Source organism: Melospiza georgiana, chromosome 2 (assembly GCF_028018845.1).
Source record: "Melospiza georgiana isolate bMelGeo1 chromosome 2, bMelGeo1.pri, whole genome shotgun sequence".
In the NCBI taxonomy this organism is placed as follows: Eukaryota; Metazoa; Chordata; class Aves; order Passeriformes; family Passerellidae; genus Melospiza; species Melospiza georgiana.
In genome coordinates this window covers 14,291,560-14,413,455 of record NC_080431.1, presented here as the reverse complement: position 1 = coordinate 14,413,455, position 121,896 = coordinate 14,291,560, and the positions used below count along the sequence as shown (strand labels likewise).

At 41.4% G+C, this 121,896-nt stretch overlaps 4 protein-coding genes and 1 pseudogene across 17 annotated transcripts; 3 read left to right on the top strand and 2 right to left on the bottom strand.

Moving 5' to 3' along the window:
- Window positions 1-10,677: 10,677 nt before the first annotated feature.
- LOC131096706 (zinc finger protein 850-like) lies at window positions 10,678-15,395 on the top strand (annotated as a pseudogene).
- Window positions 15,396-18,548: 3,153 nt separating this feature from the next.
- GABPA (GA binding protein transcription factor subunit alpha) lies at window positions 18,549-43,404 on the bottom strand. 4 transcript variants are annotated; one of them, XM_058018802.1, is made up of 10 exons: window positions 43,322-43,404; window positions 39,367-39,467; window positions 36,097-36,241; window positions 35,144-35,228; window positions 29,276-29,521; window positions 25,518-25,712; window positions 24,720-24,776; window positions 23,539-23,679; window positions 22,042-22,234; window positions 18,549-21,442 (listed from the first exon to the last, which is right to left on the bottom strand). In XM_058018802.1, the coding sequence occupies exons 2-10, from the start codon at window positions 39,441-39,443 to the stop codon at window positions 21,214-21,216; spliced, it is 1,368 nt and encodes a 455-aa protein (XP_057874785.1). In that variant the 5' UTR covers window positions 39,444-39,467; window positions 43,322-43,404; the 3' UTR covers window positions 18,549-21,213. The 4 variants fall into 4 exon arrangements, with proteins under 4 accessions (XP_057874785.1, XP_057874786.1, XP_057874788.1 ...); XM_058018803.1 differs by lacking the exon at window positions 43,322-43,404 and adding an exon at window positions 42,893-43,200; XM_058018805.1 differs by lacking the exon at window positions 43,322-43,404 and adding an exon at window positions 43,028-43,200.
- On the top strand, window positions 43,327-47,604 carry ATP5PF (ATP synthase peripheral stalk subunit F6). Of its 10 annotated transcripts, none has more exons than XM_058018819.1 (4): window positions 43,327-43,604; window positions 44,221-44,403; window positions 45,715-45,839; window positions 47,481-47,604. In XM_058018819.1, exons 2-4 carry the CDS (start codon window positions 44,234-44,236, stop codon window positions 47,507-47,509), a joined length of 324 nt encoding a protein of 107 aa, XP_057874802.1. In that variant the 5' UTR covers window positions 43,327-43,604; window positions 44,221-44,233; the 3' UTR covers window positions 47,510-47,604. The 10 variants fall into 10 exon arrangements, with proteins under 10 accessions (XP_057874802.1, XP_057874792.1, XP_057874798.1 ...); XM_058018809.1 differs by having other exon boundaries at window positions 43,520-43,604; window positions 44,224-44,403; XM_058018815.1 differs by having other exon boundaries at window positions 43,567-43,647; window positions 44,224-44,403.
- Window positions 47,605-48,180: 576 nt separating this feature from the next.
- Window positions 48,181-88,038, bottom strand: JAM2 (junctional adhesion molecule 2). Of its 2 annotated transcripts, XM_058018808.1 has the most exons (10): window positions 87,918-88,038; window positions 66,517-66,582; window positions 63,706-63,819; window positions 62,076-62,228; window positions 58,884-59,089; window positions 56,616-56,718; window positions 55,071-55,178; window positions 54,081-54,096; window positions 53,299-53,332; window positions 48,181-52,378 (listed from the first exon to the last, which is right to left on the bottom strand). In XM_058018808.1, exons 1-10 carry the CDS (start codon window positions 87,970-87,972, stop codon window positions 52,346-52,348), a joined length of 888 nt encoding a protein of 295 aa, XP_057874791.1. In that variant the 5' UTR covers window positions 87,973-88,038; the 3' UTR covers window positions 48,181-52,345. The 2 variants fall into 2 exon arrangements, with proteins under 2 accessions (XP_057874791.1, XP_057874790.1); XM_058018807.1 differs by having other exon boundaries at window positions 48,181-53,332.
- Window positions 88,039-97,569: 9,531 nt separating this feature from the next.
- Window positions 97,570-107,668, top strand: MRPL39 (mitochondrial ribosomal protein L39). The gene is made up of 10 exons (XM_058019009.1): window positions 97,570-97,647; window positions 98,850-99,056; window positions 99,279-99,418; window positions 100,060-100,159; window positions 101,438-101,505; window positions 102,783-102,895; window positions 104,421-104,486; window positions 105,694-105,847; window positions 106,817-106,864; window positions 107,535-107,668. Exons 1-10 carry the CDS (start codon window positions 97,605-97,607, stop codon window positions 107,619-107,621), a joined length of 1,026 nt encoding a protein of 341 aa, XP_057874992.1. The 5' UTR covers window positions 97,570-97,604; the 3' UTR covers window positions 107,622-107,668.
- The last annotated feature ends 14,228 nt before the right edge of the window (window positions 107,669-121,896 follow it).

Genomic DNA, 121,896 nt, shown 5'->3' with positions numbered 1-121,896 from the left:
GATAGGATACCACCTAGGTCAAAGGGTGATTGGTGTCTTGGGGTGATTTTATGATGGTACTTCATTCCCTAATCATCTGCTTTATGCCCAGAAATGGCTGGGGTATCTTTAAGATGGAGCCTGGCTGTGTTCAATCTCTCCGGACCAGGGGCTTTTTGCTTGCTTAAAGCAAGAAGCTTTCCCCCTACCCTTCCCCTAGCCTGGAGGCTGTACTGGGAATCCTCCCAGCAGATTTCAGGTTTTTTGTTCCCTTGAACTCTTTTTTGCTTGGCTTGTTTTCCTTTTGGGCCTCCCCGGGGAGCCAGCAGGACAGCCCCAAACCCAAGACCTAGGAGGACCTGAAGCAACAGGAGAAAAACATTAAAATCCACCAACTTGGGCTGCTGTGAGGAGGGGACCCACACCAGAAATTCAACAGATTTCCCATTTGCTTCGCTCTGGGCTGCTACATGAACTCCTCTTCCCCTTCCTGGAGACAAAAAGGACCAGTCGTCATTTTGTTTTCCAGGCCACATGGTCAGTCCAAGTAATTTTCTTCCCTTAACATTTTTTGTTTGGTTTTTTGAAGTTTTTTTGTTGTTGTTCTGATGTGGGGATGTGTGGGTGGGTGGAGAGTAAGAAGTTCTGGGAGTTCATATCTAGCATTTATTCAATCCTTTTCTGTGCATTCTGTGCATCCTTTTCTGTGCACATGCCCCTTGCCCCCCCCCCCCTTTTTTTTTGGTTAATAAATTTATTTGGGATTTTTTCACTTTGATACCCACTGGCATCAATTTCTCTCATTGGCAGAAGAAAAGAGAGGGAGTTATTGAAGCTCTTTTCAGAGCCAATGCTCATTCCAGGGACTTTTCTCCAGAAACTTGTCTCCAAAACCAAGACAATTGGTCTTTTAAAATGTTGCTAATTAATAAATAAATGAAAGAGAGAGACAGAGGAAGAAAACTAGCTGGAACAGGGCAGACACACCTCAGCAGGGGCTGAACAGCACCTGCAGCAAGCAGACACTTGAAATAGCTGTGGCATTGCAGCTGGTCCAAAACAGGTTGTGGTAATTATGGTTATTTTGAGTCCCACACCACGTCCATCTAACTGTGTCTAAACACTACTTCAGGCTGTAGCTCTGGGTGTGTTTCAAGCACAGGATCTTTTTTCCATTTCATTAGGATGAGAGGGCTTGGAAGAAAAAGGCAAAATGCTATTTACCTCAAATGTTGTTCCTCTAAGAAGGTTTTATGAAGGAAGGTCTGCATCCCTCCAGCTCCTGCCACAGGGATGAGAGCTGCAGCTGAGCGCTGGAGTCTTCATTTGACTTTTAGAGTCCCTTGAGAAGAAAAAAAAAACCAAACCTGTGATGAATATCTTACAGTGTTGGCTTTCACAATTGTTAGAGTGAATACTATGTGTTTTACAGTGCTGACTTTTGGAAGAGAAGTTTTGCTAAAGTTTAGAGTTCTTTTAATGTGAATGTTGTATTGTAATACCAATGCTGGTGAAGCGTTGTTGAAATGTTAACATTTAACCAAGAAAGCAATCCAAACCTGTTGAATGTATCAAAAATAACAAATGACCCTGACTAAGGCCACTGCACATGCTCCAAAAAGGCAGGACAGAGGAGGAACCATGTTAAAATGTTTGAATATATGTGACCATTTTATGAATATGTAGTTGGCTGATGCAATGCCCAGGGTATATAGGGTGTTCACTGGAGTGCCTCTGGCTGTGGCTAAGCACCCAGCACTGTTCTTTTTCCTTTATTGACTTTGTCCCCTCTTGTCCCTTATTAAATTTTCTTTAAATTTTAACAGACTAGTAGGCTTTGTTTCTCACAAACCTAAACCAAATAAATACTGGGGAAGTGGGGTTTCTTTTCTTTTCAACAGCCTTGTCCCTCAACCTGCTTTATGGAAAAAAGAGAGCAGTTTATTTTAACTTTTTCTCTGAACTGCAAAGAGGCATCCTATTAAACTACATAAATTGTAATACTTTTTGAAATGCACTTTTCTAACCCTTCCTTGGTCTGAAAACTTTCTTATGTGACCATTATGAGAATGTGGTGAACAATGCTATGAAAAACAAAGCAATGTATTGTTCCTTGTAGGCTCATATTTCCTGTAGATCTGCCACCAACAACATGAGCTATTCTGGATCCTGCCTAGAAGTGCAACTGAAAGCTGCTTGTTTAATTCTATTGATTTGGGGTGATGGCAACAGTAACATGTTAAAACTTCTCTATATTTTTATGTGTTGGCTACACACATAGAGATTACACCCAAACCCATCTATCATTCCCAGGGGCTCCATTGCCTCTCACATCTTGCACAATCATTTATGGAAGTGCAAACTGAATCTAAAATGCTGCTAACACAGACTGTGGCTACTGTACACCAACTCTGTGCTGATATAAATGACTATAACAAGACACCAGACAATGGAGAATCTGCCTAAACTGCAGTGATGACCATTTTTTTTTTTTTCAACAGCACAATGGGAACACAAATATTATATGTTTCAAAGAGGACTTGTGCAGCAAGATTTTTCACGGTAACAGTTCCAATGAGTCCAAAGCACACAGAGCTAAATTTGATGTCAGTAGGAAATAAGTATGAATAGGGAGTGTTACTTAGTTATTTTTGTTAATGTTTTCCAGACCTTACACATTCACTCTACATTTTTTAGCAAACTTGATCATTTTGGCATCAACTCAATCCCTAGATAGGTTTGTTCTATATGGAGCAGACACACACATGCAGTTGCAGTTAACAGTCAAATACAGAAGCTTACAATAACCATCTAGCTAACTATTAATGGTTGTTTAACAGTGGGCTTAGAAGGATGGATCTGAAATCTGTCTTCATGTGAAAAATGGATTGTTAGACTCTCAGGGGAACAAACTCTTCGAAAGGTTTCATTTTCACAGGTAGAAGCCAAAATACTTGGGTGGAATTGGCTCTAGAAAGCTGGAGGAATTACCTTAGAGACATTCAGAACTCCTGCAGTGGATTTGGAGTCCATTGAAGCTGATGATTTTCACAGGCAAATCATTAATTTTTCATAACAGACTGAGAGAATCTGCCTTGATGGTTGCACATCAAAATATCTCATCAAGTACAATATTAAACAGCAGAAAGAAAAGGAAGAATAATTTTTCCCTAAGTCAGATGTCTCTCCTTCTTGCTCCTGCCCCTGAGGTATCCCTGTAAGGGAAACTGCTTATCCCAGAATCAACTGGCCAAACACAGCAGCATCAGTCACAGACAGTGCCTGTATTTCACATGCATTTAAACTTATTTCTCCTTATTTCACTTCTCCACATTGCATCTAAGTTTGTTGTTAAATCAAGAGCCGTCTCACTTAACCATTAGTCTAGAATGCAAACAGTACTCATTAGATTAATTAGAACGTGGCCATCCACCAGAGCCCCAGTCACTACAACTCTCCCTCGTGCTCAGCTGGCTTGAGTCAGTGTGGGCGTGACCTGAAAACTGTTCTGTGGAAATGGCTTTGTGCCCTTCTTGTAAAGGATGCCTTACACAGAATAAAATCAAAATACCAGTAGGTTAGTCTGGACGGTGCCATTTCTTCCCTTTGGGTAAAATCTGTGATTACAATGAATGCACACCAAAAACAAGTGTTGCTTTGTTTTTCTTGCCCTTCTTTTCTCCTTGTCATCCACCATACAATACACCAAAGCAAATTATTGCTGCTTTCTGCTCTGGGCATTGCCCATGTGGTGGGGAACAGAGAGCAGGCCAGGACAAGAATTTGGTCACCAGGACAGTCTAGTGGCCCTGCAGTAATGCAGACATGCACTAGATCATCTTTTACACAAATGGAGCTCCTCATAAAGCAAGCCCCTACTGAAGCTTGAGTATAGAATTCTCCATATGGAAGCATCAATTCAATATTAGATTTTGAGACTTTTTTTTTTTTTTTTTTTTTTTTTTTTTTTGCCAGATGCTTGAGGAAAAGCTTGGCAAAAGCTGTGTTTCCAAGTCCTGCTTAGCAGCCAGCACCTGAGCTCAGAGCAACCCTTAGTGCTGGGGCCATCTAGTGGGAGAGGAGGCACGGACAGGGAGGCCAGGACACGCTCTGCACCCGGATTTTTCATCCTATTCAGCTTTGGTGTGGCCGCCAGATACCTGGGCCGACGGAACAATGAGCAGCAGATCACTGCCAGCATTGCAAACAAAGGACAGCACGACTGAGGGCTACTTTAGAAAAAGAGAAAATGTGAAGCAGCCGCTGAGGAAAGCAGGCTGTCCCCATGCAGCAGGAACCAAACAGTCAAGGCAGAGAGTTTCAAAGAGGATGAAGACAGGGAACACAAAATATGGCATGATTTTGTGGATGCAAGCCTGCTGTCACAGGCTATTCCAGTTTGTTTGCTCATACTAATCCTGTCAACTCACAGGGAAAATGTAGTAGGGTGAAAGGCTTGTGCAAACCTCTCCCACTTGGCTTACGCTGCTCAATACAGCTACGGGATCAACTTTTGGGGTTGACTTTTAGTTAATCAAGGATTTATTGAACCACTGTGGAAGATTATGCTAATACCTAGTCAGTGTTCACAGGCATAGAGTGCAAGAAAACGGAACCTAGAGATTGGAGAATTAAGCCCATTAAGTTTTGGGTGCCAGAATTTGCATCTGCAAGTTAAGAGGAAGAACAGTGGGGTTCAAACAAACAAAAAGCCCAAGACCCAGCAGTAAGACTTCACAGAATGAAGAGGCACTGAAATAAAACTATTGTCTTTTGTGAAACAAGGGAGAGAACCTTCCTCTTCTGACAGCACAAGACTGATGACATAGCTGATGTTTTAGCTAAATTAGACCTGGCACCATAAGAAAATTAGGTAAGTTTTACTCTGAGCAAGGTGCTTGCACATTTGTTTTCCACGTATTAATTTAGCTGAAGTATTACAGTACAAACAGAGGAACTGGAATAAAAAGAAGGTGTAAAACCAGAACACTTATTTACAGCTAATTAATACATAAAATGCTAACTCATAATGCTGACAAAGCATATTTCCACATCCCTTTCTGGAATTTTAGATCTACTGAGAAACAGATAATTTCTTACTATATATATATATATATATATATATATATACACATATATATATATATATATATATATAAAATAACAGCGCCATAATCTGCCATTTTTTTTTTCTCAAAACTTTGCAAGCTGCAACATATAAAAATGGAACCAAGGCATGAGATTGATCAGGTATATCTTTTTATTCAACTTTGCATCATTATAACACTACATAGAAACACTGAGAATACTAAAAAAAGTTGTGGCTCAGTAAGATAGAAATATCTAGAAAGAGGGATCTGCAGAGGATATATCTTAGTTCAGCAATCTTAAAGGATGCTTAGATTTCTGAAGAAGCTCCATTTTTTCTCCACTGGAGCTGCAGATGTGTTCTCTTTACCCCTTTTAAGACTTCTTTTGTGCTGGGATTTTGTGGGAACTCAGCAGATCCCTCTGGATGTCCAGAGTTGCTGAGAACCCCGTCGGGGGGCTCGGAGACCCTGGCATTCTGCCCGAACACCTGGGGATTTGATTTGAGCCTTCCAATGAATTGCCAGCCTGGCATGGGGATGTGAAAGACACACAGGTTTGAATGGTGTATTAATAAAGTATTCACAGGGTGAAAATATAGATTTTAGGATTTTTGGTATAGGGGTTATGGGGACAAGATGGAGGAATCAGGGCGTGTCCAGTCCTTCTTTCTTCTTCTTGTTCTCCATTTTCTGCTGTGATGTTGGCACTTGGGGATTGGCTTAGAGTAGAAGTGCACTGTCTAACATAGGTGATAGGTATTGGGAATTAAAAGTAAATATGATATACGAAGTTTGTAGTATAAAAGGACGACACTGCCTCGGGGGTGGTCAGAGTGCCTGTGGCTGCCTTGCTGTGCAGACCTTGGCTGGGCAAAAAGAAAATTTTGTAGATAAGAAATAATAAACAACCTGAAGACCGAAAAAGCAAAGAGTCCAGACTCATTCTTCAGAGTGCGGGCTGCTGCAGAACCATCCCACAGATCTCGGGGCAGAGAACAGACAGCTGACCTGGGTGGGCTCCAGGCAGGCAGCTCCCAGGCTGGGATTGCTCCCAGGAGGACATTGATAAACCCCTTGGGAAGCAGCCAGAACAGCCCAAAGAAGCAGCAGCCACTCTCAAGGCCATCCAGAGAGCTGCTGCCGAAGAGACTCGCAGCAGAACAGCCCGGAGGGAGCCAGAAGGCGCCCTGGATCCTCTCTCCTGTGAACTGCTGGCCGGTGACCAGGAATCTCTGGACTGCCCTGACGACTCAGATTTGGTAAGAAAGTCAAAATTAAGAACATGGGGGGCACACATTCCCAAGAACAGTTAAGGATTTTGTCCGCCTTACAGGGCGTGGCAGAGGCACATCCCATTGCAATTTCAAAGAAAGAACTTAGAGATCTTTTGTTATGGGCACGCTGTAATTATCCGGACTCGGAGACAAGTCTGTTGTTTGAAGTGGGATTCTGGCAATAAATTAACAGGCATCTTTATCATTCAGCTACTAGAAAGGATGAAACGGCCACGAAACTTTTACCACCTGCACGGGTGATACTGGAGGTACCCTCAGCAAAATCTAGGAGGGTTGCCAAACAGCAGCTTGTTAAAACGCCCACAGGGGCAGAGGGAGGGGAGCAAAGACTGAAACGGAGGTTGGCTCTTGTTCCAATTGTCCCAGGGAAACAGAAACAGCTCCCATAGAAGGGGAGCAGGAAGGAACTTCATCACATCCGATTCCCTCATTACCCCGAAAGCCCACGGGACCCTCCAAAATGCCCAGAATCCCCAGATACTTCAGGGTTATCGGGCTCCGACTCAGACACCCCCTCACTCCCGGGAGAGCTCAGGGTTGAAACTTCCCCAAGCGAAATCAAGGAATCGGGACTGCGCCATTATCGGGGCGCGTCCTCCCGATTCGCAGGAGCCAAAGGGACGTAGGGTAGGGAAAACAGCAGAGTCGGGCCGGGGGGCCGAAGTGGGACCAGAGGGGGCAAAGCTCTCTGGCGGCGGGCGCGGTCCCGCGGGCGGCGGCCTCAGGCGGCGGCGGGGGCAGCGGCGGGGGGGGGGGGGGGGGAAGGACCCGGTGGGAGACCCGGGAGCTGACGCGGTTTGCGCGGGCGCGGTGCCGGTGGCAGCGGCGGCGATTTCAGGCGGCGCGGTGCCAAGAGCGCGGGCACGGCGCGGAACTCGCCAGACACCCGGGGGGGCTCCCAGGCCGTGCCCACAGCGTCAGACGCGGGGGACGAGCCCGGCGGGGCAGCTGCACAGTCCCAGCCGGCACCCGTAGGCAGGCGCGCGGTGATGACGCCGTACCCGGGACACGGAGATCTGCCCGAATCGCAGCGCGGGCAGAAGCCCAGCGGGAATTGCGCGCGCCGGTGGGGATGCGGATACAGTGCCGGGGGAAGAGGAGGGGATTCGGGAACGGATCAAACCGGGAGGGGAACACCGGAGGCGGAACGGGACGGGGACAGTGACGTCAGTCCAGGGGAGGCAGGAGGCGTGCCCCAGATCGCGCGTGCGCAGGCGGGTCCGCTCCCCTGTGACGGCGCGGGCGGGGAAGGGGCGTGCTCGGGGCTCGGTCACATCCCGGGGCTCCGCCCCCTCCCCGGTTCCCGTCCCTCCAGTCCCACTCACATCGTGCTTTAGCAACAATAGCCCATCAAATTCCCAAAAATAGGAATGCTTTACATTAGGTACAAGAACTGTGACAACCTGGCTAGCTGTGCCATGAAGCTTCAGTATTTTCCAAAACTGAAACCACATATTCTTCTTCAGCCAGCTGAACCTTGGTTTCCTGCAGATCTTTCTGTGTTTCTTCCAGTTCTTTCTCCTTGATCTGCAAATCTGTTTTACACTGTTCATTTTTACTGGTCTTAAACCTAAACTACAGGTTTGTATAGTGTTTGTAACAACTGCAAATATCAAGCCAACAGCATTCTCACTGTAATAATTGCTTGCTTCTCCTCTCAAAAGATAAGAGCAAACACCATTACAGCACAAGGAAAAGAATCCCACTGAACAAACAAAACCAGATAGACGGAGAAGAGCCAGTAATAGAGGAGTTACATGTACCAGCAAATTAATACCTACATTTCTCTTCAACAAGGAGCTCCAATTTTTGTGTCATTTGTTAAAAGGAAGCTCATCACCTCTCTCATTCTTCATTCCTAAGCAGATAGATACCTGTCAGCTGAGATGATATCATTTTACAAGCAGATTCTGTGCTGAAAAATCAGCAAAAAAATATAGTAGTAGACATGAAAACAGCTTTAAAAATAAGTACTGCAACATGCAGTTTCACATACATTATTTCAAATTCCTGACTTCAAGGATTAGGAAGCTTCCATTCTTGATTAATTGGGGAACTTTAAAACCACCAACAACAAAAACAATCTTCTGACTGTTCTTTCTTCAAACTTTTTTCCTCCTTTTGACAGGAGGAATGAATTTCTTCCATTTTTTGGCAGATTGAAGCCACAGTTGAAAAACATCACTTACCCTTTTCACTTCTTCCTCCATGACACTGATTTTTGTGACTATACTCTGTAATTTGTTCTTCCTGGACTGTCAGCTTTCCACTAAGGCTCTCAAGCAAGGATTAAAATAAATGAACCAATTAGTCAAGTAAGAGGTAGTTTTAAGATTTACACTACATTTCCAGTAATTTTGGAAGATTCTATATGAATAGCAAGGGAATTTCACTTAAGGCAGAGAAGATTTAAGGCATTTTCCATTGTAAACTTTCTGTGCAAACCAGCCCTATTAAAAGTGAAGTATATCAAGTTTACTTTCCTGTATTAGCTTCCACTGAAAGAAAAAAAAAAGGCTGCATGTGTGAATCTGCATGCTGGCTAATGCTTATGGTAAGTTCCAGACATACAAAAATTTCTCAGTGCAAACCTATTCGATTTTATCTGTACAATCATTAATTTTGAAAGAACAAGTTGAGCAAACAGTTAAGTTTTCCTAACTATCTTGAACTTCCTGGATTAACAATATATCTGAAAGTATTTCTGTATAAGTATAGGTATCAATATATGAGATTTGTTGTTAATTATTTTATAGAAATTTTACAGACATACTCAAAGGTTTCAACAGAAAGATAGACTCCACTTTTCTCTCGAGCAGCAGCAAGGTCTCACTTCAGATGCTCAATCTCTTCAGTGTATTCCTGCATAAAGAAACCACCACAGGTAAACATTTCTATTTTGGTTTTGATGTTCAGCTTAACAGATACTTCACAAAGGTAGTTTTGCATTAGCACAGGAGCACAGCACCTCACCTCTGTTCTAAGTTCAGTATAGCACCATTTCAATTCACATCATTGGCTCTCTGTAGAGCATTGAAACTTTCCATTTGAAGGTCATACTTGGGTGCATTTAGCAGCTTCCAATAACCTTCCTTAACCCCATTTTTGGTGTCCCTAACCCCATTTTGTTGTCCCTAACCCCACTTTTGTTGTCCCTAACACCATTTTTGATTTCTCCAACCCCATTTTCATTGTCCCTGACCCCATTTTTGGTGTTCCTAACACCATTTTTTGTGTCCCTAACCCCATTTTTGGTGTTGCTAACCTCGTTTTCACTGTCCCTGACCCCATTTTCATTGTTCCTGACCTCATTTTCGGTGTCCCTAACACCATTTTTGGTGTCCCTAACCCCATTTTCGGGGTCTCTAACCCCATTTCTGCCCTCCAGGAGGACATGCAGGGCTGGCTGCGGGCACTGGCACCAGCGCTCAGGAGCACACCGAGCTGGTCTGGTGGCAGCAGGGCCTCCTCACCACCTCCTCCCCCGGTGTGACCCCGATGGAAATGAACCCCCCAAAACCATGAGCCCTGGGTGTGGGGTCCCAAGCCCCGATTTTGGGGTCCAGGCCTCCCCAAACTCTAATCTGGGGGTCCCAGCACCCTCTGAACCTTGGTTTTGTAGTCCTGGCCACCCCCAAAACCTTAATTTTGGGGTCCTGGTCCCCCAGAATCTGAGTTTGGGGTCCTGGCTCCCCCAAAACCCAAATTTTGAGGTCCTGCTCCCCCCCCTTTCCCCCAGCACAAGCCATAGAAAACCGGGGGGGGGCCCAGTGCCGCCATTGTAGAAATGTAATAAAGCACTCGCTGTACCCCAAAACTGGCCTGGGGGATTTTGAGGAGTCCTGGGGGAGGTTTTGAGCAGACCAGGAGGGGTTTGGGGCTTCCTGGGGAGGAGTTGGGATGTCCTGGGGGCGCTTGGGGACATCCTGGGTGGGTTTTGAGATGTCTTGGGGGAATTTGGGCAGTCCTGGGGGAGTTAGGAGCATCCTGCGGGGGAGCTGGGATGTCCTGGAGGGAATTTGGGGGAGTCCTGGGGGGCTTTGGGGGCATCCTGTGGGGAGGTTGGGATGTCCTGGGGGGAATTTGGGGGAGTCCTTCGGGGTTTGGGGAAGTCCTGGGGGTTTTCGGGGTTCCATCCCTTTCCTTGGGGAGAGATTGAAGAGGAGGAGGGAGGGAAGAGAAGGAGGTGGGGAAAGAGAGGAGGAGGGAGGGAAAGGAAGGGATGGAAGAGGAGGAGGTGTGGTTGGGTAGGAGGAGGAGGACGAGGGGGGATGGAAGAGGAGGAGCGGGAGGAAGAGGAAAAGGAGGGACAAAGGCGGATCAAGTCTGACTTGAGGGATCCACGCTTTCGAGCCCTGCCTGTGGGATCATCGCCCCCAGGTCGCGCAGGTGAGCGGGGAGGGAGCTCGGCCCAGATATCCCCGAGGGGCTCTGGGTTGGGGTTTTTTTGGGGAGGGGGATGTTTGGAGAATGAAGAAGTCCAAAGTTGAGCGGAAAAGGCCCCTTGGGGGGACATCGGGGGGTGCCGGGGAGCGCTGCCATTGGCGGGACCTCGAGAACCTGGGCAGGGGGGACTCCTTGGAGCCCCTGCAGCCCAAAGCAGAGAATGAGGGGAGAAGGGAGCCCGGCAGCCCAAAAAGCCCCGGCATCCCGAAATGGGGAGAGCGAAGAGGGGGGAGCGCGTCCCCGGGGACGCCCTGAGGGGATCTCCTTGCCCTTGCCTGTGGCACGGAGGCAAATCCCATTTTATCCTTGCCCTTCCTCCCCCAGAGCAGGAGCTGAGCATGGAGAGCAGGGAGGACAAATGCCCGCGGCAGGACCTGGTGGAAGAGGCCGTTTCCAGCGGCTCCACGGCGCAGGAAGCCAACGGGGAGGAAAAGCCCCGGGGATCCCACACGAGGAGGGGCTGCAAAGGCAGATCGCGGGGATCTGAGGGGGAAAGAGCCAGCCTGGGCCGGGAAGGCAGCCAAAGATCGAGCCAGAGCTCGGAGCTGGTGCTCCATGAGCAGCTCCATGATAGGGAGAAGCCCCACACGTGCGTGGAGTGTGGGAAGAGCTTCAGGTGGAACTCCAAGCTCATCGAGCATAAGATGATCCACACTGAAGAACGGCCCTACGAGTGTGGGGAGTGTGGGAAGAGCTTCAGCTTCAGTTCCAGCCTGATCAAGCACCGGAAAATCCACACTGGGGAACGGCCCCATGAGTGTGGGGAGTGTGGGAAGACTTTCAGGACGAGCACCCACCTGATCAGCCATCGGATGACCCACACTGGTGAGAGACCCTACAAGTGTGGAGAGTGTGGACAGAGCTTCAGCCGCAAGTCCAACCTGATGCGGCACCAGGTGATCCACACGGGGGAGAAGCCCTACCAGTGTGGGGAGTGTGGGAAGAGCTTCAGGTGGAGCTCCGACCTAGTCAAGCACCAGATGATCCACACTGGTGAGAGGCCCCACGAGTGTGGGGAATGTGGGAAGAGCTTCAGCTGCAGCTCCCACCTGACCAGCCACCAGAGGACCCACACTGGGGAAAGGCCCTATGAGTGTGGGGAATGTAGGAAGAGATTCAGCTGCAACTCCAGCCTGGTAAAGCACCAGAGGACCCACACTGGGGAACAGCCCTATGACTGTGGGGAGTGTGGGAAGAGCTTCAGCCAGAGCTCTGACCTGATCAAGCACCAGAGGATCCACACTGGGGAACGGCCCTACAAATGTGGGGAGTGTGGGAAGAGCTTCAGGTCAAGCTCTGACCTGATCAAGCACCAGAGAATCCACACTGGGGAACGGCCCTATGAGTGTGGGGAGTGTGGGAAGAGCTTCAGGGACCATGACACCTTGATCAGACACCGAAAGATCCACACTAAGGAGAGGCCTTTCAAGTGTTTCGAGTGTGGGAATAGCTTTCGGTTCAACTCTCATCTCGTCCTGCACAATCTGAGTCACACAGAGGAGAAGCCCTTCTTCTGCCCCGACTGTGGGAAGGGATTCAAGTACAACTCCCAACTCGTTGTCCACCAGCGAATCCACACCGGAGAGAGGCCCTACGAGTGTGGGGAATGTGGGAAGAGCTTCTCACAGAGCTCTCACTTGACCCGACACCAATGCAGCCACCGGTAAGGGAAGACCTGCGAGTGCCCCGAGTGCGGGAAGAGCTTCGTGCGCTGCTCCAGCTCCATCCCCCACTGGAGGAACCACATACCTTGTGATCCATGTTGGAAACACACCTGGCTGCTTCTCCTTTTGGTTTGGCCCTAATTTTTTTATTTTCTCCTCTCTCTGCACTCCAAAAGCCTAGATGGATGGATCTGTCACCTCAAAACCACTCAAACACCAGTGAAAACAGCTCAGTCTTAAAGGAAAAGAGTTCAGCTCCACATCAAAGTGGCTTTTTCCCCACTCAAAAAAACTCTGGCTTGTGACAAACTCACTCGATTCCACAGCCAATGGAGTGAGATGGGGTTGGGAGGAGATTGGGAGAAGTGGGATCCCAATTTCGACCCGTGGGATGGGGATTGTGTGGGGCTGGGTGTGTGAGATGTATTTGATAGCAAATAAAACTCTCAGACTTAGTGATTTCTTTCCCGTTCATGTTCAGTCCGTTGCAGTTCTGTTTGCAGAGTGCCGCCTCCCAGAGTGTCCCCTCACGGTTCCGCCCTTTCCCTGCCGCCTTTCCCCTCGCCGTTCCAGCCGGTTAGGGGGGAAGAGCAGGGGGAGAAGGAAGAGGAGGGATGAAGGCGGAGAGAGAGCAGCGATGGGAGGAGAAAGAGGTGGGGTTAGGGAGGAGGAGAAGGGATGAAAGGGGAGGGATGGAAGAGGAGAAGGAGGTGGAGATAACACAGAGGAGCGGAAAGGGCGATGGAAGAGGAGGAGCGGGAGGAAGAGGAAAAGGAGGGACAAAGGCGGATCGAGGCTGAGCTCCAGCGGCGGCGCGGTCGAAGTCCCCACCTGTGGGATCATCGCCATCGCTCCCCCCATCGCGCAGGTGAGTGGGGAGGGGGAGCGATGGAAGAATGAAGAAGTCCAAGGCTGAGCGGAAAAGGCCCCTTGGGGGGACATCGGGGGGTGCCGGTGCTGTCCTGCGGGGACGCCCTGAGGGGATCTCCTTGCCTGTGGCACGGAGGCAAATCCCATCCTGTCCTTGTCTTTCCTCCCCCAAAGCAGGAGCTGAGCATGGAGAGCAGGGAGGACAAATGCCCGCGGCAGGACCTGGTGGAAGAGGCCGTTTCCAGCGGCTCCACGGCGCAGGAAGCCAACGGGGAGGAAAAGCCCCGGGGATCCCACACGAGGAGGGGCTGCAAAGGCAGATCGCGGGGATCTGAGGGGGAAAGAGCCAGCCTGGGCCGGGAAGGCAGCCAAAGATCGAGCCAGAGCTCGGAGCTGGTGCTCCATGAGCAGCTCCATGATAGGGAGAAGCCCCACACGTGCGTGGAGTGTGGGAAGAGCTTCAGGTGGAACTCCGACCTGATCAAGCACCAGAGGACCCACACTGGAGAACGGCCCTACATGTGTGGAAAGTGTGGAAAGAGCTTCAGCCGGAACTGCCACCTGATCCAGCATCAGTTGGTCCACACGGGGGAGAAGCCCTATGAGTGTGGGGAGTGTGGGAGGAGCTTCAGGTGGAGCTCCGACCTGATCAAGCATCAGATGATCCACACTGGGGAGAAGCCCTATGAGTGTGGGGAGTGTGGGAAGACTTTCAGGTTGAGCACCCATCTGATCAGGCACCAGGTGACCCACACTGGGGAGAAGCCCTATGAGTGTGGGGAATGTGGGAAGCGCTTCGGACAAAGAGAGAGCCTGATCCAGCACCAGAGGACCCACACTGGGGAGAAGCCCTACGAGTGTGGGCAGTGTGGGAAGAGCTTCACCCAGCGCTCCAGCCTGATCCAGCACCAGCTGACCCACACTGGGGAACGGCCACATGAGTGTGGGCAGTGTGGGAAGAGGTTTCCAACCACCTCCAGTCTCGTCTTGCACCAGCGGATTCACACAGACGAGAAGCCCTTCCTCTGCCCCGACTGTGGGAAGGGATTCAGGCAGAACTCCAACCTCATCCAACACCGGCGCATCCACACTGGAGAGAGGCCCTACGAGTGTGGGGAATGTGGGAAGAGCTTCAGACTGAACTCCCACCTGATCAGCCACCAGGTCACCCACACCGGGGAGAGGCCCTTCCAGTGTGTTGAGTGTGGGAAGAGCTTCAGCTGGAGCTCTGACTTGATAAAGCACCAGAAGACCCACGATGCTGAGAGGCCCTATGACTGTGGGGAGTGCGGCAAGAGCTTCAGCCACCATTGCACCCTGATCAGGCACCAGAGGAGCCACACTGGGGAGAAGCCCTATGAGTGTTCTGAGTGTGGGAAGGGCTTTACGAGCAGCTCCAAACTCCTCCGACACTATTGGGTTCACACAGAGGAGAGGCCCTTCCAATGCCCTGAGTGTGGGAAGGGATTCAGGCAGAACTCCCAACTCATCACCCACCGGCGCATCCACACTGGGGAGAGGCCCTACGAGTGTCCCCAGTGTGGGAAGAGCTTCTCCAGCAGCTCCAACTTGAGCAAACACCAACGGAGGCACCAGTAAGGGAAGCCCTGCGAGTGCCCTGGAAGAGCTGTGTGCGCTGCTCCAGCTCCATGCCCCACTGGAGGAGGTACTTTGGGCACAGCCCTGGTCACTCACATGCCCTGTGGTCCGTGTTGGGAACACACCTGGTTGCTTAGCCTTTTGGTTTGTCCTTAATTTCTTTCTCTTCTCGATCTCTTTGCAATCCAGAAGCCAATATCGAGATATCTGTCACCTCAAAACCACTCAAATCCCAGTGAAAACAGCTCAGTCTTTCCCCAAAAAGGCTCAATCCCACCTCAAGAAAACTCAGTGCCATACCAAACTAACTAGATTCCACAGCCACTGAGATGGCTGAGATGGGGTTGGGACGAGACTGGGAGAAGTGGGATCCCAATTTGGAGCGGTGGGATGGGGATTGTGTGTAGGTGGGTGTGTGGGATGTATTTGATAGCAAATAAAACTCTCAGACTTACTGCTTTCTCTCCTGTTTATTTTCAGTCCATTGCAGTTCTGGCCTTTCATGCTGGCATTTGTCCTTGCACCAGCCCCCTGCCCACACCTGTTCTGCCCCCTCCCAGTGGGGCTCAGCCTTCAGCTCTGCTGGGTGTGCCAGTGCATCTCCCTCCTGCAACTCTGGGATATGCTGTCTCTGTTCAAGAGCATCACTAGATTTTATAAAGAGTGCTGGTGACCTCTGGTGTGCTTGAATCTATTGTCAGAGTGACATCAGGTGGGAAATGCTGGTAGTGGAGCAGGACTTCTTTTTAAGAAGTTACTTTGCACCCAAAAGTAAGTTCCCCCCTACAGAACATAGAAAATCAGCTCAGTTCTTCCGAAATCAAAAAATCCTAAAAAAATTGTAACTTTCCATAATCTGAAAGCGAGCAATGACCTCCCTCTTCAAGAGCATTACCAAGATTAATATCCAATGAAGTTGTATTTTAATTATTTCTTGCCACTGTAAATTCTTCACAGATGAAATGAGAAAGAGTGAGGCACAGCAGCGCAGCTGAGGGACAGAGCTCAGCACAGTGGAGTTTCCTCTTTTAGTCACACAGGAATGAAGCTTCAGCATCAGCTCCTGTGGGGGCTGGAGGTGACAGTGGTCATACTGAAGGGCTGGCTGCTGAGAATGTTTCTTTCCTGGTCCTTCTGGTGATAGTAATTGTATTTTAATTTACTATTAGGACTACAGGCTCCTCATTAAAAGGCAGAGCAGTTAAAACACAACACTACATCAATATGTTTATAATAATTGCTGTCACAGGCTGCCCACATGCATTACTATGCAAGAATTTCATATGATCAAGGCATAAAGAACAATTGTATTTCTTTCTGAAAGCTATCCAGAATTGCTGCAGACAAGTGGGAAATACATCAGGATTTCTTCTTTGACAAGAAAGAATGCATACTGTATTTCTGCATGTGTGATAGGTGTGGGTGGAGAAATCTTTCTCAGAGAGGAAGATGAGTAAAGAAATTCTCAGAGACTCAGATCAGCATTGAAAAAAGGTTTCTTTTCCTTGGAGCAGGAGACTATTTATTCAATATTTTTAGCCAAAAATCTCTATAGGTACAGCTGAGGTCATCTTTTGGGAAAAAAGCTGTATGAGATCTTGGCAATATCTATGTTTGCTTCTCTTACACCTATTATTGGTTTGCTGAACCACTACAGCCAGGGTTTCAATTAAGATTTTGTTTAATGACTAAAGATTTACAGTTCCAGCAAGTGACAGGCATTTTTTCATTGTCTAAGTTAAACCTTGCAAAGGGAAATTACCTCTTTTCCATATAGAAAACTGATTGCCCTGGAGGTCATGCAGAAAAATGCATTTTCTAGACACGAGCTAATTTAAAAGATGTTGAAAATATCTCCTGAAAACCAGTCTGCATGCACAGCATGTCCTTTTGAAGAAAGGAAAAAGCCAAGCTTCCCAGGAGAGAGTGACTCCTGGACTTTGGCACCAATGTCCCTTGGCAAAAAGGCAGGTGCTGAGCTAGCACACTCTGGGACCACTGCCAGGAAAAAGGAATCATTTGCCTGCTGTACTGCCACTTCATTGAAGGCTTTCAAAGGTCATAAAAGTAAAAGGAAGGATCAAAATGCAACAAATGCCACTAGAAGCATTTAATTTTGGCTTTCAGAAGCCCAGTTTCACAAGTAAAAGGCAATTTTAATTAAAATTAGACCCCTGAAATATCAGACTATTTGTTTTTCCGTCTTCAGCATTTTTTAACCTTCATTTCAAGTTATGAATGGGTAAGATGTCAATACTCTAAATTGCAAGATGGTAAAATTTCAGTTTGGTGTGTGATTAGATTCTATGGGCTCCAATCATGAAATAATGAGGCAAAATGTAATGGAACAATAATGTATCTAATGCACAGGGTTCCATGTTACAACCCTCAAAACCAGTCAATCATTAATTCCTGTCCTTTAATTAATTTCTTGTTTAGCATCATTCATATTAAGAATTACTTTTCCAAAGGAAAAATATTAAACATTATCAACCCAAATATATTTTAACACCCTTAACAGCCCAATATTAAATCCACAACCTTTAAGAATATGTATGACCTCGAAGAACAAGACATCCCAGTCCAGTCAGTAAAAATATTCCCCTCAAACCTGTGTTAATGGACCACACAACAGTTTCTTGATCAGGCAGCAGAGTCCCACATCAGCTTATCTTGATTAAGAAAGACATTGCAAGCTGTTAGCTGTAAATCCCTACATTGTTTCAATAACAATTTCTGTATGGTAGGAATCCCAAAAGAAACTCACACTGGATAAATATACTAATAGCTATAAACCCAAATAATAGGTCCTCCATTCCTCCACTATATGATACCAGAGCACTTGTAAGTGAACTTTAAAATCAGAGATTAATTTTGGTTGGAAAAGACTTCTAAGGTCATCAGGTCCAACAAGTTACTGAAATGTCTGAAAACCAGTATTTTCTGTCAATTACATGTTGTTGCTGCTAAGCTGAACATAAACATTTTAAAATCAAGTGATGTGGTAGGTATAAAGATGACAAAGTATTTCAGTCTCTAATTTGGCAGTCCAGATGGAGGAGTTCAGAAGTATAATGAGAATATTATTCAATTGTGTCTCAGTAGAAATTAAGAGCAGTACAATCACAATTTTATCTTGTTTTTAACATGGACAGTACTAGCAGTTTTGTTAGCAGAGCCACATGAAGTAAATGGGGCCATCTGAAGGAATGAAAAACTCCAAAATTTACAGGTCAGTGTGAATCTTTCTGATTTAAACACTGATAAAAGCATAAATGGAATAATTTCACAGGGATCCATTCTGTCCTACTACTGAGTTTTCATCATTTATTTAATCTAAGCCCCATTCTGAGATTTACAATTAAGATGTTAAACAAAGCTGCTACAGAAATAAAGGACACTGAGTTATAGTTTAAAAGTAGAAACACATGGCCAAATATTGAGTCAAAGAAGATAGATCTTCAGAATATAAGTTGAGTTTGCCTTCTTTCTGTACTGAGCTTCTGACTTTAAGAGAAAAGAGAATACAGGGCAAGTATGCATCTCAGAACTGCTTATCCCTGAAAGATATTACAAATGTCTGAAAAATTAAGAAGGCAAATTAGCTGTATAACATTTTTATTTTACTATATTGACATTTTATCCACAAATACTTTATCAGAGTAAAAATAGAAAATAATTGTTTCATGGAAAATTACAAAAAAAAAAGGCAAAACAAAGAAATTTGTAATAATTAGCAGAGTATAAGTGTCTTTATTTAAAGAGTAAAAAGTATGCAAAACCCCTTCTGTTTTACAAAAATTGGGAATATTCTATGTTTTCCTTCTGGCAGTAACAGAAAATCCTTTGACAATATATTCTACATCTTTTGTTTTACTGAAGACATCAAGTTAGTCACAGATTTCTCCTTCAACTACAGACAGCGTGATAATAATTTGATACCACTTGAAAGGTTCTTTCTTTACTAATTAGAACTTGGTGGAGAAGCAGATGGAGCCACAACAAAGAACCCCAAGGACCATTACTCCTACTGAAAGGCTGCAAAGCAACAACAGGATGTAACCACAAACAAAGGATGGGAGCAGAGGTTTCCTCCATCAGACTTACCATGGAACAGGAAGAGGCAGGGGAATGAAGTATTGATACTGCTTTTCAATTTTGCTGTGTGCTTACCCACAGTCCAGTTTGATACTGAAAGTTGGTATTTTAAGCTTCTTTTCTTTTTATCCTGTATTTGAACTAAAAATGCCTCTCAAGAACTCTGCTGTCTAGAACCAGTGACTTGTACTGACTTGTGTTTAGTCACAGAATGCTGTTACAAGCAGAGCTGCTGCCCTCAAGCATCCACTTCACATAATTAATTCTTGGTTAAGCAGACCTGCACCTCCTGCACAAGATGCCTCCAACACCAATCAGTGACACCAACTCCAACAGCAAGAAAAGGGGTGATGTTGACCTTTCATGACAGATACATTTACATTTTTTGCTCAGGGCTTACAATGTTTTTTACAAGCAAAATGACATCAGCATGCTCAGCAGATGGAGTGCTGTAAGAACTCAAGGATGAGAACAACAGTAAGAGTTACCAAAAGAATCCAGCAAAAAACCCTTTGATTTTATAATCATGTCAATGATGAAAAAACACAAGTTAGAACTATATGCAAACCTTCTAGTCAAGCAAAAACTATCTGCAGATGAGCATCCACCTACAAAAAAACCTTGCCCTCAACACATCTTTAGGATACACACAAGTCTTTGTATTCTCTGCCTTCTGCCTGCAAGTGTAACCATTCCTGCTCAGCTCAAGAGCAGCAGCCCAGTGCTCTCACTGCTCAGCACAAACACACTTTGTTCAGATTTGTGGGGTTTTGTTCAGAATCTCACTGTTCAAGGACTTCAGATTTAAGGGTTAAGAGTAGCTCAATCCCTAACAGAATTAAAGGTCTTCCCTTGTAATTGCTAAGTGTTACCAGAGGGGGTTTAATTTCTAAAAAGTTGGTGAACATCAGTGCTGACATAGTAATTGTGCTGTTTATTAGCAGAAGAGCCAAAAGCAACCCCCAAATCTTACCGTTCTCAGACATCAAAAGAAACAGTCTAACCAGTATGGAAACTCAAAAGCTGAAGCCTACTTTTTTCTGCATGTGTAAGTTTGCAAGAAGCACTGAGTAGCTCAGAATTCAGGATATACATCCCAACTATTGCTGGCTCATCATCCAGACTTCAAATTGCACCCTGCTCTGGAGCATGCATTTGGCTTAAGAAGCTTCAAAAATATCACTTGGAAGTTCCAACAGAACTTAATTTTAAATAAAGAGTACCTCTTTGTAGTTAATATACGTTAGACTGTACAATGATTGGGAAATTAAACCACAGTTCTCTGTAAAACTATTTGCAATTTGCTTTCTGTTCCTAACCAGGGACTACTGACTGTGATTCACTTAAGTCTTTGGATACTAAGGTTGACTACCATGCAGGCATAAGCACCTTGCAGAACACAGCATTAACATTCCCCACCAAAACAATCTACTCTTTGGGTGAGGGCTGTTTTTTCAAGTTTTTGAATTACCTGATGGGGAATGGCATGGGGGGAAGAAGTTCACCTTTGCTTTCTGCCAAATGGCTAATGTCAAGTATGTATTTCAAAACAGGTATTTGCCCTCCTGTATGTATATTATGTGCATACTACAATGAAATACTCATAATTGGCTTTTCACTTAAGCCATATCTAAACCTGGATCTTCTTCTTCAGCACTGATCTCCAGTTAAGTCTAGTCTTAAGTGTCCTTTGCTTTTAAACACAGAAGCTATTTTAAGAACTTGATGCTTTGTAACATTTAACATGTCTTTCAGCTCCACTTGATTAACAGAATAATGAATAAACTGTAAACTTTGAAAGCATCAAATGCCATTTGGTAGTTCAGCAGAGAACAAAAGACTGGAAAAGGCTGCATTCACACAACTGATCAGCCTGGGGACTACAGGGACTTAATTTTTGTTAAAAGTGTTGCAGAAATTACTTTGCACAGCTGTGGTCACAGGCTCCACCTCTCACTAGCTGCAGAAGTTGGGGTGATCCCTTAAATTACATTAAAATATATGCTGTTAAAAGATCCAAATTTATGCATGTCTGAGTTCTTTATAGAAATTCATGCTCTATATTGTACAATCAAGAAACAAAAGATGTTTCCAATTCTGATCAAGGTAAGAGCACCAAGTGCTCTGGTTATAGAGGAAAGGCCTCAGGTTCCCACTTACAGGTCCCAGTGCTTAATTATCTTTCTCTGCTTGCAGGGATGCTGTGGCCAGGGCCACTGCTGTCACTGGCTGTGCAATGCCATGGAGCTGCATCTTGGCCAGTTTCTTCTGCTCACACTCCGTGACCAAGCGGTTCAGCTCTGCTGCACTGTATCCAATCAGAGTCTTCAGGTCACACACAAATTTGTACACAAACCTCTTGCCCTGCACCTTGCAGATCATGTCTCCATCGTAGTAATACCTGCAAAACAGAAAACAGAATTTTAGCAATTATCTGCAGTTTTCATATGCATCCATTACTTACTCAAGGTCACCAGAGGCTAAAATATTATTCTTTTTCTCCCTGAGATTCTCATAATTTCATATTCCAAAATATTGCTTAGGCATTTTCTTATATGAGAAAAGGGAAGTGTTGAAAATTGTGTATGTATCTTGGTATATTAAGGAGAAATAAACCACAGTAATTATTTTACAAGGCTACTGGAAGCACCAGTTCAGAAGTAAAAAATGATCTTTTTTCAAGATCATTAGTTTGGGTTGCTCACTTCCAGGTATATTTCTGGAAGCGAGCAACCCAAACTAATGATCTTGAAAAAAGAAGATCTATTTTCAAGAAGTTATTCTACTAGCTTCTTTAAAAATTAATTTAAAAACTCCAAAACAAAGGTAAAAAGCTCAGCAAATACCTCTCCTCTACGATTAGCAGGATCTCATTGCAAGGACCAGCTTCAGAAGATTTGCCTTTACTAAAAAAAGCTGCAAGTTTTGCATTATGTTAATTAAAAGTGAGGCAGCCAAATGAAAGCAAATCATACCCCATGAGTTCCTTCAGTTTCTTACCTCAAAGCCCGACTCAGCTTCTCGTAGTTCATGGTGGGCTTGTTCTTGCGCTGTCCCCATTTCTGTGCAACCAGTTCAGGCTGGTTCAATTTAAACTCTCCTTCATCACCAACCCAAGAAATACAGTCCCTGGCATCTTTGTCTGTGAGAAGTTCTAACAAAAACTGCCACAGTTGGATCTGGCCGTTGTTCCCTGTTAAAACAGGAATAACAAGTTTCACTCCAACTTGTCCTTGTCCTTTTCATGTTCACTCATGGCTAAAATCTTGCAACCAGGATATTAAAGCAGACCAGCATAGACATATATATGATGGAAGGAAAACTTTCAATTAATTAATCCCTCCTAATGATTCTTTCACAAACATTTCCTGCAAAGTCATCAGTACCCACTCTTATGAAAAAAAGCATGAATACAGGAGAAAATTAATCAAGATTTCACATAAACCTTCCCCTAGAACTTAAAAAAACACAGCTCCTACAACATAATGATTTAGAAGCATATCTGTCTTTAAAATAGAACAGATTTATCAAGAGCTGCTAATTCCTCTTCATACACACACACATGTGTAATAGCTGTTTTTTAAAAAAATTTGGTCTCAAGTTTTCAAAATTAAATACTAAAAACACAAAAGAAACCCCCAAATTTCAGTTTATATCGATGTTGCATCTTTCACATCCAATAGTTAAGATTTTTTTCTAACTCAAGTAGCCACAGTAAAATTCCTAAATTCTCAATGAGATAAGGAGAGCAGACCTGATGGCTAACGAGAGAAACACAAAGTATTCCTCACTAATGTCAGCCAATAAAACCTTAAAATTCTGAATGACATCCTTAGAGGCCTTTATAGAGTCTAAAACAAATAAAAACTCAAGGAGGAAGAGAAGGAAAGATTTAACAGAAAAATTCACAACATTATGGAGAAGCAAAACAAAAATGAGAGCAAAAAAAAAAAATTAATAATCAAAGAGTATGTATAAATAACAGTAATTCCAATATTAAACTGCAAATTTAGTGTGCAGTTTTCCAGACATGCATTTATTTAACTAAAAAAGAAATATGAAACTTTATAAATTTTGAAGTCACCACATTGGGGAAAAATGGAGGAGGAGCACAACAGTGCAAGTAGCAGCTAGGCTACATTTTACAACATAGAGTTTATTTTCTTCCCTTTCTACAAACAGAAAGAAGTTCAAAGCTTGAATAAATGCTATGCAGTGGTTTGAGAGGAGAGACTGTTAAGTGATAGGGAAATATATCCATTTTATTTGCTGCAGGATGGAAAAACTGCAGCATCATGTTGACATGGTGCCTGTGTGAGCTGACCAACTGGTGCAGGCAGATTTTACCACGGATTTTTGTACCTATGGCTCCCTCCACACCCCTCCCTTCACACAGACACTACAAACCTCTCATTTGGAGCTACAAAGTCGTGTCTCACCAAACTGCAATTCAAATGAATGGGTCAGTGTTCAGTGCATTAGCATGTACAATAATACCTGTTCTGTTCCCAGGGGAACTCCTATCTTCCCCTGAGATCCTTGGAGCTCTCTGTACTTTGGCTGCTTTTGCACTGCTGTTTATCACTTTGATGGTGGTGGGGGTAGCAGGCTGTACTGATGCTGGTATAATCTGCACAGCTGTAGGGCAGAGAATGTTGCAGAACATCAACTATAAATTGTTTGCACAGAAACAGGCATATTTTATTTATTACCTGTATTATCATAACATCTAAAAGCTAGTTTTTTCTTTTGCTAAAAAGGCACACTGCTTTAAGTCACAATGCTAAGTATAATTTAAAGACCTTTTTACCTCTTATGTGAAAATTGCAGTTTTAGACTCATTGCAGAAGTGTCACATTACAGATAAAACACCAGTTTTAGTTTATTATCATGTGTATCACATGCTTCCACAAAAAGAATACAAACTCTCTCAAGCCCTTCTTTTGTCTTCATACTGTTCCCACCTTATCTGCCCTAATGCCCTTTTCTCTACAGTCACTGCACAAGCTCCATACCTGATATTCAAACAGCAAACACCTTCTATTGCAATGGTGTAGGGGGACACAGATGCCACACTCAAGCTGGCTTTAACTAGACACAACCACAGGATGTAATAAACAGTATGTCTATTTAACATGTAAGATGCTTATAAATCATCTGAAAATTGATTCATTTCAATAATTTATGACACTGCTTAGCTGAAAGAATGAGTTTCAAATAACTGGAAAGTTACTTTAATGTATTATTTCTAATATTGGTTTCTAAGCAAGTCATCTCTTCCACAGAACCCTTCAGTTTTTTGAAACACTTTTTAATTTGAAATTAATATTTAAATAGATCCATTCATTAATGCAATATACAACCTGAAGCCCTGAAACAACTAAAAACCTCAAATATGTACCCTAGACAGCTTACTTCAAGAAAGTGAAGAATCTACCATCCAAAATGAAAGTTATAAACTTCCACAGTTCAGGTCAAACACTACCTTTCAGCCAGTAACAAAATATAGAGAAACTCAATGTTATGCTTTGAAGTTAAAAATATGTCCTCCTCCCTTTCTCAAGGAAAATCTCTCGAGTGATTTTCTAAATGTTGTACTATCAAACTTCTGAACCACAGTACAGTGCTAAACCTGCACACAGTGAATTGTGTGAATTAGTGCTGACAGAAGTACTTACGCTGATCAATTGTAACAGTTGCTATTTCTCCAGAGTGTTCTTGGCTAGCCAACACATCTACAGATTGGAAAAAAGAACAACAGGCTTATATTTAACCTGCAAATAATAAGTCACCTGAAGATCAAAAACTTCCTTATTTCATAGAGGAAAGAAATAAAAATTTGGTATCGGTTTGCAAGAGACATGTACAGTTCATGGCCTTACAAGTGGAGACATTTAACATCTGTCACTCATCTTTAGAAAGGTGTACGTGGCAAATTTCCACTAGGCTCCATCCCCAAAAACCTTCTGCTATATTATGCAAATGAAGACATAATTAGTTATTAGTCAGGCAAGTTACCTCCAAGCATGGTACATCTGAAATGCACATATATTTATTATGTTAGTGTATTATGCACATACTTAGCAGCTGTGTTGTATACCATCTAGGGCTTCACTTCCTGTCCTTAAAAATTGCCACTTCAATATGACACAGAAATGTACATTTCATAACTCAAAATCAATATTTAATTATAGAACTAACAAATTCAGTGGATGCAATAACGATGAAGCTTTATAAAAAACAAAAGTGGAATAATCATTCACTACCTTCCACCAGTTATAAGGTTTGATAAAAGACAGGCAGTGTTTAATATGCAGCCAATGTTTCATGGCAGCAGACATTCTAATACCTTCTCTTATCTTGTACTGATACCCTTGTTTTTACCATCAACATCAAGTAAAGGAAAAATGACTGCTCATAATGGGTTTCATACTTCAAGAAAAAAGTCTTAAAAAAAATAAAACAAACTGCCATACACTTTCGAAGAAGTTCCAGGTGGCTCCAGAGGATTTCTCCCCGTGGGACACGCTGGAAGAAATCTTCTTGGCTGAGGTTGCAGAGGTCGCGGCCAGGAATGCTGAGTGCGTTGAGGTCGATGTCAGTCATGCTGAACTCCTTCATCACCCACACCACCCAGTGGAGCACCTGGTCTGTCGACCACTGAACTGGGTCTGGAAAAGATGGATGAAACTGCAAATCACCTCATCATACACTGCAAGGTTATTATATATTAACTTCCATAAGAGTAAAGGCACAACATCAAGAAGCAGAGTTACTGAGACCAAATTTACCTGGAAAGTTGGTGACTGCACTTAAAATGGTGGTGGAATGGTGTGGTGACAGAAAGGGTGAAAGAACAATTTTCTTCAGAGAAAGTTTTTACATCAGATCTATGCCTGACATATCTCAAACATAAAAAAAAAAAAAAAAGAATTTTCTTCTTCCACAGGTCTTTAGCTTCAAGAAAACAGTACCTTCTCTCACAGAAGGATACTCTCCTTCAAAAATATTGATCAGTTTGCAATTATAACAAAATACTACATTCTTAACTCATCCACAACATCTCAGTTTCTGCCGACAAAAACCACCAGTGGCTAGGTCTGGGATGGATTCATTTTCTTCCCAGAAGCCCCTTGTTGTGTTGTACTTTAGGCTGGTGACCAAACCACTGTTACTAACACTGAGATGTTTTGTCCACTGCTGAGCAGCACTTGCAGAGGCCATGAAGATGTGGCTCAGCCCAACAGAGAGGACATAAAGCACAAAACTAGCAAGAGAATTTTGAAGAGAACAATGGGCTTGAGTTGGCTCTACTCATGTTCTCCTTCTTGGCCATTAGGAACACCTAACCTTGTAATGGTGAGTATATTATAGACAACTGTACAGGGAATCCTGTTGGGTTATTGAGCAATGTTCTGAAACTGCTGTATTCATTCAAGTATATCTTACCTCTGTGCTGGGTTTTAATGTACCTTGTATCACTCTGCTAGACCAGAAATCCATGTAATATCAATGATTTTCAAGTAAATCTGATATTCAATATTATTCTAGATATTTCTGCACATATGGAATATCCAGAAGAACAAATTACCTTGTACTTTTTTATTGGAGACTATGGACTCCAATACAAGGAGTTTCTCATTCAGCCACCCAGGGAGCAGACAGGGGGTGCACACGAAACTGAGGAGGGACAGCAGACCTCAACTGACCCAAGGCACATTCCACACTACAGGGAATACTGAGCAATAAAACTGAGGAAGGACCAGGTTTTTTTCAAGTATCCCTGGCTTAAAGCCTGTCTGAGCATTGGCCTACTGCAGGTGAGTGATTGCTTCTGCAGGACCTTTTCAGCCAGACCATGAAATTTTGGGATGTTAACATTGGATATAACATATTAAAATATGTCAACAGGTTAAGAACAAGAAACTAAAGTAGAGACATCTAAAGACACAACTAAAGTAGTGACAATCTTGTCACTTTTCACTGGAGCAGAGTGATTATGTATTTTTAAATTCTGATATCCCAAGCAGATGTCACCTTGACAATTTTTTATTTTAAGATTTAAAACAAATAAAATTAGGCATTAAGAAAAATTAAGAAAATTAAGATTTAGAGAAAGCAAAGTATCCTAAGTCTATAAACATTTATCTAGGAGCTACAAATTTAATTTTGGTTAACAAAGAACAGCTACATGGTATCATTTTTCACTAATGCTACCTAAAACAATGGAATGTAATCCTGTGGCAAAAGACACACCACAAGAGGGTTGATCTACCAAACATCAGCAGCAGTGAGCTTCCATCAAAAAGCTGCTAATTTCTTCTCAAGGAAACAAAAAATCATTACTTTCTCTAACCACTTCTGTGGTGTCCAAGCTTTCTGCTGCTCCATTTCTGCATTTATTTCTCATACCAATTAACATTTTCCTTCCTTCTAGGTACCAAATATTTGGATTCCAATAGCAGAAATACTTCTAACAGAAAAATATTTATAATCTCTAATAAAATCCACCCAAAACATAACATAAACCAACACTTTAAAGACCTGCTAAATGCCAGTTTTCCATTTGCAGCAAACCAGAGAAGCCTGTAAGGATGAAGACATTGAACCACTACTTTTCTGGATGATTATTTATTCACTAGCTTTGACTCTTAACATCAATGCATCCAGTCTCCTGAGAAGATTCAAGAAATAATTTTGGATTACAATGTTTAACATAGGAGTACCTTATTCCAGCCCAGATCCCTGTAGTGTCTACTCAGAAAACATTTAAAATGTTATTCTTTTTAGGGGTGTAATTTAGCATATTTTTTGACATCAAGAGAACACTATTTTTCATAATGTATGAATCTCGATCATAATGAACTAATATGATTTTACTGAAAAATCTGCACTCCTATGGCCCAAAAATCATTGAACTTTTGAAGCCACAGTTGTGGGTTATAGGGTTTTCTTAAAGCATCAACATTATAAAAGTTTATTAAAAATATTATTCAACATAACAGCATTGGTTTAAGCCAGTTTATTCTAATATTAATGTGACAGCATGATGAAAAGTATTAATCTGCTTCTGATAATCCCTCACTTTTTTTTCAAACATTACACATCAAATCCCTGATTATCAACAGACATAACATGAAGAAAACTATTTTTGAAGTGCTTACCAATGAGAAAACAAAAAAGTAATGAAAAAGCCTTTGCTTTAATTATCAAAAATATGCTCAAAATATTGGCAAGCTGCATGTCCTGCAAAGACCAGTGACTTGACTGGAATTCTTAAATCCTTCCAAACTTCCCTCTAGCCAAATATATTCCAGTTTTACAGGTCTGCTCATATGGAACAGCTTCCTGAATATGTCTTGACAGTACATTTCTGCCAGTCATAAGAAGCAATTCAGGTGGATAATCTCCCAAACATGATGCAGGTCTACATCCCACAGTTCCAGTTCAATCTTAAACAGACATTCGGAGATGTTTTTTAAGCTAACATTAAAAGAGCAACCTACTAAGTAACAACATTAACTCAAAAAAAGATGATCATCTAGAAGAATATTTATTTTCAGTTCTGAATAATCTTCCTCCAGTATGATGAAGTCCAGCACAGTTTCTCAGACAAAATCTAATTTAACAGAATATTCAGCATCCTTCAGTCCATGAACAATTTATTTCAGCAACTTTACAGGCAACACCCCATTACTGAATCTGTTAAATTTCACACATACATGAAGAGCTTTATCACTAACACACATTTTTAAGGAGGGCAGGAAGAAAAGTGCTTTCTAAAAACTGAATTGACAAGGTAGTTATGGCACAAAAGCACTCATTTAATGAAACTATTATGAGCATTCATTCTACTTCTTGGATTTTGGATTAGGTATTAGGAAAAATCCCTGTGAGAGGGGTGGGGCCCTGGCACAGTGCCCAGAGAAGCTGTGGCTGCCCCATTCCTGGATGTGTTTGAGGCTCAGCTAGATGGTGCTTGGAGCAACCTCATCTAGTGGAAGATGTCCCTGCCAATGGCAGGAGATTGGAACCAGATGGACTTTAAGGTCCCTTCCAAGCCAAACCATTCCCTTATGGTTTTCCCACGATTCTACAATTCCCTTATGCAGATTATTTGCAGTGAACTAACCCATACCACACTCTTCCTCCTCGGAGCCCCTTGAGCACCAACCCCACCCAGCACAGAAGGGACCAGCCCTGGCTGGGTGCACCCACAGCTGTGCACTGTTACCGTAAGGAATTCCGAGGCGCTCCTGCTCCTTCCTGTAGCCTTCCAGTGCCGCCGCCCACCGCGTCACCTGCTCCGAGGTTTCATCTGAAATTGTTGCAATGTGTTTGGTGCCATCCAAGGTTATCACTTGAGCTTCCTCAACAAGGTGAGCCTCAGCCTCTGCATGATGAGCATCTGGATCAATCACAACCTCCACGGTCTCCACAGGCTTCACGATTTCCAGGATGTTCAGCTTGGGCTCTATCCCTAAGCATGGAAACATCACAAAACTTAAGAGGAGACAGTAGTGCAAATATGACAAAAACAAAAAGATTGTTTTAAACCCTTCTGATTAGCAGGGCTAGCAAACTCAAGAAAGAAGAAGGACTAGCAAAACTCAGAAAAGACACAGGAAGGACACAGGAGTGTCATCAAATTTCTGTGAGTGTCCTAAATTAAAATTACATACTCTATTACAGAGCATATACTTTAGTAAGGTGAATAACAAAGTTGTCCCTCCTTCTTCCCCCAATATTTCAGCTTCTTGTTCTATATAAGTGACCTGTTTCACAGATCTTGAACAGAATGGTCAGCATGTGAGCATAAAGTACAGTATTTTGGTCTGTAAGAAATATATCATATAAAAAACCCCAAAACAAATAGAAAAAGCAAACTCCAAAAGGACCCAGAACAAGTATCCAGCTACACTCCATCCATAAGGCATTTCTTTCAGCATTTACAATACTTCCCTGATATCTCTGGGGTCTACACAAAGCAGCTAACATTTTCTTTCAGTACTCTGAAGCAGACAGTGTGTTAAACAGCAAGTTAAAAGAAACACAGAAAATTCTCCTCATCTTAGGCTTTATCAGCTATTAATGTTTTGGCTTTTTGTCTGTCATTTCAGCTATTAGATCATGGAGCTAACAAGATATGTCTGCATCTATTCTGCAGAAGAAAGGACACATTCACTAATGCTTTGTATCACAACCTTCTCTGTTGTCTTCTGAGGTGTTTTGTCCAGCTGGTGTCTCACCAATTCTCATACATTGTACAAAAGATTTTTCAGAATTATTTCAATTTTTGTAACATACAATTTTCATTATAATGCCAACAAGCATGCTTATTTTAAGAGATTTTTATCAAACATATTTTCACATAAAAAAAGAATCCTTACAATTCTATTTTATCAGGAGTTGGAAAACCTTGACTATGTGTTAGGCTGATGAAAATTGGATTCACAGAACATCATATGGCCAAAATAACTTCAGTATCTTGTACCATAAAGATATTATTTGTGTCCTTCCTGTCTGATCTATATTAAAGCACAGCATGAGATGGTTCTGCAGGTAACAGCCTTAAATGCTAAATCCACAATCCAGTCATAGTTTGTAAGGGAAAACAAATGGAGCAATGTACCTGTATTACAGGTAAGAAAAAACAAGTCTTTTTCAGACAACTATTCCTCTAGATTTTAATAGGCATTCAGCTTGAAAAAAATATTAGAAAGGGATCAAATACTATAAAGATCCAAGAGTACAAAACTCAGCAACGTGAAATCAAGGAGGTGAAAACAGATGTTGACAACCAGTAAGTGGCTGATCAGATGAAGAAGCAGATCTGAATAAAAAGGAAACAAATACCTTACTTAGAAGAATGTTTTATCTAGGCCATGAAAAATTTAATATGCACAACATAGGCTTCCTTCAAAAGCATACAAAAATGGGCAAGGGAAGCTACTAAGGGTTAAGATTCTATTTTTGATTCTCAAAAAAGAAAGTAAAGGAAAAAGAGATACAGTTCATTATTGCTCAGTAAAATAATTCACTGTGTGTCATAAAACTAAATGTCAGAAGAACTTTGTTCTTCATCCACAATACAAACATGGAGATCAAAGCAATGACTCTCTGTAGAGGAAACACCTTGTAAGTAAAAATGTGAATTAACAATCTGCCAGCTAACTTACTGCAACACTAGAACAACACTAATTCCCTGGGTTTGCCTGCATCTCTCCTCACATCTCTTCTCCCTTTACCTATCCATAAGAGATGATCAGGTCCAGATTCTCATTCCTCCAACCAGAGGAAATGAGTTATGGCAAGGCAGAGCGCCATAAGAGTCTTACTAGTAAAATGAAAAAATAGGAATGGTATTTTATCTGCTGTAGAATGAAATGCTATAAAATAACTACACTCAAGTTCAACTATAGAAGAACAACAATTTTTCACCTGTTGTCTTTGAATTTAAAGCCAGCTCATCAAAATTTGGTAGAACATTTGAACTGACATAGCAGCTTTTCTTTCAAGAAATAAGAGAGTCCAATCTACCACAAGGATTAGCATCACTGATTACTCTCTTAGTTGAATTCTATACATTACATAAGTGAGGAGAAAAAAAACATAAGTGAACTGAGAATCTCAAAACCTCTTTCAAGCAAGTAAAATAAGAGGATGGAGTAAGAAGCTGGTTTTTCCCATCTGGCCCAAAGGGGCACTGTGGTCAAGAGTAACAAGTCCATATTCCTGTGAGTAATTCAAGTATCTTCCTTTTATTCATATGCATGCTGTTTGTTTTCTGATATTCTGCCCTGCCATATTTTACAGACCTTGAACAAACAGGTATCTTATGAGTTGCTAAAGTATCAAGGCTGAAAAAACATTACTGAGAAGTGTTCCAAAGTGACACAGAAGTACTTAATATTCAAGTGTTTCTTTTAAGATCGGAGGCAGGGAGGGGGGGAGGGAGACAAGGTGTGATGGGGGCATGGAGCAAGAAGCTCCTTGTGTTATGTGATCATGAACCTCAGTTTTACATTAAAGGGAAAAAATGAAACAAAGGAACAACATTGTGGCGGTTTCAGTTTAAAACTTGGTGGAAACACCAATTTTATGGAGTGGTTTTGGTTCGCCAATTTGAGATTTCCCAGGTGGCACATCAAGGAGTGTGATGGGTTCAGCACTGGCCAACCACCAATACACTCATGTCCTCCTGTGAGGTAGGATCAGGAGAAGGGCAAAGCAGGTTCAAAATTTTAAAAGGGTATAAAGAAAAATTTATTAACAATAACTAAAAGAAAGAGTAGTAAGAATCAGAACACTTCAGAACTCTTCTCCACCCCCAGAACCTTTTCTTTCCCACTGACAATGTAAAGAAACAAAACCTAAAATTTCAGTCAGTTTACCACCTCTAGAATAGTCTTTCTTCAGTTCACTTAGGAAGAGCAGTCCCTCTTGCTAATGTTATGGGGATTTCTCCATGAGGGAAAAATACCCAGTTCTCTCATGGCTCTCAATTTGTCACAAATAGCAGCCACCTGGGGAAATCTGCAATCATGAAGTCCCTCCCATTTTCCACAAGCTTTTCCTACAGCTGTGTTTATGGGCCATGTCAAATTATGGGTATTGTTTCAAAGATGAGCTGTTCAAAGGCAAAAGTTCTCATTATCTCTCTCTAAAATCATCTTCATCTCTGGGAACAAAGGTCTTCTTCTTCTCCTGAGGGTACAGAACCACTCTTCTTTTCTGTTCAAACTTCTCATAGGATCACAGCTACTTTAACATCTGCTTACTTGAGCATGGAAGCCTTTGCTTGATATCAAATTGCACCCTTCATCTCCCCATGGCTTTCATGTGTTACAGGGAAACAGAGTCTTTCCTCCACAGCTTTACGAAAGTATTTCAGCCCCAAGACCAAGGCATCTCCTCATCCCTCCCATCTGGGATTTGACTTCTTCTTCACTGACATTGGTGTCTTTATGTTGCTCCTTTACATGCTTGCATCTTGTTCCTTTCTCTCACTTGAGGGAGGATTGAAGCACTGAAAAGTTAACATCTCACTCAGGACCTGCAGATGGTCACTCAATGCCAGAGGTGGAACTTTGGCTGGGGCTGTGTCAGGATCAGCCTCATGGCTGGTCTTTAATTTTCTCCACACTCAATTCCAGCTGCAGGGCCACTCTGCACAGGCTGCAGGGCTGTCCCTGCTCTCAGCCGCTTCATCTTGTGTGGTGGCCGTGCTGGGGGAAGGGAACCTGGTGGCAAGATCTCCACAGCCACGGCCCGGTCCTGCTCCAGCCAGGGCTCCACAGCCTTCCCCGCCTTCCTGCCTGGCAGCTGCTGGGGCCTGGCCCGGGCAGGACAGGGCTTGGTGCCCCTGGGCCCCCAGAGAGGGGCCTGGCCCCATGGCAGAGCCTGCCTGGCCTGGCCCATGGCATCCCTCCCCTGCCTGGCAGCTGCTGGGGCCTGGCCCGTGCAGGACAGGGCTTGGTGCCCCTGGGCCCCCAGAGAGGGGCCTGGCCCCATGGCAGAGCCTGCCTGGCCTGGCCCATGGCACTCCCTCCCCTGCCTGGCAGCTGCTGGGGCCTGGCCCGGGCAGGACAGGGCTTGGTGCCCCTGGGCCCCCGGAGAGGGGCCTGGCCCCATGGCAGAGCCTGCCTGGCCTGGCCCATGGCACTCCCTCCCCTGCCTGGCAGCCAATGGCAAGGGGCCTCATCATGGGGAAGGGGCCCAGCCCCGTGGCCAGGACTGCCCAGCCCTGGCCTGGCTGACACAGGGGGCCAGGGCATGTTACCTCTTTGCAAACCAGAAGAGGAAGTTCCCACACTTCTTTCATCTTTAACATGTGTTTTTCACAGAGGTGTGTCCAGCTTTCCAGTGGCTGGAAGCTTTGCACCGCTTCCCTAAATGTCTCCCATGCAAAACCATGACAAACATGAAAGATGATAGTAAAGATATTCATCACTCACATCCTTCTGAAAATGGAAGTCTGAGCACTGAATACTAGAAGTTACTGGGCATGAATTAAGAACAGTTACTCTAGTTCCCTGAAGGATATTTCCATTCTATTTTATAAGTAGAACAGCAGTACACTTCCCATTACGTATGGGGAACTGAGGAGTCAACCTAGCACTAATCACCTGACACTTAGCATTAAATGCAAATTGTCTTACTGAAGACTGTTAATACAAAGCAGAAAAGTTTTCTTCTGTTTTATCTACAATGAAGCCAAAAGGAAACAAAAAGTGCACTCCAAATTTTGCTCATCTGCTTTGCTGACGTAACTCAAAACAGATAACTAACCTACTCCTGTACAAACTCATCTCTGTTTAAAAATACAGAAATAAACACCCGTAGCTGTTGCCACAGCCCAATATGTACATTGACCATAAAGAGTGGTGACTGTCTGGCTGTCCTTCCACTCAAGACATATGGATGGGGCAAAGCGGAAACTAGGACAAAAAGTAAAACAATGAAGTTTCTAGTTCCTGAGAATCTGACAAAGGGAAATCCTATCATACCAGATAATACAAATAAAAACTGTGCCTTAACAAATCCATACCCAACTGGTTAACGTTCCTCTTGCACAATGGTTGATTCTGACTTCTCATCCAAAGAAAACAGACAATAGACAGTGATCACGGACCTCGATAAGGATTTTCAGTCAGCTACATTTACTTTCACAATGTAATTGTTCCTAAAGCACAAAAGCTCACTCACCTCACAGGGATGAAACTGCCACCTACCCACAAAAATCTTTTGCCTGTGTTATTTAGTCTGATATGAGTAACTACTCAACCTTGAGGAAAACCTCATACTGTAACTGATACTACTTGACTAAGAGTTGTTTGGGTTCTGGATTTGTGTTTAATTTTGTTACTTATGAAAACAATATAAAATTCCTTTAAAAAACATTTCAAATAGCATTAGTGAATGATATTTATTTTAATTTTACTACTTAGAACTACAGTACACAATGAAAAAGACATTCTGAAGCTCTGTGACCATTCATTGATTTTCTCAATTTTACAGCTAGGAATAAGAGATTAAGTTTGCTCACAAATATTCATGCAACATTAGTTTGTCTGTACAACAGAGAAATGTAACTGCTTACCTTGCCTAGATATTACTTGTACACTGAGTTGCACTGTTCCATCTGTTTTCACTCCTTGATCAAAAAGGCTTCGATCTGGGTCCAGCTTGAGATAAAAGCATTAAAAATTAAAAAATTAAAAATATGTGTTAGTCTCATAGATAGAATAAACTTGCTCTCCTTTAAATTTTAGAAACATTGGGTACCTACAGCAAATTTTCTGAAGAAGCATGCAAATATTTTTAGTACTGTCTTAGACATAGTACATAACAGAAAAAAATTGACTGTATTTGAAACTTGCCCCTCTGTTTAAGATATTTTTGCCTACAGGAATATTTTTTGACTTAAAATAAGTAATGCAATAGGAGGAGGTACCTCCACTACCTGAAAACTATCTACAGTTCCTTTTCTGAGTTTTTAACACCTTTGTGAAAAAATTTTTATCTTTATAACAATATTCTCCTGTTGTTTCTGGAAAAGCCACAGATGTCTGATGGTAACTTCAAATAAAACACAAAACAGTTACACTGTCTAACATGTGCCAATGCCTGTAAAAATGGGGAGGGGGGGATTTCTTGAGTAATGCTTTGCTACTTCTATACCTCAATAATACAGAAACCTTCTCATTTATATTAAAAACAAGATTAGAATTATGGAACTTCTGGCAGCAACAAATGATGTGGGCTACCTCAAGAGAAAGTAGAATGGTCATTGCCCTCATTCTTCTTTCACTTGCAAGGTGGTGTCTTAACTTCATGCCAGCAACTCCAAGAATATTTTGATTGTATTCATACTGAATTAGTGTGCATATATTAAATGGTCTGATGATAATGAACCTGACATGAAATTAAACTCTTAACTGCAGTTAATATTCCACATGAAGCATGAATTCCACAGACAATGGAAAAAAGGGAAAAAGTATATAAAACACTTCTCCATTACAAAGTTAAATCTTTCATAACCTTTCAATTTACCTGGATATCTTGCAGACAAATCTCATGTGCATCCAATGAACACTGCAGTCTGGGTTCCAGCAACTTCTTAAGATTTCCAATGGGCTCACTGATGTCAATAGCCTGACTCACAAATTCTGCAGTGGTGTAGCTTTGCTCGACAATGCTTAAATAGCAAATCAATATAATAAATCATTACTTACATGTTAATAGAGCAGGTACAGGAAAGCTTAATAAAAGTTGGAAGTAAACTAGATCTGAAATCTTAATATCATGCAGTGTTGTATTGCACTGAGTAGTTTATTCAGTTATTATTTTGCACTCAGTGGTTTGTTTCGTATCACAGGGTTTGCTCTGTACACCCCCCCAAGTCCTGAGGTGTTGTTTTCCCTCAGGTTGGTTCCTCCCTTCACGCCTCTCATCAGCTGTATCCCATTGGCTGTAGTTCCTTTCCTCCCCCTGGGTTAAAAATCTCCCACCATGAGGTACCTGGTCTCTTTCCTCTCCCAGACACCATTTCCTCTGCCAGACTCCCTCTTTTCTCTCCCAGAGTTGTTCTGCATTAAAGCTGTAGGACTTTGGTCCCAAGCAGAAAGACTGCCTCTCATCTTTTGCTTTTGTCCTTGTTGGTGTTGCTGGGGTCCAGAGCTCGCCAAACCGATCCCCCACAAGGTGAAAACTGACAGTGCAGTATTAGTTTGAGTACTCTTCGTTTGAGTAGAGTCAGTCACTAAATTTGGTCTCATTAATTTTACAGTTGTGTAATTCCTCTTTTACCCTGTCACCACTAAAAAGCTCAGGTAAATACCGAGATTCAGATCACATTTTTCAAGACAGTAAGCCATGGTTAGCATATCATATGTTGTTAACTTGCATGTAGAGTAGACTAATTTCATTTGCTTTGCCTGGACTGTATTTAAAAGATATTCAAGTTAAATGCAAACACAGAAACACAGGGAAAATAGAAGGGAAAAATGCTCACACTCATATACAGCAACTTTCCATGTCTTTTCACTGGTCAGTACAAGAATAATAAGCTTAACACATAAAAGGGACAACCAGAAAGAAGTACAGCAACATGGAGCCTTGAAGGAACTATATTAGTCACAAGACATGGTTGTCCCACACTACAACAGTGACAGTATTGGCACAAGCATTGGGAAATGTCATTGTTATGGGACACATTTATAACAATGATCTTACACAGTCTCTCATTTACACAGAAGGAAACCAGAATGTACAGACATAGTCTGTAAGTGGTAAAAATACACAAGGAACTTAGAACAGTAAGAAACTAGTAAGTGGCCTTGAGTCAGTTCTCCAGAATATGTTCTTAAAAAGAAGTTAACCTAACCAGCCTCAGTTTTTCTACCTGTTGGAAACTGAAGTGTTATGGCAGACGGCTTAAACATCTTTATGAAGGACTTTTGCCTATTATAGCTAAAGTGGGTAACAAGAACTGCACCACCACACCCTGAATGGGCCTCCTGACTTGAGGTCCTCAACTGCAAGTTAAGACAGATAACATAAAGTGACCTAAGTCTGGGCTGGGGGAAAAGAATGCATTCACAAGAGTGTGATAAATGATACTCACTTCTAAAATTTTAAAAGGTATATTAAAAGCTTATCAAAAATACAACATAAGACTGAATAAAGAAAATATTACAGCACCAGGAACAAAGGATTCTTCCTGCCATGGGGTCAACTACACAATGGATGCTTCACCTTTTAACCCTTTAGCCCCTCCCAAAGTTCTGTCTATTGACTGCTTTTTCACTGTCCATCAACTCCTTTTTCACTGTCCAGTAGTGGAGTTAACTTCTTTACATCCTGATTGGAAGTTAGGTGCCACTATAATAACAAGCTGACCCTCCCAAATGTCGTGACTACTCAGGTAACCCCGTGATAACAATGCAAAGGGGGGTAAACCATAACTGTAAAACTTCTCTTAACATATATATAATATTTGCTTTTTGATTGTGAGAGCCAACCATTGCATTACTTATCTATCACAAAAGGATTAAGCCCAGCACCTTTGGGGTAGAAGCCCCAGCCCCAGGTTTTTCTGCTGCCAGGCTCCCACAGATCCCTGCACCAAGGCAGGGAAGGAGGAGAGGTTTTGGTGTGTGCCAGGGCCTCTGGCCAGATGCAGTGATCACCCATCCTCCAGCAGGCAGACTGGCCCAGCTGCGGGGCCTGCCACCCCTGGAAGGCCACATCTGTGTGAGGGACAACTGAGGGGGTGTCAGGGCTCATCAAGGGCCCCCCACCAAGGGGGTCCCCAGACCCAGCACTGTGTGTGATCCTACGTGATGCAACAGATCTGCAGTCGTGCAAGGGACAGTGCCAAACTTGTCCCCCCACCAGGAGGTACCTGTGTGTTCCCACCTGCCCAAATGTGTATTAATCCATGGGATTCTCTATTTTCAGCAGGGACCCTCACCACCAAGGAGATGAGATGGAGGGAAGCAACAAGATATCACTGGGACTCTTGGAAGGGTGATAAGCTTCCACTTAATATTTGTCACTCTCCCTGATCCAGCCTCCCACCTCTACTGTTTTTTCTTTCTTTTCTCTTTCTCTCTAGTATTAAATAAAATATATCAATTTTTTTGGTATCAACATCTAACCTCATTTGGCTTTAATTAAGTTTTGGGTTATGTTTCATACCTTTCTGTGTTTGATCTGTTTTATTCTGAGAGACTTAGTTTCCTTTGCTTTTCTGTGCTTAGACTAGAATGCAGCACTATGCTACACATTAACTGATGCTCTGAGCTTCCAAACACAGTAGTGAAAATTAGAAAGGAAGCACACAAAACTAAAAATCCAGGTTGAGGTAATTAAATCAGAGGGTATCCTACTTCAGTATGTAGGCTTTCAATGGCCCTAACAATGGTATAGTAGATACCAAGCATCATTTCTGCCCTGTTAAAAACAAATCATCCTGTACAAATCCTGTACAACAGTAAAGCAAAGGACTGGAGATACAGAAAGGTCCATCTCAATTACAGAAGGATCCACTGAAGCTGAAAGGTTTGCAGCACACACACACACAGACATACTACTACAGACATGAAAATAGGGAAAGTAAAGTACTAATAACGTAGCAAGAGATAAACAAAACAGATTTAGATAATGAAGGTTGAGGAACAGGACAGCACTATACTGATTTCCTATAGTTGCTACATCTCAACTTCTGGAAAACCACTGTTTAATTAGACAAGAAGCAGAAAAACTAATTAGTCAATTAAATGCTGCCTAAGGATCCCAAAAAGCAAAGACAGTACATACCTTTCTTCAGTGCATTCCTGTTTCTCAGTTCCATCAATCTCAATTTCTATCAGCTCCTCTGCCTCTCTCTTAGTCATGGCTGCAACGTCTTAAGAACTGAGCTATGAACAGAAAAGAATTTTTTGTGTAAGTCACAGACCAACAAGACTAGACAATATTTTGTGTCCTATCAGACATTTTTTAAAATCAAATACCAAAATAGCCTTTGAAAGCCAAAAATAAATCCAAAACCTAATTCATATTGCACAAAATATATTACCTGTTCTCAAATAAATGTTCTAGAAGCAAACATGGGACTATTAAGACATTTGCACAGAGCCCAAAGCCTGATTCTCTTGGAGGCACCCAAATTTATGGAATTTTTTTGTTGTTGCTACAGGCCACCTACAGCAAAGCACATCTGAAAAATCCAAACTACCTTCCTAGCATGGCTGAAAAATGCTTATAAATTTGAGCAGCATTTTACATGAAATGCTGCAGGAGGCAGTTAGAGAGAAGATGTGTGATTTCTTCATAGGCAAATAAAGTCAACAACAAAGTGTTTGTTGACCATCTCATCTTTCCACCCATGCCTCCCATAGGTGAACAGCTGATGACATGAACACAATGAATGCATCTTGTGAAGTCCCAGACTAAAGCAGGATGTTAGCAATGAAATGAAAAGCTATTCTGTGACAACATTCTCACTAACACTCCAGATTTTCATGCCCTCTAGAACACTGGAACCTCTTGGGAACGTAAGTGGCAAACAAAGATTTACAGCACTTGGTCTGTAAGACATAGTCAGTCTGGCATTACTATTTTTCACTAACCAGCACATATACCATAACTATGAAATATTTATGATAAAAACCAGGCCACATTATATTAACAGTTTACAATAAATAACATCATGAATTCATAGCAAAAGAAGTAGGAATCAGAAGCACAGTGGAAGAAAAAAAAAAGCACTGGAGAAAAAGCAAAACATTACTACTATTCAAATGGCCAAATAGAAGAGGTCACCAAGATTTCCATCCTGGAATCCTCCTTTCCCAGGTACTACTCTATCCCAAACCAACTGTTAGCAAGAGTATCTACTGAAGACAAGACAATAAGGACATGCATAATCTTTAAAACTTCTCAGAAGCAGTAGTAACCAACTGTGTTTTACAGCTGCTACGTAAATTGTCTAAAGAAATTCAAACTACTCATCATCTCCTTCAAAAACTATTCTGTAAGATTAGCTGTCAAGAAATCAAGTGCTCAATGAGGTTCATTCTGTAAGAAACTACCGAGGTTAGGAAGTAAAAAACCACCTTATCAACATGTCACCACAAGAAGCAAACCCAGAACCTGTTCACAGATCTGGCTTCATGAAAATCTCCAAAGGGCCAGTGTAGTGTCCACTGAATAGGGCCCCAGGAATCCAATTCCTGTACCACTTAATCTTGTGTATTATTCTCAGGATAAATGGGAGAGACTGAAACACAACTTCTGAAGAATGCAGACAGGCTTAAATACCTGAATGCACTGACACCCACATGGTTACAGGTGATCTGTCAGACTGCTAAAAAAATATTTCAAACCCCAGATTTGAGCAATGTCTCTTGCTGAAAACTTCCAAAGAAGCAAACTGATATGATAAAAAAGGAGTAAATGTCTTTTCTGTTTTAGCAATCAGATTAAAAACAGAAGACCAAGGTAAATTGTCTTTTTTGTGATGAAGGGAGTTTACCAGTAAGGTCACAAAGGGGTTAGGCTGGGATTTCTGTTCTTTGACATATTCATATGTTATTTACTGAGAAAACAGTGCAAACTCACAGAAAGAACTCACCACCTTGATAGATTTCTGCCAGAAATTATTCAATACAGCTAAATGCAGAGTGATGATAATGAGAAAATATTACTGCCCACAGCAGCAGTACAGACTTAGTTAAGGCATTTAGAGGTCCCTATGGATTGGACTCCCAACTGGCAGCTGGGAGTAGTGACTGCTCACTCCCTCTTCAAAGGCAGCTCATGGCTGAATCTCTCAGGCTTTGCTATATTTCCAGATCCCTGAGGGGACAGGAAAGAGGAACCCAGGCACAAAAAGCAGGTGCACAAAGAGCAAGCACACAAAGAGGAAGAAAGATGGTTCTGCTGAGCACAGACACAAAGAAGGGAGATGGGTATAAAGAATAACAACATAATGTAAACACATAAAGTCACTAAAGTTCACAGAAGCCGAAAGGGGGAAATTATTCAGTCTTCCCTATACTAGCATAAAGAGATTTCTTACAATATGAACATTTCACATGAAGTCTAGCAGTCTGCTCCTACAGGATGATGCAGAGTTTGAAAGGGAATATAGGCTCAGATGGGACTGAACTGCCTGCCCCTTCCCTGAAGGCTGCTGAGAGACAAGAAGGCTCAAAGAGCCTGGCTTGCATGGAGAGGTCATGTGGCAGGAACACTTCAACAGCAGCACTTGTTCAAAGGAACATAAAACCTGTGGTTGATTGCTGGAAGGCTCAGCCTACTGATTTCTGCTTGTTTCTTTTTCCTTCAACCTAACAAGCCCTAAGACTTAGCTGTTAGCCAAGAAGAAAGCTGACCTCCCCTAACATACAAGAAGGCATGGTCAACAGAGCCTTTTCCCCATGTGACAGCCCAGTGCTAATCCAGTATCTTTTACAGTAAGGAGAGTAGTCCCCCATTCTGCTTAAAATCTATCTTTTTCCTAGAACACAAGGAGTTAAGCAAGCAATGAGCCCACTGGGAAATGGGCACAAACTCTAGGAGTAGAATTGTTTGCTACCCCACCAGGTAATTGTGAGATCATACACATAATCAGCTGATACTGAAGCCCAGTCCCTGGAGTTATCTGTGCCCCACAGAAGCTCTGCTGTGTGCAGCACATGGTTCCTATCCATCCATATTATCCAAATTACAGATACCAACACAAAGCAGGTAACAAAGCAGACAGCCTGTCCTTTACAGATCAGCTTTTACAATCATGAGCCACTTCAGCTTTATGATGGTGACAGTGGAGCACTGAACAGGGTGGGGGAAAATCACACAAGATTTGATGTGTTTAACTTCCTTACCAACAGCCTGAAGTGAGAAAATAAAGCCAAACTGGGAGCTGCGGCTGTGCAGCATGTACCTGGCCAAACACTGGGAAGCAAACTATGCAAGATAATGGGATCAATTAGGTTGGAAAAAACCTTCGAAATCATCACGACTGAACACCACGAACAACAACTGAACACCAACTAGAGCATGGCACTAAGTGTCACATCCAGTCTTTCCTTTAGCATCTCCAGGGATGGTGATTCCACCACCGCCCTGGGCTGCCTGTTCCAATGTGTAATCACCCCTTCAGTGAAGAAATTCCTCTTACTGTCCAACATAAACCTGCCCTGGCACAGCCTAGGACTCTATTACTGGTCTGCAGAGGAGCAGAGCCCACCTGGCTGCAACCTCCTGTCTGGGAATTGTACAGAGATACAGGGTCCTCCCTGGGCCTGCTTTTCCCCGAGGTGAGTGTGGAGGGACTCACTCCTCATCAGATTTGCGCTCCAGACCCTTTCCCAACTCCGCTGCCTTTCTTTTCTCTCCACTCCCTCCAGTCCCTTCATGTCCTTCTCGGAAAGAGTGGCCCAGAACCGGTCACATCACTCGAGAGGCTTCTCACCACGGCAAGGGGAGAGCCACAAGACGCCACACATGCTGTTACGTGTTCGGCCAAAGCAGGGTTTTTACAAGCGGGGATAAGTTTTCACACGCCGGGGAGGCCCCGCGATCCCCGCGGCGGGAGCGCTCGGTTCCCGATCCCAGGGCCTTTCCCCGCGGCCGCCAAGGCGCCACCTCCCCGTGGGCCCCGCTTCCCGCGGCGCCTCCGCGTCGTTGTTTGAACCCGAAACGGAAATGGGACCGCGGAGCCGCCGGGAGAGAAACGGAAACAAAACACGGGCCGGGCCGCGCTCACCCGCCGCCGCCACCGTCCGTCCGTCCGTCCGTCCGTCCGCCGCACCGGCACGTCCCGCCGTCCGTCCGCGTCCGGGAACTCCCCCAGCTCCGGGTGCAGGACCGGCTCCGGGAGCGGGTCCGGGAGCGGGCTGCGCCAGAATCGGGGCGGCGCGCAGGCCCAGCGCGGGGAAACGCGGGACACCGCCGCGCCCCCGCACGAACTACGGCTCCCGGCAGCCCCGGCGGCCCCGGAAGGCCCTGAGCCCCTTTCCCCCGGTTGGAGGCGGCTCTGTGCGGGGACGGTGCGTGCTGGGCTCTCCCGGGGCTCTTCCCGCGCTGTCCCAGGTCCCAGGGGCGCTCAGCGGGGCCGGGCAGCGTGTGCGGGTGGGGCAGCCCCGGGTGTGCGGGTGGAAGGGGCGGGGGGGGACGGTGGCTCCCGACGCGCACTGCGAGGGCGGCGGGGCCGAGCGGAGGCAGCGGCTCGGCCAAGGTGACTCTGGGCTTGGAAGTGTCGCCTTTTTTTCCTACTTAAACGACGCGAAGGGCGGAATTCACGGTTTGTCTGGGTTGTTCTGTCGCGGTTCCGTACCGAACCGCAGTACCGAATCGCGGTACCGAACCAGGTCGCGGAGCTGCAGCCGTGGGATCACGGTGCCCTCGGGTTCAGTGGTTGCTGGAATTTCCCCTCCCCGCCATGCTGTTTTAAATAACCTTTGACTACCTCTCTTGGAGGTATTGAGCTTTAAAGCTCAGCTCCAAAGTACATTTTTCTTTCTTCTTATGCATTTATCTTAATAATATCCTAAAGGAAATATTTTTTCTGGTTTTAGCTCCAAGCTTTTTTTTCCTGCTTTTTTAATGCATTTGTTAAATCGCCGTGACTAATTTTTTTATTCTTCCTTTCGTGTTTAATTAAAGCAGTAGTGCCACCATGATCCTGCAGCAGATCTTGCGGCTTTCCTCCCTTTTCCACTCCGCCGTGTCCGTTCACCTGCGCAGGAACGTTGGGCTCTCTGCCATTGCCTTCAACAAGGCAAAAGAGCTCGACCCCGTCCAGAAGCTCTTCGTGGACAAGATCAGAGAGTACAACACCAAGAGCAAGTAAGTAAAGGAATTTGTCTTAAGGGGAAAATCTGTTTATTTTGACATAAAAACATCAGCCCTGAAGTGTTTGATTTTTGACAGTTTTGATACGTCTGTAGGCTGGTCTGTAAATATTTAAGGTGTGTTTTTCTGCAACATTTGTGGTTTCACTGGTGGGAAAGATTGTTCTTGCATATCTAATAGAAAATAGCAATTTTTTTCTCTTAAAAAAGAAAAAAATCTGATGGCATTCTTTCTTGGGCAGTTAAGTTACACAGTTAAGGTCTCTTGCACTCTGCATGAATGTACTGGTGTGTTAATTTTTACCCATCTACATGCTCTATAAGTATGGGGGGAAAAGCTAAATAAACCCTTTATTTTCTTCTTTTTTTTTTTTTTTTTTTGGTTTGGTTTTTTTTTTTTGGCTGGGGAAAACAGTTATTCTGTAGTCTTGTTTCCAGAAGCTGAATGGAAATAGCCTCCAAAACCAATTAAGAATTAATGGAATTATCAGGATGGTCCATTTACTTAACTGCTTAAGTTAATAAGCAGTTCCTTCAAATGGAAGCTTAGATTCTTGTAAAGTTTGGATGAACTGCTGACCAGGAAAGGAAAGCTGAAAGCTATAGTAATTCTGTGTAATTTATTCTTGGGAAGTATTCCTGGGAAGGAATTAAGATGCTTCCTCGCTCTACTGGTAGAAGATGTGTCTATCCCTACCTACAAACCCATCTGTGGAGGGAGGGAGATACTTGGTGATTTTTACCAATTTTAAGCATGGATCCCGTGCTGGTACAACTGAGTGCTGGCAATCTAAAGAGTTACTATTTTAGTTATCTGATGCTTGAATGCCAAGAAGCTCCTGTTGTGGAGGAGATTTTTGCTTCTTTAGCATTCAAAATGCATTTTCTTGGCAAGAACAGTTAAGCTTTACTAACTGAGATAACTACTTCAGAGACAGAAGATGTGTAAATCACAGTTTTGTTAGGAATTCACACCTGGAACATACAAAACTAAAAGCCTGAGAGCTTCCATACTCATCAGTGGTTTTGCCTAGTAAGACCATCTCTTGTCTCAAAAGGCTTGGATTTTCATCCCTGATAGCTGGATTTTCATCACTGACTGCAGAAAACCTTTACCCTTAGAACCTTGTTTGTGTGTAAGGTAAGGAGGCCCTAAGGTGTCATATAGATTTGGAAATATTTTAAATTGTTTCCTTTGACTGGCTGTTAGAAAAGTTTTAATTTATAAATGGGCTTGAAAACGTAGAATTTTTCATGTGAAATATTAGAACTGAGTTGTTAATCACAACTTTTAATGTTTTATTAGGCAAGCTGGAGGGCCTGTTGATGCAGGACCTGAGTTTCAAAAAGATATGAATGAATCCCTTGCAAGACTCCAGCGAGCGTATGGGGAGGGAGATCTCACCAAGTTTCCAGAATTTAAATTTGAGGGTAAGGTAACAATCTTACTGAATTCTAATTGCAAGTAGAGACATGTTCACTCACAGGTTTCTTAAATTCCCCTTTGGTTTATATTTGTACCAATAATTTGGTGTAAAATGCCCACTGGGAATCTTACACTTTTGCACAGTTCACATCTGTTTCCATGTGACTTCTGTTTTGATTATTTGTCTTTTCTAGCAGGGATGTGGTCTTCATTTTGCTAATGATTAACAAAACTTGCAGTCAGATCAGGCTATCTTAATTGTCCTTCAGACACCCTAAAAAAGACCTCAAACAGAAATAGCCCAAGGTCTGTATTTTTCTCATCTTGCCAGAAAGATCAGCAGACTATAATGTGAATATCAGTTAGTCTTAAAATCATCCAAATTTTGACTTTCTTGATTTTGTAAGCTCCTCTGTAAAGCCACTGATTTCAGAAAATTAACATAGGTCTTAACTTCCTTACTTATGAATATTTTGTGGCTAAATTATATTAGACCTTTTTCTTCAGCTATTTGGATATGATTTCTGTTTAACTGCTCTAAGTTTGTTTTAGTGTGGAAAGGAAGGGGCAGACAGCATGAGGCTTGGTGGGTATCTGGCAGCCAGCCAAGGCCAAGCAACCGTAGTGAGCAGCTTGTAGTTCTGATCAGACTGTCTGGGAATTCTAATTTAGATTTGGAACAAACCTGAAAATGTTTTGGATTTTGGTAGTACGAAATACTACATTGGGTAAAGTTGGTGCCAGGTTGTTACTGGTGCAGATAAAACAGAGTACCTGTAAAGTAGGGATCTATGGTTTTTCTGTTTCATTTTTCCACAGTTTTAGGGATGTAGTTTCACTACATTCAGTTTTATTTCTGTGTCATGTGTGAAACTATGCATATTAAAATTTTACTTGTTTTTGTAAGGAAAAGGAATTTTTGTGACCGTAGGAACAGAGCAAAGCACAGACACAACATGACTCTGTTCTTTTGCCACTGTTGCCTACCCTTGATCTAATTTCAATTAGGTTTCAAATTGTTATTAATCTGAGTAATTATATGAGTAGGAACATCAATTTCTTTACCTTAGGGTTGCTTACTATAAGCTGACCCTTGCCTCTCAGACTTTGTATTAAAGACAGCAGGCATTAGGGCCCAAAGCCCTAACCTTGGTGAGCCTGTACTTTTGACATCAAGAACTCCTTGGTCAGTGTTTGCACTGAGAGCATCTTGCTCAGTTGAGTTGAAATTGGGTGCTCCTCTCTGTTAATAAACACTGATGATACACTAATGAAAGGGAGAAAAGAGAGATTACTTGTTCTTATAGAGCTGTGTTGGAAATACTCATCCAGTAATGTTCTGGTTGACTTCTTCAGTTTCTCTGCTGTCTTCTTCCCTGTGCCAGGTGTCACTAAAAGCTGTTTAGGCAGAACATTACTGAGGCTTAGCCTTTATACATAACTCCTGCAAGGTGAAAAAGACCTGTCTCCATCCTACTTATTGTTTACTGCTGCCCACATTTAATCAGTCAGTGGAGGTGTAGACTGCAATGTGCTCCTTTAGCTTGGCAACGTAACGGTTACTTTTCTTTGAATTACAAATTAATTGTGGTGTTTGAAGATGGAATAAACTAATAGGAATTTTCTCTCTCCCATTCCTCCTGTAGAGCCCAAGTTTGAGGAAGCTTCGAAGTGATCTCTGCAGCTTGTACACCAAACAGCAATGTACACCCATGGAGTTGCTGAACGTGGCACCGATTGTAATTTAATAAATGTAGTACTTCAGTTTGATTTCATGGTGTGAAGAAGCTCTTAATTGCATGGTGAGTGTGGCTGGCTGTGATCATCAGCTCTTACATGACAGAGGCAGCTGATAGTGCTGCTCCGTGTTAACTGCAAAACTCCTTTGTGTGCTGTGTTTTAATGCTTAGATACTATAACACTTGTAATGATACACCAGGAAGGAACTGTTTGTTCTGTTGAATTTATCCAAAAAGTTTCTGCAGAAAAAAAATCTCCATGAACCTAAAGTCTGTAGCAAAGCCCTACAATAGTGATGGAGGTGCACAGTCAAAAGCACAGGCACAAATGCCCTAATTCTACACTGCATCAATGAACACAAAGGTGATGAAGTCTGCTAAAGAAGTTGTGCGGTGCAAATCTCTGCAACTGAACTATTGACACAAACACTTTAACTTCTGAGGAGCTATTTATTTATAAAAATTATATCTGAGAAACTACATAAACACTTTGACAGTCTTCATACTAGTTTGAATTGTATTGACATGATTTTTCTTCAGAATAAAACTACATATGCAGTCTACAGAGAGAGAGACTTCCACATTAAACACTAAAACACTGCTTGAGCTTTTATTACAGGAAGATTTATTTTGTCAGCATAGTGAGTTTATTGCTACATGCTTTGCAATTGTATCAGATTTGCCAAAGTCATCTCTTAAGTCCTAGTACATCACAATTGCAGGAGAAAATGAGCCCTTGACAATGGCTGAGACACAAGTAGTGAGATCACCTATGAAAGTTATTTGAATAGATTTTTCCAAGCTGCAAGAGTGAATCTTGTATAGCTGCATGTACATATGAACAAAATGAGAAGCTTTCACACAGAACTAAATTGAATATACAAGTTAATTTGTCTTCAAGTTTATTTGGGGGTTGTTTTTTTTTTGAAATACCATCACAGCTAGGTTGACTAAATATTGGCAGTTTTTATTTTCAGCATGTAAGACATGGAAACGATATTTACAGAGCAGAGGCCAAAAGATCCCTTGTGGTTTTAACCCCAGCCAGCAACTAAGCATCCCATAGCCTCTGGCTCACTCCCTGTCCCTTCCCCCTACTGTAGGGAAGGGAATTAGAAACAAAATTTGTGGGTTGAGATAAAGCACTTAAATAATTGAACCAAAGTCATAATATGGGAAAAAGAGAGAAAGAGAAAACCTGAGAAGCACAAGTGATCAGAGCACAAGTGCTCATCACCACTCACTGACTGATGTCCAGCCTGTTCCCCAGCAGCAAATGGCCCCTCCCAGCCAACTTCCCCCCAGTTTAAATTCTGGGCATGATGTTCTATCCCTTTGTCCAGTTCAGGTCAGGGTCCTGGCCCTGATCCCTTGTGGCTTGAGCACCTTCTCACTGGCAGAGCATCAGACACTGAAAAGTCTTTGAGTCAGGGTAAGTACTGCTGAGCAACAACTGAAACATTATTGTATTACTGATATTATTCTAATACTAATTAAAAAAAAACAGCTCTGTACCAGCTACTAGGAAGAAAATTAACTCCCAGCTGAAACCAGAGAAGTATCAGCTGCTTATTCCATACCATTTATGTCATGCCAGATCCCACACTTCCCAATATACCAGCACCTTTCCTGTCTTTTTATAGATGCACACACAGATACCATTTCCTTTATCTATAGACAATCCCCGTAGATGTCTACTGAATTCATTCAGTCCATGACTTTTGGCGTATACAGTTGTGACCTGTGAGTGTCATGAACAGTCTTTCAGGGCAGGAAAGAGGGGGTCTGGTGTTGGATTGGTGCATGTTGAAGCCAGTTCTGATTCCGTCACTGCTCTGCTTGTCCCGTTACATCACAGTTTCACAGTTGATTCTTAATAGGGCAGTTGAAAGGGAGCTGAGTTCACATCCCCAAAGCTGGAGGGGTGGAGACAGGCACCATGAGGTGCCCAGTACAATTGTGGGCATGCAGCTGATGTAAAAGTGCTAATACACAGCATTTCACAACAATTAACATCACGCAATGCACTGGCTATTCAATGAAACCAATGCACAAACCAGACTTGCAGATCCTTCCATCTTAACAAGTATGCCCAAGTCCTTGAGCAAAAACAATCCCACAGATGAGTTTGCCTTTGCCCAAGGCAAGAACAACCCAGACTGTCTTCATCAGCACAGTTTTCATGTGCACTACAGGAACTTTATTCTCTTCTACAGTAAAAGTTTTGATTGGGCAGGGCCAGCCCACTTGGCAGATGACTCACCAGGTGGCCTTTGCCAATGTGCATCCCAATGTTTGAAGGTTCCCCCTGGCCATTGCTCTCAGTGTAGTCTAACAGTCCATTGGATCATGTGGTTTTCTCAGCTGGTGCATGATACAATATACCCACTAAATGCCATGTTCCTTGGCCCAAGCATCTGAGTGTTTTCCAAGTATTTCTAGTTTATTCTGTTGAAAAGGTGTTGCTCAGGGCCCCATGTGAAATCATTCTTCTGAATCACTTGATAAAGAAGGCTTACAATCAGACTAGTTTGGAATATGCATTTTCAAAAAAACCTACATTTAAGCTTACATTTTGAAGAAATGGATTAGAATTTCTTTCTATGGGATCAGGAGTAAATTCAGCCCTTCCACTCTGCCTGGAAAACCATCCACTGGAGATGGGAGTAGCTGCTTTCCTGGAAGAACCTCAATTTGGGATTGTTTTCCTTACAATTCATGTCTCTAGGGTCACGGTAGGTCTCCCATCCCAATTCTTCATGCCTTCTCTGTGGTGTCTCAGCTAAACCCACAGGGTATCCCATGGTGTGTACCTTCCATATCCTCCCTCTTGGGGCAATGCCTACTGTCATTAGCATGGGGCTGTAGAGGTGAGGAATAGAACATAAACTCTTTGAGCTGCTGAAACTCCTGGGACAGTTTATCTGATAGTTTCTTCACAGATGAGAGAGGAGGAGAGGTTGTCTTCAAATTCCCAGAGATGGCAAGCCACTGTATCCACAGATGGTGGTGTGATGTCTTTTCAGATTGATGTTGCCAGTGGGTTGGTGTGTACTCTTGATACACTCTACAAACTTCCACCTCAAAGGAATTGGTCTGGATCTGTGGGGAACCTTGTATTGTCCGGGTCAAAATAAATCTCTAGCATGGCTAATTCCCTCAAGTATTGGATATCTTTCCACTTGCATGGTGACATGTAGTGTCATTCCTGTAAGGATACCTTTCCTTCAGGCTTGACAGGAGTCACTTCCAGAGGCTGGGGACTTGTGTCTCTCTTGCAATCACCTTGTCAATGCTTGCTTTCTTAGAAAGTGATTCCTTCCCTCTAGTTCCAGCCCATTATCCCAGCATTGGAACAGCTAGGTGGTAGGATGCTCATCAGGACAACAGCTGAAATATTTATGTATATCCTGCAGCTCACTCAGGAGTAAGGATTGAGTGGTTGCCTCTTGTTGGCCTGTTACTGAAGTTTGTGTAGGTACAGTACACGTCAGTGGAGTTTTGGTTGTCACAGATAATTTCCTAACCCTAAATAAGGCCTGAACCAAATGCAACAACACACTGATTGTTACCAAAAGGACCAGGTTCAAGGGTAGTCACAGGATATGCAAAGTCTTTTAAATTCTCAAATGCTATTGTAATAATCCTGGAGGGGAAGGAAGGTGTTTTTCCCATGGGTTGGCTCTCTGATGGTAAAAGGCAGTAGATGTAACTGTGGATAGTTTCCAGCAGATGGCTCCCAAAGGACAGAGGGGACACACACCAGACAGGCTCATGTCATTCTATCATTTCACAAGCCAGTACAACACAGAACAACACAGTGATAACCTTAGCCCAAGCCTAGAGCAAATGAACCAATATGGTGACCAGCAACTATTAAACCAATACAATGAAGGCTTATAACAAACTTGTTTTAACATGCTCTAGTCAGATCTGGTTTTGTCTCAACATTTTGAGTCCCACATTGGGTGCCAAAAAGAACTGCCAGCAGCTCAGTCAGCAGCTCAGCCCCATGTGGCTGTTTGCTCACTGTCCCCATTCCAGCCCAGTGGGAGAACTGGAAAAAAAAAAGTAAAACTGGTGGGTTGAGAAAACAACAGTTTAATAATTGAAACAAAGTAAAATAAGATACTAATAATACTAATAAAAACAACAATACTATTAATTGTAGTGAAAAGGAGAGAGAGGAGTAAAGCCCAAAAAAGGCAAGTGATGCACAACAGTTTCTCACCACCCACGGACTGATGACCAGCCTGTCCCCCAGCAGCAGTTGGCTCCTCCTGGCCAACTTCCCCAGTTTAAATACCGGGAGTGACATTCTGGCATGGAGGCAGTCAGCAAGCACCAAGCCTGTTTGAGTTCCAGAAATGTTTGGACAACATGGCAGGCACATGGTGTGATTCTTGGGGTGTCCTGTGCAGGGCCAGGAGCTGGACTTCATGATCCTGATGGGTCCCTTCCCACTCAGCTTATTCGATGATTCTGTGATTCTGTATATCCCTTTGGACAACTCAGATCAGCTGTCCCAGCTGTGCTCTGCCCCTGCTTCTTCTGCACCTCCTCCCTGGAAGACCATGGGAATCTGAGGACTCCTTGACTTGGAGTAAGCACTACTCAGCAGCAACTAAAACATCAGTGTGTTATCAATTTTATTCTGATATTAAATCCAAAACACAGCTACTATGAAGAAAATTATCCCAGCTGAAACCAGGACATTGATACTTTTGTATAACAAGTAGTAATTTGATGTCCCTCACAGAGGCTGAAATCTTCTAAATAACAAAGGACTTGGTATGCTTGAAATCCTAAATGAAGCAAACAGGGTTACAATAAATAATAGTTCAAAGATTTTAAGCAGGTTAATATTTAGTGTACATTTCAGAAGAAACTAAGGCACTGAGCTTGACAAGAAATATGTCTGATGTGCTGTTAGTAAATGTTCTTTTCTGAGATGGGAGGTCTACAAAATGGATTCTACAAAGAAGTAGCAACCTATTAATAAATATAGGTATCAAACAGCTCTGTTCAGAGCATCAGATTTTTAAGTGCATTAACAATGATAAACAGATACCATAGCTCTTCAAAGCTTTATCTTTCTCACTCAGAGCAAACAGTTGGTCTCAGTAAGTTTCTTATATACATACTAGGTCAAGGATTAAGTTTATGCGATTTAATATGTTCTGTTTTGATTAAGAAAATGGGTGGTGTTCGGGGATCTTTTAAGGTTACATCAGTTTACTCATGCTACTTTAACTCCTCTTGTCCTTAAACTGTAGATAGTGATATTGAGTCACTCCTAGTTGAAGTTTTACATAGAACTCTATTCCTTTTGCACCAATCTGAAAAGCTGGAACTGTGTAGATGTAGTAAAAGCCCTTTGAGCTGACTCAAGGAAGGGGAGGTGGAAGTAGTAAATTCAGCTTCCATATTTCAAGTCTTTTGACCCACATTATTCTTAGAAGAGTTAGGGCCCAATCTTTCTCTCACTGCTGTCTTGGACTGTGTCTCAGTTAGTTAATCAATATGTACAAGAAGATGCAAAGTATGGAGCAAAGTGTTGCACTTAAGACCATGCAATAGGAAGCTGTTAATGCAGATAAAGTGTTGCCAGGTACGGGCACAGCAGGAGTGAGGAGTTTGTGTACACGGAAAGACATTACAGATCTAAGGAACTTTGAAGATATCTAAAGCTTTTCAAACACACTAGTGAACATGAAAGACTTGCCTTTTCACTTGTAGATTGATAGTTTGTCTTCTTTCTGTTAACAGAGCAGGAAAGGAATACAGTCAAAAAGTGACTTTTCTGGTGTTGGGTTTACCCCTTTGGGAGCCTTATATATGAATGCATTTTTCCAGATTTCCAGCAATCCTCAGGGATTTTTCCCCTCCTCTCAGAAAAAAACTTACAATAACAAATCCATTGAATACTTTAAGATAGCAGTCATTATCTCATAAACCACTGCCAAACAGCTTCTCTAGCTTGTCTTTCCAACTCTTCCAGTTACACTTTTTGTCTAGCTCATGGCCAGAACTAAAATAGCTTGGGGAAATTCTGACTTGCTACTAAGAAATTTTAGTGAAATAAATCCATATCAAAAGAATAGACCAGGCACTGTCAGAAAGTTTCTACCAGTTATATTTTTACAAAACACTTCCTGAAATAACTTGAAGATATGGATATGAGAGCAGTTCAATTTGGTTCTGATTGTCTTCTGTCTAGTTGGAAGAGGAGACACATGAATAACTGAGTTAGAAGTGTAAGCTGTAACTATGTAAATAGACACATCTCTGTGTATTTACCACAGCAATGTAATGATTCACTTTCTGACCAGCACACTGGTTTCTATTAAGGAAACCAGCTAGTGTGTAGGATCAGATTTATCTCAGCGTCAAGAAAGCTATTGCACAAAAATCACGTTAGAAAGTCTGTAAAAATCATTAGAGTTACTAAATCATCTGAAATGTAAATGATGTTTGCAGTAATTTATGTACTGCTTGCATACTTACTGGGAAGAACTTTCCTCTGAAAAAGAAAGGAAAAAAAAAAGAATTAGCACAAGAACAGTTTTCCTTAGCTGTTTTAAAGTTCTTTGAAGTAGTTATTTCTAGAATATTCAGCTCTTCAGTTTCTAGAAGGAGTTTCTGAACCAAATGCCTCTTTTTGGTGTAGTGAGTTTAGGCAGAAGAAAGATTAAGTTTCAAGGGTAAATGAAGCCCCAAGTGAACACTAACGAGCAGCTCTGCAGTCTCTGGTAATTTCAGGCAGCTGACCTTTTCAGATCCCAATGTTTGACATCCCATGTTTGACATAGTTGTTGCTGCACTTAAGCATATAGGTACCAATGTAAAGGCTACAGAGGGGGCTGCTGGATGTCAAGCTTTATGTAGGAATCCCTAAAAGCAAACTTTTTCCATGACCCAGAGGAAGAAGACAGTTAATTTAGTTTCCCTTTCATCAGAACTTAGTTGGTCAGGCACTGTTGACTAAAACAGGTTTAATTTTCTTTTGCCTTTCTTAGGCATTCCTTATCAAAACTAGGGTGGAGAGGTTCCAAGAACCAGAGTCAGGCTCATTGCTTTCCCTAGGTTGTTGTTTGGTAGCCTTAGCACAAACATCTCCATGTCATTTTCAAAGTACCTTTTGCAGTAGATGTTGGCAGAATAAAAATGTCTGCACAAAATGTTGCTGTTTTAATGCTCTCCAGCTTTAGTACCATGGAGTTAGAACCTTCATGGAAAGGAGGGCATCATCAGAATAATAAAATTATGGAATGGTTTGGGTAGGAAGGGACCTTAAAGACCATCTGGTTCCAGCTCCCTGCCATAAGCAGGGACACCTTCCACTAGATCCAGTTGCTCAGGACTCCCTCCAACCTGTCCTTGAACACTTCTAGGGATGGGGCACCCACAGCTTCTCTAGGCAAGAGAGAGTGTCATGGAAACACTGCTAGACAGACATTTTTTGACTCAAGGAAGGAGTGATTTTATTCTACTTACTTGCAAAGTAGCCCTTTTTTTGGGCATAGAATACTCCAAGGCCACACAGCACCATCACCAGAGCCACAATTACTACAGCCACAATGATACCGCTTACATTAAGGTCATCTGTAATTATAAAGCAGAAGTCCTATGTTCTAAATGGTAGAAATTTCCACTGGCTGGATTTTTCCCTAATTACCACAGGCATTTTTGTATCTATAGGTGATATGGATACAAAAATATCTATATATTTGGCTTTGGCCCAAGATACATAAGTTAATTAGTAACAGTTAGATGTATTTAAGTAGTAAAATGTGCCACAGCCACTTTAACACAAGGGCTTGGTACACATCAACTGCTTAGTTTGGGTCAAAAGTAAGGAAAGAATAAGAAGGACCAAGGGATACATATTCCTTATCATATCTACCCCACATAAGTATTACCCCAAGTCATACGTCCATGAGGAAAAACATCTTGACATCTTTCTAAGTGTTAAAGCCAGTTTTTTCATAGTTAATTTGCTTAACACAAATGAAACAGCTGATAGCAATTGAGTTCCACTTCTAAAGAACTCTTCAAATGAGTTTTTGGAAACGCAGTGATTTTTACATTTTTAAATAGCAAGGCTTTAAAAATACAACACAATAAAGCTGAGTTGCCTGAAGTTAAACTCTACACCAGGCTACTGAAACATCTGGCCATATTTATTTTTAAGGTGATGGCTTGACTTCAACCATGACAAAGACCACACCCATATCCTGATATACTCACTAAGAACTTCAGACTATCATACATTTTAGGAAAACCAAAATTATTAAGAAGCAGAAAAATTTTCATGGGTTTTTGTTATGTTTCCAATTATTTGGATCCCAACTTTAAGCATATTTCGATATATAGTTCAGATTTTTACCCCAAAACCCCACCAAATTTTTGTACAATTTAGGCTGACAGCAATTTAGGTCTTAGTGCATATTTTCACAAAGTGATTCTATCTCAGTAGCTTGAGGAACATTTGCTCATAATCCACCAAGAATGCATTAAAACCCATGACATGATTTTCAGCTAAGTTCCATGAAAGCACCATATGGAACTTTGCAGCTCCATACGCTTGGACAGGATCTTCCCTGCAGTAGTTATTAGGCTTTGTTACCATTTGCTTTCCTATGATATCTGCAAGAACCAGTTGTATATTTTGGAAAAAGCTCCTCACACATTTTGGGTTGTTACAGACTGTTACATTAAGATTTCCCATGAATGAATCCCAAAAGGCAGGCTTTATGTGAAGAAAACACCCCAATGGACTGGCACACTCTTCTGTAAGCCTTCCACAAAAGCATTCGTAAATATTAAAGTTCTCATATGGCTGATGATTTTCTGTGAATTCAGTGTTTGGCAATCTAAAAGCTAATTACTGCAATAAGGAACTTATTTCTCCTCCCCCCAAATGCCATAATCAAATAAAAATATTTAAATCAATCTGGTCTTAGATTCTTAGTTATACCATGCAATTACATAAATCCTACTGCAAGACTGTCTTCCACCATTATTTTCTTTAACACTTACCAACTTGCATTCGCTTCACTGAGCATTTCTGAGATAATCCAATCCCATTGGAGGCTTCACAAAAATACTCTCCAGTGTCATTCTTTGTAACTGTATTAAACAGCTGTTAAGAAAGAGTCCAAAATCATTATCAGAACAGGGGAAAAAATCCTGTAAGATAGAAATTTTGACATGTCAATGTAGATTTGTTTGTTTGAAATGAAACCCAAAAATGAAACCCAAATGAAACCCAAAAAACCCTGAAGGCAAGTAAGAAATTCTGGTCCATTTCAACCTTGTAACAGTTCCCTAGTCACATTCCCTGGTCCTTCAACTTCTGCTTGTTGCCTAAGAGGTTCCTTTAGATGGCCATTTAACTCAGTGGAGTGTATCTACAAGGAAATTAATTTTTAGTGGACCAGAACTTTCCAATAATATCCACTATTTTAGACATGCTCTAATTTCAGAATACCCGAAATCAAACAGTTTCTTCATTTTATCAAAACAACTCCATTAGCTGATCCTTCAAAAAACTTGACACATACTGCTTATGATGCATTGTCAACTGAAATTTTTCAGAAGTAAAGACTTGTTTGAGTGGTTCTCAACCCTCCAAAAATACACTTTGTCTTCTTCCAACAGAGAAATGCTAAACCACACTATTTATCAAATACTACTACTGTAAAAATGAAAATGAAATTAAAATGAGACTGGCAGGACATCTCCCCCCACCACAGAAGAGCTTATCTGATGCTTGTTAGTTGGTGCAATAACTCAGAGCATCTTGCTCTCTCATGAGCCTCACAGGAGCCTTGGTGAAGTAACTCAATCAGGACAGTTTTTCTTGTGGTGAATTATTTCATTGCCATGAGATTGATGCTTTCAGCTGACAGTAAACATCTTGCTGTGGAAGCAGATATGGAAAGACAAGCTGGAATTTCTGACTGACATACACTTCACTTTACAAATTGTAAAAGCTACACCACATTTTCACAAAGCTGAAATCTTCTGCACATTTCCTGGAAATGTGTGGGGTCTCCCCCCCAAAGTCAGGACCCCAGTTTGTGGTTTCTCTCTTGGGGGCTGAGTGTAAGGAGTCTGTGTATGCTATCAGCAATTCGGTGGTAAGTTACACTGACTCCTAACCTATACTATTTCCTTGCTAGCTGTAATATAGGTACCTTAATGCCATGCACTGTTTTATGTAATCTACTTGTAGTTCTTATATTTTACACTGTGTAATAAATAACTGTTTAGGGCCTCTTGTCTGTTACTTTATTATTAATACTGCCAATTCAATCACTAACTCATTTTATAATAGACCTAACTGTCCACTCTTAAGAACTTGTAAGCCAGAACAATTTAGGTGCAGGTCACCTAAGTAGAGCTGCTGCAAAAAATCTAAGCCTAAGGCAGGGCTTTTCTAAAGCTCTCACTTGATCTGTAACAGAGATGAATAGAAACTGACCTCATATCAATTCCAGTATTTCTATTTTCCTAATTATTAGACTTCTTAACTGTTTCTTTTTAATGTATGCCATACTTTGATATTTTGAGAAGTGATTAGTAAGTTTGAGTATCCATCTGATTTCTGTGATGAGCATTCAGAACATCTGAATGCTTAGTCATACTTCAGTTTCCATGTTTGATTTTGCACAAGAGTAGTTTTCTTAGAACAGCTCTTTACTTCTGAAAAATCTCAGCTCCCTAAGTAGCATCAAGCTCTTTTGAAGGATCAGCTAACGGGGGAAGAATGAGAGAGACACACAACCCACAAAACAAACTATAACAAAAATGAAGAACTAAGCTTACTTACAGTCCCAACTCATTCCCCCTGACTTCACAGGTCCTGGATGGGAACTTGTAAATGGCACTGGACTGCAGAGATTCTGTACTGTCCTGAGTGCTGCACTCCCCTTGACGTGTATGAAGCTACTATTCCAAATTTTAAAGTTCTGTCAAATAGATCTCTATTGCCATACCAAAATCTCATTCTCACCTAGTACTAGTTTAACAAAGTAAAATTTGCCATGTATTTCTAGATTCTCAGTTACCACTACTGCAGCCTTGCACCTCACCCAGTTTGTGTGTATCATTCAATATCTATGGCTTGTCACTGGTTTGAAGCAGAAACCACCTTCTACATTTCTCAGCACATTTCAGCATGATATTGACCTCTAACAAAAACCTTCTGAATTTTTGGATTTAGACTCCTGTGGATCATTTTACTGAACAGTAAATTTGGTCTTCTTGATAACTGTCTATGACAGAGTTGGTTATTACACTTACCAGAGTGCCAGACTTTTTATTCATGGTGTAAGTTATGTTTGCTGCTCTAGCACTGCCTGTTCCTGTCTTCTCCAGCAAGGCAACACCATTCTTGTACCACTGGTACTCAGATGGAGGGGAGCCCTCAGTTTCCTTACAACTCATCTGCACGACCGTTCCTGTCATTGCGGAGCTGGGTACCTCACACACTGGAGTAGTCGGAGCAACTGGACAGTGAAATTGAACTTGTTACATGTGTACTTATACTGTCCACCTCTGTCAGAGTCTGAAATAGTTCATGCCTCAAACATTGATATAAAGTTTTGCCCATTATAACAAAAACTGTATAAAGAAGCTACAACCAAAGAAGCCTCCCTGAAGATACCTGACTGGGACTTTGGACTGAAAGTCAAAGTGCTGAGGTTAAATAAAGTGAAAACTCATTCTTCAATCATCTGAAACAAGCAAGTAAACAAGGAAAAGAGTGTGAGCCAAACCCAGCTAAGAATCATCTCAGGCTTGCTTTGGGGTGAGGGAGGCCGTAGCCTGTCACTGATGGTGGAGACAGGAATGTGACATTTGGAACACAGCGAGGTTCATGCAGCAACAGCCAGAGTTTATTGATGTGTGCCCTCTTTGTGAGGGCTTTGAATTTCCCCTGCTTACAGATATTATTGGTCAAAGGTCTTAACTCTGCCCAGCTCACTGGCCAATGATACAGGTGCATTCCTGGTTCAAAGGGATTAGCTGGGGTCCCCTTGTTTGAACTTGAATTCAGCCTGTCCACTTAAAACCTTTACTCCTTATTCTCTAAGGAGCTAGGCTGGTTGAGTTGGTATCTGTTATAGCCTAATTATCTGTGCAGCCATAGACCAGCTATAGCTGTCACAGTAGCCCACTGACCCATTTGTTGGGAGCAGGTTTGCACAGATTTCCATCCCAGCCAAGGTGGGGGCAGGAAGTTTTGGCGTGTTGTAACCTCTGCTCAGGGGCAGGGAACCCATCCTCCCTTACACAAATGGCTATGGAACCCCCAGCTTTGGGAAGGCCACATCCACAGGATATTCACGTGAGAGGCAGCTGAGGGGGTGCCTTAATCCATCAAAGGCCCCTAAAGTGCTCCCCAGTGCCATTCCTGCAGCCTGGCACCCCAGGCCTGCACGTGATGCAACAAACCCAGTCTGCTGTAAGGGACAATGACAAACTCCCCCTGCCCCCCAAGGGAGGAGCCTGGATTTTCCCACCTAGCCTGAGTGTATATTAACACTCAGATTCTATGCTTTTCTTCTTCACCACCAAGAAGACCAGCTGGAGAAGATCCTTGAAACATCACTGGGGTCCATGGAGTGGTTGTATTTTCTTTATTCTGTCCCTGTTACTCTCAGTCCCTCCTACCTATTTCTTATTTTTCTCTCTCTCCTTCTCTCATATATTTACTATTAAATAAACCCCCATACTATTGTCACTGTCATTTGGTCTTGTTTGCACCTTGATTTGGGCAGGGTCATTTCTAAGATCTAATGGGATCATGACAACATGACAGCAGGCTGACAGTCATTGTGAGAAGCTGAGCACTTGATAACTACTACATCAATGAAATGAAGAGTAGGAGAAGGGCTGGAAGGCACAACCCTGCTACTGAGAGCACAGTAAAATTTATGAGTTGCTAAAAATGAAAGAGGTGCTTACTGCCAGCCTCCCCCCACCATATGCTGTGTCATCCTCTCTCCAATCTGTTCACTTTCATCCAACCCCAGAGAGTTTGTTTCACTTTGTTTGTTGTATGCAACAGACAGAGATGGGATAACTTGGAATCTGTAGTCCAGCAATTGGCCCCTTCCTTACCCTAGTATTTAAAAACAGAAGTGAAGAAGAGGAAAAAAGAATTTTTGTATTAAAAGGAGTAAATTTTTGAGAGGTGAATGTCAGAAAGATTCACCAAGACATTGGCAGTCATCATAGGCACTATATAAACTCCAGTCTGAGGACCAAAACCAATTGGTTACTACATTCCAGTTTAAATTAAAAATGAACATTCCCCCACACAGATGCAGGAGAACTGTTTGTTCCTCCTCCTATGAAGATGAACATCTCTTTTTTGATTTTTAATATGTGAACAGAAAAGAAACTTAATTTTTTATTTTTTGGTACTTAACATTATATAGAAGACAAATAATGGTGAAGAGGCATCTGTGGAACATTAAAAGAACAACTGACACCTTAACTAGTACAGATAAATTTTTTTCTTGGTTGATTTTAAGATAAAAAGCATAAATAAAGAAAACCAAATGAAATACTAATTCACATTAACTTTCAAAAAGGTTTGTAAGCAACATATGCTGCCTCCCCACCCTTTCTCCTTTGGCCTCGAAGATTTCAACTTTAAATTAACAAGCCACATTTAAAACAGGAAAGCTGTTGAGAAAGTAGAAGAAAGTGGGTTTAATTTATTGTTGAGGCTAATCAGAAGTTCACGCATTTATCATCTTTTATGAACAACTTAGAAACTTTATGTATAATTTTGAATGATCAATTATTATTAGTTTTAATAGGACAAATACGGAATCTACAAAAGCAGATCTTTTGTCCCTGTACAGCTAAAAAAGGAAAACTATTGGCCTCTACTACTCATCCAGTGCAGCAAATACCAAATGCAATGTGAGAGCAATGTGCTCAGTATTCACTTTTCCATAAATTCCTTAACTGGGAAAGAAAACAAAGGCCCACAAAGAACAACTGCTCCCCAGTAGGGCACCACCATCTCTCCTGTAAATAAAGTCCACTGATTGCCAGCTCTCTGGCTGGCATTGCACAAAACCTCTCTCCTTCCAAAACCAGGACGAGGCTGTAGCATCTTGGAACGAACTTCTGCTTATGAATATTTGATAAGTGCTGACAGATGCTGACTTTCCAGTGCCAAGCACCATGATCGTCTTATCCAGATTCTCAGTCACTGAGCAACTTCAGTTGTGAGAACTGAAACTCACTATGATTTAATAAAACCATAGTTATGTCTCTTTCTAAAGCAAGTTTGACTTTTGCCAAGCTGTTTTGTGATGTTGTAGAATGTTCATGTGCAAGTGTGTTTATAAACCCAGCCCGAAGGAGACCCAAAAACCCGGCACCCACACACTGTGTGGGCCACCCTACCTTCAACATCCCAACACCCCATCATCCAGTTTCTCTAAAAAGGCTAAGTAATAAAGTTTGTACCCAATACTGTGAGAGTAATAGTAGCCTCTCCCAGGCGTTGTCCCTCTTCACTCTTGGCACTGATTTCACAGCGGTAGGTCCCAGAATCCCTCCTAGTCACGTTCCTAATTCGGATTCCTGTGTTCAGCATCTCTGCTCGGCCTCGGAGATCACCTTCAGGGAGAACAGACAGAGAGGTTTCTGCTCTTTGCTTACAGAATCATAGAATCACAGAGTGGTTTGGATTGGAAGGGACCTTGAGGATCACCTTGTTCCATCCCCACTGCCATGGGCAGGGACACCTTCCACCAGACCAGGTTGTTCCAAGCCCCATCCAGCCTGGTCTGGAACATTTCCAGGGATGGGGCACCCACAGTTTCTCTGGTCAACCTGTGCTAGGGCCTCACCATCCTCACAAGGAAGAACTTCCTTTGTATATTTCCTCTGCATATCTAACCTGAATTTCCCCTCTTTCAGTCTGAAGCAAATATCTATGGCTCATTGGCTTATTCTGAAATCATGTACAATTTATTGATATTTTATGTCATATTGTACATGAAACTATTGCTGATTAGTTCAGTTTTAGTTACCTGTCAGCAAAGAGCAGTATGTAATCTCCTTCTGAAAACAGTATGAACCTTCCATTTAGTCCAAAAAACCACCCTCAATTCAAAAAACACCTCCATCTGCCATACATTATCCACTTGGAAGATGGAATGCATTTTTCTGCAGATGTTTCAAGAAAATATATATATATATATAGCAGTAGTGAGGTGACTGAAAGACATCCCTTTCCACTAGAGACATGACAATCACTAACATAATTACCTTAAAGAAAAAGTTGTGAGTGAGATCACAGCAGAATATTTGACATTTTAACTTGGCAAGAAAAACTTGATGGATTTAGCAAAAATATTGCCATGAGACTTCTAACAATAAAGAAGTTTTTGTAATTCCACAGTTTATTATGAAAGTTACATGCACACACAGAAGCATGAGTTCCAGTGTTTCTCTAAATTAAATACATGCAAAAAAACCCCAAGTTCATCAAGGTCAACACATCTGCAAGGTCTACAAACTAACAAAATCTCTGCTTTTATTTTACTTCTCAGCCTTCATTTATTGTGATCAATGTAACAGAGACCCATATGTTCTCCAGCATACAACGCTTAAGTAAGTCCTTTTCAAAACATACAAAGAGAAATTCTACTTCTGAAAAGAACACAAATAATTTATAACATACAGCTGAGTTTATATTTTATGTATATAAAAAATGCTGAATTATTCATATCTAACCTCCTGCTTTACAGGAGGCTTCAGAAAACTCTTTTTAGGATAGGAGTGCAGAGCCTGCAGTAGTTTAGGGGAGTTTACATCCACATGTAATTTCATTGTTGAAAAATCACAAGAAATCTGCAGTATCATTTTTTTAGCCTTTAATTTTATTATATTTAACTTAATTAAAAGGTAACTAATAATTTTAGAAATGCCTTTTTTACCCCAGAGAAGAGTTCTCTTTCTCAAAACAACAGCTCTTCTATATGAACAATTAAGAGCCTTCTTGTTCAGTCTTATTCTTGGTGTCCCCAAGAAAGAGTCAATAGCTATGCTAGAGAATGACATGTTAAACCATCCCTTTGCAGTACTGTACCTGTAAATTCACTGTTGTAGTAGACGAATGAGACTCCTTGAGATTGGATTTTCTTCCACTCTATTCTTAAACTCATCCCTTTTGAAAATTTGTGTTTGCAACTAAGAATAGCCTCTAGAGGGAAGACAAAAAAAAAGGACAAAAGGGAAAATTAAAGATTTTAGTATTGTGTTGGTATACATTCAGGTTCTATGAAATTCATGTTCCTCTTTCAAAAGAACTTGTACAGCAGCAATGGCCAGATCTACTTCTCAAAGTGATGCTTCTCCAGATTTACACAAACACAGTAGGGAAAAAGAAACCAGTAATTTTCTTATACTTCAGTGGCTTTTGAGTAAAACTTCAGATGCTGGGGATTCCCATGCTGGATAGGGTTTATTACTTTCCCCATATAACATGGGAATGTTACTTTATCAATTACATTTTCAATTACTACCCTCATTTTAGTTTAAACAGTTCTGAGCAGATCACCCCTAAAAAGAGGGACTCTGACTTTGTTGTAAACATATTTTTTGAGTTACCATTCTGAATTCAGTATCAATAGCTTTTCTATTTAAATTTATAACTTAATGGAGATGAAAAATATTGCAGTAAGATGGTTTAAGAAACAAATGCAATATAGACCTTGCTACCTGTAAGCTACTAATTTTCCATTACAGGCCACAATATCCAGAGCAAAAGCCTTTATAGGTTTGACAAGGCCTGTCTAGCTTTCATAATGCCAACATGCACTGCTCAAACACAATCAACCATCATCCTCCTTTCCAGTCTAAACAAATGAGGCTGGAAGGTAATTAGGAGCTACAGACAGATCTACTCCCTTGCCCTTCAGAGTCTGATTTCCTAGGTCTGCTCTGAAAAGAAACAAAAACCCAGACTGGTAGCCTTGGTGATACCTCACAGGGGAACAAAATATCCAGACTTGAAAGAAAAATTGAGGCAGGAGGGTGTTCCTTGCCAGAAACATGTTACACGTGCACTGGCTGTTTTGAAAAACATACTGTGCACTCAGGAAGTCTGAGGTTCCTGACTTCAGGTTGAGTGTATGGGTGGAGGCTTCCTGAATCTTAAGATTTGCTAGTTTCCTTCCCACTTTGTTTTTTGTATCCTTCTAACAAAGAAAAACCATCATTCAAGCTCAGCTTGCTTTTGCTACTGGCCTTGTGACAGCTGGCTTGTCAAATGGGCTGGTCTCCATTAGCTGACAGAGAGACAGCTCAGCTGAAGTGTTCTCAGCTGAACAAGTCACCTCTGTCTCAAATGAGCTGCCCCTTTCTTGCATCCCACATGTTTTTGTTTCAGAAAAAAACCCTAGCACTGATGCCCACCCACTAATCTTATTCAGAGAAATGGAATGCATGGAAGAAAGGGAGTGTGCACAGAACAGAGAGAACATAATAAAATTGCCCCTTAGTTATGCTTTTTCCCCTAATAATAGAGTCAGGGAGAGGCATTTTCCAGACTTGCATTAAGGTAGGTCCACTGGATACTGTGCATCAGCACTGGTACTGCTAGGCCTGCAAAAGCCCTCTGGAATCTTGGAGAGATCTGCACAATATTTAATTTGGATTTACATCTGGTCTGGAGGCTATCATTGGTGATAGAATTATAGAATATCTCAAGTTGGAAGGAATGCCAAGAATCAGTGAGCCCAACTCCCTGCTCCTTGCAGAACTACCTAGAACAAAACCATGACCAGGAGTGTCACCTCGATGCTCCTTGAGCTCTGTCAGGCTTGGTACCATGACCACTCCCCTGGGCAGCCTGTCCCAGTGCCTGACCATCCTCCTATACAGTCAGAGGAGTTAGAGGAGAAAAGGAAAATGCATTTCAGACCAGCTGCACTCAGTGGAATAGCTGTCCATTGGCCCTGCCATCCCTTAGTGCTGCTACACATGGAGAACTTGGCTTGGCATGTGGGCTGTGCTAAACTGATTCCATTCAATGTACAAATAACAAAAGAAAAAATGCAAGCCATATACCATATAAAAATACAGAACCTAATCAAGCTTTAATATTAGCTGAGGCATTTCTCTCTGCTTTTGCCTGCCTTGAGCTCTAAATGCATTCTGTCAAGAGAATACTTAACAGAAGTCTACATGACAGTTTTAGAGACCTCTAAAATATTTGATTATTACCTCAAAATGCTGAAGGTTTAAAGCTCAGAGAACAGGTTTTTTATCCCAAATTTCCACCTCTCTCCACTCCAAGCAAATTCAAAAAACAAACCCACATAACCCACAAACCTCACACTACAGTACTCCCCTTTCTCATCTACCCAGCAAACAGGTTTTCCTCTTTTCCTCTGTAAGTTCTCCACCCCATTATTGGAAATAATTTGTATTTTACATATGACATATATATATACATATATAACTATGTAAATAGCCATTACAGTTACTGACAAGTAAAAATAGCCATTCAATTATTGTTACTTACAATTAACTAATCTGTTCTTTCTAGTCCTTCACTTTTCTGTCTTTTAAGATATTTAATGTTTCTCCTTTCCATCAGGTCCCATAATATTGTGTGGAAGGAAACCAGGCAGAAGTTACAGGACTGACAAACAAGTCATAGAAGCACAGAACAGGTGAGGTTGGAAAGGATCTCTGGGGAGCACCTAGGTCAACCCCACCTCGAGTAAGAGAAAACAGGGACAAGACCAAGATAAGGCAGAATCAGTGGAGAGAGTGGGCACAAGACCCCTCAGGAAGGAGCAAGAATACCTCAATATCTGCACAGCTTCTGTATACACAGTTTGCATGTATTGTGTATGTATTAAAAACTACCACAACAATGCCCATACTGTACCTTTAAACTCCTCTGCTTTCACATTTTTGTTATCTGTTTCAATGGAGATTCCAGACACATCAGGATCTGCAAGGGGACAGCAAAAAAAGGCAATTCAGCAATAAACATTTGTGATTTCACACAAAGCACATTGCTTGTGCTTTGGCAGCTACAAGCAATATTTTTGAGACCTCCTCACACTGTACAAGTTAGACATTGCTTACGAAAAAGAGTACAAACTAAGAGCTAGACTAGGGCTGGCCTTGAACAGTTCATCTTTTTTCTCCAGGTTCTGGCATCTGTAAAAAATAAGTAATTCTTTTTTGCAATGGCATAATGACATTAACATGTAAGAAGTTCTATATAACCAGTAAACATTTTATGCTATGGTAATGTCTGTTTATAACTGGGGAGACATCTATTAATCCATAGGTGTATTTTCCATAACATTCTTATTACAAGGCATGCATATTTTCTGAAGAATACCACTTACAGTTTCTACAGGGTAAAAAATATGTACAGTAATTGGCAATTATCTCAAATTCTTCTTGAAATGGGAAGGAAGATAATAAAGATTTATCTTGTTTTAACTCAAAGAAAGAAAAAATCCCCATATACTCTTGGATATTGTTGGAGGAACTGCAGGGGGTTCTTCTAAAATAGATGGCTGAGAATGGAATTGTGTGAAATTGTATTCTATCTGAGAACCATTTATTGGTAGTGAAAAGGATGTTGCCCTACTAAGGAAGAATAGAAAAGACAGAAAATGAACAAGGAGAAGGAAAAATGGGCAGAGAAAGAGAGGGGGGGCGACTGAGAGAAAAAATGGGCATTACCAGCAGAACCTCAGAGTGGGCCTCAATGTCCAGCTAGTCAGGGCTAAATGACGAAAAGCTCTGAAGCTTGTGACACAGTTACTTTTATACCCTGCCTCCTCCCAAAATCTGCAATGCTGAGAGGAGATCATTGGCCCAGTCCAACATTCCAGAACAACCCATTGTCCCTTCACCATCTGACTGGAGAAGCTCTCTGGAGGTCAGTGTCCTTGGTGGCCTCCTGCTGACACAGCCTGTTATATCTGAGATGTGAGATGGCTGCCAGGCAAAGGCTCCTGAGAGACAGGGCTTTCCATCTTCTCCTAGCTGCCTCCTGATAGTGAAAGATTTTAAAATCATAGAAAATTTGGGGAGCTAGAAAGAAAGTTAGGCTTAGTAGGCCCTGGGAAAATGTTAAGGGTAGGCCCTAGGAAATGTTAGGCCTTGTGTTTGTTAGATCATGTGAAACTGCACTCTGTAATCAATACATGATAAAGTATATGATTGTTAGATGTGATGATTACTTAATAATTAGGTGTAATTATTGTTTAATCACAAGAAGAGTCATGAGAAACTATGTTTGAGGGTCTGAGGGAGATCACAAGAAATCCATGCTTGGATGAAACCAATGTATACAATAGAACAATGTAAGTTTAATAACTAATATGTAAGTTATATAACGATAGAATATAAAACACGTTCAGCTCGAAACCATGTCGGAGTCAGATTTGGGTCTGTGTATCCCTGACACCCAGAGTTCTTAAATAGAAGCACCTGCATATAATCATTCCATGATTATGTATTCCTGAACATTAACACTGCAAGTAGCACTTGTACAGCCCCTCTCCACACACCTCTGGTAATTTCAAACAATATTGAGACAGAACTCAGAATTAAATTGGTTCCTCACACTCATGTATTGGGAACACTGTATTTCCAGAAAGAACAAGTGAAATAACCACTAGACCTACATCAACCCCCACCCAGCTACCAGGAGTTGGGCACAGGTATCACAATTAATCCACATCAGGCTAGCAAGTGCTTAACAACTGAACACAGGTCTTTACACAGGTCTTTACACAGGTCTACTTTTTTTTTTTTTTCCCCAAAAGCATCTCAAGTTCTCTTGGTTTAGTACTAGCTTTGAAGACAGCACAGACACTTCTAATGCAGTTTATTTCCTCCGTCTGCATCAGCCAGCTGGACAATTGCTATAGTGGATATGGACAAGAACTGAGAACCCATTTCCATCAATGTTTAGAAACTTGACTTGGTTAAAAATAATCTTATTTTGACTGATAAAAGCTAGGAAAATGGCAAGATTAGATGTTCTTAAGCACACAGACCTCCTTTGTCCATCCCTAATTAATTTCCCTTTCCCCTGCTTCCTGGGGGAAGAGTTGCACACACCCTAGCAGATGAATATCTAGTCTTGACCTGAAAACACAAACAAATTAACAATCTCTTGATTCTTATGGCTTTCTTTTAACAGTTGATTGCTTTTGTTGAAATTAGTGCCTCACTTCTGCCTTGAGTGAGTCCATTTGGGCTTTCAGTGCTCAAAGTTTTGTTTGTTTGAAGATATCATCATAGAATCTCAAAGTGGTTTATGTTGAAAGGGATCTTTAAAGGTCATCTAGCTCAAGCTCCCTGCAAATGAGCAGGAACATCTTCAACATGAGTAGATTGCTCAGAGCCCTATCCAGCCTGACCTTGAATGTCAGTGTTTCACCACTCTCACTGTAAAACCTTTCTTCCTTATATCTAGTCTGAATCAACCCTCTTTTAGTTTAAGCCATTATCCCTTGTCCTAACCCACAACAGGCCCTACTAAAAAGTTTGGCAACATCTTTCTTGTAAGTCCCCTGTAAGTACTGAAAGGCTGCAGTAAGGTGTTCCCAGAGCCTTCTCTTTCACAGGGTGAACAATCCAAATTTTCTCAGACTATATTCACAGGGGGCATGCCATATCCCCATGATCATTTTAGTGGCCCTATGGACTTGTTCCAATAGCTCCATGTGCTTTCTATGCTGGGAACCCAGAGCTGGATGCAGCCCTGCAGGGGGGGCTTCACCAGAGTCGAGCAGAGGGGCAGAATCCCCTCTCTTCCCTGCTGCCCACAGAGCTTTGGAGGCAGCCCAGCACACAGGGGGTTCTTGGGCTCCCAGTGCAGCCTCTCACCCACCAGCACCCCCAAGTCCTTCTTGTAGGCCTGCTCTGTTCATCCCCCAGCCTGGATTGATACCAGGGGTTGACCCAGGTGGAGCACTATGAATTCAGTCTTTTTAAACCTCATGACATTCCCATGGGCCAGTTTTTGAGCTAGTCCAGGTCCTTCTGGATGACAATCAAATCCTTCAAGTGCAGCAACAGCACCACTCATCTTGGTGTCATTAGCAAATCTGCTGAGGGTGCACTTGATCGCTTTGTCTATGTAAATAATGAAGACACAGAACAGCACTGATCCCATACACCAGAGTACTCTATCATAGTTTTCGTCTTAATTAAAGATCATTCCTTATGGTTTAAGTCTGACACAACAGAGGGAATTCTTCATTCATTCTGTTCCTATGGCCTTTTTCCTCCTTAATTTTCTGCAGTTTTTTTCAGCATCCTTAAAAAATACAAATTACAGTTCTACAGGTATCTATAACCACTGCCTCAGAGTCATGGAGCACCACTCAGAAATGTTATCTGAGGCCCTGACACTGTAGCAAGAGTTCATTCTCTGTATATTGTGATGGCTTGACCTTGGGCGGCTGCCGGACACCCACACAGCTCCTCCTCCTCAACATGACCAGGGAGAAAATAAGATTAAAAAGCTCATGGGTCAACAGAAAGACAGGGAGTCAGGGAGTTTAGTTAGCAGTTACCATTACAGACAAAGCAGACTAAATTTAGGGGAAAAAAATTAAATTTACTGCCGGTTTAAAACAGAGTAAATACAGTAGTTGTGGGCATGTGCTCTTCTCTGCTGCTCCTTCCTCTGCATGTTCTCCCCTACTCTAGCACGGGCTGCTTTCTATAGGTCACAGTTACTGCCAGGAACCTGCTCCAACATGGATTCTCTGTGGTGCTTTCTCACTATCTCACATCCCCTTCCAAATACATGCTCAACAATTCTTGTGTCTAAAAGAACACAGCCTCACCCGACAGTGTACAGTGAATTTTCATGTGTGTACATTACCAAAAGATCCAAATTGGGTATAGCTATCCTGTCTGTAATATGTTTCAATTTTATCCACTTTATGTTACGCCAAAAGTTATAATCAGAAGTTTGTAATATGAAATAAATAAGACATGAAGAATTCTAGCAATGAAATTCATGTACTCTGAGAATACTGAAATAGCAAAAAAATATTTGCACTATAAATAGCACTTAGAAATTTTTTCCATCACTCTAAGAAAGAAAACTTTCCTACTAAACTTTAAAGAAAGAAATTTTAAAAATCTTCTGTATAAGACCCCTCACACCCTGTTGAAACTGGAGGAGGAAACCATTTCTCCAGCTTGTCCCAAAGCAATAATTTCTCCTGCAAGTCCATACACAGCCCAGCTCCTTTTTTTGTTCAGGCTAGAATAGCCTAGAATCAGTAAGTAATTTTCTTTTAAACCTATTAGGTCCTATTTAGATTTATGAGAAAGAATTAACATGTGACTTTTACCCAAACCATATTTCTAGAACAATACCCCTCTTCCCCCATATTCTAGATGCCAATAGTTAACAAATCACATTTATCTATTGAAATAACATCTTCCTTCATGATGGGGAGGAGCATTTTATTCTGAGACTGACAACAGCTAATACTTGATAACATTTCAAAAGGAAGCCTTTCTAGGTGTCCAGTGTGTGGATAAAACCATTTATAAATTATTGTCTCATCAGCCTTTTCTGTCTGGACACAGAACAGATCCAGTACATGCAATTCACCACTCTATTACATTCTCTGTTTCATGGGCCTGGAAATTTGTCCCCTCTTCATTAATACAGGCATCATGCAGCTCATTGTCATGATCAAAATATTCACAGAATATGAAACCAAAAATGGAAAACATATTTTATGACTTCTGGGGCAGGACCACTATGGAAATCATTACAGAATTACTTTGCATGCTTTTTATTGGGAGCTTGCAACTGCAGAAAGTCTCCATATTTACCCTTACATCAAGGGATTTATAGAATACATGAAGATTCTATTATACAATACAATTAAGGAGAAAATGTGAGAAAGAGGGGGAGAAAGGGAGAGAAAGAAGTTCAACATACACACACAAACCACACATATACAAGACCCTTTCCAAGAAGCTGTAGAGTGCAAACAGTAATGTAATGTAAGGTGGTGCAGAGACAGCTGACTATATTAAAACCATTATATATTCTGGTCAAGCAGAAAAAGAGGAGAGGTCCTTAAAGCTAGAGCATCTCCTCCCTTAGACATCCTTTGGGAAATGCCTGTGTCAAATATTCAGAATCCAAGTCTTCAGCTTTGGATTTTAGTTCACCTATAAAGAGCAATAGTGAAAAGATGACATATTATTGTACCAGTAAACCTTTTATTCAGGCTGCTTTTTAAAGATCAGAAAAAAAAAAAAAAAAAAGAAAAAGAAAAAAAAGCTGCTTTTACATGTCAGTAGCTATGTTTGTTTAGAAGTAAACTCCAAAAACCCACACTTTCCCTTTGATAAACACTCATGGCTGTAAACTGAAACTACTAGCTAGACCAATCATTAAGGAAAAACATATTAGTCAAATCAAATCAAAGAAACAGTGTGCCTGGAAGAAATTACATGAGAACAGAATCAAAACAAAGTTATAAGTGCAAGAGAAAAAACAGTCTTGCGTTTGTTTTGCCAAGTTCTAAACAACAGGTGGTCTAAAGCAAAGTTTAACAAAGGGTTTCTGAGGATACTGTAAATTTAGGAAGTCCAGCATCTCAAGACTAAAGGCCAATTCTCTCACTGAAGTCCCTGAAACAGAAAAGGAAACCAGACATCTGTTTGGTGTTAGCATCCTTCAGACGTGACCACTTCAGGGTAAAGCCGCAGCTTCATGATTAGGTGCTGATGCAAACTTCTCAGCCATGGAACTACCTACCACAAGGCACTCAAATGATACCTGGAGTTTTGCCATTGTCACGGTATTTAAGCACACCTGTTTTGGCTCCCTTTTTGCCATACTTCACAGGATTCACAGAATGACTATCTTGGAAGAGACCGTCAAGATCATCGAGTCCAATTCATGCCCCAACACCTCAACTAAACCACGGCACCCAGTGCCACATCCAGTCTTTTTTAAACACATCCAGGGATGGTGACTCCACCTCTCTGGGCAGGCCATTCCAGTACTTTATCACTCATTCTGTGAAAAACGTTTTCCTAATAGCCAATCTATATTTCCCTTGACACAGCTTGAGACTGTCCTCTCATTCTGTCAGTTGCTGCCTGGAGAGAGAGACCAACCCCACCTGGCTACATCCACCCTTCAGGAAGTTGTAAGGAGTGGTAAGGTCTCCCCTGAGTGTCCTTTTCTCCAGGCTGAACACCCCCAGCTCCCTCAGTTGTTCCACAGAGGGTTTGTGTTCCAAACCCCCCACCAGCCTCATTACCTCCTCTGGAGGTGCTCAAGCATCTCAATGTCCTTCCCAAACTGAGGGGCCCAGAACATCTCACTGCTTCCCTCCATCTCGTCTCTTTGGCAGTGAGGGTCCCCCACCAAAAAGTGTAAAATCCAATGGATAATTATACATTTGGGCAGGTGGGAACACACAGGTACCTCCTGGTGGGGGGACAAGTTTGGCACTGTCCCTTGCACGACTGCAGATCTGCTGCATCACGTAGGATCACACACAGTGCTGGGTCTGGGGACCCCTTTGGTGGGGGCCCTTGATGAGCCCTGACACCCCCTCAGTTGTCCCTCACACAGATGTGGCCTTCCAGGGGTGGCAGGCCCCGCAGCTGGGCCAGTCTGCCTGGTGGAGGATGGGTGATCACTGCATCTGGCCAGAGGCCATGGCACACACCCAAACCTCTCCTCCTTCCCTGCCTTGGTGCAGGGATCTGTGGGAGCCTGGCAGCAGAAAAACCTGGGGCTGGGGCTTCTACCCCAAAGGTGCTGGGCTGGGTCCTGTCCTGGATGCTCTTCCAGATGCTTCACACAATGGTGTCATTTTATCTCAATCTGCCTTAGGTGGCTTAACCCACAGTTCAGGGTTTTCAGTCAGGAGGTCCATCCAGGGTGGGTTTTGCTGGTGCAACGGTGTTATACACTTTTGCTATAATAGGCAAAAGTCTTTCATAAAGATGTTAAAGCCATAGACCATAACATTTCAGTCTCCAACAAGGTCCCTTCAATCCAAACCATTCTGCGACCCTGTGATTAAGTTAACAACATAAACACAGCATTAAGACCTCAAATTTTGAACAAGAGCTAGAGGAAGTTATCCCACATCACTAGGGGGAAAATAGGCAAAAGAAACTCAGTTCCAGTCACTCAGCTACCTTAATCCTCAGCTTTGTGGGGACTGTTAAGTGAAATCAGGAAAGCCAGCACATCTGTCATGGTGTCTTAGTTTTCAAGTTAAGAAAAAAAAAAGGAAAAAAACTTTAAAGTAACTTAACAAAAGGCTTTTGTTAAGACTTTTGAAGTTTTCAGAGCCAATTATCTAAAGTTATCAGTGGGAGTCCTAAGCATTTAAGGTTAATTTCATTTCAGAGCCCCAAGGACAGTTGGCTCTGGAAACAAAAAACTTGAAGTGCTTGAAGAGAAGAAAGTGGAAGGGAAAAAAAGTCAAGTGGCACAGGGCAGGAAAGCAAGAGATTATTTAGGTCAGCCTTTCTGAAAAACTGAACACAGAAGTACAACAATTTTAGATAAACTCAACAGCCTCCTAAGTGCTTTCAGTAGTCCCAGACACTGAAAAAATACTGCATGAGAGGGGGAAATACTGAGGGAAAATTATAATTTAATGTTTTATAATTAATAATCAAAATGTAAAATTTAATTCCCTTCAGTGTTTATATTGCTTCCTTCTTTTCTACTCACACAGAAGAGAGGAAGGGTTTGAATGCACAGAACTTGCAATTTGCAAAGGTTCAATGTAGCACGGAGTTTATTCCAACAGGGAGACACCACAGAAAGCATGTGCTGTTAGCCAGATAAATATTTATAGCTTGCACTTTTACAACTCTCAAAACACCAGTACTCCTCTTGTCTCCATGGCAATTCAGAGGGAGCTTCTGCAAATGGGGGATGGGGATTTGAACTAGTCAGGCTCTCAGAAAAAGCCTATTTTCCAGCCATCTCCTGGTCCTGCCCAGCAATGGTTTCCACAGCAACTCATTGGCAGCTCAAAGACAGCTTGTAAATGCAGTGAGAGCCTATAGCTGCTTCAGCTGTTGCCTATTTTAAGATGCATCAAGATGCTGAGAACATGTGTCTAGTGCCACCATTTTTCAAAAGACTGTGTGAATAGGCCATTGGTGTATAAGCCCCTTATGACTGCTGTCCCACCCCCCTCATATCAAACAGTGCAAAGCTGAAGCTGAACAAACAGATTTCCCTTTGCATTTCTAGGGGGTAACAATCCAGCAGAAACACTTCCCTGTGCAAACACCTGGTGAAACTGCATAATGTTACTAAATGTGCAAAAGAAAGCTTGGCACCCCGTGCAAACCAGCATGTTCCTCTGAAGTCAATAGTACCAAGACTGATTTACATCAACTACAAGAGAGTTGGAAAACCAGAAGAAACAAACAATACCCCAGCATTCCCCAAATGAACACAACCATTCTGGCCCCCAGTTTGTGATAAAGATCTCTGAAGCCTCCTACAAGCTTTAAGTGACTTTTGCTGGAATTGCCAAACAATTTGGAAAGAATAAACACTTTCATGAAGTCACCTCATTTATAAACCTATAAATACACCCATTATTTATCTTTAAATCCTGAAAGCAGATTTTGTTTACTTTCAAACTGTATCAACCAGTATTACTCACAATTCCAGTATACTCCACATGAAACTGGAGTTGTTGCTCATTCAGAACCAGTGAAGTCAGATAAGTTCCCTTACTGTTGGAGCATATTTCCAGATGTTTAGGAGGAACACCTTGACAGTATAATTTAAAATTGTTCTAAGTAAATACATTGGTAAAGTGAGAGGGTGTCTCATCCTGTAGTTGGTCCTATTAATTTAAGCTGGAACCAAATTTCTTGTGCATCCCAGAATCATACAGTGATTTGGGTTGGAAAAAACATTAAAGATCATGCAGTTTCAACCTGTCTGCAATCCTCAGTCCCTCTCAAATGGATCTTCTCAACATTTTGTGATTAATCTCAATATTTCTACTGAACACACTGCAGAGGATGAGTACATACAACTCTGTATTAAGTTCTGGCTTCTGAAGTTATAGGAATAGCTTACTAACCAGAATTGTGCACAGCAAGCATCTCAAATAGCAGGCAGGATAGCTAATTTGGCTCACTACAGAGAAATGTCTCATTTGCAGCAAAGTATAATGACCAAGTCAGCATTGCCACCTTATATCCCACTATGTTCCACCAATGAAGGTGATAAAACATCTGAAATAGTTTAAAATTTTTTAAAACCCATTCTCTCTGAAGCAAATATTGACCTAGAATATATTCCTATATACAATGTGTGTAACTCCTTGAGCTGAGTTCTTAAAAAGAGCATTACATATGCTTTTTCTCATTCAAATTTTTCTGACTTTGGGACACAGTACTATGACTTCATTCTATTTAGTATGCCCATTTAGAAAAAAAAAAAAGTCCTTCCAACACTAGTAGGCTGCTCTGTAAATATTCAGCAAGGGTCTTGTGCAATGCTTCGTGAATTCAGGACTTCTGAGATGTTTCCAGTAACTGGGGATGGGAGTGGTGGTTTCACTTCTGTAAATGTCACTTGAACCATGAATTTTAGGACTGCATCCCATTAGGCAGCACTGAACTTGGTTTTTAAGCTTTTTGTCCTCCAGACTAAAGACCAGGTTCCTTGCCAATATGAGCAGGGAACATGATTACCAGCTCTCACAGCTAAAAGAATATTGTGAACCCTTCCTAAAATCCAAATGCAATGGCCAAATTGCTCATCCCATTTTCATTCACAAGTTCTTTTACATTGCCAAGGTTGCTCAATAGTCCCCTCCTGGCAGAAGCTACTAACAGCTGTGTTTGATGAACAGTACCTGCAATCAGCTTTGTAGCTTACAGTATGAATGCATATTTTTAACTCTAATTCTACAGGCCTTTAATAGATAATTTAGTTGTTTAATGGCAAATTTTATAGAAACATCTTCTGGCATATATGAACAAGACAAGTGACTCTAATTCCATTAAGGCTAACGCATACCAAGAGAAGCTACAGCAAACAGAAGATGTTTTTAACACTCTAAGGAGAAGGTTGATTAGAAGAAATCCTCCGGAAGGCAGAGCTAGGAACAATAGGTCACAGTATAAGATGTGCCAAGTTTTCCTTAAAGGGGACAAAGAAAATTAAAAAATCCAACTAAAAAACACTAGTCTTCATCACAGTAAAAGCTACACAAGCAAAGCAACATACAGGTATTCAGATTAGAAGAAATTAGAACAACACTGGAAAGTTACACAGGAAAGAGGAATAAACAAACTCTATGCCTTATCCATTTTTAAATCAAGCATAAACCTTAACCCGGTGATCATTACAGCTTTGCACAGGAAAGATGTTTTAGGAGCCACATCCTCTAAAGTATTTCCCGGATCAAACACTTTGCATCAGAAGAAGGGAAAGCTCAGAACATGAGCCAATATTCACAATTCAGTGGTTCAGTGGTCAAATCCTTCAAGTAATGGGATTTGATGATCTTGTCTGCAGGTACTTACACTAAGCTATTGCACTGTCACAAAAATCATCTTACAATAATGTATTCCACAATCCTCAGGTCTGTGCCCAAAATTTGGTATTGTATCTTTAAGACCCTGCAGCCCAAGACTTGGTGTGTGGGGGACCAGGGTGATGAAGAGTTTTGCTTTTGTTATGAGCATTTTTAAAAGCTCCCTGCCCAGCATTTTCATGGCTCTGTGCAGCGTGGGTTTTGCTGGGCTGGTTTGGTTCCCGGCCCAGGCAAAAAGCTTTTCCTCTCCTTGGCTCAGAGATGCTGCAGCAGCAGCCTTTGAGCTGCCTTGAGGTGAACTGAGCAGCTCCTGCTCAGAGACCAGGGACACTGTGTCAGCAGGAGCGGAGCCGCCCTACTCCAATGCAAGCCCCACTCCATGAACCACATCAAGCTGGGAAGAAAACACACTGAGAGGCTCCAGCCCAGCTGCTTTACCTGCTGGCATGTGCTGGACTTTGTCCTGGGGAGAAGGCTGATGCCAGATGAGCCACTGGGCCTCCGTCTGCTGCTGGAACTGCTCCCTGAAAGCTTCTGCCTTCCCAAGAGGGAAGCTGACACCATCCCGGATTGCAGGTTGAGAGCAGGTAACCTCTGCCGTTTTGGGTCTTTGTTCCAGTGTGTTGGGGTGTAATCTAGCAGTTTGATATCTAGCAGTTATTTACTTTTTTCCCTGCCTTGTGGGCATTCTGTTTGTTAATAAACCCTTGGGCGTTTTTTTCATTTTCATCTATTAGTATTCATTTCCTATTGCTGGAAAGGAATTGCTGGAACCCTTTAGAGGAGGCAATTCATTCCAGTGTTCTTCTTTAAATCGTCTCAAACTCAGACAAAAATGAAACAAAAAAAAAGATGTCAGCAATCTTGCAATTCTTTAAAAACACAATAAAAATATTTTTTAAAGCCATGATTTTTTTTTAGAATAAACCACATGCAATTAAGGATTCTGCCCCCTGTGTCACTACTATCTCCAGCACAACTTCCATGCTTAAAAGTCTGGTGGTTAAAGTGGCTGTCTGCAAAACCTCAGTAACACAAAATATCATCAATTTAGTTGTTTAGTACCAAATTTTATAGAAACATCTTCTGGCACATTTGAACAAGATTGAAGCCACTCTAATTAAGGCTGACATTTGTCTAGAGAAGCTAGAACAAACAGAGGAGGTTTTTCACACTCAAAGGAGAAGGCTGATTAGAAGAAATCCACATTACATTTCTAGAATACTTGTTACTCAATAGATCAACATATTTTATTAAGCCATGCCTGCCATATAGGCATATATGCTGCTTTAAGCTAATGTTTTGTCATGTACTTTTCCTACTTCTGCCTGTATTCCCTTCATAACCAACTGCTCATGGCATATTGATGCTCTAGAAACTTGGGTGACACAATTATTGCTTAAAGTTTCCTTTAGAAGTCACAGAATCATTAAGGTTGGAGAAGTCCTCCAAGATCATCAAGTCCATCCTTTGACCAATCCCTATCTTGTCTCTCAGACCAGAGCACTGAGTGCCATGTCCAGCCATTCACTGGACACCTCCAGGGGTGGGGACTCCACCACCTCCCTGGGCACCCCATTCCAATGCTTGAGATCACTTCCCAAGAAGAATTTCTTGCCAATGTCCAACCTGAATGTTCCCTGACACAACTGGCCCTGACAGCCCATTTGCTGTTGTCCTGTCACTTGTTCCCTGGGAGAAGAGCATGGCCCCACCTGGCAACACCTTCCTTTCAGGGAGTTGTAGACAGTGAGAAGTTGCCCCCTGAGCCTCCTTTTCTCCAGGCTGAAAATTCCCAGCTGCTCCTCATCAGACTTGTGCTCCAGTTCCCTTCCCAAGTTCTATTGCCCTTATCTGGACATGCTCCAGCACTTCCATGTCTTTCTTGCAGTGAGGGCCCAGAACTGGACACAGGATTTGAGGGGTGGCCTCACCAGTGCCCAGGACAGGAGGACAATCATTGCCCTGGTCCTGATTACATTAAGACAAAATAATACCACTTTGACTGAAGAACAGTCCAAGGACTGTGCTGGAAAACAACTTATTCAGGCATCAGCATAAATACTGTGATCACAAAATAAGGTCTCAGAGTTCAGCTCTAAATTCACAGAACAGTTTCATTTTTATAACAGGATCTAGGCACATTTACAGATTTATTCCCACTGTTGTTGCAGGGCTGAAATTATTGCAATGAGCCTGGGTGGTACAGCGCATCAGTAGTTCTATGAGTGACCAAGAAATCAAGAAAGAGAACAAGATGGCTTGTTGAATAATACATTGCTACCCAAGAGATACCCAAAGAGAAACCGTTGCCAACTCAGTCAAAGTTCAACAGTTTTGCTGAAAAAAACCTTTGAAAAATAAGCCTGAAAGTTTTTATTGTTTATGAGCATCAGGTGTTATTTTAGGGTAGAAAAGGAATAGGTTCTTTACAGGACAAAATTAATTACTCTTATACAGGAAGGATTATCCACTTCAGAGTTCACAGATATGTAATGCAACTCTTTGTACACAACTTTTCATAGCCAAGTCTACACATATCTTCTACCTAAACAGTCTAATTTTATAACAAAGCCTCTTGTCCCATTTAGCCATAAAACTTCCTTGGAGATTATGTGTCCACCCAGCACATGTATCCCATCCCACAGCAGAGGCAGCTTAAGAATGAACTGTCCACCCTTCAGTCAATACAATTGGCAATCTAAAATAACCAGATTTTTTCAGTAGGTCTCCATAAAGGTACAGGGGATTCAAACACAGCATACAGTTGCAGGATTGCAGCTTTAACAGCAACACAAAGTAGTAGAAAATTTTTCCCATTTCAAAACTGATTAGTCCCCTCCCAAAACTGAGAGTGTTTAAGTTACTAACATATCTACACTGAATATACTATTTAAACAGTATGCCTAGCTCAGGAAATATGTTCTGCACCTGAAAGTCCATACCTACAAAAGAACTGGCTGTCTTCCTCCTCTTCCTCTGTTCATATAGCTTTCAAAAGCTTTGAATAAACTTTAAATATGTGCAATTGCTTACAGAGGCATCACTTAATTCTTCTCTCACAAAAATCAATCCTCCCAAAACCTACTTATGCTAAAAAGCCATTGTCTTTCAGCAACTGGGCAAAGCCTCTGTAGCACTGTTTTCCCTTCCTTCTTACCCCTTAGAAAGGTGAAACACAACTGGAAAGCGAGTAGGAACTGCATGGGGATTGTTCCTGTTTTGACAACACAGCGAGAGATACAACTGGAACGTAAATGAAATAAGAATGAGTGTGCAGTGGCAGGGAAAAAGCAGAGCTGAAAAAATCTTTAGTCAGTCTCTACAAATATTGCTGATTTCCCATTGACAGAGCCTCCCCAGATGATTTTTTATCCCCCAAAACAAGAGTCTGAAGACAACTGCTATAGAAGGCAAGTACATTAACTTCTGCAAATACCCTTTCCCCTCCTCCTCTTTCTCCTCTCAGCCACATCTTTTTTCTCAAAAGTATCCTCATTATCATCTCTTAGGCAACAAATGGAAGAAAATTCCCTGAGAAAAAGAAGAAAAAAAAAAGGAAAAATCCCAACCTCCAATATTTTTTTACTCATTTTTGCTAGCTACTAGAAGGCTTCAGTTCTGAGACAGGGCCTCCAGAGACAAGTACTGTCTATGCATTCTAGTCGCAAACTGCTGTCTGCCTCACATAATAGGCATTAAAACGCTGTTTTTCTGCAGGTTATAGATGGGTAATGGGTGGTTAGCTCCCACAATTAAGAGATGAATATCATGTGTATGCTAAGAGAAGTTTTAATGATGTATGGTTGTGTTATTGTGATGTGTTCTCCCCATATTCCTCTTTCCCTTCCCATTTTATTGTTGTCACAGGGTGGCCTTGGTAGTCGGGGCATTTGGGGGGATGGAAGGCTTGTTCCTGGGGGGGCACAGCATGGCAACGCCTGACCTTCAATCAAACTGCAAGAAAGGAGTCTCCATCATTGGAAGGCAAAGAAGAGTTGGCTGATGGACTTTGGTAGGGGCTGGGGTTACCTGATGCAACACCAGGAGTGTAAAAGGTGGAGCAGCCGTTTTGTGGGTGAGCACATGGCAGTTTAGTTCCATGCTCCCAGCACTGCTCTTTCTTCCTCCTTATTCAGTCATTTGTTGTATTTATTAAGGTTTAGTAAACCTTTGAAATCCTAAAATGAGAGGTAGTTTCTCACACTGCATATATTCTTCCTCGTAGTTTTACAAGTATGCCAAACACAAACGCTTGTCCAACTCTAACAAACATAGACAAGTCTGCATAACACCACCATGATTGCCTCCCAGTTCATACTGGGCACTTTCTGCAGGCTGAGATACAATAATTTTGGTTTGCATATTATATTAATTTGAGCAAATGTAATTTCTCAGGGATTTTCCATCATTACCTCCAAGTAGTATATTAGAAGTTTGTGAACAACAAATAAAGCCTGTTTTGTTAAAATTATCTAGTATCAAAAAAACAGATAATAAATAATTTTTCCATCCAGACAATAATATGTTTTGTTCCCCTTTGAATCTGATCCAGTGGTTTGGATGGGGTCAAAAGCATTTTCAATCCTTAAGATGTTAATCCACCTAAGAGCTATGAAATATATCTATTGAAACTTCGTACTTATAGGGTCTGTTCTTTCCCGCCCAAATTTCACCATTTTGTACCTCTTTAAACAATCAGAATCAAATTGTAGCGATTTCAATTCAAGCTTTATTTTCCAATCTCTTACTGAAAACTGCTAAGTTTTGAACTTCTAAAAAGGAATAATAATTCAAAAAGGTTCAGTACCAGATTTTTTTTTTATGTTTTCCCCTGCAAATAATCTTTCGGAGAAATTGGATGCCTGCTTTAATTTTTATTAATCAGAAAGGTTGACAGACTTACTAGTGGTTCAACAGCTACGACTGTTACATGACTTTCTCTTTTCAGAAATTGCCATTTTCCCCTTCTTCTTTCTCCAAAAGCTCCTCTACCTCCTACTGCGTTAGAAACCAACAAATGAACAGGACCAGATGTTCAGCTGCCAAGCTTACTTTCTGCCCAGTTAAAGAAATTTTATGTAAGCACTTGAGTGCTTGATATATTGTGAGCATAGAGGTCACAAAATCAGTTGGAGTCCTCCAGGAAAAAAAGTGACTTTGGAAATACAGGTGAGTGCAAGCAATGGCAATCATCCAAATGCTTCTCCAGCCTCATCTGCTGTCTCATTCTTTGAAATTCATATTCCATTCTCTAAACAAACCCAGCATTTAGATGAAGGAAACAAATAATTTGTCTTGATTACAAGACACCATAATATTTGCTTTAAGCTTCCTGAAGCTGAATTACAGAACAATCACAGTGCTTTGAGGGAGATGTGAGAGGCTTTTCTGCAGAAATGTTTTGCTGAAACTGATGGATCTTTCAAAAGTACTGGGGATGGGAGAAGACATGCTAGAAAGTAAAACTGTAACAAAGTTAGCTTAACAAAAGCGGGGTGGGAGAGGGGGTGAGCTAACCAGAATAGAATAATTGACTTGAAACAAAATTAACAGCTTCCACATAACATTTCCCTCAGTTTCCATTAAAGTGCTCTCCCCGTGGTACTGAACTAGAACTAAACTAAACCCTGACCTAGACAGTAAGAACTTGTAAACCATCTCTTTTCCCACAAATATGCAAAACTGCCGCAAAGTTAACAGGGTGGAGAAAAAAAAATCCCAGCAAAACAAGAAAAAACAGCAGTAAGACAGCTCATTGTACACATCCCCAAGGACGCTATTTTATGCAAATTTTGTTTTGCCTGATATCCTTATATAACTTCAAGGGAATTTAGCCATTCCATATGGCCCTGTCAAACAGTCTGCAAGGACAAATACATATGTCTGCCTTTGCTTCAATTGCTTTAATAGACAAGATATTTATTTTCTAAGTAACCTTCCCTTACATAAGCATTTGTACTGGAGTCACCTCTAGCATTTCTAAGGGAAAGTATATGACACTAAGCCTTACTTTAAGAAAAGGGATCTTAAAAGGGTTCACCATGTGCAGGGAGCAAGTGTCTTCAGAAGTGCTCCAACATGAAGATTACGCTTTGAGTGTTGATGGATTCTAAGTAGATCATACCAGATGGACACTTTTACATCCCAACTGCAGAACTATATTACTAGCTGTTCCTGTCTCTCTAAAAGCACCACCAACCCAAATCTCTTCCCCCTCAAACAAAGGAAGCTTGGTTACTGCTACTGCAGAATGTTCACATGCATGTCACTGTCTATCTTCAGTGAATAAATACTATTATTTACTCATGTGAATGTATGAGGAAACTGAATTTTCTTAATATCAGATGTACAAGAAGATTCTCCCATACTTCACAAGAGGACTTCTGTCTTACAGACTTCTTCCTAGTGACTACCAGCACTTGAGAAGAAATTAAAGCACTTGGGGCACCCTTGGAGGAAGGGCAAGTGTCTGCTGTAATGTTTTAAGTTCCTTTTAAAAACAGGTCTGCACACACCCCAAATAATATTTGGAGTTAGCCAGTGAACACAGACAAGTTTGGATGCTCTAGGTCATGAAAGATGAAACCAGGTGTTCTGATAAATCAATCAGCTGAAAAGATGATGTCAAAATTCAGCTGCTTCTGTATTCTCACCAAATCATTTGCACTGGCATCAGCCAGTTTCTGAAGCAGAACCTGGCAGCTACCAAAACAGGCTGCAGCAGGAATTACAGGTGTAATACAGGAAATATTCACAAAAATATCTTTCTGTAATTCAGTTAAATAGCCAATGGGAAGACCTCATCCAGGCTCAATTAGATTTGTGAATCACAGTGGTAGCTGTAACTGTCATTATTCATGCCAGATGCCCTATGATATTCACAATTACCAGAAATGTGTATCCTACAACATGAACAAAGAATTGTTGCAACTTTAAAGCTGAGAAAACAGGACCTCAGAGGCCAAGCAATTACAAAAGCAAATCCTCCTCTTGCATTCATCCACCTTAAAAAAGAAACAAGGAATTGCAACTGTCCTGATGTAACATTTCCAGGCATGTTTCTTGTCTCCTCTATACAGTCAGGGAAGACAGCCATCCTCATTTTCTCTTTTGGGCATCCAATAGCAGTCTGTGGGGCCAGCAGCCTAGAAGAATGACACCATGGGGGCAGCCAAGGAGGAGCTCCCTCTGCCTCCTCTCTGCTGGAGAGAGACAGAACAGCAGCACTTGTGGCTGAGCCCTCTCAGGAATACAGAGCCCTTCTAAGCAGCACACCAAGGTTTAAGGAAAACAGCATGACTTGCTGTTTTGAAATGCAGCAAAAGCCATGATTTCTGAGAGAGATACCAATAACTCACAGACAGTTTCTTCTGAGCGTGAGGCTCTAAGCAAGAAGGCAAAATTGTAAAGGTTATTAAGTAAGCTGGAGAGAAGCATGTATCCCTTTTAAAGACAGAAATAGTCTTTCCTGCCATGTCAATTTGTGTCAGTTTTAGAAGCATATGGGTATCTTGTGCAGTCTCACCACAGTCATAAATGGAAAATGTTAAGCTGAAGACTAGAAACAAACAAGGCTTTTTTTGTACTTAGTTTTCATTTGTTTGTTTATGTATTAGCAGTTTATTATCCTCCTACAACTTATGATGTAGGGTCTAAGAGTCTGTGCATGTTTGTAAAGCTTGAGCAGCCTTTAGAAAAGAAATACTGCTTCTCACCTAAACCAGTAAGAGAATGAGCGTTCAGTTGATGCCTCTTCCCCTACTCCTCCTCCAAAACCAGGCTGTCTGCTTTACAGCATTATGTTGAACACATATTACTAGAGAACTATGCAGTCTTACAAATTTAAGAAATCCCATCTCAGAATATGGTCTGATTTAGAAATCAGTTCCTACCAAGCTTATCCAGCAAACAAAGAGGGTTCAGCAAAAGGGTTGACAATAGTCTCAATTTTGAGTACATCAGTTGTGTATCACATATAGTCAAGAAAGCATAGTTTAAACACTTCCACTGTCAATTCCTACAACAACGCAGTCATGCTTTGTGATTTTTTTTGTCAGGGTTGGGGAAGAAAAGAAACAAAAGGCTTCTTTGGTCTAGAATCTCTGTCTCTGTATGAAAGAAATGAGTGGGGTTTTCTTGAGCCAAAACAAATAAACAAAATATCACCTTACTTACTGCTCAAACTACCCCAGTGAGCTCCATCAAATATTTAGGAAAGACTACTATTTATTGCCTCTGCATAGTCCTCACACACACGTATTGTACTGCATTTGCTTCCAGCATCACCACCTGGAGTCTAATTACAATGTGCACTAAAATTAAGAAAAAATCACATCTAGATGCTTCTCAGAAAGGCCATTTGGTCAGTACACACTATCTCCTCCCATGGAGCCATTAGAAATTAATAACAATTTCTGTACCTATTCTGTCTTGCCAACAGAGCTCACAAGTCTTAGGCTGTGGCACCTTTGACGACTTTGAGATGTCAATTCCAGAAGCTTGTGCTGAAAGAGAACATGATTAAAGACTCCCAGCTCCCTTACTTTCCCAAAATTAAAGGTGGAAGGGAAGATTAGCTCACAGAAACTACAATTTCTGCAGGTCATGAATATTTCTTAGCAAGTACTCAATGAAAACCAATTCAAACATCATCTGCCTTGGCTAGGCTGATGCCCTGTGACCAACTTACACAGCTTTTGATTTCTGCAGCTCACCTACCAACAAAGTTCTCTATACCTGCTCCACTATTTAACCACAGAACTGCAGAACCATTTAGGCTGGAAAAGATCTCTAAGATCATTGAGTCCAACCTTTGACCAATCACCACCTTCACGACTAGACCAGGGCACAGACCACGTCCAGTTGTTTCTTGAACACTTCCAGGGATGGTGACCCTACCACCTCCCTGAGAGCCCATTCCAGTGCTTAACAACCTTTTCCATGTTCTTCCTGATGTCCTCCCCTGACTCAGCCTGAGGCTGTGCCCTCTTGCCATGTTGCTGGCTGCCTGGGAGGAGAGGCCAACTCCTACGCTGCTTGTGAGGTATCCATCACTATTTCCTTTCCCTCACTGGTTTCTGCCCATTCTCCATCTCCAGAGAACATGGGTCCCACATAAGAGACTGCTCAGCCCATATGCCTGACTTGGACACCTGAATTATTCAGCCTTACTGTTCATGTAGACACACTCCAGCCACAGGAGCAGCAGCAGGTTTCTGGTTGCCTGGATTTCTTCCTGGGTTTCCTCTGGCTCCCACAAACAACAGGCATCTGCACACCCATGCATCTACAATCACTTTCTTCACAAAAAGACTCCTTATCAGCACCTTGCTTGCAAACTTGCTTTCCACCTAGTGTTTCTTTGGAATTGTGACAGGAAGGGAAAAAAAGCCCACCAAGAAGAAACCTCCAAGTCTGATAGCAATGTAGGCACCAGACTTTGATGCACTGTATTGCACTGCTCTATCATTTCCTTAGCAGTCAAAGCCAGCACTGCCAACAGACCAGGAGGCTGAGCAGCCTGAACACACTGAAACCTGTCACCAGAAAAAATCACAGCAGTTTCACCTGCTCAGATATATCATGCAATTAAGAAGAAATTAAGTTAAAAAAAAAACAAAAAAAGAAAACCATGTGTATTATTATTATTGGTTACTATGTGAAAGAGAATTTCTGCACTAGCTGTTCATTTAACAGCCCAACATTTCCATAAGGTCTTGTAGAAGAAAAAGGAGAGGAAAAAAAATTTCCAAGCCAAAGACCTATCAGACACACATAATTTCAAGTATCTCCACTGCAGAACACTGAAAAAAAAAAAGGAGAGTTTACACACACAGAGCTTTCTGTTAGGTGATGTTCTGTTAGGAGGAATGAAAGGTAAACCTTGAAATATACCCAGCATCAGTACCATGGACGTTCCACATCTACAGTCGATTGAGAACCCATCCTGGGCTGGTCCTAGGTGGTCATTTCATTGGAAGACAGTGCTACATAAGTCTTTTCAAAACACTATTTTCATGTACTGCCCTTTCCCCAAACATCAGTAAGACACAAAAAGCATTGAACAGAAGCACTGTAAGACATGATCTGAGAGTGACAGCCTTATCACAACTGGCACTACTAACAGTAGCGTTAATTCAGTGGCTCTCTGCAGGTACCTGCTGCACATCTCTTTTTCCTATTATTTATACGTGCTTTCCAGCAGGGGAATCTTCACCCAACTTATTCTAACCTTATCCTTTTGTTTTTAAGGAGTTAGGACCATAAAATACTGGAAACTCAACTCTGTTCCGAAGATGCAGCATCCAGCCCTGGCAACAAAAAACGACCTCCCGCCCCTCGCTCATTCACCTTGCAAAGGCCACCAGAAAAACAAACTAACAGCCCGCATCCTAAAGTTTGCACGGCGGCAGGGGGCCGCTGACTCGCACTTGGCCAGGCCGGCCTTAAACAGGTTTCATGGAAAAAAACACATGGAAAGAATCAGCGCGCACCGCCCCGGCCGTGGCGGGGGACGCGCTTGTGGCGTTTCGCTCTTGGAGACGCGGCTCGCTCGGCTCCTCTCGCTCCGGGATGAGGGAGGGAAGCGGCACCTCTGGGAGCTATCCCCCTCCATACACACACACACACACAGACACACAGACAGAGACTCCAGCGGGTCGGGCAGCCCGGGGAGGACAGGGTATCCCGGGTATCCCGGCGGGATAGGGACACTTACAGCTCAGGAGCCCCAGGCAGAGCAGGAGCAGCAGGCGCAGGCTCTGGCTCGCCATCTTCCCGCGGCGGCGGCGGCGTGGGGCGGTGCCCGGGGCCGGGGGCTCGGAGCCCGCGGAGCTCTCGCAGCGCCCGGCCGCGCTCTGCCTCCTCCGAGCCGGAGCCGGAGCCGCCCCAAACTTTTAACGTGTCCGAGGAGGCGTCTCCTCCTCCGGGGCTCGAGGCGGGGATGTGCCCTGGCCGCCCGCCCGGAGCGGGGAGCCGCGGCGGGCTGCGGTGCCGAGAGCATCCCTCTCCTCCTCCGCCCCCGCAGCCCGGGCACTGCGCTGGGCTGAACCTACAGGTTCTCTCCGTTTCGTTCATTTATTAATTTATTTTTAAGCGGGGACGTCTTCATAAACTCAAGGACATTTGTTGCAACAGAATAAACTTTTCGTTAGGAGAAGATTTAATTTCTCAAAGAAGAGCGTTGTTCCTGTTGGTGCGCTTCCCTCAGGCAAATCCCCCCCAGGGAGGAAGGGGGATAACGGGGTGAAATCACGGAACAAACATTTGGATATTCCGGCTTCCCCCAAGGAGGAAGTAGGGATAACGGGGTGAAATCACGGAACAAACATTTGGATATTCCGGCTAACAAAAAAAAAAAAAAAAAAAAAAAAAAAAAAAAAAAAAAAAAAAAGCCATGTGAGGGCGAGGCGAGGCGCTGTTTTAAGGCGAAAGAAGTCACAGTGACTCCTTGCGCCTCTCTGTACAGCTGGATTGGACAGAATCCCACCTAGAGCAGGAGATGGGTCACACAGTGACCTTCAAAACATTTTTATTAAGTTATTATTTTGTACCAGATTAGGAAAGTTTTTTGTTAAATATACATGTGGTGTAATGGTTCTTTAAATTTATGAATCAAGGAAGATTACTCATCTTGACAGTTAATAGTCTGAGTAGTTTCCAATGACATCTTAAAAATGCATTACCACTGATGTAAAGCAGTTCTATAACAAGAAAAGTATCACAAGTATTTTTTTTTTGGTAATCAGAACAGCAATGTCGGCTATATTTTGTTAGAGGGCAACAAAATGAAGAAAGATCATTTATAAATAAAATCTCTAACAGCTATTTTAATGGAGAGCAAGGAATTAGGATGCCACGATGCTCTTCATGACAAAATCTTCTTAGTTTATTTTTCACGTGGAAAAAATGTATACAGATCACAAGTAATATTTCTTAAAAGAAATCTGCATGCATATATATATATGTATCTATGTATGTATGTATGTCCAGTATATATTACCGGCATCATGACATGCATTTAATAAAATCAAAACTGTCCCATTGAAAACAGAAAAGTTTTTTGTGTGTCCCAGCACATCATAGCATTAGGCAAGTACAAAGCTTCATTGATTTCAGTGGGACTGTTTTGCTATTTAGTTAGACAGTGATGGAAATGTTGTCTTGATATAACGTTTAAATATGGCAAGAGTCTGGTGGAAAAGTTATAAACGTGGGGAATGTTAAGAAATGGCAGTATGGAATTAAATTAAAGGATAGGTGATAGGATGTTATTAATACTGATGGCTGATGAAGAACTAACATGCCCTGGCCATGTGTGCTGGAAGCCCAAAACCCCACCTTGTGCTGGGCTCACCCAGAGCCCGTGGGCAGCAGGGCAGGGAGGGGATTCTGCCCCTCTGCCCCCTGTGCTGAGAGCCCACCTGCAGGGCTGCATCCAGCTCTGGGCTCCCAGCACAGCAAGGACAGGGACCTGCTGCAGCCAGCCCAGAGCAGGCACCGAGGTGATGGGGGGCTGAAGCACCTCCCTGATGAACTCAGGCTAAGAGATTTGGGGCTCTTCAGCCTGGAAAAGAGAAGGTTGCATGGACAACTCACAGCAGCTTTCTAGTATCTGAAGGGAGGCAGGAGAGGGACTCTTCATGAGAAAATGTAGTGACAGGACAAAGAATAATGGATTCAAACTGAAAGAGGAAAAACTTGGGTTTACACATATGGAAGAAATTCTTTACAGTGAGCATGATGGCATGGATTGCCCAGAGCAGCTGTGGCTGCCTCATCCCTGGAGGTGTGCAAGGCCAGGCTGGATGGGGCTCTGAGTGACCTGGTCGAGTGGAAGGTGTCCCTGCCCATGGCAGGAGGTGGAATGAGATGGACTTCAAGGTCCCTTCCAACCTAAAGTTTTCTGTGATTCTGTGATTCATTTACACAGATCTTATACTATAGTAAATCCATTTAAAAGTAAAGGTTTTATACAAGCATGAGGTCAGACTAAAGTTCCTTTCTTCTGTTCACTATTTCATTTCTCTTGCAATTGAAGCAAGTTCCTAGTGTTTCCCCCACATTTCTCTCACTGTTTCTAGTAGAGTTCATATTTTCTTTCTATTCCCTTCTTTTATTTCAGCAATGACTAGATCATGGTTTCTCCACTTGCTTTTTACAACTACAGGAAACACCAGCAGTTAAAAGTTAGTATTTTGAAGGCATTTACAGAATTACTGGAAAAGTGGTTGTAATACATATAGTTCATTTAATATATACAGTTTTTCTCTATGTACTTTGCTCAACAATTGCATTCTTAAAAATACTGTTAAGTACTTTGTTAGAAGGGCTCAAGACTGCCATCCATATTTTTTACCTTTTAAAGTTGGAGTAGAAATGTTTTCATTAAATAACACACATAGAGCCCCAAATGGAGGAATTTGAGATGCTCAGTTTAACAGTTATTCTTGGAGAACTTTCCACAGACACTCCTTTTTAGAATAATAAAAATAGTCTATAATTAACATCTGCACACAAAATGCAAGTCAAGAATAGCTCTCTTATTTTGTGATAGCTTTTCTAGTCAAGTTCTTTGTATAGAAAAGCCTTGGAAAAGTGAGTGTAATTGCAACATGATTTCAAGATTTGGATATTTTGTAGCAATCTCAGGAATTAATAAAATGAAAGACTGCCCTCATTTTGTAAGGCAATATTTTAGATAAATCTACATTTGTACATTGTAATTGAATTCTTCCTCTTCTAAATGAAACTTTCTATTGCAAATGTGAAGTGCTGACAATAATCTGTTCTAATAATGAGTTTACCTCTTTTATTATTGCACCATCACTGTGTTACAGTCCAATTTTTAGATTTATTAGAGATGCCTCTGCTTGAGTTAAGGTGCAAACAAAATCATATGCCAAAGTAAATAATATGGATTTTATTTAATTATAAATATGAGAGAGACAGAGAGAGAGAAGGAGAGAGAGAGAAAGAAAGAAATAGAAAAGAGGTGGGGGGACAGAAAGAGAGTGATAGAGACAGATCAAAGAAAATATCACTACTCTGTGAATCTCAATGATGTTCTGTTGATCCTCTCCAGCCGGTCGTGGTGGTGAAGGTTCTCCCTGAAAAACATAGAATCCAATGGGTTAATGAACACTCAGGCCAGGCCAGCTGAGAATGCCCAGGTACCTCCCCTGGAAGGAGGCAGTCTCTTCCAGCAGACTCTGGATCAGTTGCATCGTTTTGTATCCATGCATTCCTGTGGTGCCAGGCCTCTGGGATGCACTTTCAGGATCTTTGATGGATTATGGCACCCCCTCAGCTGTCTCCCACGTGAATGCCCCGTGGATGTGGCCTGTGGGGCTGGGGGTTTCACAGCTGGGCTGGTTTGTGTGAGGGAGGATGGGTGTTCACTGCCTCTGACCAGAGGTTACACCACACATCCGAAACCTCCTCCTCACCCCTCGGTTGGGGGCAGTCTGTGCAAACCTGGCCTCTGAGGGCTGTGGTCTCTCCCCCACCCCAAAGCCAGCCAGGGATGGTTCTGTGCTGGGTTTGGCTTTCTTGTGGATGCATTCTTCTCCCTCAGCCTTGTTTGTTTCTCCCGAAGACCTGAGATGATTGAACATAATGTTGCATTTATCTTATCCAGGCTGCTTAACTCACAGCGCCAAGTTCCAGTCAGGCATCTTCAAGGAGGGATGGGCTTCTGAGGTTGTAGTTTCTTTATACAGTTTTTGCCATAATGGGAAAAACTCCTTCATAACAAGGTTTAAACCATGAACCACTTCAGTCCGTGATGTACTGTTGAAGAGTTCTGTTCTCCTAACCTAACAGAAATACTGTCTTGAAAAATAATTTGTAAAAATTGTGTGATAGACCATAAGACTCTGGCTCTTCACTTGGGAAACATTCTATCTTTCCTAGCTGTAGGATGCTAAAAATGAATAAAGATAAATCAAATTATATTAAGAGAATCCTCCTTTTGGTGATTTCTCCATTCAAAATATATTTTATTTTGCAGGGGGAACAAAATCTCTCTAGATTATATTTTGCATGCTGATTTCTAGAATAGCTCTGATGTAAAATAACAACAACAAAAAATCAGTATAACAAATTAGAACTGCTAAATTTGGTTGCAAAGCTGTTGCAATGTAGATACTCAAACACATATCACAGATAGATTAGCAAGGAAGATGACTGATTCCTCTTCTCAAAAACCTGCATAGAAGAGGGGCAAAAGCAGTGCAGTACATGAAGAGAACAGGCTGTTTAATTAGCACCTTGAAGAGTAAGATGCTAATTTCTATGGAATCTCTTCCCTGTTATGCCTTGCATATGTCAGACTAGAAGATAGTTGCAGCAGAGATAATGAATGTTCATCCCTGCACTACCATTAAAAATAACTTTAGGAAAAAATTTCATGAAAGACAATGTTTCCCTAGTCAGTCACATTCAGGCATATCTCAAGTTTACTCACTGAATTTAAGTAGATTAAATAATGGAACCCTCATTCCATGTAAGAAAGCACATATTTTTATCCTGTTGATAAGCAGGTAGTATAGATGTCTGATGATCTGGGAGTAGCTGTTCTCTTGTTTGCAGACTGAAATGCCAGTCAAAGCATAAAGGATTGCAGTTCTGTGCTGCTTTTCCTTTTTCTTCCTGTGCTTTCCTACCATGATTGCTCTTTAAATGTTTTAGTGTCTCTTGGTTCATCTATAATAGAAGATAACCCAGCAAGTTTGATAATAACTGTGCCTGATAATGATAAGAGTAGCAGTGGGGAAGATGTAGAATTTGGAGCCACAAAGGGAGAAAATGAAAGACAGAGAAAAAAAAAAAAGCATAAGCATGACTATCATTCTTTATATGGAGATTTGAGAGCTTGCTGTTATTGGAACTCACATGGTTCAGGCTTTGATCAAGAAGACACCTTTGAATATTTTTCCATATTTAACGAAGAAGAAACAGATTTTTTCATGTTTCTAAAAAAGAGAAATGTTATGTTTGAGATGGTCAGAGGTGCCATTTGAGATTTGGTGCCATAGCCTCTGCATAAGATCTCTGTACACATCTTTTTTCTAAGCACATTAAGTTGTTGTCACATATATTTGCTCTAATAAATGCTGAATACAGTAGCATACAGCTGTGAAGGGACCATTGGGGTGTGATTCCAGGCACAGCTTTGGGACAAGTTGACAAAAAACTATGTTGTAAAACTGCTAAAACAGACTCCATTGAATTTAGCTCAATTGCCAATATGCTTTTTTTACAATCTGTATCACAAATTTTTTTTTAAATCCATTGATTGATGTGCTATTCATTTTTTGTGCAGCTTTGACTGCCAGCTGCAGTACATTGAATCTATCAGCTTGAAAACCTTGCCTTTTACTGTAACGAATAATCAGCAGCTATATGTAAGTGTGTAGACAGGCTGATATTTCCAATTTAAGGGACATTTTTTTCCTTTGCAATTTTAGTTATCACCACACCTGGTTTGTTACAATGTCCTGGGGAATTTCTTTAATGGCTGTCCACTCCCCTGGTTACAGAAGGCCTTGTATCCTTTTGAGTTCTGTGGCGTTTTATTATTTTTTATAGCTTCATGTGAATTGTTTTAACTCACATCTGGGGGAAAAAACATCTGACACATTATCTGCTTGTTTTGTAATTTGAAACTAAAAACTGTGACCAAGTATGTTTTTGATAAAAGAAGCAAAAACATATTTTCATATGTTATGCTTCTTTTTTTTTCCTCCAAGCTGTAATTGATGGCTGTTTAAAGACAGAGTATGCCATGGATTAGCTGCCTGGCTGTAATGCAATGGGCTAGAGTAGTGATAGAACACTGCATTGCTATTAGACTGTTAAAATATTTCATACCTAATGGGACTGCCAAACTTCAACCAAGAAGGCCACAAAATGTGAGGGCAGAACAAGTAAAGAGCAATACAAATTACTTGTTCTCAGTAGTGTTTTTCAGTGAAACCCCCTACAGCCCACCTTCATTTTCTGGAATGTCTTGTATGATGTTATCTTGGACTTGCAAAGTACAGAATCAATGCCTTTTTCTTTCTTTTTTTTTTTTTTTTTTTTTTTTTTTTTTTGACTGAAGTTGCAAGATTACTGCCACTGAGTAGGCAGCTCAGTAGCAATTAAAGGTACATTTCCAAAAATGATCATCACATAGGATGGCACTGTTGGACACAATTCAGCCTAAGGAGCAGTGGACAATGCTTTAGTCACAATGCTGCTGGTGGAGAATTCAGAATCATTTTGCCACAGTGTTCCTAATGCTTTACTGCTCACTAGGTAAAAAAATGCCTGGATGGCAGAGCCCAGAGTTCTGGTGAGTGGTGTTAAATCCAGTTGGCAACTGCTCACCAGGGGTGTCCCCAGTGCTCAATACTGGGGACAACCCAGATTCATATCTTTGTACTGACCTGGACGAGGGGATCGAGTGCATCCCCAGTCAGTTACAGATAACACCAAGTTGGGTGGGAATGTCCATCTGCTGGAGGGCAGGAAGGGTCTGCAAGAGGAAGCAGGACAGGCTGGATCAATGGGCTGAGGCCAGTGGTCTGAGGTTCAACCAAGCCAATTACCAGGTCCTGCCCTTAGGCCAGAACCACCCCCTGCAGGACAGGCTAGGGCAGAGTGGCTGGAGAGCAGGAAAAGGACGTGGGGGAGCTGGTTACAGCAGCTGAACATGAGCCAGCACATGCTCTGGTGGCCAAGAAAGCCAATGGCACCTGGCTTGTGTCAGAAAAAGTATGGCCAGCAGGACCAGGGCAGGAACCATTCCCTGCACTCAGCACTGGTGAGGCCACATCTCAAAACCTGTGTTCAGCTCTGGGCCCCTTAATTCAGGAAGGACATTGATGTGCTGGACCATGTCCAGAAGGGCAGTGAAACTGGGGAAGGATTTAGAGCTCAAGTCTGATGAGGGCAGCTGAGGAACCTGGAGTTGTTTGGCCTGGAGAAAAGAAGGCTGAGGGGAGATCCTACTGTTCTCTACAACTACCTCCCAGGATGGTGTAGCCAGGCTGGTCTCTACTCCCAGGTAACAAGTGATAAAACAGGAGAAAATGGTCTTAAGCTGTGCAAGGGGAGGTTCAAGTTGGATATTAGGAAAAAATTTGTAACAGAAAGGGTTGTAAAGCATTGAAACAGGCTGCCCAGGGAAGTGGTGGAAAATGTTTAGAAAATAAGTAGATGTGGTACTTTGTCATACAGTTTAGTAGATGTGGTGGTATTCAGTTAAAGATTGGACTTGATGGTCTTGGAGGTCTTTTCCAACTTCAATGATTCCATGTTCTATAATTCCATGGGGTTATGAAGAATACACTCTTAAGATGTAGTTACACTGCATGTTGTCTTACAAGGCTGTTGCTGCTTCTGGCCATGGATTACTGCTCTCACTTTGCTTGTGCATGAAAATTAGTATAAGAAATAATGTTAATCATATGAATAAAACATTATCTCTCAGCAGTAATCATCCTGCAAATTGTATCACTTCAGCGACCTTGCATTCAGTGCCTTGCACAGTGCAGCTACAGTTGTTTACCTAGAGGATTAGCAGTGAGAAACAGCCAAGAATGGCAAAGGGAGGCTCAGGAATTTTAAAGCCAATTTTATTTTTGAAGCAATCTTTAAGTGAGCTCAAAGCTGGCTCTGGGACTATGAGGGTGATAAACAGTCATGGCTTGTTGCTTACACTCTTCTGTTGGGTCACATACCATGGCCTAAGAGCAATTATAGGGCTCCTGTTGCTTCAGAGGGAAACCTCATATTTTCTGACCATTATAAAATAATAGACATGGTTTTCCTGGAAGTTAAAGCGCTTTATGAAGACTGGTAGAATGTAATTATTCTTGGACAGTTCTGTTAAGTGATCTCTTCTTTGTTTTTCTTTAGGCAGTGAGGGTGGGCTGCCCAGGCTCCTTTGGATGCAGCCCAGGACACAATTGGCTTTCTGGGCTATGAGCACTCCCTGCTGGCTCATGTTCAGTTTTTCATCAACCATCACCCCTAAGTCCTTCTACACAAAGCTGCTCTCAATGAACCCTGGACAGGGTCACCATTCACTAGACCAGGTTGCTCCAAGCCCCATCCAACCTGGCTATGAACCATTCCAGGGAGGAGGCAGCCACAGCTGCTCTGAGCAACCTGTGCCAGGGCCTCACCACCCTCACAGGGAAGAATGTTTTCCTTATATCTAATCTAAACCTACTTTCTTTCAATTCAGGCCATTTTTCCTTCTTCTGTGTTAAAAACGCCAATCACTTGTTTTTAAAACTTTAAAAGTTTAATAGTAATAAAATGGTTATAAAAATATTAATGCAATTAGAGTAATAATAATTTGGACAATTTGAATTAGGACAATATGAGACAACAAATACAAAGAGTTACGGATGTCCGGGTACCTTTTTCTGGGCAGCACAAGCCTGAAAAAAGACACACGTTAACAGAGGATTAACCCTTAAAAAGAATAGCCTGTTGCATATTCATACAACTCATACATGATGCATAAATTCCATTCAAATACAGAATTCTGTCTGGTCAGTGTCAACTTCTTCCTCCGCATCTTAACAGCGCCTTCGAGGTGGGAAGAAGTTCGTTTCTTCTGATAAGTGGCTGCTATCTCGCTGTGAGCCTTTTACAAAAAAGTATCTTACATAGCATAGTTTCTATTTTAACAATTTTTATAACCTAAAACTATATTTAACACAGTACTTAAGAGAATTAATACAACATTACTTTCTAACACAACACATATTCATTTTAATATTTGCGAAAAGCCAATCATAAAATACATGCATTTTTCACATTCTGTCACTACAAGCTCTGGTAAACAGTCTTGCCTCTCTTTTCTGTAAGTTTTTTTCAGGTGCTGGAAGGCCACAACTAGGACACCCTAAAGCTTTCTCTGTTCCAGGCTGAACAATCCCAGTTCTCCCAGCCTTTCCTCCCAGCAGAGCTGCTCCATCCCTCTGATGCCCTCGGTGCCTGCTCTGGGCTGGCTGCAGCAGGTCCCTGTCCTTGCTGTGCTGGGAGCCCAGAGCTGGATGCAGCCCTGCAGGTGGGCTCTCAGCACAGGGGGCAGAGGGGCAGAATCCCCTCCCTGCCCTGCTGCCCACGGGCTCTGGGTGAGCCCAGCACACGGGGGGCTCTGGGCTCCCAATGGCCAGGCCATGGCCAGCCTCTCACCCACCGGGATGAGACCGTCCGACGAGCGCTGCGGGTCCCTTCCAAGCCCCAATAGACTCCGCGGCTCGGAGTTGTGGCGGCGGCACCGGGCCCAGGAGGCTCCCGCCTCCCGGCGGCCGCGGGCGGCACAGCGGCGGAACGGCGCGGCTGCGGCCGCTGTTGCTGCCGGAGCCCGGGTAGGAGGCACCGGGGCTGCTGCGGGAGCATGGCCGCGCCGTGGGCCGCCCGCGGGCTGCGGGCCGCGAAACGTGAGTGCAGCAGGGAGCCGGGAACCGGGAGTGCCGGAGGGAGGCAGGCCGAGCTCGGGCTCGTTCTGCGGCCATGCTTTCAGGGGCTGAGGGGGCCTTTTTAGGCCGCTGGGGAGTTGGCATGTCTGAGGGAAGGGCCTTTGCAGCCAGGGAGCGACATTAACCTTTGCATAGGATCAACAGCCCAGGGTAGTTAGGGCTGGAGGGGACTTTTGGAGATCATCCACTCCGCTCCACGAGCAGGTGACACAGGAACGTGTCCAGGTGGATTTTGGAATGTCCCCAGGGAGAACTCCACACCTCCCAGGGCAGCTTATTCCAGTGCTCTGCCCCTCTCCATGGAAAGAATTCCTTCCTCGTGTTGCAGTGAAACTTTTTGTGTTTTAGTTTATGGCCATTGTTTGTCGTCTTATTGCTGGTCACCACTGAAAGGAGTCTGGCACCAAACTCTTGGCACCCACCTTTGAGATATTTATGTGCATTAATGAGATTCCCTTTCAGTCTTCTCCTCTCCAAACCAAACAGGCCCAGATCCTGCAGTCCCTCCTCACAAGAGAGATGCCTGAGACCCCCTCATCATCTTTTTGACCCCTTTTGTTGCCTCAGAGTTTCCTGTTGTGATTTTGGGCAGGCAGTGCAGGGTCCCAGCATGCTGGAGCTGCAAAAGTGCTACCTTGTACATGTTGAGACAGACAGGTGGGTGATCAGTAGTGTTGTAGAAACCAAAACCTTATAAAGAGGCTTTGAAAACTCAGAATGGGTTACAGAATGGTTGAGATTGGAATGGACTACAGTGGGTCATCTGGTCCAACCTCTCTGCTCAAGCAGGATCATCCCAGAGTACATGGTACAGGATTGCATCCAGGTGGTTCTGAAATATCTCCAGTTAGGGAGACTCCTCTCTGGGCAGTCTGTTCCAGTGCTTGATCTGGACAGGAAAGTTCTTAATGTTCATGTGGAACTTCTGTGCATCTCTTTCTGACTGTGGCCTCTTGCCCCATTGCTGGGCACCACTGAGCAGAGCCTGGTCCCTGCTCTGACCCCTCCCTGCAGACACTGATGAGGTTCCCTCTCACTCATCCCTTCTCAGGGCTGAACAGCCCCAGTTCCCTCAGGCTTTCCTCATTACAGGGATGCTCTGCTGCACTCACACTCTGCTTGCTGTGGGATTATTGCTTACTCAGTGTTTCTCCTGTGCCCAGGGTACATCTCCACACCGGCCGTCTCTCGGCTGACACCCGACGAGGTGGTTCGGATGCGAAATGAGCTCTTCACCAAAGAGAAGGAGAGACAATTGTCCCTTCACCCACGGATTGAGAAGATTGAAGTGAAATACACGGGGAAGCCACACCCTGGCACTGTGTTTGTCATGAACAAGGCTCTGTCCACGCCCTACAACTGTGCCATGCGTAAGTGGATACACTTCTGAATTAGCCCCTCGTGGTGAACGTAGTGGTGCTAGTTTAAATAGAAACAGTTAATTTTTGGAGGTTTATTTCACAGTTCATCCTTCCAGGTCATTTCCAAATATGAAACTTGCAGTTGTTAGAAATGCAGCAGTCTGAACTGCTGATCCTGAAAAATATGGTTAATAACTAACTAATACTTTAGGGTTTTTAAATTTTTTTTAGATTTAAGTGAATGGCATTGCAAGAACTCTGTTCTGGCTTTTGTGGATGGCGAAGTCTGGGACATGTACAGACCCCTGACCAAATCATGTGAAATTCAGTTCCTTACCTTCAAAGATGAAGATCCAGAGGAAGTAAACAAGGTAAGTTATTATTTTGTTCCATTGTAGGTGACCCTGGTTCTCTGTACCTTGTCTCATTGCAGGTGGCCCTAATTATGACCCCATGATTCTGTGTGCACCTTTCAGTTCCATGCTTGTGTGCTTTCTTGAACTTTGTTGTCATTAAAGTTCAGACATTTTTAATGTCTTTTTAATGGTGGGTGCACCATGGTTATCATTGGCTGGACTAGTGTGTGGGCTAGGTGAATTGTTGGCTTTCCTTTCAACTCTTGTATTATTCAGGGATTTCAGATTTAAATGTCTCTAGGGTTATGTCTGGCTTGCATTCTAATTGCAGGTTTTTTTAAAAAATTAGATTCTGTTTGGAGAATCATCTCTGAACAGAAGTTTAAATGCTAAAAAAAGTAATCATAGAATCATGGAAAAGCTTGGGTTGGAAGGGACATTAGAAGCTCATCCAGTTCCACTCCCTGCTATGGGCAGGGATGCCTTCCACTAGACCAGGTCGCTCATAGCCCTGTCCAACCTGGCCTTGAACACTTCAGGGGTGGAATGCTTGGGTTGGCAGCTAGATTTGTGCATCATCCAGTTAAGTTTTGGGTGATTTTTTTTAATAATTAGCTTCTAGGCATTAAACTCCTGTTCTGAAATTCTCTTTGCAGGCATATTGGCGTTCCTGTGCCATGATCATGGGCTGTGTGCTAAAGAGAGCATTCAAGGATGAATACTCAGTCAACCTAGTTAAAGCTCCAGAAGTGCCAGGTGATAAAAGTGTTTTATATTGATTGTCTTATGCTGCTTCTCAAGTGAGTGTTTAAGAACCAAACTTAGAAAAAAATTATTTCCAATGATTGATGGTACTTAGCATTGATATGTGTATTACACGCTGTTGTAGTTGCATTTAATTTATAATAACAACACTGGAAACAATGTTGTTATCAATGTTCAGAAAATAGGTCTGTGTGGCCACTGTGTTTCCACTTAGGATTTCGTAGCTGAAATTAGTAACTGAACCTCTGTATTGTGAAGTGACTTGAGCAAAGTTTCTAGATGTGATGAGACATCAAATGAGACAAATTCTGTGGAATTTACTCTAATAACTGCATAACCTTGTCCATCACTTGAGTTTCTAAAAATGACAATGTCTACACCAAATTGGAAGATTACTGAGGTACAAACAAGCTTAGTAACAACTTCTGCTCATCCATGACCTGATTTAAGATTTAGAAAAGTGAGAAAATGCACAATAGAAGTGGTTGTTTCAGTAACAAAACCTGCATAATAATGCATTTAATATATGAGAAGGTTGGTTGCTGGTCATGTAGGGTGCTATAACTGCTTCTCTTTTTAGCAATTTTAGCATTTTTTGTGATTGGTAAGTACAGGTAAATATTTCAGTTCTACCAGAATTTGGAATAATCTTGGATATACTCAGCTATATCATTATACTGCATGTATAGAAATAGAGTGATCTTACTGGTTTTATAGATTTGAGTTCTAAAAAGCCATAACACAATATACACAAAAGAGTGTTCTGACAACTGTTAGATAAATTTGTGTTGCCTGTACCAGAAATTTGTGCATTGCTTGTGTAATGGATAAACAGCTCTAATATTGTCTGATTTCTCTATGCAAAAAATTCTTCTTTATAATTTAATAGCTCGCATTTATTGTGTGAGGCATACAATGGAAAAACAGTGAAGTATTTTTAAAGTGAGTGGTTTTGGTTTTTTTTTCTGCAGTGTTAGATGCAGTTTTGTGAAGCAGTTTATTTTTTCCTGTTTTTATTTGGATTCTGTTATACTGACGTTGCATTAAAATTCCTTTCAAATTACTTTCTCATTCAGTGAAATGAAACTAAAACAACACAAGTTAATCTGTCATTTTATAGTATAATCACAGATGAAAACTTTTGTGATGAATTTCTAGAAGTAATTCTGTTCTTCTTCTAATTTATTTTGTTGTAAGAAAATGGTATGATTGTAAAATGCATACTTTGTTATAAACATGAATATTTTTGTCTTTGGATTGGAATTGCAGTGATCTCTGGAGCCTTCTGTTATGATGTGGTTTTGGACAATAAACTGAATGACTGGAAACCAACAAACGTAAGCACTTTTCAGGCATAAACCCAAAAAGTTCCAGAGCTTATGTCCTTGTCCAGTTGTTGTTTTTTGATAGGGGAGAAGAGGCAGAGCTTTTTTTCCCTTTTTGTTAGTGCACATTTGGAGTAGTCTTTGGGAGCTGATCTCTGCATTTACCACACACTGGTGCTATGGCAAGAGTGCTCTCAATTTCCTTTCAGACAAAAATAATGCTGTCTTCCACACGCTTTCAGGCTTTAGGTCTGTGGAGCTAGAGAAAATTCTAGTCTGAAGTACAAGTTCAGAAACAGTTGATGGGGCCATTGGGACCTCAGTGCCATATTTGTTACTGTACTGATCTGTTCCTGCTCAGCTGCTCTTGCCTGGTAATGTAAATGCAGCCACAGTCTTTGTGTGAGTAGAGTTTCTGAAAATAAAAGTGTGTATAAGGCATATTTTCTGGTGGTTTACAGCAGAATCAGCTTGCTGTTGAATAAAATCTGTGAGCACATTCAGCTGCAGCTTTCCTTAATAGCTTGCTTATGTTTCATGCTCTGCAGTAAATCTAATAATCTGAATGCTCTAAATCTCAGAACCATTTGTGATCACAAATGTTTTACCCATCTGGGGCCCATTCTTGTTCTTGTGCCCAAAAACCAGCTGAGGGGTGTATGGCTAGCAAAGCAATATTGGTACAATGCAGAATTTTTGTTCAATATGATTTTGTGGCTGAAGTAATTTAGTTAGAAATATTTTCTACATGACATTTTAAATGTAATTCCACCTCATAACAATTTCTTATTTATGACTAAATCTGAATTACACAGAACTACAGATTCTGGTCCAATGTGACAAATTTTTATTTAATAAATATTCAGTACATTATTTTCACTTTGATCTATCATAATAGAGCTTATTTATAAGTGAAGACTGTACTCTGGGAAACAAGAGTTATAGATGAATATTCAGCAGTAGCAAGACTGTGTGTGTAGTACCATGTAGGGAAAACCTATCAAAACTACCTACTGCCTACATGGGCAGTTTAATTAATATATATTGTTTTTGATGGAAAAATGCCTATTTCTCATTGAAATGATTGGACATTGAGTCTGTGCATTAAAACAGTGATGATCTGTAGTGCTATTATGATAATAATAAGATGCTCCTACAGTAAAATTGCTGTATTTAGGTTTCATAGTAAATGATCTTTGTTGCTTCGACTGATATTTAGTGTTTGCTGTGCTTTATCTGTTTACTACAGCTGTGAAAAGGTGGTTACAGTTTTTCTGTTCTTTTATTAGGACAACTTCTGTTCTTTTACAAGGGATGCCAAAAAACTAATCTATCAAGACCTGCCCTTTGAAACTCTGCATGTTGAAGCAAAAGTAGCGCGTGAAATGTTTCAGCACAATAAGTGAGTGTCTGAATTTGCCTTTCTTTCAAAGAGGCAATTAGAAATCAAGACAAATCTCTGCTTGATTTTATAAATCTAAAATAAGATGTGACAGGTGAAGTAAGAAGTTACTTCTCCCAGTGCTCTGAATGAGCCTGCCTCCATTCTCTTCCCACCAACTTACTCACACCAATTTACTTAGTTCTTGTTGTTGTCTTCAGAGGCCAGCACCAGGCACCTTCACTGGACGTAGTTTTGTGACAAAAGACTGAGACTTCTTTTGTTCACTAGTGAGCTTTAAGATTCCACTACTATTAAATTGAAACTCTGGTGCTTAGCCTTGACATGGTAGCCTTTTCTGCAAGGCTTCCATATTTAAAGAAATGTATATTTTTCATGTCCTGTTATCTTCAAATGAAGATTTCATGAAATGCAGTTTTTGAATTGTGCAGGGGAAAATGGGTAAAATACTTGGGTATTTTACCCAATAAAATGGGTAAAAATGGGTCTGTGCTATAAAAAAAGGTTTGTTCAAAACCTCCCATCTTCTTTGCTGAAAAAAATACCTCAGCTTTTTGGTCGTTGGAGACATGTAGGGGAAAATGAGAAATAATTTATCATTTTGTGAACCAAACTTAAACTACAACGAAGCTAAAGTTGCAAAACAGCAATTTTTTTAGCTTAATGCTGAAGGTTATTTTAATGTGGCATATAGATCATCATCTCCACTTTGTTGGCTGCACTGACAGCAGGTGGGAGCTGACTTTTGATGGTCTCTTTAGATTTTGTGTATAGAAAGCCCAGAGAACACTTCCCTGTATTGCAGGCAACCAGCTATTAAGGGCTGCACATTGCATTAAGTTAGTTTAAGTGGTGTCATGGTGTTTCCTTACAGGTGACCTGAAATCTCTTATTTGTAGTAGTAGGTCCATTGTATCTTTCTGAATAAAACTGCTGTGGGAGCATGGCCCTCCTATAAAATATGCACAGAATAGACTGGAATAGATGTTTCAATAGGAAAGGACTTACAACAACCCCCTGGTTCAGCTGCCTGACTCATGTGGGGCTGACAAGTTACAGCAAGTTATTAAAGGCATTGCCCAGATGCTCCTTAATCAGTGACAGGCTTGGGGCATTGACCACCTCTGCAAGAAGCCTGTTCAGTGTTTGAACACTTATCTCCTAAGGAAATGCTTCCTAGTGTCCAGTTTGAACCACCTCCCAGCATTAAACCAGTCCCAAACATCCTGTCTCAGGATCCCATGTTGGCAGTGCCTGATGATTGCACTATTTTTGGGGTGCCTTTCAGTAGTGCTCAGTAAAATCTCTGTAATTTTTCCATGAACTGAGGTTAACTGACAGGTCTGTTAATGAAAGCATGTCAATATGTGTTCTCATTAGGAATTTAAACCAGTCTCAAAGCTCACATAAATACAAGCATGATTTTTAGGAATTTTAAATGAATTAAACTAGTTTCTGAAGTGCTCTTATAAGAGCAAAGTGTTAAAAGTGAGGATTTTTAAAATAATTTTTTTTTCTTGTCCAGATACAAAATGGAGATGATAGAAAGAAAAGCTGCTCAGAATATGGAAGGAATTGTACCATTGCATAGGTAAGCAAAACTGAACTCCCATTCTGTAATGATTCGCTGGAACATTTGAGTATATTGCAGGTACTCTCTGCAAGTGAGAAGAGCAAGTTACTTGGGATGGTTTTAAATTTAAAGATCACTTGTATTCATTACTGTCTGTGGTCTATCTTAAGTTGGTGTGGTTTGTTTGCTTGGTTTTTTGAATGTAACCATTATTTTGTGATACTTTGTGATACTACGTTTCTATTTCTTGTTATGTTAATGGTGGCAAGTGCCAGAGAAGTCTTACTGTTTTCTGTGCTTATACTTGAAAACTAAATAAATCTCTAGAGCTTGAGATGCTGAATAAAATACAAACCAAATACTGGTTTGAAAACAAGAGTTAGCATTGCATAATGGATTTTTCTTTCAAAGTTGTCAAGATCTTCCTAACTTGCAATCTACTTCTTTATAGTGGTGGAGATGAGAATAGAACAGCATCATGGGGATACAGTGTAAGGTACAGAGTTCTTAGTCTGGAGGCAGGTTAATTGCCTGCATCTCAGGCCATTCTCTGTCTTAGGCTATTGTAGGATATTCAGTTGTGTAGATGTGTAAAGAGTTCCTAATTTGTTTTTGTTCTATCTTAAGGAGCCTCATCTATCTAAAGGAACAGATGTCTTTGCAGTGGTGGTTCTTGAAATTTTAGAACAATGTTGTGTCATTCTTTCCTTCCTCCCACTCTGATTTGCTCAATAAAGGGGAAAATGGGCTTACCTATTGCTTTCTGAGAGAGGTTCATTCTCAGTATTTCTTTGCTGTACTATGCTGTCTCTCTTTTCTTAATTGATTTGCAGTTTTCCAAGAACTGTAAAGGGAAATAACTGTGCAGGTTGTAAACACTGTATTGTGGAAAACAGGTGATCTTGGAGACAAATCTTTTTCTGGTGAATGACAGTTATCCCAGTTTTAGAGCCAACATGGCATCAAAGACTTTTTAAACCTAACATCCTTTCCCAGACTTGAGGTTTAAATTTTCTAAGTTCATTTAAGGAAATTGTGTGAGTTGTACTTTTGGTTTAGGAAACTTCAAAATGCTGAGCTGGAGATTTGTTTAGATTTGGTTTGGGATTTTGTATGGATTTTCTTTCTATTGATAGGAGTTTGCTAATCAAAATAAAACCTAATCTCCTTGTATTTTGCTCCAAATATATTTGGTGTATAAACTGGGGTTTTTTTGTCCCCCCAGGTTTGGTGACTTTGTAGATGTCAGTGAAGGTCCTCATATTCCAAGGACAAGTTTCTGTTTCCAGTATGAGATAACAGCAGCCCATAATCTTCAGACTGACCAGTCTGAATTGATAAGGAGATTCCAGGGTGTGTCCGTGCCAATCCATTTGAAGGTAAGTGATCCATTTTGCACAGGTTTCCCTTCTTTCAATTAGAGCATTTTACCTGTGTTTCCATTTTTGTTAGGTGCTGTGTTGGTAGCTAAAGGGAATTCATAGTTGAGAGCCATAGAAAGGGAGGGCCCCTGATGGTTACTGTGTTGGATATTTGGGGTTCATTTTCCTGAAACAGTTGTGGATGTGCAGTCAGAACTAGAAAAGTTTGCATGAGAGGGCACGTGATGTTATTTTTCAGTATGGAAGGTGTTGTTTCAGTTTTATAATTCCTGCATGGATATTTCATTCTGCTTGCCTAAGCTGTGCATGCCAGTCTTCTGACATCTAGGCCACTGACAGTGCTTAAAAGAGCAGAAGAATTTCATGACACCAAAGTAAAAAGTAGCAACGACAAAAAATGTTGTTCTACTTGTTCCAAGTTCTAATGAGCTTAAATAAAGAACTGAAGATGGAGGCAGGAGTCTTTATTCCCATTTGTGTTGACTAAGGTGATTTTGACCTTGTTATCTAGCACATGTACTATTGTCTTAGTTGGAGAAGGTTTTCAAGAGTTCCTCAGCTGATCTCTGTGTTCCCTTCCTAAGCATAATTCCCTTTTTTGGCAGTTAATTCCTCAAGGATTCCACACAGTGGATGAATCATAGAACCATAAAATGGTTCGGGTTAGAAGGGATCTTAAGGTTCATACAGTTCCAATTCCCCTTCCATGGACTGGGTTGCTCAGAGCTCCATTCAGCCTGGCCATGAACTCTTCAGGGATGGGGCATGTGATGGGCAGACATATATTCAAGTCTCCCACATGGATATGGGAAAATTGGACACCAAAATTTTAAATTGTTAAAACAGAACATTTGAACTGGGCATTATTATGCTTTTGTGGTGTCATTTCTGTACCTTTGTCAAATCTATTCTATGATTAGATTATTTTTTACCTCTGCTAACATCATTTAATGGCATTTCACACAGGCTCACCACACGGTGTGGCACAAGCTGCTGGAAAGATCAAAGAGGCTGGTAAGTCTCACTAGAGGTGAAGTACAGGTTACCAAATGCAAAGGTATGCTCTGATAGAGGACACTTTGAATGATTAGAGGTAGGTAGTATACTCAAGAACAGATCTTTGGGAATGGAAATATTCACAGGGGAATAGAAATCAGAAATTTAACTGCTTGTTTATTAGAGAATGTGGTAGCACTGTTTCTGAGGTCTGTTATTAAAAAGCATTGTGCCATTTAAAAAACATATACTATTTGATATGATTTGTCCAATTAAAAATACCTGAAGGTAAATATAAAGATATTGTAACCCACCAATATATATGACCAAATAACCACTATCAAGACATATTTAAACATAGGAAGTCTGTAAGAATTAAAGAGCAGCTGTTGTAGAGCCTTTCAATCAATAATTTTACTTACTTGTTTGGCAAGAGACAGATAAAAAAAGTACTTCATGTCTTCTGAAACTTGTTAGCATTGGATATATTCTGAGCCTGCCCCATGGCATCTTCCCTGCACGTAGTTTGAATATTCTTGTTCTTCAGGTCTTTTAATTTTGGAGATAATAGTCTTTGTAGATTGTCCTTTCTTGTTACAATGACAGTATGAGGGGAGGATTTTCAGGAGAAAATCCTGGAGAGTGAAATAATTTTTAAAATTGTAACAAAATTGATATCTTTCTGCAGGTCACTGAAGAAGAATATTTGGAAACAGCAGAACAATGTCTTGAGGCAAAAGATGGAACTGAAGAAGGAAAACATGTATCAGTTTAAATTAGGTTGAACCTCTAAATGTACATAATAAACTGTGTATTTTTACATGACTTGTTTTGTGCCTCTTACAAAAATATCTTGGGTAATTAATTTGAATTCTGTGACATAAATCATAGATAAGTATAGACACCGGTATACACAAAATGTTTCAGTCCCCTTTAAAGGTTTCCTTAAAGAAAAAAAGGGCGGGTGGAGGGAAGTTAATTTTTTATCTGCAGTAACTTGCAAGTTGCCCCTGTCCTTACCTTGACAACAGTAATTGCATGTGTCCATCCATATGTTGTTGCCTACTGCAACTGAAAGTTGAGACAAATAGTATCTTTAAAAGATACCCTTAAAATTATGTAAAGGTATAATTGCCATTGCTTTGCCAATACAAAAATAGTAGAATGTAGAAGCCAGAAAGTTCTTGGAGTTTAATGATTTCTTTCTGCTGCACAAGTGCTGTTAAAGATAATTTTCCAGAATCATGCCAAGAATTTAGTTCATTACTTGGATCTCCAGTGTACTAAGATTTATTATGCATTTTCTTGATTTGATATCTAAACATGGTAACTTCAGTTAAATTTTGCAAGGGGGTTTTGTTAGATGATGTTTTCTGATGTTTTGTATTTTCATCCCTAACTAATTATAACTCTTCTCATTATACCAGAGGAAATTTTTATTACTTTTTGAAGTGCAAATATTTTCTCTGAATTTCATACCAATTATTGTTTTTACCATTAACTGCATCACATGGTTCCTAATCATTTGACACCACAGTTTTGTGAGAGCGGGGTTCAGTAAAATACATTTAGGTATAGCCCATGTCTTCTCAGGATACTTGGAAAATGGATGGGGTTTTTTTCCTCTTAATGTTGCAGAGGACTGTTTATAATGGTATCAGATGCTTATTTTTTTTTAAATAAGATTGTTGATTTGCACTTTACCTTCAATGCACACACATGCATTTACACATTCTGTATATTTTCATTAAATTGAACTTGCTGGAGCGTACTTTGGCTTTGAACCTGTTGTTCTGGTGCTGCTGAAGAAGCAGGCGTTGTTTTTGTCTTAAGAAACACAAAAATTTGCTGTTTTGTTGGGGTTTTTTTTTTGGGTTTTGTTGTGGTTTTCTTTTAGTTTTGCTTGGTTGGTTGATTGGTTTTTGTTTGTTGTTTAATGTAGTACTTGCCATCTTTGATTAACCCAAGACTGGTGAAGTTTTGCCATCTGGATTCTGGATGTTTTTTTCACCCAAGACTGGTGAAATTTTGCCATCTGAATTTTGGGATCCAATCCATGTGGTCTGTTTTGAATCTTAAGCTTGTTCTATTACAACCCAGAAAGACTCCTGATGTCTGCTTGCCATTTTGGGTATCCAGAATTCCTCCTGGATTTCACCAGCTGCAGAGGAAGGTGAGATGGCTGTTATCACTTAGGAATATGCATTTTTTAACCGTGGCTGGAATTTCAGAGTTTTTCTGGCATGTTCTTTTTTGGGGGAGAGAGGCGGGTTTTTTTTTGTTTGTTTGTTTGTTATGTTTGGGGTTTGAATTTTTCGGTTGGAGCAGCAGGAAAGTCACCCTACAGGTGAATCCCCACAAAAGAGACTTTTGCAAGTATGCAACTACAATACTGAAAATGCTGTTGATGTCTGTAGCAGATCCTTCCCTGGAGATTGTGCATAAAATGGTGGAAGCTCAAACTTCTATAGAACTCTGGGCTGCCTCACACCTTGACTTCCATGGGGTCCAGAAGGCAGCTCTTCTTTAGGGAGAGATGTAGCTGGAGGATGCCTTTGAAAAGCACCAGGATTCTCACAGAGCACAGCAACAGTTAAGAGAACTGGGCAGTAGTGTTTGTTTCTTTCTCACCATAGCAGATTTTGAAACAGGAATGTGGATTGAAGTCTGTTCTACCAGTATGGGATTCAGAGCCACATGTGCAGAGAAGAACATCTGTAGTCATGATATTTTCTGAAAAATCATTTCCTTAGGATTTTTCCTCCTGAGAAGATGGAGGCCTCAGGAACAAAATGTAAACAATGGTTATCTGCTGCTGTAGAATGCAACAGGTGCATCTGTGATTGGTCTCATCTGCTTGTTTCTAATTAATGGCCAATCACAGTCAGCTGGCTCGGACTCTCTGTCCAAGACACAAGCTTTTGTTATCATTCCTTCTTTTTCTATTCTTAGCTCGCCTTCTGATGAAATTTTTCTTCTATTATTTTAGTATAGTTTTAATATAAATAATAAAATAATAAATCAGCCTTCTGAAACATGGAGTCAGATCCTTGAGTCTTTCCTCATCCTTGTACCCCTGTGAACAGGGTCACAAACATCTGTGGTTTTTGGGGGAGATGGCTCATGCAGTGTTTTGAGTACTCCCTGCCTGATCTGTGTTAAGTGATGGCACTGCTAGAAAAGTCCTGAACATTTCTGAAACTAGGGTGAGAACAAATGGAAGCAGTGCTCAGTTCCCCCAGCAGCCACAGAGCAGCAGGGAGATACAACCCTGAGCTCAAGGCCATTTGTTTTACCAGTGCCTGTTGGTGCATAAAGTGCTGGAATTGTCTTCTGAGAAGGCTCAGCAGCAGCTGAGCCAGAGTGATGCTTCCTTTCTCATTTTGACTTAGGTTTTCTGAACTTCAGCTGAACTGCAGAGTGGTTCCAGCTTGGCTGGATGTTTGGGGCTGTGCTCAGACACACACCTGCAACTATCACTGTATGCCAAACTTAAACATATGGGGCTATATAAAATACCAAAATGGATATGGCAAAGCTCTGACTGAGTGTGGATTCTGGATGTCTGTGCACTGTCCCGCCCTCCCTGGGGCATGGCCCAGTCTTCTCCATTGGAAATAGTCAGAAGGCACCATCATTGATCAGTTCAAAAAGAGACAAGGAAGTAGATGCTATTTTCTATACTGAATGCTATAGAAAACTGCAGAGATTAGGGATGGATAGATGGACAAATGAGACTGCAGAATTTAGCCAAGTCCCCTTCTTGGCTATTTCTTTTTATTAAATTTCTGTGTGTAAAGAGGCAATTTTTACTCAGCTAAAGAACTGCAGAGCCAGCTAAAAGTAAGGAAGTGTCTAGGAGGACACAATGCTGCAAAGTGGAGGAAGGGGAGGGCAGGGTCACTTAGGCAAACATACATGAACAGAAGCTGATGCTGGCCAGATTCTGATAAGGAATAAATAAGAATTTTTTATGGTGAAAGTGGTGCAACACTGGAACCTGTTGTTCAAAGAACTTGTGAGTACCTCAGCCTTGGAAATGTTTGAGGTCAGATTGGATGGAGCTTGGTGCATCCTGACCTAGTGGAAAGTGTCCCTGCCTGTGGCAGAGGGGTGGAACAGGATGATCTTTAAGGTCTCTTTGAACCCAACCCATTCCAGGATTCTATAGTGACAGGGGAAAAGACCTGAAGCCTTCTTCCTTGTTTCACATCTCAGCAGTAGTTTCATGTCTTCTCACATTCAAGCTGTTCCTCCTTCTGCATCTTGCTTGAAAGAGTTGAAACTTTTAATTTTTCCCTTTTCTTTACTGGTTTTGTTCAAAAAAAGAAAACCCTATTTTAAGGTTGAAGCTACATGGTGTCTTGATCCTAAGAGGTGACAGTAGGAAGGTTGAGCAGTATCAGCTGACACAGGTAACCAACTGAGAAATTTTTTTCCAAAGAAATATTCTGTATTTCATGTTATCATGGATTTTGGAGATAGAAAAGGCAATTGGGATTTGGTATGACTTATTTCATAAGAGAAGGAATTAAATGCTAAGAAAGAGTTGGGTTTTTTTCCTTACCAGGCAGTAAAGGTCTTCCCTGGGAAATTGAACACATGCAAGTGATGAAAACAATCATCAGTAGACATCAAGTCCTTTCATGAAAGCAGGCAGAACAAGTTTCCCTTCCAATTTTAACTTCTGTCAAGGTGTAATCTTCTACTGCTTTTTGGTAACTTATCTAGCACTATTCCACTCAGCACAGTACTTTGTTATGTTTGAAGCCCGTGAACTTGCTACATTTATTTTATTAATTTTTACAGACACAGGAACTTGGCAGCATAAAGGTGTTTGATGGCAAGAGGTGACAGTGGGTATTTCTTGAAGAACACCAACCATCTGAAAATGGTAATGCTATCAGGCTGTGGTTTTTCACAAGACTTAACCCCAGTCATGGACAGCATTAACATTTTTTCAGAGTGAAAAAAACCCTATTATTTTAGTATCTGCTAATGTAATATCCACGACCTAATTATGTCATCTTTTCTGGGGAACCAGCTATGCAGAAAGAATACACATAATTGGTCTAGCATTTGACCATATTTATAATAGCTATCTATTTCTTAAATTTGCAAGTTAGTCACATTTTTAAGAGAGAAAATGTGAGGGAGCAAATACTTGATTTTTATGGCATGACTATGAATCAGGATGGTGAGGGGAAAGATCTGTTTTCTTCCTTAGGACACCTTCTGTTGGCATGTGTCTATACAGGATAGATGCTCTAGGATCATCTTTGCTTCAGCAAACCAATGCTGCTGAATGTGGCCTCAAATGGACAGAGAAATCAAACTGAGCTTCAGGGTCACCCAAGAAATGAGATTGCCTCTGGACTCTCCTCTCTTTTGCCACAATCTTCTTCCTGCTTCTAAAGCCATTTTCTCTGGAAATTTAATAGGACTATGCTTTTTTTCACTGAAATATGCTGCACCACTTAGGGAGTTCCCTCTCAGAGCTGTGGCTATGACTTTGGAAGGGATAAAAGTGGCTTTTCCTTTTTGGTGGTTATGGACCCCCAGATGTATGCATCCTGAGGGAGCCACTTAACCTAGAGCCTGGTTTGGAAAACATTCTCTAAGTTTCTGTGGTCTTGAGTGCTCTGTGATCATTCCTTGTACTGGGGATTCACAGGCAGAACACTGCTAACAGAAAGAGGTGTTCATATTGATACATCACAAACATTAACCATATTTCTTAATTTGTGGTGAGTTCTTTGACTTCTTTAGTTTTCCCTTTTGTTCTCCCATCAAATTAATGTTCCATAGCTAAACTATTCCCCAAGCAGATTTACGTAGAGATAAGAGAGAGTTTTGAGGACTGGCTCTGAAACTCAGGTTTTGTGACTGTGAATATTCAGGAACTATTTTGGCCTTCCACAAAATAAATATAACAATACATTCCTGTTTCTCTACAATTTTCTAAGACTTCTTGAAGCTTGTAATAGAAAGTAAACTAAAGATACTTCCATTTTCTCCTAATGACCCATTGACCCATTTCTCCTAAAGAACTGATAATGGAATCTCAAAGAAAAATTTTCTGTTAGTTTTTCTCTTATATATAATTAAATTCTATAGAAATTAATAGAAGTTGTACACGCCAAAAGTTTAATCCATATTTTTTCTTTCCTACATAAAAAGGAAGAAATGAAATATTTGTGTAGGAAGTAAGACCAAAAGAGCTAAAAAGTGATAAAGTAAAACATAGATTGTTGTGTTCAAATTGTTACAGATTTGACATCCTCGTAAGGACCTGCTAATACACAAAGCTGCTGTTTTTTCACTGCTTTTCCAGACTCTATACCCAACAAGCATGCCTGCATGCAGAACAACTTGACTTTTTACATGTAGAGCAGAGGTTTTTTCCCAGCACAGCACTGACTGATTCATGATTTCTGCTCTCCTCCCACAGCTGCACCAGTTTGTTCCGTGTGAATTCTGGTAAGAGGCATGGTACAGTGTTAATGCTAACGTGTAGGAGTCAGTCATAGGTAAAAACCCCTATCACGATTAGCATTAACAACATACAGCCCGCAGAACCCCAGAGACTGGAGTATGAGACACAAAGAACTCAAAGCACTGGGTTTTCCCCTTGACATACCTAAAGGAAAAAAAAAAAAGAAAAAAAATACATATCAAGAAATTATGGCAGAGGATGAGAAATATCAGTGAGGGAATTATTGCAGTTAAATACACAGGAACCATCAGCTGTACATTTAAATCCAGTCAAACTTGCCTTTGTTTTAGTTAGAGAGAGAGAACCAGAGTGCATTGAGCAGTGAGTGCGTTGAGCTTGCTGTGAGCAGGCAGTCTACAGATTGCAGCATGGTCTTGCTTAATTTTGTATCCCTTTAGATCTCAGTTAATGAAGACTTCTAGTATAAACCTAGTTCCTCAAAATGTTTTAAACTCCCCAAAAAACAAAACCAAAAATGACTTGATCTATTCTGAGTTAGCTAAGAAAAAATGCCTCTCAGGAGAGCTGAGTCTTTTACAGGATGTGTGAAACAGAGCTAAAACACAATCATACTTTCATCAGTATACAAGGTTAATGATTAGGCAACAAATATTCCTTTGGATTCTGGTATAAATGAGCAAGCAGAAAGAAAACCCTTTGGACAGATTTAGTTGCTGCTCTAGAATCCGTATGCAGGGCTCCTACACCCTACACCTCTAACCAGTACATTAGAATGAGATGAATTAATATAATTGCCTGTGTTGAACCATTTGCTAATTGCTCCATAATATTAACCAGTCCATTAACTGATGCTTTGACCTAAAATTAATGTGCTGAATCTTTTAGACCAAAGTTGAAAACTTTTTTACTTATTTCAGCCTATTATCAGTTCTCCTCTGGAAACAAACAAGGAGATACAGTTCTAGAAAACAGCAATTTCAAATATCTGCAAAGAAATCACATCATGACATAGAAATACACTCAGTAAAAGCAAGGGTAGAGAATCATCATTATATATTAAACTACCTGATTTATTTTTACAATTTTCAGTTACTTACATCAGTAATAAGGGTTGAATTGTTGAGACAGTCTTTCCAAGCAGTTCTACAAAGGCCTAAGTAATGCCCATTTAGTTCTCTGCTAAGTACATCTTGGTTGAAATATATTTTTCTTTATCTATCCTTCTGAAATAAAGTATCAGCTCCTGTGCAAAGTCCATAAATAGTTGAATCTTGTTTGTTTTCTCTTTGGTCTCCCAGTAACCGCTTAAAAAAAACAACAACACTTTTTTGTTGTTTAATCAAAAAGTAACAAGAAAGCTTGTATGAGAAATGAGACATTATATATGAGGCAGTTTTGGAGATCTTTTTGTGTATGTAAATTTAAAGAAACTGATGTACTTTTATAACTTCCTTACTGTTACTAACACATGTTTTAAGGGGAAGTTAAAATGTCATAGTAAGAGTGTGATCTAATTTAGAGATTTTAGGGAAATTACCTTTCACTTTGTACCACTCTAAATGAAACCAGCCTCGTACATGGCTGCAATATGTGAGTGTCAAGCAAAAATTCCAAGGTGAATATAAAATTTTGGTAGGCAGAAAAAAGGCGGTTTAGAAATTTCCAAACCTCAGGTTTAAAGTGATGATTCAGAGCTCTGGTGAGTGTTCAGAGTAAACTCCCACTAAAGTTGGGCACAGAGAGCTGTGGTGTAAGATTTGCATTTGTGGGCAGTGAAGTGAACAGTTTTTAAACCTGTGATAAAACGTTGTGTGTCTATTTGTGGTATGTGTTTGTAAGATGAGGGACAAAGGCCAGGGGAGAAGGATAAAAGATCCAAGTTAAGGTATTAATTTTTGGTGGGTTTTTTGTTTGTTTGATTTTGTTTGGGTTTTTGTTTGTTTGTTTTTAAGGAAGAAAGCAAACCTGTAATTTCTGTCAACAAAATGTTATTGTCTTACCCAAATTAATTCTGCATTGAACCTTCTTTGAGCAGGGCTTTGAATTTGATGATGTTCAAAGAATCTTTTTAACCTAAATTATTCTTGAATTCAATTATTGTTCTTTTAATGTCCCTAAGTCCTTATTCACTTGATGTCACCCAGTGGGCAAAGGTATGTATGAAGGGCTCAATGCAAAACATCAGCTCCTTCTGTGGAAACACTAAATTTGTCCTCATTAAGCTTTGGATAAGGATCACTTTAGGCAATGGGACCAGAGCTTTCATACCAAAAGCTTCTGTCACCTCCAAGTCTACTGCCCCTAGAATATTTGTAGAATATGTTTGTTAATTTGCATTATCTTAAATGTATTCCAGGTTGCTAGTCTTTACACCATGCTTCCAAATTCTAATTGTTTAATGTCTTACATGGGTTTTGCTAAAAGGCAAAAGTTTTTATCTGTGATTTGCTGCAGCCATATGTGATTGACTGTACTTTTCAGATTGTGATTGACTGCCTGTGTTCAGACTTGGAGAAGAGATAGTTTTGAAACGGATCACTTAAATAATCTAATAATTGTTTCTCTAGAAGCTGAATGAGTGCTGTACTTGCCCATGCCAACTTCCAGCAGTATTGTTGAGCAGTGATAGAAGTGAGAGACTTTGGGCAGCACGTGGTCTCTGCAGCTGTACTCCAGAGCCAGCCCTTCCTGCCAAAAGCACAAGGCCACAGATGAGAATTTGCTTTGGGGCTTTTCTGCTCCCATCATCTTGGATCTGTGTAATGGAATAGTTTTGCCTAGGCTGCTATACTTGCATTTCAGTTTTGGATTTAAAAGCTGCATAGCATCTCCAACACTGCAAACTGTCTGGCTTCTGTGCGCTAAAGGCAGAAACACAAATCATGCTTTATCAGGAAGTGGTGAGAAATGACACGTGTTTCCTCTTGCTGAACCTTTGTAACAGCCTTTTGTACAGCTGTCAGGTTTCTTTTACGTGAAAAAATACCTGCATTGCTCCCTGCTGTCTTCTCAAACAGCTCTAAAAATGTGGCCTCAACATCAGTGGAAACAGCGACCATCTCCTCAGGTTTAAATGTAACGAGATAAAATCCCCTGTTATTTCCCTTGCAACATTAATAAAGAAAAAGCTCGTATGATCTGGTGTGACCTTCCTCTTCCCTTTTCCAGCACTGTCTTTCTTCCCCTGCAATCAGAACAAAACATGAATCCTTCCTATCTTATCTGCTGACCTCTGGTCATTAGGCCCCATCCACTCATCTGCTTCTCTGTTCCCTCACCTGTTGCAGCGACCTCAGATAGGTGGGTGTTTTATTTTCATTTTCAGACTTTGTATCTGCTTTCACTGCCACTGCCTCCATGGAAGCTGTCCAATTAAAAAGTCAGATTCCCTGCAGTTAAACTGTGGCAAATGCTTCTTTCCCCACCTGCACATTCGGACATTTTTGTATGGTACCTAAAGGTTCTGAGGGGACTCAGTGTAGTCCACTGAAGGATTAGAAGCATCCAGCTCATTTGTCAGGTTTTGTGAATCTTAGCCAGCTTTGCCTCTCCAGTTCCAATGAGCAAATTCTTATTTACTTATTGCCCAAGTGGAGGGGCTTCTTTGTCACAAATCTGGAATAAAATTCAACTTTTTGTCCCTGGCTGGATAGGAAGAAGACGTGCAAGCTTTGGTAGTACTTCCCAATATAATTTTTTTTTTTTTTGAGAAAAGCATGGGCAGCTTAGGAAAGTAATGCCAACTCTGCAAAATTCAGTAGTCAGTTTAGAAAGATAAAAGGTGTTCTCCAAACAGCAAAAATAATTTAGAACTTGCATTTGGGAAGCCTTATCTGCTGATGCTTAGGGTTGTGCTGTCACATCTACCAAATCCTTTTCTAGTGGGAGGAAAGGCAGTTCACAAAGGCTACAAATCTGCAGTGTATAAGTATATAAACTCATGTATAAGTATGTAAACTCACAGTCCTGTTGGAAAAATCAGACTGTGACAGACCCCAAGTTGGATGCTTTGGTAGTGAGAAAGTTTACTGTTCTGCAGTCATGGAAAACCCCATTTTTTGTAAAAAAATAAGACCAAAATGGAATGTACCAGTTTCAGAGGTGCTTTTAGCTTTGAATAGCAGAAATCTAATTATGACTGAAAGAGAGTTAGAGTTAATACAATTAAAAATTCTATGAATGTTTTAATCACCTACGAAAGGCTGTTACATATAAACAATATACAACCATCCATTTTGAGATATCCTGTTTACATTTTTCAGGAGGTTTTTAAGTCTTCTCATCGAATTTCTCAGAAAACAAAGCTATTCTTTTAAAAACATTTAAAAAATTGAATTCAGGTTTTTAAGATAATGGAAGAGGTCCAAAGATGTGTATGTAGATAGAAAAGCTTTTCTCTGCCCAAAACATTTCTGTATAATAAAACATACCTCCACTTTGTGTCTCAGTAGCTGGATAATCTGTTTTTTAATACTAACTTTCAGCTACTTTGCTTGCTCCTTTGTAAATTAAGAATTTCCAGTAAGAAAGAAAAAACCAGTAGAATAAATTATTGATCCTAGATATTTGCTGCCAAAATTTGAATCCAGAGCAAATTTTAATCATCAAATAAAACCTTAGAGTTTTTGCCAGACAGGTGTTAATGATGAGCATGGAGATCCTGTTTTGTTGATATGATTAGGGATTTCAAGAAAGCTATGTTGAGTTCTTATATCAGCATTTGAATCATGTTAATTTTAAAAAGAATTAAAAGAAACCATAGTAAATGATGCAAATCTAATGGGTGTATTTTAAAGAAGGCATTTCTCTGCTGTTTATTTATGAAATGAGGACAAAAACTTGACACATTATCCAGAACTACTTCTTTGGTCAAAATTTAAAAAGTCACACAGTTAGTTTTCCACACCTCAAAATGCCTCTGACAAGCTGTAGGCAAGACAGTAACTGCAGATGCATCATGAAACTCTTCCATGTAGGCAACTAAATGCTGTAGAAATTCTATTCCATGCTGCATGTTCTTCTAAACTATTGACCTCAGAGCAAAAGGAGGAGTGCATGAGCTGACAAGCAGCATGCAGGCAATTTCCTCTGTGTGCTGTCCCACCAGATAAATGAGGTCACCATGAAGGTGAATTCAAAACCAGCAAGGGAACTGCCTTTGCATTCTCTGAGTTTGGATGGCTGGAGGCATATTCCGCAATGCTAGAGCATTTCTGCATGTGTGCAGAAGTTTGAGGTTCAGCCTCTCTGTCTCTTGAGTCCTCTAAGCCCTGCCCTGGGGGCCCCTCCCTCGGCCTGGTCCCTTTAGCACAGGAGCTTCTCATTTTTAAAAAAGAGTGCACGCAAAAATAAACAAACACCAAAGAACCAAGCTAAAAAAACCTACCTGCTATGAGGCAGTGTCTTTACACAGAGACACAAGCAAAACCAGTGCAGCAAGAAGGCCACAGACTTCCTTTGTTCCATCTCACAGGTTAACCATGATCACTCAACTTGGCTTTTTTTTCTTTTCCTTTTTAAGGAGAGACAGAGAAAGAAGGTAAATGGAAAACGAGGCAGGAATAGTTGCCACAGGGGTGTGTTGGTCTGGCTGGCTCCCGATATCCCGTCAGCATGAGTTAGGTGGAGAAAGCCTCTCCAAACAACTTGAGACCCTTTATAAGTCATGAAGGTGACTCATAACCAACCGACTCGCCTTGCTTTTAGTAAATCCCCCGCTTTCCTTTTCTTAGAACGGAGCTTAAAAAAAAAAAAAAGAAGAAAAAAAGTAGAGAAACCCCAAGGAAAACAGAAAACTCCAATCAAATTGAGGACTTTTTAAAAATGCACCATGTACTTTCCTTGCCTCAGACATTTTGACATCAGCCTTTGAATTGAGTAATAATAATAACAAATGCAAATGATTGTTTAGTGGTGCTGGTAACACTTAAACAGGTTGTGGGTATGTTGTGACAGAGAGAGAGTTCATGCCAGTATCTTCTGACTGAAGAGGGAGTCCACTGTGGTGAGGTGTTTCCTACTTTTCTCTCTATTCCTTTTGCATCCAGGGCCATCCTGCATGGAATTTTTGTGTAACAATTAACCAGGGCAGATCTAGGCAAAAAAAAACCCCTCAAGAAATGTTCAGAGACACTGGACAGCTGTAGCTGGAACAGCTGCAAAACCTCTAAAACCAGGGACATACTTTGGTGAAATTAGGGTGTATGTGGGGCACTGTAAACCAGTGGGTTGTGGAAACCTGTTACTGAAATTATATAGCATTTTTTAACACTATTGAAAGACTACTGCAGACAACTGGAAAGCCAGGTTGGTCTAAATGGACAGGAGATACACTATTATACAGTCCTTAGGTTCTGAACATATTCTCTGAAAAATCCAGTTTATTTTAATTTCCAGCAGCAAAAATGGTGGCTGCTATCACCTGATTTTTCTCAGACACTGAGGTTTGTATCTTTTCAAAATTAATACATTTTCACTGTGAATACAGGATCTTTTTGCCTTGAGCTTTGGAAGTTCTATGATGCTTTTAATAATATTTTCTTTCAGATCTCACTAAGATGGCTGAAATACAACAGTTCCATTTACCAACCACTGAAATATAAGGAAAAAATTCCATCAAATCCCACCTTAAACATACTGCTGTTCTCTTGGTTTTAGGTGTGTGATTATAAATGTCTTAATTTTCCCCAGTAAGCCCACATTAAGTTTCTGGTGTTTGTGCTCAGATCTGCACTTCCATGGTTCCATCAGACCCTCATTGCTCATTAACAATGGGATAGGGTTTGGCTTCCATGGTTATAGAGATGAGTTTGAAGCTGTGGCTGGAGCATTGGTGTTTCCCTGACACATCCCAGGCAAAGCAGCTCTTGGAAACAGAATTTTGTCTCCCAGGGCCCTGCTTTGGGAGCACTGCAGGAGGAGAGGCGGGTGGTCAGCTGGGCTGAGCTCTGGTGCTGGTGCCTCTGGATAGGTGGGGAGGCTGTGGCAGACACCTCTCTGCGCTCTCCCTGCACCTGTGCCTTGAAACAAGGCTGGATTTCTCTTGGGCACTTACTGAGGAAAAAGAAAAATCCTGAGCTACTTGGTTCTCTTCCCCAGTGATCCTCTCCCATGTGGTACTTGATGTAGGGCCAAAACTTGGGGCCAGATTTTATGGGAAGCAAGTGTGAGATTGGACACTGAGATTGTCTCCAACCTGATCATATTACAAGACAATTTCTTAATTTTTACCACATATTCTTGTTTTTTTTTAAACTTGCTTGATTCGTTTGATTTCAGTATAAATTGAAAACCTAAGGAGATGAGACTTAGGGAATTATTTTGTATGTCTGTGAGCACATCTGTTGGTCTCTTCTCTAATAACTTGAAATCAGGGATTAATTTGAACACATTTGATGGTGAAGAGATATTTTGAGGATATGAAACTCCTATAATTTCTGTGAAAACAAATGTGGAGATTAGACAAGACCTTATTAAAATTTCCTTTTGTGGTAAGGATGGTAATTGGAATTCAACTCTTACCAAATATCACAATTTTGCAATTCTATTGGCAATAAGATTTTGTTCATTTTGCCGCTCAAAATATTACCAGATTTGTAAGGGATTATTTTAAATGCATGAAAATGCCACTTGATGCATTGATTGATACATAATTTTGGGTTAAACAACATATAAAATCCTAATGTTGCTAAGAACAATATGCACAGGTAATTTAGCAGGATAACTCAGCTAGGTATAGATGCCTACTTAGGGTGAGACTGTTGAGGGTTCTGTACATGGGTTTGTTTGAAGGCAGGTAGAAAAGCAGCTCCAAATGCTCAGGCCACAGATGCTGTGAGGTGGTCTGGTGGCATTCCTGTGGTCTGGGGTGCTGAGGCTGTCCCAGGCTCTCTTCCTGCTCCTCTGGGTTTCCCTCCCTAAACTCTGTTTTGCACCTTTCAGCATTATCAACGTGGTTCTGCACTTGAGTATGGTGCAGCATAATTTCCAGGGAGATTAGGACAAACACTATTTGTATTTTAAGGTGTGTTCATATGATTCCAGTGGCTCCTGTGAGGCCCAAAGCAATTTCACCTTGCAGGAATGTAAAAAAGCTCTGGAGTCTTTCTAGTTGTCCAGCTTACATAGAAACATAAATCTCCTGGATGACAAGGCAAAGATGTTTGAGTTTCCTGTCTCCTATGAGCAATATATTCATCCAAGCAATAGATTCCAGTCCAAAACTGATGGGATTGAAGGTGAGTTTGAGCTGAGGATTACACTGGTCAGACCCATAACACTCAGCTCTGACTTCACTTGAGGTAGTGGTTAAGGCTCAAAATAACTTACCAGAGACAGGAGCAAACCACAGTTTGGCTCTATTAGAAAATAGACAGTGGAGGAGGTGGAAATGCTAGGTTTAATTTAAGTTGCTTAATGACAGAAGTACTATTTTGAACCAGAGTTTCTTCATGAGTAATTGCCAAGCTTTAAAATATGGGTCACTGGGAAATGTAATAAAAAAATCTACATGTAGCCAGCTTCTCTTTTAATTAGCTGCAATTTTTTTCAGACTGTCCAGACTTATCTTTCCCCTTTTGAAATAAGTTTTGTT

Coding starts and splice junctions, on each gene's coding strand:
- GABPA (XM_058018802.1), bottom strand. CDS start 39,443: ATGACTAAGAGAGAGGCAGAGGAGCTGATAGAAATTGAGATTGATGGA. Junction 22,235..23,538: donor TTCCCCTGGGAACAGAACAG/GTATTATTGTAC, acceptor CTGTTTTAACAG/GGAACAACGGCCAGATCCAA. Junction 21,443..22,041: donor AAGCTGAGTCGGGCTTTGAG/GTAAGAAACTGA, acceptor TCTGTTTTGCAG/GTATTACTACGATGGAGACA.
- ATP5PF (XM_058018819.1), top strand. CDS start 44,234: ATGATCCTGCAGCAGATCTTGCGGCTTTCCTCCCTTTTCCACTCCGCC. Junction 44,404..45,714: donor GAGTACAACACCAAGAGCAA/GTAAGTAAAGGA, acceptor ATGTTTTATTAG/GCAAGCTGGAGGGCCTGTTG. Junction 45,840..47,480: donor TCCAGAATTTAAATTTGAGG/GTAAGGTAACAA, acceptor TTCCTCCTGTAG/AGCCCAAGTTTGAGGAAGCT.
- JAM2 (XM_058018807.1), bottom strand. CDS start 87,972: ATGGCGAGCCAGAGCCTGCGCCTGCTGCTCCTGCTCTGCCTGGGGCTC. Junction 66,583..87,917: donor CTGCCTGGGGCTCCTGAGCT/GTAAGTGTCCCT, acceptor GTCCCCTTGCAG/ATCCTGATGTGTCTGGAATC. Junction 55,179..56,615: donor AGTGAAGCGAATGCAAGTTG/GTAAGTGTTAAA, acceptor TTATAATTACAG/ATGACCTTAATGTAAGCGGT.
- MRPL39 (XM_058019009.1), top strand. CDS start 97,605: ATGGCCGCGCCGTGGGCCGCCCGCGGGCTGCGGGCCGCGAAAC. Junction 100,160..101,437: donor TAAAGCTCCAGAAGTGCCAG/GTGATAAAAGTG, acceptor TTGGAATTGCAG/TGATCTCTGGAGCCTTCTGT. Junction 106,865..107,534: donor TGGAAAGATCAAAGAGGCTG/GTAAGTCTCACT, acceptor ATCTTTCTGCAG/GTCACTGAAGAAGAATATTT.